The sequence below is a fragment of the Anomaloglossus baeobatrachus genome, chromosome 1 (genome assembly GCF_048569485.1).
Source record: "Anomaloglossus baeobatrachus isolate aAnoBae1 chromosome 1, aAnoBae1.hap1, whole genome shotgun sequence".
Classification (NCBI taxonomy): Eukaryota; Metazoa; Chordata; class Amphibia; order Anura; family Aromobatidae; genus Anomaloglossus; species Anomaloglossus baeobatrachus.
Genome location: NC_134353.1, coordinates 632,434,429 through 632,578,607, shown reverse-complemented (window position 1 = coordinate 632,578,607; position 144,179 = coordinate 632,434,429). Strand labels below are relative to the sequence as shown.

The 144,179-nt window shown below is 46.5% G+C and overlaps 3 protein-coding genes across 4 annotated transcripts in view; 1 reads left to right on the top strand and 2 right to left on the bottom strand.

The window, feature by feature from the left end:
• Positions 1-10,260, bottom strand: part of CMTM5 (CKLF like MARVEL transmembrane domain containing 5) — a 23,568-nt gene extending 13,308 nt beyond the window's left edge. Inside the window, exons 1-3 of the mRNA XM_075340803.1 lie at positions 9,732-10,260; positions 2,789-2,941; positions 1,361-1,459 (exon numbers count right to left, since the gene is read on the bottom strand). Of these exons, the coding sequence (XP_075196918.1) occupies positions 1,361-1,459; positions 2,789-2,941; positions 9,732-9,827 (348 nt within the window). The 5' untranslated portion in view covers positions 9,828-10,260. The remainder of the gene's footprint in view (positions 1-1,360; positions 1,460-2,788; positions 2,942-9,731) is intronic.
• A 38,732-nt stretch (positions 10,261-48,992) lies between these two features.
• On the top strand, positions 48,993-93,221 carry EFS (embryonal Fyn-associated substrate). 2 transcript variants are annotated; one of them, XM_075319177.1, is made up of 7 exons: positions 48,993-49,096; positions 49,275-49,355; positions 61,672-61,986; positions 68,115-68,225; positions 68,437-69,420; positions 69,502-69,579; positions 92,675-93,221. In XM_075319177.1, the coding sequence occupies exons 2-7, from the start codon at positions 49,350-49,352 to the stop codon at positions 93,092-93,094; spliced, it is 1,914 nt and encodes a 637-aa protein (XP_075175292.1). In that variant the 5' UTR covers positions 48,993-49,096; positions 49,275-49,349; the 3' UTR covers positions 93,095-93,221. The 2 variants fall into 2 exon arrangements, with proteins under 2 accessions (XP_075175292.1, XP_075175283.1); XM_075319168.1 differs by lacking the exons at positions 48,993-49,096; positions 49,275-49,355 and adding an exon at positions 59,637-60,028.
• Positions 93,222-139,904: 46,683 nt separating this feature from the next.
• LOC142246119 (polyadenylate-binding protein 2) overlaps positions 139,905-144,179 on the bottom strand; it is a 61,739-nt gene continuing 57,464 nt past the window's right edge. Inside the window, exons 5-7 of the mRNA XM_075319137.1 lie at positions 142,195-142,282; positions 140,699-140,847; positions 139,905-140,609 (exon numbers count right to left, since the gene is read on the bottom strand). Coding sequence (XP_075175252.1) covers positions 140,570-140,609; positions 140,699-140,847; positions 142,195-142,282 — 277 coding nt within the window. The 3' untranslated portion in view covers positions 139,905-140,569. The remainder of the gene's footprint in view (positions 140,610-140,698; positions 140,848-142,194; positions 142,283-144,179) is intronic.

Here is a 144,179-nt window from a genome sequence, read left to right as displayed (position 1 = left end):
CTCTGGGAACTCCTTCAAGACTGTTGGAAGACCATTTCTGGTGACTACCTCTTGAAGCTCATCAAGAGAATGTCAAGAGTGTGCAAAGCAGTAATCGAAGCAAAAGGTGGCTACTTTGAAGAACCCAGAATATAAGATATATTTTCTCAGAAATGGAGGAGAGATTCCAGGGCACTACTTAGCATATAGCAAGCCATTCTATCCAATGTAGGAAAAAGTCTCATATTCAGAGGCTGGAGGCAAACACTGGGGTGCTTATATCCATAGATAGCAAATCATGCGGTGTGGAAGTAGAAAAAATATAGCACTCACCAGTTAGTTTAGCTGTGCAGGATCCTGTTTATTAAACAGTGGAGATTAGATGTGCGGAGAGGGCTGGTAGGGAGAGGGAGTGAACGCCGTGGCAGACGACGGCCGTTTCGCACCTGTCCGGTGCTTCAGCTGGTGAAGCACCGGACAGGTGCGAAACGGCCGTCGTCTGCCGCGGCGTTCACTCCCTCTCCCCACTAGCCCTCTCCGCACATGTAATCTCCACTGTTTAATAAACAGGATCCTGCACAGCTAAACTAACTGGTGAGTGCTATATTTTTTCTACTTCCACACCGCATAAGATATATTTTCGGTTGTTTCACACTTTTTTGTTAAGTATTTCATTTCACATGTGTTAATTAATTGTTTTGTTGCATTCAATGTGAATCTACAATTTTCAGAGTCATGAAAATAAAGAAAACTCTTTGAATGAGAAGGTGTGCCCAAACTTTTAGTCTGTACTGTGTGTATATATATATATATATATATATATATATATATATATATATATATATATGTTCTTAGGGGTCCAGGTCCTGAGGCCCCCATTGATCATGTAAACAACCCATTAGAGGTGCACAGCTCAAGAGGCTAAAGCGGACAGTTCCTGAGTCTGAACATGTGCACACAATGTGGCTTTCCTGAGAAAGATGTGAGGACCACTTTGAAACGCGTAGACTCAACCACCTTTGCTATCGTTTCCAAACATTCGGAGATTTGATTTCTTCCAGCAGGGCTGAAAGAAGCCACATTGTACTTGGGTTCCTTTATATTTCTTCAAGTGGGAGCTATGCTCACCTGCCTCCTGTGCTGCCCACTTCTAAGAAATCTTTTTAAAGGTTGTGGGGGGTGTCTCAGGATCCAGACCCCAACCAATCTGTAAAGAATTTACAGGCCTACAACATCTACATAAATATCCAAAAGTTTAGATACTCTGTTTTTAAAGCCATCTCTACCTTTAAGTAATAAAACCAGTGTTTCATGTAAGTTAAGATCTATCCTAAAGATTGTGTCACTACGTAAAGTAAGTGAGGTGTGTAAATATACTTACAGCTGCCGCAATTGCTCCTGCCTCTCCTGAACTCCGTGTAGCAGCCACAATTGACACTACCACAAAAATGACTGCGGCGGAGACACAGCGCAGGAAATCCTAAATGCAACAGAATGCAGTATTAAAAAAAAACACCAAAAACCTGAGCTGAAACAATGTTCAGTAAACATGCAACATTAAGCATGTGAATTGCAGCCTTAAGACTAGAAAAAACCAAGGAGAAAAATTGTATGAAAAATACCCTGAATATAAATAAATAAATTGCAAGTGCTTAATAACAGGGTACTTAGTGTATACATTTTTGCAAAAAGGTAAAAAGCTGTCTCATCTCGTCACGGTCTACCCATCTGAGACAGTCCCTAACCTACTGAAGTTAAAAACATATTCTGTACCTGACTTGTGTCATGTCACAACTCCAATATGAATGGTGGCAAGTGGTCAGCTGTGTCCCAGATTAAATACACAGCAAAGTGAGACGCAATTAGCTGTTCAGTCTCAGTATTAGGAGGGCTGCGCCCCCAACTTGCAGTAAAGCAAGATAACATACAAAAAACACCAAAAACCTGAGCTGAAACAATGTTCAGTAAACATGCAACATTAAGCATGTGAATTGCAGCCTTAAGACTAGAAAAAAAGCAAAGAGAAAAATTGCATGAAAAATACCCTGACTATAAATAAATAAATTGCAGCTCAGGTTTTTGGTGTTTTTTGTATGTTATCTTGCTTTACTGCAAGTTGGGGGCGCAGCCCTCCTGATACTGAGACTGAACAGCTAATTGCGTCTCACTTTGCTGTGTATTTAATCTGGGACACAGCTGACCACTTGCCACCATTCATATTGGAGTTTTGACATGACACAAGTCAGGTATTGATAATGTTTTTAACTTCAGTAGGTTAGGGACTGTCTCAGATGGGTACACCGTGACGAGGTGGGACGGCTTCTTACCTTTTTGCAAAAATGTATATACTAAGTACCCTGTTTATTAAGAACTTGCAATTTATTCATTTATAGTCAGGGTATTTTTCATGCAATTTTTCTCTTTGTTTTTTTTCTAGAATGCAGTATTAGTAATTAAGACCGCGCACCAACAACGCGTTTATTAATCTAGTTTACAGGGTGCATTATATCAGTATTAAATGGGACAAAAGTAATTAGCTGGAAGGATATCAGGTCTGGTTCCAATAGTATTTATCACACATGGAGGCAACAACTTAATCATTAACTGCTGAGATTGCTAATGAAATCCAAATTACTACCCACACTTTCAAGTCACCAGTACTTTATCTGTCCGGCTTAAATGCTACAGCAAATTAAGCAGAATAAACAGAACAAACTTTGCAATTGCTGCTAAATTCTGTAATCGCATTTCCACTCTGGGGTTTGGTAGAAGAATCCAAACCAAATGCCTTTTCTAATGTTTTACACACCATACAGGGCCAGTTGAGAGCAGCAAAACGCAGATGGTAGTGACTTGAGAAAAGGACGAGGAAGATGAGAGTGATAATAAGCTCAATCAGAGCGGCTGCCAAATAGGACGATATGGAGGCCGCAAAACATATCAATATCACAAAGCAAAGGACCTGTGGAGAGAAACATGGAAGGAAATGAGGATCATATGCCATAACACAGAGGTAATTGAACTGATAAACAATGGGTTATGTCCGCTCTTATTTTCCCTGCCTGATTATTCAATACAAAATTATCTTTGGTAATTAGCAATATAATGTATGGGAATCCCACACTGCATATAGGCATGCAGATCTTTAAAACATAAATCCATTGACACTTTTATAACTTATATCTGTTGCTGCATTCCAAAGAAATATGAGTTTTAATTCATATGTAAATGAGATAATAAGTGCTCTGGGTGTGAGAGAGCACTTAAGGGGAATCTGTCAGCAGTTTTTGCTATGTAATATAAGAGCTGCATGATGTATGGGACAGAGAGCCTGATTCCAGCTGTGTGTCACTTACTGGACTGCTTGGTGCAGTTTTGCTAGAATCCCTGTTGTCACTGCTGTAGATGTAGCAGTGCTCAGAATGCTGAGCTGTTTGTAACCCCGCCCACACCCAGCAAGCTGTGAATCAATGGTCTGTGTAAGGCCTGTTTCACACGTCAGTGAAAAACAGTGACGTTTTTCACTGGCGTGTAAAACACGCACATGTCCCTGCGTGTGCCGTGATTCACGGCACACGTGGGTTGTCTAAGTGCAATCCGGGCTCCGTTCTCCGTGGCCCGTGATTGCACTTAGAAAACAACTCACCTGTGCGCGCTCCCGCTGTCCATGGTGCTGATCGCTCCCGCGGTGCAGCATCCGGCCGGCGGTGACCCCCGCAGCAGCTGCTTCCGAGTCGGCTGTGTCGCGCATAATGAGTATGCGCGACAGTAATGAGCCGGCTCAGAAGCAGCAGGCTGCACGGGCTGCAGAGGACATCGCTGGACGCCGGGTGAGTTAAAATGTTTTTTTATTTTAAAAGCACATTTTTTTCTGGCACGTGTTTCACGGATCACACCACTGCGTGGTCCGTGGAACATCAGTGATGCCAGAAAAAAATGGACATGTCTCCGTGCGGCAATCAAGCACACGCGGGTACGCCGCACGGAGACACGTGCAGTGTAAAATCACTGACGTGTGAGCAGACCCATTCATTATAATGGGTCTGCGTATGTCAGTGATTCTGGTACGTTTTAAAAAAAGCACAAACGTCCCAGAATCACTGACGTGTGAAAGGGGCCTTACACAGATTATTTGGACTGCTTAGAACATGATACCTAGTCCTGCAGTAATAATCTCTTGCTGATAACACACTGATTGTATTGAAACTGCTCACCAGGTGACACATTGCTGGAATCAGTGTCTCTGCCCCTACATTATATTGCTCTCAGATTATGTGTCGCCCAGGGAAGGGGGTACTCGGTCCCGGGCAGTAACAAATGGGAATGTCACTCTGGCACTCTGGTGGCCGTTGCCCGGTCCCGTGCCCTGGGGACACTTAATAAAAGGGGAGTATTTACAGGGGATAATAGAGTTAATGTTCGTGACGCCACCTGCGGGTTGCGGTTAAGAATGGAGAACTGCCGCTGCTCAACGTGGGTACTCCCGGGGATGGTGGTAGTGGCAGCTATGGTGGTAGGCCCTCCGCAGGTAGGGCTGTGCCTGGGAGATGTATAGTGTATAATGATGGAGACCACACCAGGTTAACTTTAACAGTCTCTACTCACATGGACCCTCGGCCTGCTGGTTCAGGTCCCAGGAGTATCAGTGCCAATGTAGTGACCCAGGTTGCTCTGTCCCCGGCACTCTCTGTAGATTGAGTCCCCATAGCGTGGAGCGTTTGGGAACCCCAACTTTCCCTTTTGGGGTACAGTCTCCTTCTCCGTACGGCGAGCACTGCGGATCCTGCGGGGAGGTAAGTGTCCGAACCCCAATCCTAGTTTACTGCTGATGCCCCCGGATTATTTGGTTCGATGAAGTCCGTGAAGGTGTCCTCACCATGCAGATATTTGCCAAACCATTTGACCTAGGGCCCTGTGCCCCGTGTGTGCTCTGGTCCCAGCGGTATCTCGGTACCCGTTCTGGCGACCTCTCTCCTGTGCCCCGGGGTCACCGTTACACGGACCCAGCTCAGGCACGTCCGCACACCTCTCCTGTGTGCTCCCCTCTACTCGACTGCTCTCTGACTGACTGACCCCTCCCACCAGGCTGGCTATACCAAGGGACTCGTTCCCATGGCGACCATCCCCTTACATGGTTAACCCTTTATGCCCAGGGTAGAGAGGAGAACTAGGATTTTAGATGTGTGTTGGTGAAATCGGCACTGGTACTCCAGGTCCCAGGGGGTAGGTTCTGCATCCCCTAGAGGATGCAGTTCCTTGTAGCGCCCTGAGGTTCTCAGGGGCGCTACAAATACATAACAAAAATCTACTGACGAATTACCTTTAACCTTGTCATGAGATCCCCATTTTCGGGGGGGGGGGGGTTTTCAGTTTTTTTTCCTGACCTTCCGAGAGCTATACCTTTTTTAATTTTTCCACCAATGTAGCCATATTGATGACTTGTTTTTTGCAGAACGAGTTGTAAGTTTGAATGAAGCCATTCTTTTTTCAATATATAGTGTACTGGAAAACAGGAAAAAAAAATTCAACTGTGGTGAATTTGTAAAAAAAAGTGCAAATTCACAACTTTTTTTTTAAATTTACCATGTTCACTATATGGTAAAACTGACCTGGCAGTATGATTCTAAAGGTCAGTACTAGTACGTAGATAACAAACAGGCTGAACTCTAACTCTAAAGGTACTGTCACATAACGAGATCGCTAGCGAGATCGCAGCTGAGTCACCGTTTTGGTGACGCAGTAGCGATCCCGTTAGCAATCTCGTTATGTGTGACACTTACCAGCGATCAAGCCCCTGCTGTGAGATCGCTAGTCGTTGCAGAATGGTCCAGGCCATTTTCTTCAAAGTCGATGTCCTGCTGGGCAGGACACATCGCTGTGTTTGACACTGTGTGACAGGGTCACAGTGACTGCTGAGATCGTTATACAGGTCGCTACTGCGACCTGTATTGTTCCTGCATCGCTGGTAAGATCTGACTGTGTGACATCTCACCTGCGACCTCCCAGCGACTTACCTGCAATCCCTATCAGGTCGCCTCGTTTTCGGGATCGCTGGTAAGTCGTTGTGTGTGACTGGGCCTTAACTCTGAACGCTATTTTCAGAGAACCGTGAAGTTTTAATTTTTTTGGGAACTGAGGCTAAGTGATGGCTTATTTTTTGGGGCCTTGGGCTGATGTTTTTACTGATACCTTTTCTAGATACTTGCTATGTTCTGATAGTATTATATTGCGATGTTGTGAAAAATGTTTTAAAGCTGGTGTCTCGATTTGTTTTCCCGTTGCGCTGTTTACCAACTGGATTGATTAATTTTATATTTTGAAAGAATGGACATTTCTCAAAGCAGCGATACCAAATATGTGGATTTTTTATTGTTTAGTTTTCAATGGGGCAAAAGAGCGATGATTTGACTTTCATCATACTTGGGTACTCGAGTTGCACTCATCCGAGCATCCAACTGCTTGTTACGAGTACTGAGCCCCTGAGGATGGTAGTGCGCGCTCATCACTACATATGAATTAAAACACACATTTCTTTGGAATGCAGCAACAGATATAAAATATAAAGGTGGCTATGGAATAACATGTCAAAGACCTGCATGCCAATATGTGCACTTTGGGAATTGATCTCACTGACAGATTCCACTACCGTGGAAAGCTTCAAGAGGAACCTCAAGACCCACCTCTTCCAACAAGCCTACAACCTACAATAGCCCTCAGCCCAGTAGACCACTGCGCAACCAGCTCTGTCCTCACCTATTGTACCATCACCGATTCCCTGTAGACTGAGCCCTCGCGGGCAGGGTCCTCTCTCCTCCTATACCAGTCTGTCTTGTACTGTTAATGATTGTTGTACGTATACCCTCTTTCACTTGTAAAGCGCCATGGAATAAATGGCGCTATAATAATAAATAATAATAATAATAATAATAATTTCCTTGACATATTACTAAACATCGACTTCTATGGGACTCGAACACAGTAGACAAAGAAAAGTGAGAACAATTTTCCTTTACTACAAACATCCACATTTGATTTCCCCCTCAGCATTAGCTTGTAAATGTATGATTTGACAACAGGATATATTTCCAAGCAAACTTCAGTGTATCAATATTCTAAATTACAGGTTGTTACATGTGGTATAATTACAGGTCATTCACTATTTACCATAACATTTCGAACCTTGAAGAATTTATTGGGAATGTGTTATTAGAAAATGACCCATTATTTAAATAAGGTTTTGTAATTATATGTATTTAAAATTTTAATTAGAAGTTAGCAATTTTTACACTGGCCACTGGGGGTTTTAAAACTCAGAATCCAAACTCCATCAGAGGCGGGATTACAATGACAGATAACAGCTCTATGCACAGCTGATAATACAGGATCCACCATTCATGATAAGTGATGTCACAGCTGACCCTACTCACTCTCCCTTGACAATGACAAATGCACATGATCATTAGATGCTTCAATGGAAAAGACAGTGACTGAGACTGTTCAGTGTGGTCATGTACATGTGTTGTTTCCTAAAACAACAGAAAGTTAGGGCCTGATTCATCAAGCCTGGCACTGTTAACACCATTGATGAGGAAATGTGCTGGATTCGGACGTTCCCGATTCATCAAGAGGTGTCACCCTCCTTATGAATCAATGAATCAGGAGTGTTGGAGTAATGGCATACACCTCTGTGTGCGCCCTGCCACAAAACCCGCTGATCTGCCCCAGGGCCGTGGGGTACTCGGTTTCCAGGCGTTGGGTAATGAGATTATGTCCAGTATGGTTACTGGGGCTGGAGGTAAGACCTCCGGGGTGATGGTTAGGCAGCCAGTTGTTTGCACTTCCCGTAGGTGAAGCGGGGTCCCCAGGGCAGTTTTAGTAGTCTTTCACAGATTTGGCAGTTTGTCTTCACAGCCTTTTCAACTGTCACTTTAGTGCAGCAGCCTATGGCTCCTCAGATGAAAGAAATAAAGTATGTCACACCAATTCATTAACTTTGACCAGGTTTTACTTGCAGGTATTATTCAGGGTACAGTCTCTGATGTGACAATTTTTGGTGATCTGGGAACAGTTCAGGATCTCTACACCAGGTTAGTGTGAGGCCTCCCTGCTGTGCTGTGTCTCTCCTTGGTCCTAGGCTGCATGGAGCTATACCTTGACCCTCTCTTTCTGTCTTCACCTGTATTGCAGGTGGCGGTAGCTTCTCTAAGGCTACTTTCACACATCCGGTTTGAGCCCTGCGGCTCAATCCGGCTGTGAAAACTATGCAACGGATGCGGTGAAAACACCGCATCCTTTGCATAAGTTTTTACATGCGGCCGGTCCGGTTTTTTCCGGTTGCGGCATGCTACTGAGCATGCGCAGTGGAAAATACCGCATGCGGCGACCGGATGCGGTTTTTTCCGCATCGCGCCGCATCCGGCCTCCATAGGGATGCATTGAAAATGCGCCACAGCGGCCGGATGCGGCGCGATGCGGTGTTTTTTGCCGGAGCAAAAAACGTTGCAGGGTACGTTCGATCCGGCCGCCGCATCGGCTAAATCTGCCGCATGCGGCAAAAACCGGACCGAACGCAAGCCCCTACGGCACAATGCGGCACTAATGTAAGTCAATGCAAAAAAAACCGCAATCGGCGTTACAAAAGCCGGTTGCGGTTTTTCTGCAGAACGCCGTATTGTGCCGCAGAGCAAAAATCCGGATGTGTGAAAGTACCCTAAGGGGGCACTTCTGTACTTATTGTGGTCCCTAAGCTCTGTGAAGCGGCTTTGCTTTCAGGTGCTGCTGCGGCCAGGAGATCCTCAGGGATGAACCGATCTGGCTCCACCTCCCCGGTCACTCCTCTTTTGCCTCACTCCTGGATCCTTCAGTCTGTCTCACAGCTACTCGTACGGGCTTAGCACAGCCCTCTCACCTTGATGTGCTCACAGTCCTCTCTGAGCTCAACTCTCAACTGTCACTCTCTGACTCCGCCTCCAGACATGGATTTAAAGGGGACCTCAGCCGAGCTCGGCTTGTAGGCCACCCCCTCCAGGTTTGGAGTGGAAGGTGTTGTTTGTGGGATTACCTGATGTGAAGATCCTTCCCTGCCCCAGGTACAGGTATATCTGTGGCAACCGAACCCTGGGGTGCCACACCTACACCCGTCCCTACACGTAAAAGCTTTGAGGAATAGATCTCTTAGAGTCTAAAAAGCGCTAGTGGTGAGTGTGAAAATGGCAATGTTTCTCATTTTTATTTTTTAATACAGATTGTTGCTAAACTTGTTTAGTAAACACATTTAACACAAAATTGATTTAAACAATATGTTAATTTCTCATGACACAATCCCTTTAAACGTTAAAGGGTTTTTTCACTGTTGACGTGGGAAGTAATAAAACTAAATATTGAATGGATGACTGAATAAACTGATAGCGATATGATAAATGTATAGATAAAATACTGAAGAAAAATAAATAGACACTATAACACAATGTTTAAGCACCATTTATATTTGTAATGTTAGATAGATAGATAGATGGATAGAGGGATAGATAGATAGATGGATAGATAGATAGATAGATAGATAATAGAGGGATAGATAGATAGATAGATAATAGATGGATAGAGGGATAGATAGATAGATAGATAGGTGGATAGATAGAGGGATAGATAATAGATGGATAGATAGATGGATAGATAAATAGATAAATAGATGGATAGATAGATAGATAGATAGATACTAGCTATATACGCAATATTCATGTACCATTGCTTACCAGCTCTGCCAGTAAAATCCGTCCTTTCGGTGAGTTTAGAAATTCTTTGTCCAGAGAAAAGCCCCTGGTGCTGTCGGCATCTTCCTGGCCACTCATCCCCAGGCAGGGGCCAAAACAAAAGTAAAGAAAGTGAGTTATGGAGAGAAGAAAATATATAGAAGTTACTTGGGGAGGTTTAGTTTTAATTTCCAGTAAAGATTAAGCTTTGGGGTTGAGTTAGTAGATGGTGTAAGATTAATTGGACAGATGTGAAAACGTAAAGAGCAAGTACCACTACACGTGATGTTTGGAAGACGCAAAAAGCATTATTAAGATGTAGTATGTGATATTGAGACCAAAGGAGTAAGTAAATGTGAGAATGAAGTGTTAGGAAATGTAGTAAATTCTATAAACTGAAGCAGAAGGGCTGGAGATTGGGGATTGTGGAGCTTCTTCCTGATGTGTGCATGGATGACGAGGAAAACTGTGTCTGAAGTGAGGTTGCAAATGATCCAGATTTGTGTTACAGGAAGAGGGGGAGGGAAAGAGACTGGAAGAAAAAAGAAGGAAAGAGACTGACACAAACACCCAATGGGTAGTCATGGAGTGAAATGTTGGGATTTCTCTAAATCCTGTGAAAATTATGTATAAGAAGAACTTTTGGTGTCCAAGAAGGTGTAAAAAGAGTACTATAAGGGGAAAGTCAACATGTTTAAGAGGATATTAACAGTAGATCATATTTTAATATATTGGCGCTATAAGCACAGGCATAACTCTAGCTTCTGGGACCCAGTCTTCACCTCCCTTGTGCCATTTACGATTGTAGTGTCCATGACTCGGATGTGACCGCTATGCCCCTGACCACTACTATCGGCTGTTACATGTTGCTTGATACTGATTGCCTGGTACTTCTATAGCACCTATATAATTCTAAATTCTACATCATTATATGTATAGACTCTATTCACAGAAAGGCGCACAATCTGTATTCCCAGACCAAAATATAAAGAAATTAATAATAGTGTCTAGCTCATGAAATTGAATTTTCATATGTATGCAGTGGAATGATATGCCATGATTGTTGGAAAGGTATCCTTCTGTTACAGATTTTCTAACAAATTAAAATGCTAAAATAAAGAGGTTATCGGATCTAAAATGGTAAGGCTGTACTCACCCATGCTATATCATGGTGACAAGCTGCTTCCAGGTTGATCGTTCACTTCCGATGCCGCCTTCTTTGACTATACACTGCTTTCCCCGCCCACCGGTGCCTGTGATTGGTTGCAGTCAGCCATGCCCCCACACTGAGGTGCAGTGTGTCAGCTGACTGCTTCCATTCACAGGCTCTTCTATATCGTAGGCCGGTGTCACACTGTCGTATGGCATCCGATGCGAGAGCATTGGCTGCGATATGCTAATGACCCTCGGCTCAGGCTCTGCTGCGAGCTTGGTCCGAGTGTGCGATCGGGACACAGCTGTGGAGGAGGGGGAGGATTTATTCCCCACCATCTAGTCTATTATCAGCCTGTGGGTATATCGCTCTGCACTTGGATAACATCCAAGTGCAGTCCGATGATTCTCTCGCACCCATAGACCTGTATGGGTGCGAGTGATAGGAGCCTTGCAGGCAGGCTGTTGTTACATTTGCACGTAACTCGCGGGACTATTGAGTCGCATCACCTGACATGGCCTGCTGCTCTCTGGACAAGATCATGCATCTGCATGTATTTCTATGCAGCTGCACACTCATGTCCAGAGAGTGGCATGCTGGGTGATGCGACTTAATACTCGCACGAGTCACACGTAAGAGTAACACCTGCCACAATCGCTGCAATTTTTTCCTCACTCTGATTAGGGTTGAGGAAAAACTTGCAGATATGAGCTCCAGCATTGTCTTACATGGGTCGAGTGCACTCGTGCGAGTCAAACGTCAGTGTGACTATATCCGTACAGAAAAAATAAATTAAAAAAATGGTGTATGGTCCCCCCATATTATGATACCAGCACAGATAAAGCCACGGCCACAGGCGGCAACCCCGGCCCTGTGGACATCTTGGCTGTGTATCAAAATAAAAGAAACCGCATGCAGCTTTATTTTTTATTTTTTTAATTATTTAAATAAATAATTAAAAAAATAGCATGCCGTTCTCCCCAATTTTGGTGACCAGCCAATATAAAACCCGACAGCTGGGGGTTGGTATTCTCAGACTGGGGAGGGCCACGGTTATTGGCCGCCCCCAGCCTAAAAATAGCAACCCGGAATTGTTGCATCCATTAGATGTGACAAGCCCGGTACTTTACCCGGACCTTCACGATTACCCTGGTGCGGTGGCAATCGGGGTAATAAGGGCTTAATAACAGCCCACAGCTGTCACTAAGCCCTAGGTTAGTGATGGCAGGCGTCTATGAGACACCCCATCATCACAAATCTGTAAGTAAAAGTAAATAAACACAAACCAAAAAATCCTTTATTTGGAATAAAATAAAAAACCAAACTCTTTCACCACTTTATTAACCCCCTAAACACCCTGCAGATCCAATGTAATCCACACGAGGTCGCACGGCGATTCCAGCTCTGCTACATCTTTGTCACAGCAAGCGGCCATAGAGCATGACCGCTTACTGTGCGCTCCATGGAGAGAATGAATGAGCCGCAATGAACCATGACTGATTGCAGTCAGACGCGGTCACACAGGTTGAGGGCACGTCTGAGCGTAACCAATCACAGAGGCCAGGCCGGCCGGTGGGCGGGAAAAGCAGTGCTGAGTGCATATGGACAAGTAATGATGAGCGGAGGCTGCAGGAGCAGTGTACAGCTGCGCGGGAGCAGTGTACAGCTGCGTTGGAGCCTCGGTAACTATGATGCTCTTGCTTCATTCTTATTTTCTCTATTTTTCCTTTTTTTTTTTTTTTTTTTTTTAACAGCCAGAATCCTGGGCCCAGGTCCAGCACCCGGGAACCTTTGACACCACGTGGATCCGGACTTTACAGTCCGGGTCTGCCCATCTCTAGTCAGCTGTTTTTACAAATTAGGCAATTTGGGGTTATTTAGGACTTTTTTCTCATTTTTTGCAATATGCCCAAGTACTAACAGGCAGGTAATTGTTAATTACTTGCCTGTTCTGTTGGGTGCTGATCTTTGCCAGAGCAGAAAAGTTACAGACCACTCCTGACAGCGATTCAGCTTTCGCTGACGACACGTTGACAGAGTGGCGGCTTGTTTTCCACTGTGTTGATGGGGCGTGACTGCTGACATCATATTGATTGATGGCCAGCTCCCTGCTGCCTAACTGCGGAGAGACAGCTGTCAATCACTATAATACCTGCAGTCGCACACCTCCAACAGAGTGGCCTGAAAGAAGAAGATGAAGAAGAGCTGTTCTGTTGATACAAAGGAAATTAATCGCCGGCATTGTACCAGCGTCGGGTACAACAGGCAGGTATTTGCCTCTGTTAGCAACTAACAGCCTGTTAGTTTTTAGGTACACAGAAAAAAATGGATAAGACCTGTATTATAATAGACTATCTGCAACATAGGTGAAAAGGTCACAATGATTAATGGCTTCTCTATAAGAAACAATTTCTGAGATCTCTCTCTTCTAAATAGCGCTTCAATTAATATCCCCAGAAGTCTGAACTACACAGCTGCTATCACCCAGAACGCCTTTAGGTCAAGTGACCAGATAACAACGTTACAACCTTAATCCATCTGCTGATGTGATTCTCTTAGATGATGGCTTCATCCTTGCTTGGATAGGAAAGAGAAGCAGAATTCATAAACTGGGAAAGAACAAGTGAAGTGGGAAATGCCGCTGTGCCCCCATAACTATCACAGCTGTATAGATTCAGCCATACACAACAGATCTTTAGTGGTGGGTCCTGCTGATTCTGATGGGATCCTAATAATTTAGGGGTACTTTGCACACTACGACATCGCAGCTGCAATGTCGGTGGAGTCAAATCGAAAGTGACGCACATCCGGCGTCGCTGTCAACATCGTAGTGTGTAAATCGTTTTTACTACGATTAACGAGCGCAAAAGCATTGAAATCGTATGATCGGTGTAGCGTCGGTCATTTCCATAATTTCGGAGGACCGATGTTACGATGTTGTTCCTCGTTCCTGCGGCAGCACACATCGCTGTGTGTGAAGCCGCAGGAGCGAGGAACATCTCCTTACCTACGTCCCGGCTGCAATGAGGAAGGAAGTAGGTGGGCGTCCCGCTCATCTCCGCCCCCCTGCTTCTATTGGCCGCCTGCCATGTGATGTCGCTGTGACGCCACACAACCCGCCCCCTTAGGAAGGAGGCGGTTCGCCGGCCAGAGCGACGTCGCAGGGCAGGTGAGTGCATGTGAAGCTGCCATAGCGATAATGTTCACTACGGCAGCAATCACAAGATATCGCTGCTGCGATGGGGGCGGGTACTATCACGCTCGGCATTGCTACCATCGGTTTGCGATGTCGTAGTGTGCAAAGTACCCCTTAGTGCGGACTGCCTGGCTCTCCCATTGGGTGAAACAAGGACTGGATTATAAACTATTCAATTTATTATTTCGGGGCGAAAACAGATTTGTGACATTTTGAGATGGAGCTGGAATGGTAACTTTCATATGCAAATGCCTGGAGCAAGCAGGCGATGCACATTCAGTATTTGTCAACTGAATGACCTTTAGGGGTTGGGAGTTGTTTGAGTAAAATGCGAATGTAATAGTCAAAGGTCCCTCTCTTGAGACCCACATCTAATAAGCAAAGCAGAGAAAGTCACTAGAAACTGCGATCTTCCCTTTGGAAGAATCTGGCTCGTTCATGACTTAAACAGAGACCCCATTGATTTCAATAGACATTGTGTAATGCTTCATTATCACTGCAGTATGGATAGACATTGATCATTTTATATATTTTGAGAATTGTACTGTATGTATGACTAGAGGATTACAAATAATACAAATATTCTTTGTGCATAAATAAAATACCAGCTTTACAGTGAAGACTGACATTTACATGTAAGAGCAAAGGAAAGCATGGATGGAGCAGGGTGAGCACTTGTTAATGTAATTCTGCATAGTAGCACATCTATACACCACCCTAGACCAGTATTAGAGTACAATACAAAATACACACTCAAGATGACTAGCAGTTTTATATTTTGTTAAAGAAAACTGTAATTTGGCACAATTTCAAATTGGACAAATAGTTGCTGAGTAAGTAGGTCATACTGAACTGTAAAATTGCCGTACATGTTTATTTCTCTGTTCAGTTTCCTTTCCCTACCCGGAGACAGCTCAGATCAGCAGAAATGGGCTCCTTTTTGCAAAGTGTAAGCATATACTAGAATTTTGCACACAGGGGAAGCAGGAATGATTGTCTGATCACATGTCCAGTTGTCATTTGTTTGTAACAGTATACAGTACACAGTATTTAGAAAAAAACTGGAACCGCTACATACTTAACATAGATTAACAATGGAAATCAAAGTTTAACGAGTAACCGTCGTTATAATTTTAATTTCATAAATCAACAGTAAACTTGAAAATAAGCAACTTTGTAAGATATCTTATCAGACAGATCTGCTTTCTCTGCCAGAATTGATCAGTCATTATCAAACTTCTCAATTCTGAGGTAAAATTTGTATTCAGCGAAGACTTTCCCATTACTGAGATAGGAGATGGCAGTTGGTGCTGATGAGATTCTATGCAGATAGAAGAGGGAGGAGGGGGCAGAGCTCTGCCTCTAGCTTCTCTCTCTGCCTCTAGCTCCTCCCTCTGCCTCTAGCTCCTCCCTCTGCCTCTAGCTCCTCCCTCTGCCTCTAGCTCCTCCCTCTGCCTTTAGCTCTTCCCTCTGCCTCTAGCTTCTCCCTCTGCCTCTAGCTTCTCCCTCTGCCTCTAGCTCTTCCCTCTGCCTCTAGCTCCTCCCTCTGCCTCTAGCTCTTCCCTCTGCCTCTAGCTTCTCCCTCTGCCTCTAGCTTCTCCCTCTGCCTCTAGCTTCTCCCTCTGCCTCTAGCTTCTCCCTCTGCCTCTAGCTCTTCCCTCTGCCTTTAGCTTCTCTCTCTGCCTCTAGCTCTTTCCTCTGCCTCTAGCTCTTCCCTCTGCCTCTAGCTCTTTCCTCTGTCTCTAGCTTCTCCCTCTGCCTCTAGCTTCTCCCTCTACCTCTAGCTCCTCCCTCTGCCTCTAGCTTCTCCCTTTGGCTCTAGCTCCTCCCTCTAGCTCTTCTATCTGCCTCTTGCTCCTCCATCCAGCCTCTAGCTGCTCCCTCTGCCTCCCTCCTCCTGTAATCATGGAATCTCATCAGTAACAGCAGCTATCTCCTATTTCAGTAATGGAAAAGTCTTCACTTACTGTATACAGATTTTATCTCAGAATTGAGAATTTTGATAATGACTGATCAGTTCTGGCAGAGAAAGAAGCAAATTTCTCTGATTTTATATATTACAAAGTTGCTTATTTTCAGGTGTACTATTGATTTATAAAATCAAAATTTCCCTCTTTTAAAATAGTAACACTTATACTCACCTACGGTGCCGAAGCAGCTCCAGCAGTGTAGAGTCTCTCTCTCCCAGGATTGCATAGCAGTGTTATATCACATAATCTCTGCATGGTTCTGGTGCTGCTGTCATGTACTGATAGTGGTTCTGGCAATGTATTTATGTATGGATTGTGGCTTTGGTGCTGTTCTTATGTACTGATAGTGATTCTGTTGAGGTTTTTATGTACTAATGGTGCTTCTCATGATGTATTAATTCACTGATGGTGGCTCTAGTGATGTTTTCATGTACTCATGGTGGTTTTGGTGCTGTATTCCTTAATAGAAGACAGTAATTTGTTTTATATATATCATACTGTAGTATTGCAGTATACAAAAGAATATTAGCCAAAACACAAATATCCATAAAAAAGTATATTTTATTAGATAGTACAAGTAAAATATATATCGCAAGGTAAAAAAAATACTAAATAATCACCAGAATAGAGGTGCAAATCAGTGTCAATTTCCTCAGTAACATCAGAGGGAGGGGGATCTAATAATGCTCATTCTATGATTACCCAGTTTAATTGTAGCACCAAAGGAAAGTAGAATTACAAGCAACATTCTCACACAACTAAAATTTCAAATACAGATCTCTTAGCTGACAATTTGAAGGTAATTACCTTATCTGATTATGTGCTTTCCTCCTCTGATATTTCTGTATTGTCAAAAGGATTAACATTCTCTCTGCGCAATAAATTTGATTTATTCAGAGCGGTCAAGAACTTCAATATCTTTGCCAGATCTCCGATTTGCAAAAAAAAAAAACAAATTTCCATAATGCAGAAACACGTGAACACTTTTCTACTTCTTAGGAACTGTGAAGCCCCACAGGTGTTGTGTCGGTGCATTACCTTCAGGGACTCCACGCAGCTGGATCTGGTCACAGGTAGGAGATCTTCTTCTTGTCGTGACGCCACTCTCAGTATTGCGGCCAGTAGGGACCGCCACTGCAGGTTGAGGGTCGCCTGGGGCTGATGGTATGTGCAGTTAGTTGGAATAGCCTCCTGAGAGTGAGGCAAGCCCCAGGGCCCGATGTAGGTGCGTAGTACCACAAGGCGCAGAATAACTCCACACAGGCAGAATGTCTTTCAGGGTTTTTACTCACTTCAGGTGGCAGGGTGAGTAACCCGGGCGTAGCTGGGATGAACCAGGCGGGAACCAGGTGTCCTTCAGGCTGACTTGTGAGGGTGACTACTAACTCGCCTTCCTTAGCCCTTGGTGGTTTGGGGTGACCCCGACTTTGAGTCCCTATGGGGGTCACCCAGGGAAGTTGCTGAAGCCTCACTCCCCTTCGTTTGCCGTGTGCTTGTTGCCTGGGCCAGATCACTCCAGCTTCTTGCCTCCTGTGAGCTATGGGCCCTAACTGTGGCTACGTGGCTGCGGCTTTTGTGGTGTTGTGGCGTGGGCTTTGAGAGCCCCACACCGGCAGGTTTAGCAAAAGAAAGCTGGATCTATCTCCGCTTCGGGATCTGCCGCCCGGTTGGGCCTGGTACTCTCTAGCAGTCTCCTTACTTCCCACTCCGTTGCTCTCTCTCTAGCTGAAGATGGATTTCGGGTAGCACTCCTAGTTGACCGTTCTCCCCCGTCAGTAGCCACTGCGCGGGCGCTGTTAGACAGCAACAGCCCCACAGGTCTGCTCCTCACTGAGCCCTATGGAGTTCTGCTCTAACTGACTCACTGCCCCTCCTCTCCTGTTCTTGCCTACGCCACCTAGCAACCAGATTCTCTTACCACACCCCTTGAGAGGAGATGGAGGCCATGCTCATGCTTCACCCCCTCCTGGGATCCCCAGGGGTCCTCTCATGGGTACATGTGTGAGAGCTGATTACTATGCGCCTGTGTACCACACCCCTGTCAGCCTTCTGGATTACCTGTACTGTACTGTCCCCAGCATGGGTGCAGTACTCAGTGGTGCCTGACCAGGTCAGGGGTGCCACATTCCCCCTTAGTTATCACCAGCACGTCCTCGGGCTGCAAGACAACATTTTAAAATGCATAAAACATTAAAACATGTAAAACATTTTTAAAAGCACCAGGTACCATACATCACCACCCTCCACCCACAAGTCCGTTAACCCACCCAAAACCCTTTCACGTTGGCCGCGGCTTCAGCCACTTCTGGCAGGATGTAGAGGCGGCTTACATGGGCTGGTGGTTTCAGGGTATACCTGGCCGGGTGGATCCGCGCCTTCAGCCTCTTCTGGCAGGATGCAGAGGCGGCCTCCACAGTTGGTGCTGACCAGGTACCCTCTTTGTGGTGGAGAGCCAGGCCCCATAAACAGGCATGCTCTCTGGTCGCAGGTGAGCCAAGGCCCTATATACGGACGGGCTCCTCCTGGTTGCAGACGAGCCAAGCCCCTAAACAGGCTGACTCTGGTGGTGGTGGTGCCCTCTGGTGTAACTATTTACACTGCGAGAGTTTGTGGCTATAGCCAGTTCATAGCCTTAAGGTTTATTTCTCACAATAGTTTTTGTGGGCACATGACTTGAACTTGAGAACGTTGCAAAACAAACTTTTCAAAACTGGTCAAAACAGTAACTTCTCTTCTTACTTTACTTTTCTCTACTCCTCTTTACCAGGGCTTTGGCCTGTTGGGCTGCGGCACCTGCTGCTTTCTTGCTCTTTGTCGTCGTCTGAAGTAGTTTCATCTGTAGGTTCCTTGTCTTTTCTTTCTTGATCTTCATCTGTTTCCTTTGCTGCATCTGTTTCTGTATCTCTGTCTTTTCTTGCTTCTTTGGGACATGGTGCTACATCTAAGGCATACCAGCCTCTTTCTCCCTGATGCATAGTGAACTGTACTGAGTCTCCCATTTTTAAATTTCTGCCAGGGTGTCCTCTGGGCAAGTGAGCTCTCACATCCCTCCTATTGACGAAGATACCCTCTTTCATACCCGGTGCCACAATAAAGCCGTATCCGCTTTTCAAGTTAAAGTCCTCCACAACTCCTCTACAAAGGGGTCCTCTGACCTGTGCTTGGGCTCTTCTCAGGAACCTCTTTTCTTGTAGGTCTCTGGCCGTGACTTCTCTCTGCTCTGGGGATGGCGGTGCAGGGGACAGCGTTGTTCTGTTGCGACGCCTTGTCTTGCGGCCTGAACTCTGCGTGGTACAGCTTGCAAGCTCCCAGGTGTGACTTTTAGGCAGATCTTCGTCAGCGGACGGTGTCAGGTCTTCCTCATCCCAGCGGGAATATGGCAGCATCTCCGGCTCTGAGTATAGATCCACTGCTGGTGGCTCCGGAGTCAGCTCCTCAGCTTCCTGGCCTCCTCTCCCCCTTAGTTCTTCGCTGCACTCTGGTTGTGGCAGCGCTGGGGATGAGTGTTCCTCAGCTGGCCCAGGCGGAGGACTCTTCAGCGTGGTTGCTGCAGGGGTTGCCTTAGGGGTGTGCGGAGGGAGCATGTATCTGTCCACCATCTCCTGTGGGAACTTGGCCTCCAGGTCAGCCTTCAGCTGCCAGTATGCGGAGTCTTCACCTATCAGGGATTTCCTAGTAGGGACTTCCTCAGACCGGGGAGCGGTATCTGCTCTGGCCTTGCAGGCCGGGGAAAATGATGAGGTAGGCTTTTCTTGGCGGGCCGCGCCTGTCATGGCGGCGGCCTGGTCTTGGCGGGCCGGGCCTGGCATGGCGGCGGCCTGGATCAGCGTCGCTGTTGCAGAGGGCTCTGTGCAGGCTGAGCTGGACTTCGCTGCTGTGATCGGGGCTTGACGGGCCGCACCTGGCGGGGCTGCGGCCTGGTTCAGCATCTCATTTGCGGCGCGGACGAGCGTCGCTGCTGCGGTGGGGTCTTGGCGGACTGGGCTCAGCAGGGTGGCAGCCTGGGTCAGCGTCACACCTGCGGCACGGATCAGTATCGCAGTGGTAGTCGGACCTTTGCGGGCCAGGCGGGGCATGGCTGCGGCGGCCTGGATTTGGCGGGCCGCATCTAGCGTGGCTGCGGCCTGGTTCGGTGGCGCCGCGCCGGGCGCCTCTTCTGGGACCGCGGGAGTGACAGCAGGGGTCGGGGCATCCGGGCCGGCAGGGGTAATACTGGACTCACCCATCGGTGGCACCATCGGGGTCTGAGCCGTCGCCGCTCGGTCTGGCATGCGTCGCGCGGCTCCCTCCTCGTAGGTCCGAACCGCCGCCGCCATCTCCAGAAGCTCCGTGCGTTCTTCTCTGAGCCGTCGCACAATCCTGGCCTCCAGCTGGTCGCAGAAGATAGCAAGCTCCCGGCACCACCAGGCAGCAGAGCCTGGCTCTGGGTATCCGCGTCTGGACTCCATTTCTTCTAGCACGCTACTGGCTTCTTCTCTGCTCCGCCGTCTCTGGACGCTTCCGCTCTCTTCACCAGCGAGGTCAGAACTCTGCAGGGGATCTCTGGGTAGCCACACCTCTTCGTGGGCGGTAACTTCTCCCAGCGCGGGCTGCTGTTGTTTTTCAGCGCGCTTTTCATGGTGGCAATATGGCGGCGCTTCCAATTTTTCAAGCGGACCGCCCAGGCACATGGTCACCTGTCTGAACAGGTCTAGTCCTTATCCTGTTCGTGACGCCAGATGTGAAGCCCCACAGGTGTTGTGTCGGTGCATTACCTTCAGGGACTCCACGCAGCTGGATCTGGTCACAGGTAGGAGATCTTCTTCTTGTCGTGACGCCACTCTCAGTATTGCGGCCAGTAGGGACCGCCACTGCAGGTTGAGGGTCGCCTGGGGCTGATGGTATGTGCAGTTAGTTGGAATAGCCTCCTGAGAGTGAGGCAAGCCCCAGGGCCCGATGTAGGTGCGTAGTACCACAAGGCGCAGAATAACTCCACACAGGCAGAATGTCTTTCAGGGTTTTTACTCACTTCAGGTGGCAGGCTGAGTAACCCGGGCGTAGCTGGGATGAACCAGGCGGGAACCAGGTGTCCTTCAGGCTGACTTGTGAGGGTGACTACTAACTCGCCTTCCTTAGCCCTTGGTGGTTTGGGGTGACCCCGACTTTGAGTCCCTATGGGGGTCACCCAGGGAAGTTGCTGAAGCCTCACTCCCCTTCGTTTGCCGTGTGCTTGTTGCCTGGGCCAGATCACTCCAGCTTCTTGCCTCCTGTGAGCTATGGGCCCTAACTGTGGCTACGTGGCTGCGGCTTTTGTGGTGTTGTGGCGTGGGCTTTGAGAGCCCCACACCGGCAGGTTTAGCAAAAGAAAGCTGGATCTATCTCCGCTTCGGGATCTGCCGCCCGGTTGGGCCTGGTACTCTCTAGCAGTCTCCTTACTTCCCACTCCGTTGCTCTCTCTCTAGCTGAAGATGGATTTCGGGTAGCACTCCTAGTTGACCGTTCTCCCCCGTCAGTAGCCACTGCGCGGGCGCTGTTAGACAGCAACAGCCCCACAGGTCTGCTCCTCACTGAGCCCTATGGAGTTCTGCTCTAACTGACTCACTGCCCCTCCTCTCCTGTTCTTGCCTACGCCACCTAGCAACCAGATTCTCTTACCACACCCCTTGAGAGGAGATGGAGGCCATGCTCATGCTTCACCCCCTCCTGGGATCCCCAGGGGTCCTCTCATGGGTACATGTGTGAGAGCTGATTACTATGCGCCTGTGTACCACACCCCTGTCAGCCTTCTGGATTACCTGTACTGTACTGTCCCCAGCATGGGTGCAGTACTCAGTGGTGCCTGACCAGGTCAGGGGCGCCACAGAACTAGCAGTGATCAGACCTTTGGAGGAACTATTTGAGGAACATACTTCTGACCCTTTGGGTAAGATTCCAACTTCCATTCGCCCCAGATCCACTAGGTTCCCAACCCTGTCAGTCTGTCCCACTGTAGATGTTTTTGTCAAGTACATCTATAACGAATTAAAGAAAATTCCTGATACTCTTTATAAGGATAACTTGACTTACCAGGAGAGACAGAGTCTGAATTTTTTAAAAAGCTTCCATACGTAATACTTAAACCAGGTCACAAGGGTGGGAACATAGGGATCTGGCAGTGGAAAATGTATGAAACCAAGGTATACCGACAACTTAGGGATACAACATACTACAGAAAATTAACTTACAATCCTTTATCTTCCTTTAAAAATGCCTTTGACCAATTATCGAATGAAGCATTTGTGGAGGGGACTGTTAATAAAAAAATGGTACAACCTCTCACAATACCAGACATGGTCATTTGAACACTATACCTGCTACCCAAAATCCATAAAAACGCATCAATTCCCCCTGGTAGACTAGTTTCAGGAATTGGCAGATTAACTGATAACATCAGCAAATGTATAGATAGTCAACTTAAACATCTAGTTGAGAGTGTCCCGTCATACTTACAAGATACTTCTGATTTCCTGAGGAAGATAGGTGGCCTACATGTGTAAGAAGGGATGGTGTTAGCTACTTGCGATGTGGAGACTTTAAACACCAGCATTAGGCACCAGAAAGGTATACATGCCACATCCGTTTTTTTAAAAAAATGAGCAACTTGGACTGTAAATAGGTGGACTTCATTATCCATCTTTTGAAATTTATGCTACACCATAATTTTTTTGCTTTTAATGCCTCCTTCTATCTGCAGCTCCAGGGAACTCCATTGGGCGCGGCTTGCGCTCTGTCGTATGCTAATTTCTTCCTGGGGCTGTGGGAGAAGAAGCTATTTTCAGATGAGTCACAAGTGTCAATGGAGCATGTCAATTTTTGGATACGCTTCATTGACTATGTATTTTTTATTTGGAAAGGGTCCGTATCTGAACTAATTTCTTTGAATCATTGAATAGAAACAACTTGAATCTGCATTTACCTTTCAAGTGTGGTCCCGATATAATTGAGTTCCTAGGTGTTTGTGTTAAACGTGACTCATCTAATTATTTGCAAACCAATATTTTCCATAAGGCAACGTCTGTAAATTCATTCCTCCATGCCAGGTCTTCACATCCCCCACAGATGTTCCAAGGTATCCCAATGGGGCAATTTCTCCAAATCTGATAGGTCTGCTCAATAGATGCTGACTTTGAGGATTAAGCAATTGAATTAAGGAGAAGATTTACCAATTGTGGCTACAGTAAAAAAAAAATCCATAGACAGGGCTTATAACAAACGCTCCCCAAAGGCATAGACGGAAGGACCAGGTGAAAATCATAACAAGATACCATTTACACTGGCCAAGGATAAAACAATGCCTTAGGCTGCTTTCACATTTCGTTTTTACCTATGCTCAGTGGTCGCATCGGAGCTTCCATCCGAACACATGCACAAAACATGTTTCGGACGCATGCGCCGACAGGTCCATTGACTATAATGGAGCAAACGGAGTCAGCGTGTTCTCTGTCTTGCACCATTTTTGGGCGTATACGCTTTCTGCAGAAGGACACCCAAACATGACACCCAGACATAGCAGACTATGTCTGGGTGTACGCCTGAAGAAAGCGTATAAGCCCAAAAATGGTGCAAGACAGAGCACACACTGACTCTGTCTGCTCCATTATAGTCAATGGCCCCGTTGGCGCATGCGTCCGAAACACGTTTTGCGGGGGTGTTCGGACGGAAGCTCCAATGGGACCACTGAACGTAGGTACAAATGAAATGTGAAAGCAACCTTAGTAAATTCTGCCCAATCTTGCTCACTGATCCCATCATCAAATATATTATGCCTGTTGCCAGGATAACAGCCAGGCGAGGACGCAACATTGGAGACTGGCTGATATCTAGCCACTATCAACCAATCCAGACCAACTTCTTCTCATCCACCATTCTCTCCAAGTGGGGATGCAAGCCACGTGGGAAATGTGTGGCTTGCCCAAAATGTGGACATGGCCACCGAATTTTCTAATTCTGCCCGTACAAAAATGTTCAAAATTACTCATAACATCACATGTACTACAAGGGCAGTCACATATTATTACCACCAGAGAAATCATGGTACGTATTCGCGAGCATGTCTGTGACATTAATTTTGCCAAAACTGAAACAGATTTCAGTTCGTTAATCGATACCAAGACATTTTAAGGAACATCATAACTGTGACTCTTCACTTTTGAGAGTCAGAGGTATTGATCACATCATTACTGGCATTCGTGGTGGGAATGTTATGAGGAGATTGGCACAACAAAATAGCAAGTGAATCTTTATTTTGGATATGATCCATCCTAGGGATTAAATGAGAATCTCAGTTTTGCCCCATTCCTTCACCCATAGTAACAAATAAAAATAATAAAAAATATGGAAGCATTTGAGTCATGTCAATATACTCGTTGAGCCTTTTAAGATTGATTTTCTGATAATGAGTTTTTGTCTGCCTTTTTAATATTTTTATATTTTTAACCACTTTATTATCAATTTGATATATAGTTGTTGCCGAACCTGCTATTTTTGTTTTACTATTTCTCAACTCTTTTTGCATTCTCTGATTATTTTATTTTTATTTCCAGCACTTTGCATGATGAAGATGTTGCAATTATTACCTTCACCGTCCCTTGTCATTTCTCAATCTTCACTCCTATTGAATAAAAACATAAAGAAAATCAATTAAGTAATAAACTATCTTTTTATCTTTTTGCACCTTATCATTAGTCCGTTGTCGTGACAATTTTATCATATATCCCTCTGCTATATATATATATATATATATATATATATATATATATATATATATATAGTACAGACCAAAGGTTTGTACACACCTTCTCATTCAAAAAGTTTTCTTTATTTTCATGACTTTAAAAATTGTAGATTCACATTCAAGACATCAAAAAAACTATGAATGAAAACATGTGGAATGAAATACTTAAGAAAGTGTGAAACAACTGAAAATATGTCTTATATTCTAGGTTCTTCAAAGTAGCCACCTTTTGCTTTGATTACTACTTTGCACACTCTTGATGAGCTTCAAGAGGTAGTCACCGGAAATGGTCTTCCAACAGTCTTGAAGGAGTTCCCAGAAATGCTTAGCACTTGTTGGCCCTTTTGCCTTCACTCTGCGGTACAGCTCACCCCAAACCATCTCGATTGGGTTCAGGTCTGGTGACGGTGGAGACCAGGTCATCTGGCGTAGAACCCCATTACTCTCCTTCTTAGTCAAATAGCCTTTACACAGCCTGGAGGTGTGTTTGGGGTCATTGTCCTGTTGAAAAATTAATGATGGTCCAATTAAACGCAAACCGGACTGAATAGCATGTCACAACAAGATGCTGGTAGCCATGCTGGTTTAGTATGCCTTCAACTTTGAATAAATACCCAACAGTGTCACCAGCAAAGCACCCCCACACTGTCACACCTCCTCCTCCTCCATGCTTCACAGATGGAACCAGGAATGTAGAGTCCATCCGTTCACCTTTTCTACCAAGACACGGTGGTTGGATCCAAAGATCTCAAATTTGGACTCATCAGACCAAAGCACAGATTTCCACTGGTCTAATGTTCATTCCTTGTTCATTCCTTCTTTTAGCCCAAACAAGTCTCTTCTGCTTGTTGCCTGTTTTCAGCAGTGATTTCCTAGCAGCTATTCTACCATGAAGGCCTGCTGCACAAAGTCTCCTCTTTATAGTTGTTCTAGAGATGAGAAGGTGTGTCCAAACTTTTGGTCTGTACTATATATGCATACACAGTTACCGTTGCTTGTTTACTATTGCCGGTGGACACTCTCCTTTCTCCCGGAATGTGTGCATGTGTGAACTGGAGCAGCAGATGTCATTGTGAGTGGCATCTTTGTCTCAGCCCGGATCAGGTCACGTTACCAGTCCGGACCATGAGCTTTGTCATGTGATCTGCGGCCGCTTACGTCACCTGCTCTGCCTTCCGGGTGACACTCTCTGGGATGCCACCTGCTTATTTTCCGTTCCAGCGCTACACGCCATACAGTTGGTTTCGGGGTTTTGAATCACTGTTTCTATTTGTCCGCAGCAATTTAAAAGCCCACTCCCTGCTGGTCCAGCACCATGGCCCCCCGATGAAGGTGAGACGCCAAAACGCACATCGGGACTTGGTGTTGGCACAGCAGAAGGAGATTATGATCTCAGGTAACACCCCATGATATGTAATTTTGTTAGTCATATCCATAATTTCTCTAAATGTTTGCCTGTCCTCTATTTGTCTGCAGAATGTACTATATTTACCTACATGCACTGTCACTTTCTTATTAAACGGACACGAATTATATGCAGAGCATTTACTGTTTACAAATACATTTGTAAATTTCTAGATATAAATGTATTACTTTTTCTGCAGTTTGTTAATATCATGGCCAGTACCCCATAGATCATTACAGGGTGTTCTTATTAAAGGCATACTCTGATGCCTAATTTGTCAGCCTTTTTTGCTGTGCTGCCCCTATATTCTGGTGTTTTTCGCTATTTCTTTACCTTGTGGTATATATTTTATTTGTACTATCTAATAAAGTATACTTTTTTTGGACATTTGTGCCTTTTGTCTACTTTTCTTCTGTATAGGTTCTATTTCTGAATTATGATAGCCTTTCCATGTATTATATAGGGATATATTGGCGGACATACGCTACTGGGCACTGTTGCTTGTACCTACCGGTCTTTTGGCATATTATTGGTTATAAGTATATAGTATAAGCAATTAGATGATCGTGGCTTAAAGTTTCCTAAGAGAACTAAATAAATAAAAGCCAAAAACCAATGATAGAATTGTGCTTGTTCACTACAAGTTTAAAGAGGTGGTTAACTACTTAGTTTTCCAAGCCACATCGATATAATGTTGAGAAACAAGGCTTCTCTCAAATACCTTGTGGTGGCAATAGTGCCTGTGAACAGCGCTATTGCGGTCCGTTCATCCCCATCGCGTGCCCCAGGCTCCATGACCTCTGATGTCCAGTGATGCCACATCAACTTCCAGTTGACCTGACACCACTAAGGTCTGCCCCAGTCTCCGTAAGTGACTTGGCTGTGGGTGGCGTTTCCCACCTCGTCACAGTCCAGCATTGCTCCTGTTTTCGGCGCTCTGCAGTGAAGGAGGGAGATGCTGGGCTGGGACAAGCGGTGAAACGCTGCCCACAGCCCAGTCACTCAGGGAGGCCTTTTGTGAGGTCAACTGGAAATTGATGTGACATCACCGGACAGCAGAGGTCATGGTGCCTGGGAGTCACGTGATGGGGCTGAGCGGACTGCAATAGTACCGCTCACAGGCACTATTGCCAACACAAGGTATTTGAGCAAAGCCTTGTTTCTCAACGTTATATCGATATGACCAGTAAAGCTAACCAGTGAACCACCTCTCTAAATTGCACTGCGGGAAAGGGCACCATTTAAATTTTTGCCTCAGGCAGCAGAAAAGCTAGAATCAGCCCTGAATTGGAGGACCACACAGTCAGCATATCTCAATCTAATCCTAAATTGTACACACCCTGCCAAGTAGAGGTAACATGTCTTACTAGTTGTACTAGTCACGTCTGAAAAAAACATCCAGAAGAACAATGTTCACTACACATATTTTAGCTAAGTTCCAAAAAAAGTATTTGGTGTGTCTGTGATGTTGCAGATTTTCTGCAGCATTTCTGCAACAATTACCGTATTTTTCAGATTATAAAATGTACTTTTCCTCCCAAAAATTTGGGAAGAAAATGAGGGATGCGTCTTAAAATCCGAATGTAGCTTACCAGGAGGTGGTGGAGAGAGGTCACAAGACGCAGGGCAATGCTGTGCGCTGTGCTGCGGACGCTGCTCTGTGCAGCTCTTTACAGTGGGCGGCTCAGCTCTGTGCGGCGGGCGACACTGCTTCGTGTGACGGGCGGTGCTCTATATGGCGGGTGGCACTGCTTTGTGTGCCAGACAGTGAGGTAAGGGCCATTCCGAAGATGTCAGTGGTGTGGGCTTCAAATAATGGCGCTGAGAGTCAGCGCATGCGCAGATGTAGCTCTCGACTCAAGCTCTCATCTGCACATACGCCGACTACGGCCGCCAATTATTTGAAGCCTGCACCGCCGACACCTTCAGGATCGCCAGTGCCTCACTGCCCTCAGCGAGCACCAGCACAGAGCAGTGCTGGTTGCCACAGCACAGAGGAGCGCTGAGTGCCTCAGCACAGAGCAGCCCCGACTGCCCCAGCACAGAGCAGCCCCGACTGCCCCAGCACAGCACCACAGCCCGCAGTGAGCATGTGGGACCCCCTCCTCACCACCCGCAGCTTCGCTCTACTTCAGCATCGCCCCTGCCTCTTGTGAACCCCACTCCACCACTGCTGCTGCCCCCCTCCGGTAAGACACCATCAGATTATAAAACAGACCCCATATTTTTTTTACCTTTTTTATCTCTAAATATGGGGTGCGTCTTATAAACCAATGCATCTTATAAAACGAAACATACGGTACCTAAATTTGGTTACTTACCTTTTTCATTGTGCTTTTGTGTGTGTATTTGTCATTTTTTCTGCTGCAGAATCTGGAAATACACAGTGTCAAGAATGCACTAATTACTCATTGTGGGAACTTGCTATACTGCTAAGGGCTGGTGCAGACAACTATATTCACAGTCCGAGTGCTATCCGACAAAACATTGCATCGCACTTGGATTCAAAGGAGCTGGAGAACTAATTGCCCACAATTGTGAACTGAAAGCAAAAATAGGCGGAACCCTCTTGCAGTCTCCTGCTAATTAAAAACGCCTGTCCCAAATGGGCGGAGTGCTGATCCAAGTAAGATGAAAACAGAGGGAACAGACCATGCAATGCGACAGCTGTAGAAAAAGACATGGCTGCACATCCAAAAATCATCAGTTGATCTAATGCTGCTAGGCAAAATTTATAAAACTTAACAGAAAAATAGTTTTTTTGTAAATGATATGCTTAAGTCCCTTTCACACAGGCTTTAACTTTGTTTTTTGTGTGTATTATACTGTGATCAATGTTGGAAAGGATATGAGAAGCTTTGTCATTTCTCCTTTTATTTATCCATATGTGAAAATCATTGATAACATACTGATTGTAAAAACTGACACATTGATGAAAATCTGATCGAAAGAACTGATGAAATGTAGACTGCTTTTTGGAGTTTGTGAATAATTGCAGATGTCTTAGATTCACGACTAAGTTTTTAGGGCTCGCTCACACCGCCGTCCGAGTGTGATCCCGTTTTTTGTTGGATGTTATTCTATGGAGATATGTATATGCCCAATTGTTTTCTAAGGAAAAATTCACCAGATGTCCAGGTTGCATCCAATTAGCGGCTCTCACTCGGCCATGCAAGTCAAGTCGGATGACATCTCAGTGCATTTCGATTTTCAAGGACTGACAGAATGGAGAAGATAGAGACATTTTCTCATTCATTTCTTCATCTTCTCCTCATCCAAGAAAATCGGATCACATTCTGATCATACTCTGATCAAACTGTGATCAGAGTTAGATCAGAGTGTGATCTACATAATCGACTTGATTCTCTTGCCATACACAAACATATGATCCAATTAGAAAATCAACCAGATCACCACAACCTGTGCGTGGCAACTGATCTCTTCACCAAGGCAAAATTTAAACTATTTAGCAACCAGTTCAAAGTCCCATTAAAAAACATCTTAATTAGTTCTTCGTATTAAAAATTCAAGTCAAATAAATATACAGCAAACAATTAAAGTATCAGCATGAAAGAAGTGGCAATATTTTGATACATTTCAAGCAGGGGCGGACACTGACAGCTTGGGGCCCCTGTGCAAGAAGTTGTGCCTGGGCCCCCCCCCCTTCTTCTATGGCAACAAAGCTGCAGGTACATATATATATATATATATATATATATATATACACACACACACACACCGTATTTTTCGTTTTATGAGACACGCCGGATTATAAGACGCACCCCAAATTTAGAGGTAAAAAAGGCTACAAAATAAAACAAAAAAAATAAAAAATGGGGTCCGTCATACTGCAGTGGTGTCTTACTGTAGGGGAGCGACAGCGGTGCTAGAGTAGGGCGATGCTGGTTGTTGTGTGGCTGGCTGTGCTGGCTGCTGTGTGGCTGGCTGTGTGAGGCACGGCGGTGCAGCTGCTGTCCCAGATGCAGGTGGTGTCAGCTTCACAGAAATGTCCCTCGGAATCGGCGTCTGCGCAGATTGAGATCTCGGCTCAATGACAATCCGAGATCTCATATGCGCATGTGACGACGCCTGGCGGCATTACTTGAAAATCACACCGCCGACAGAGCATCTCACCCGCCACACCGCCCTGCTCCACACAGCTCCACACCGCTGACAGAGCATATTACAAGCCGCACCACCCTGCTCCACACAGCCCCTACCGCAGCCAGCACAGCTCCACTGACAGAGCATCTCACCCGACGCAGCCAGCACAGCCCTTCCACGCCAACAGAGCATCTCACCCGACGCAGCCAACACAGCTCATACCCCTAACCGCAACCAGAACAGCGCCCATTCTCCACCTACCAGTGAGCTACATTCGGATTTTAAGAAGCACCCCTCATTTTCCTCCTAAATTTCTGGGAGGAAAAGTGCGTCTTATAATCTGAAAAAATACAGTGCGTGTGTATGTGTGTGTGTAGGTGTATATATATATATATATGTATACTAGAAGGTGGCCCGACTCTACGCATCGGGTATTCTAGAATTTACGTATTGTGTAGTTAATGTATGATTTTTGTTATATATATATATATATATATATAGATGTTGTTGTGTGTAGTTGCCAAGTGTTTGTGTAGGGCGCTGTACATGTTCTGGGTGTTGTCTGGGTGTGGCGGGGGGTGAGAGCGGTGTTGTTTGTGTGTTACATTGTTTGTGGAGCGCTGTGTGTCTGTAGCGTTGTGTGTGTGTTGCGCGGTTTGTGTGGGTGTGGGGTGTGTGTGTGTTTTGGGGGGAGGTATGTTTTGTGCAATGTGTGTGTTGTGCGGTATGTGCGTATATTTGTGTATGCCGTGGTGTTTGTGTGTTGGGTGTTGTGTGTGTGCGGCGTTGTCTGTGTGTGTGGGTGTCTGTGTAGGGCGGTGTTTGTGGTTCCCAGTGTGTGTGTGGTGTGTTGTGCAGTGCGTGTGTGGCGGTGTGTGTGTGTGTGTGTGTTTTGGGGGGAGGTGTGCACCCCCCATCGTGCTCCATCCCCCATGCTGCGCACCCCCCATCGTGCTCCATCCCCCATGCTGCGCACTCCCCATCGTGCTCCATCCCCCATGCTGCGCACCCCCCATCGTGCTCCATCCCCTATGCTGCGCACCCCCCATCGTGCTCCATCCCCTATGCTGCGCACTCCCCATTGTGCTCCATCCCCCATGCTGCGCACTCCCCATTGTGTTCCATCCCCCATGCTGTGCTCCACAGTCACACATCAGACAGTATACACGCACACATCTGATCGCATACACTCACACCCCACTTCTGCCTGTGCCCTCCGGTGTGCGGTCCCAGCAGCTGTGCTGCACGCAGTGCTCCTCTGCCTTCTGCCGACACGCACACACCCGATCGCATACACGCACACACCCGATCGCATACACGCACACACCCGATCGCATACACGCACACACCCGATCGCATACACGCACACACACATTGACGATATTGCACATACGCGCTCATACTCACAACATCCGGAGATACCACATGCTTCTGGCCATGTGATCCTCCGGCAGGTCCTGGAAGGTCACTGCACGCACAGTATCGCCGCCGAGAAGCAAGCGATATCACTGGATGTTGTGAGTGTGTGGATGCGATCTGATGTGTGTGTGAGGTGTGTGTGAGAGTGAGTGTGATCTGATGTGTGTGTGTGTGTGTCTGTTCTTATGTGTGTGCGTGTGTGTGTGTGTTCCGCCGCTGCAGGACCTTGATGCGCTCACCTGGGAGCCGGTGTACGCTGGTAACCATGCTACACAATATTACTCTCGATGTGTACCATGGTTACCAGCGTACCCCGCCCCCCGCTCGCACGGGAGCCCACACCAGCATACGCCGGCAACCCCAGCAATGCGAGGGTATGTGTCGGCTGGGTTGGCGGCGTACGCTGACGTGGGCTCCCGGGGGTACAGCACTCACCTGGGAGTCGGGGCTCCGTGTCGGTTCGGGGCCAGAGCGAGCGTGCAATGCGTGAGGGGGGCGGGGCGTGGCCGAGTTGCCAATGCGTGCAGGGGGCCGGGGCGAGAGGCCAATCCGTGGGGGGGCGGAGCCTGGGCGAGCGGCCAATCCGTGCGGGGGGCGGAGCCGTGGCGAGGCGAGCGGCCAATGAGACGCTTGTCGCGGTATACATATCTATATATATAATTGCCTTATTCTGTCTGTCTGTCTGTCTGTCTGTCTTGCTCCAAAATTGTGTCCTTACGGTGACACAAAGCCCCCCGCACGGATTGGCCGCTCGCCCAGGCTCCGCCCGCACACGGATTGGCCGGCCGCTCGCCCAGGCTCCGCCCCCCACACGGATTGGCCTCTCGCCCCGGCACCCTGCACGCATTGGCAACTCGGCCACGCCCCGCCCCCCTCACGCAATGCACGCTCGCTCTGGCCCCGCCCCCCGCACGCATTCCCCGAACCGACACGGAGCCACGACTCCCAGGTTACTACTGTACCCCCGGGAGCCCACATCAGCGTACGCCGCCAACCCAGCCGACACATACCCTCGCATTGCTGGGGTTGCCGCCGTATGCTGATGTGGGCTCCCGTGCGAGCGGGGGGACGGGATACGCTGGTAACCATGGTAGCATAGTTACCAGCGCATCAAGGTCCTGCAGCGGCGGAACATACACACATAACAACACACACACACATCAGATAACACTCACTCTCACACACACATCACATCGCATCCACACACTCACAACATCCTGGGATATCGCTTGCTTCTCGGCGGCGATACTGTGGAGTGACCTTCCAGGACCTGCCGGAGGATCACATGGCCAGAAGCATGTGGTATCTCCGGATGTTGTGAGTGTGAGCGCGTATGTGCGATATCGTCAGTGTGTGTGTGAGTGTATGCGATCGGATGTGTGTGAGTGTGTTCTGATGTGTGAGTGTGTGTGTGTGAGTGTATGCGATCGGATCTGTGAGTGTCGGGAGAGGAGCACGGCGTGCTGGGGGAGGCTGGGAGGAGAGAGACTGATGCTGGGGTAGGCTGATGCTGGGGTAGGCTGATGCTGGGGTAGGCTGGGAGGGTGTAGGCTGATGCTGGGGTAGGCTGATGCTGGGGGAGGCTGGGAGGGTGTAGGCTGATGCTGGGGGAGGCTGAGAGGAGAGAGGCTGATGCTGGGAGAGGCTGGGAGGAGAGAGCCTGATGCTGGGGGAGGCTGGGAGGGGGAGGCTGATGCTGGGGGAAGCTGGGAGGAGGGAGGCTGGGAGTAGAGAGGCTGATCCTGGGGAAGGCTGGGAGGGGGAGGCTGATGCTGGGGGAGGCTGGGAGGAGAGAGACTGATGCTGGAGGAGGCTGGGAGGAGAGAGGCTGATGCTGGGGGAGGCTGGGAGGAGAGAGGCTGATGCTGGGGGAGGCTGGGAGGCGAGAGGCTGATGCTGGGGGAGGCTGGGAGGGGGAGGCTGATACTGGGGGAGGCTGGGAGGAGGGAGGCTGGGAGGGGGGAGGCTGAGAGAAGAGAGGCTGATGCTGGGGGAGGCTGAGGCTGGGAGGAGAGCGGCTGATGCTGGGGACAGAGAGGCTGATGCTGGGAGGAGAGAGGCTGATGCTGGGAGGAGAGAGGCTGATGCTGGGAGGAGAGAGGCTGATGCTGGGGGCAGAGAGGCTGATGCTGGTGCAGCATGGGGGATGGAGCACGATGGGGGGTGCGCAGCATGAGGGATGGAGCACGATGGGTAGTGCGCAGCATGGGGGATGGAGCACGTTTGGGAGTGCGCAGCATGGCGGATGGAGCACGTTTGGGAGTGCGCAGCATGGCGGATGGACCACGTTTGGGAGTGCGCAGCATGGCGGATGGAGCACGTTTGGGAGTGCGCAGCATGGCGGATGAAGCACGTTTGGGAGTGCGCAGCATGGCGGATGGAGCACGTTTGGGAGTGCGCAGCATGGCGGATGGACCACGTTTGGGAGTGCGCAGCATGGCGGATGGAGCACGTTTGGGAGTGTGCAGCATGGCGGATGGAGCACGATGGGGGGTGCGCAGCATGGGGGATGGAACACGATGGGAGATGCACACCTCCCCCCAACACACACACACACACACAACACACCACACACACACTGGGAACCACAAACACCGCCCTACACAGACACCCACACACAGACAACGCTGCACACACACAACACCCAACACACAAACACCGTGGCATACATAAATATACGCACATACCACGCAACACACACACATTGCACAAAACATACCTCCCCCCAAACCACACCACACCCACACAAACCGCGCAACACACACACACACAACGCTACAGACACACAGCGCTCCACAAACAACGCAACACACATACAACACCGCTCTCACCCCCCGCCACACCCAGACAACACCCAGAACATGTACAGCGCCCTACACAAACACTTGGTAACTACAGACAACAACATCTATATATATATATATATATATATATATATATATATATATATATATATATATATAAACAAAAATCATACATTAACTACACAATACGTAAATTCTAGAATACCCGATGCCTAGAATCGGGCCACCTTCTAGTATATAGTCTGAACCTGTAATATACTACATCACTACAACTCCCCATATACTACACCTGTAAAGCCCCTTTCACACATCAGTTTTTTGCCATCAGTCCAATCCGTCGAATTTTGAAAAAAATGGATCCAGCGACTGATGCCGCTGGATCTGTTTTTTTCTCATCGACTTGTTTTAGCGACGGATTGCGACAGATGGCCTCACGTTTCATCCGGATGCATCGAAAAATGTTTGTCCGCCAGACGAAGACAACGTCCACATTAACGCTTTTTGTGTACGTCGAAAAAACGGACAGCGACGGATCCGTTGCCGTCCATCGTTTGCTAGAATGGGAGCCTATGGGCGCAGGATCCATTGTCATCCATCTAATGACAGAATCCAGCGATGGATTCTATTTTTTTTATCTAAGCATGCTCCAATTATTATTTAGCCCCCAGCTAGTCGGATCCGTTGAAAAACGGATCCGTTGAATTAGTTTAGCCACAATCTGCGATGGATCCGTCGAACCGTCACGAAAACGGATTGTGACTGATGGCAAAAAACTGATGTGTGAAAGGGGCCTAATATACTACATCACTACACCCCCATATACTACACCTGTAATATACTACATCACTACACACCCTATATACTACACCTGCAATATACATCACTACACCCCCATATACTACAGTTTCAATATATTGCACATCACTACACCCCCTATATAGTACAACTGCAATATACATCACTACACCCCCTATATACTACATCTGCATACTACATCCCCTATATACTACACCTGCAATATACATCACTACACCCCCTATATACTACACCTGCAATATACATCAGTACACCCCCAACATTAGTCACCACTCATTTCTCCCCCCTTATTGTCCCCTACTCAGGCTATTAGGGATCCCTGACCTCTCTGTACAGGTCCCTGTGGCTGTTGCTCTTGTAGGGGTCCCCACCGCTTCTTCTCCTGTAGGGGTTCTGGCTGCTGCTGCTCTTGTAGGGGCCCCACCGCTGCTTCTCCTGTACCAGCCCCCATCGCTGCTGCTCTTCTAGGGGCCCCATCGCTATTCTTGTAGGGGCCCCCACCGCTGCTTCTCCTGTACCAGCCCCCACTGCTGCTGCTCTTCTAAGGGCCCCCGACACTGCTCTTGTAGGAGCCCCCACCGCTGCTTCTCCTGTAGGCCCCCGCTGCTGCTGCTGCTGCGCTGCGCTGCCGGGAACGTTTCAAATGACACATACACGCGCCATACTAATGACATCAGGGCGCGCGTGTGTCACAGAGAAAGTGCCGGCAGGGAACAAAGGACAGATTCCTGCGTTACGCTGCCTGCACTGACTGTGCGGAGTTGCAGGATTGCTCCCTGCCCTACATGCTGCTTGTGATGAGGGCGATCTGACCAGTGGCCTGCTGGAGCCTAGAGCTCATTACTGACTGGCGAGCAAGAGCCCCCTGAACCTTCGGGTCCTGTGCGAGTGCACCGGCTGAATCGGCGATATGTCTGCCACTGATTTTAAGCAATTGCGCTATTGATTCATAGACCATGAATTTTATTTTGACTCCAGATAACCTAGTAAACATTGTCACTATGAAAATGTTGTTCTTTTTTGCTTCTTATTTTTGTTACAAATAAAACCCACCAAAAAATGTGAAGATGGCCATTAACTAATGAGGCCAGCAATAAGAAACATCTGATATTCAGGATATATAAACCACATATTTAATTCACGTGTTCACATAAGCAGCGCTTCCTTATCGCTTCCTTCATTATCTAGAGTTCAGATCACAGAGCAGGGAGCTAGAAGGAAATGAAATTCCCAGCAGCATCTCTTTGGCCAGAAAAAAAATCCTTCAAACAAAATATTAGGTTATCAGACGAACAATGCAATATTCCATTTTCATCATGTAAACAATGAGAAATCTTTGCTTTTGTGGCTACATAAAAAGTAGCCAATTCTATAGTTTTAATACATGTTTGAGGGTTGCGATTTTCTTCTATGGATTCATTGTGGTGAGTGGAATACAAATAAGCATCCATTACAAATGGTCTTGTGGTTTGTACACCCATAACAAAGGAACACAAGAAATTTAGTACTGGACAGATCCGAATGATTGTATTAGTAGAGACAGCTGACAGACAATGGAGACAGTTGTAGTCCAGAATGGACTTCATGGGAGGAGACATGGTAGTCTTTTCAGAGAACAGTAGAGGTCTACAGTAGAAATGTCCAACTAGGGCTCAAAGACTACACTGAAAGATAACAGGTGGTGTAGAGTCACATTATTAAATAATTAGGATGTAGGGTATGGAATGGAAGAGAGTTTTACAGTGATTTTGACTTTCTTAAAGGAAATCTGTCACCAAATCTGAGAGGAACATTATTCCAGCATTGTGTCATAGGGCTTCTTGCTGTAGGTCTAATAATATAATTGTTTTATGAGCAAAAGATTATCACTAAAGGACTAATAAGTCAGCTGCCAGGTAGTCCTTCATATTTATGAGCTCTGTATAACCACGCCCCCACCACTGATTGGTAGCTTTCTGCTTATGCACAGTGCACACACAAGACTGTTAATCAGTGGTGTCTGCACTGGTTATATAGAGTTCAGCATTCAGAGAACTGGTAGATCTGCAGCAGATAAAATAGTGATGTTAACAAAATGCACTAAATCAAGCAGCTTTCAAATAGGGTAAAAACATGGTGACAGATTCCATATAAGTCGTAACCGCCAATGCTATAAAACCAATGTGAGAAAGGCATGTATTTGCATGTGGTTTTCTCACACTACGGTAATGGGCAATTGATTCTGCAATAGAGACTCTTAAAAGGTGTATTTGCAGAGGACACCACATTCCTAAAGCATGACAGTGAGGTGGAGTTTTGATGCAGCAGTAGTCGTGGGCATTCCCACTTCATTCAATGTTCATGGGTCGCTCAAAGATGGCACGCAACTACTATTCCCTCCTCCTGTTAACATAACAGGAATATTTCCTAAGACTGCTTCTTACAGTGAACCATAGCTGTTGAATGCAGCAAAACTGGGGGAGAAAAATGCATTTTATTTACTATGGGCTGCTTCTGGTACATGTCGTCAGATTTTAGAGCTACGCTACGGCAAGTGGCTTACACTTAGGCAGGAGTCACAGTTGCGAGAGACTCGCGCGAGTCTCACATCGCATCACCCGGTACGGCCGTACACTCTCAGGACACAAGTGTCTCAACTGCATAGAAATACATGCAGCCGACCCGCTCCTGTCAGGAGAGTGTGCGGCCATGCCGGATGATGTGATGTGGGACTCTCGCGAGTCTCTTGCAAGTGTGACTCCGGCCTAATAGTGGCAGACCACACAGCCACTATGACCATGCCGCCCACCCGGCATCACACTTTTAACAGTGTCTGCATCCTGGATGCAGATGAAGTTGAGCACAATCATGGAATGGGGAATCGTTGGCTCCCTGTTCCATCATTCTGTCTCTGCCTTTGAATTCTGAGTCTCAGTGAAACAGGCACAATGATGTCTTTACATCAGAACCAGTGCGTGTGATAGCACATGCTGCAGAGATTGAAGCAGTTTTTTTTATTAATGAGCACCTGTATTGGGCTGTCATTAAATGTGTAAGGATATAAAGTGGGGCCATTATGTTGTGGGCGAGGGTTGCTATGGGTGCTATCATAATGTGTACAGAGCTGTGTGGGCATCATGCTAGGTATAGGGCTATGGGGGCCATCATATTGAGTTGGCTGAATGAGGGGAAATTATACTGTGTGTGGGGGACTATAGAGTCCATCATATGTGTGGGGGTGATCACACTGTGTGGGAGCATCATACTGTCGGGGGGGGGGGGCCTTCATACTGTGAGGAAGGGCTGTGGGGCCATCTTACAGTGTGGAGGGCTGTTCGGCCATCATGATGTGTTGAGAGCTGTGGGGGTCATCATATTATGTTGTGGGACTGTTGGGGCAACATACCATGTATAAGGCTGTGGGGACCATAATATTGTGCATAGAGCTTTGGTGCCCATCATATTCTGTCAGGGGACTGTGAGAGCCATCATACTGTTTGTATAGGACTGTGGGGGCATTATACTGTGTTGGGGGGTCACTAGGTGCCTTATAATATGTGTGGGGGAACTGTGGGGTTATCATACTGTGTGGAGGCAATATTGAGGCATCATACTTTGCTGGGGGTACTGTGGGGTAATCATACTGTGGAGAAATTCACTATAGGGGTACCATACTGTGCTTCTGGGGAATTTTTGTTAGCATCATACTTTATGGGGCCATGAAAGGTTAAGGTAGTGGGTTCACTAAGGGGCTTCAATAGTGGCACAAAAAAACCCTCTAAATCAATACAAATAGCAGAGAAGCAAATTGTATGTGGACTTTTATGTATAATCAATTAAAAATGTAATTACAGTTTAGGTTTTGTCGTTGCCACCCACCCCTCACAAATAGCAAGCACAAATAATTCTATGTAGACTCAGCTGGTGAGCTACAGATATCTGAGTCCTGGTCTCACTATGATTCATTGCATTGCCAGCTGCCACCATGGGGTAAATGAGTCTGTGAATTCAGAGGCTAGCTTTGATAAAGCTCTATGGGAGAACTGGAAGCATGGAGGAACGCCTGCATGCTGCGCTGTCAGCTTGTAAGCAGCATGCACTCACAGCATCTCATTACTAAGGGTTTTCTATGAAGGGGGAGGGGGCTGATATTGGTTGGAGGTGGATAAGTAAATAGTATTTATATATGGATGGATATCTATATGCAATTGATGAATAGATGTGTATTTTTAAACAAATTTCAATTGTATATGATCTAATTTTGATTGTATAAAAGTGGTGATGGATATAGAATTTATTATACAATATAACCAATGAACTCTTGTAGAGAAAGTCATAGCATTGGTATGTTATGGTGCTTTTTGCTGCATTCCGTTGTGTTTTTTTTGGCCGGAGAAATTATGTACATTGCCAGAATTATGTTTTCTATATATTCAGTATAACATATGTGCACAAATGAGTGGCCAGATGTTTGCTGTTTGTCTACAGGAAGAACATATGAATATCTCTACTCAAATAGCAGTTTAGTTTGTTGCTTTTTTTGTTAAATCGCAACCTGTTATCGGTAAAGTTTGTGTGTTTCTCTGTACATAACAAAAAACAGGTCTAATGGCTTTATCAATTACACAAGTCACTCAGCTGTAAATGACTAATTTGTTTAGACAGTGAGAAGACTATTCTTCTCACACAGAACCATCACTAATATGATTGTTCTGTGTATACAGAAAATCATGTTATCGGCAGCACATCACCTGTTTACACGAAGCAATGTGCTGCCGATAACCATGATTGCTGGGCTATTTAGGTGGGCCTATAGTCAGGAACAAGCATACCTATCAGGTTGGCTAAGGCTAAGTTCACATTTCCGTTGTGTTGCATCAGTCACAATCCGTTGCCTTGAGGAATTACGGTATCCTGCAAAATATTTTGAAGGAATCCTGTTTTTCCCCATAGACTACTATTAGTGACGGATTGCGACTGATTATGCTGCGTTGCATCCGCTGCGTCGCGGTCAGTCATTTTTTAACTGACCGCCGGGCGGGAGCAACGCAGCCTGTAACGTTTTTTGAGCAGCGCAATCCGTAGCATTTTGCTGCACATGCTCTCTCTGGCTCCCTGCCCCCGTAACCAGGATACACATCGGGTAACCAAGCAATGCGCTTTGGTTACCCGATATTTACAGTGGTTACGTGTGCAGGGAGCCAGCGCTAAGCGGTGTATGCTGGTAATATTCTGTCTCTTCCTGGTAGCAATGAATCCAACCGCTCTAATTATCAGTCCCTTAGATAACTGTATGATTTACTAACTCTACCGGCATCCACAGATAGCTTTAACTCTGCCCAACGATGACTTGTAGGAAGACAAGGAGAAACGCTGTAGTTTTCTTCTAGAATCTTGTATTAAGTACAAAGTAAAGGCAGGTGAAAAGGAATAATCTGTACAGGGTTATAGACATGTCTTCAGCAATGGTTCCTCTCTAGACTAAACTGAAGGAGAAGGGAGGAACTTTCTATACAGAAGCCAACTAAGGGAGGTACATAGGGACAAACTTCATACAGTCTAAATCTACCTAGTAACAAAAAGGAATTTCCTGATAGGAGGAAAAATATGCAATGCAAGAAATATATACAACAGGTTGTTCCCATTCATGGGACACAAAAGGTAACCAAGATAAATATCGGGTAACCAAGCAAAAATTGCTTTGCTCCTCAGTGCCACAGCCTCGCTCGGCTCCACCCACCCCGAACTCCGCCCCCTCGCGCTCCGCCCCCTGCACACAACGGAGTCCGACAAAGAAAATTCTGTTCTTTGTCATCCGTTGTACAGCGCATCAGTCACATGCGTCAAGCAACGCATCTGACTGATGCAAAACAACGGAAATGTGAACTTAGCCTAAATGGACCATTATAGTGCAATTATACGATATTCTGTGAATATGCATTCGTAGGGACTTGGCCTGGATAAACATGCTAGCGTGTAAGCATGCCGGCAATCACACAACAAATGAACAAATGATTATTTATTGGGTGATTCTATAATTTATGCTGGCAAAGAAATCACTGTTATCAGCAGCATGCAGCCTAAGGCTGGGTTCACACATAGCGACAGCGACAATGACGTCGCTGTTACGTCACCATTTTCTGTGACGTAACAGCGACCTTGTATGTCGCTGTTATGATCGCTGCTTAGCTGTCAAACACAGCGACGCAGCAGCGATCATAACGTCGCTACATGTGCAGAGAGCAGGAAGCCGCGCACACTGCTTAGCGCTGACTCCCTACACTCCTAGCTACAGTACACATCGGGTTAATTAACCCGATGTGTACTGCAGCTACATCTGCAGAGAGCAGGGAGCCGGCACTGGCAGCGTGAGAGTGGCGGAGGCTGGTAACAAAGGTAAATATTGGGTAACCACCTTGGTTACCCGATGTTTACCCTGGTTACAGCTTACCGCAGCTGCCAGATGCCGGCTCCTGCTCTCTGCTCGCTTCATTTCGTCGCTCTCTCGCTGTCACACACAGCAATCTGTGCGTCACAGTGGGAGAGCAACAATAAAAAAACGAACCAGGGCTGTGTGTAACGAGCAGCGATCTCACAGCAGGGGCCAGATTGCTGCTCAGTGTCACACACAGCGAGATCGCTAATGAGGTCACTGCTGCGTCACAAAAAACGTGACTCAGCAGCGATCTTAGCAGCGATCTCGCTGTGTGTGAAGCACCCCTAATGTAAATGGAGTGTGCTGCTGATCACATGATACTGTATAGGGGTAGATTTGATTGTATTAGTGATCGTTCTGTCCCCATCATTGTTTGACGACCTTTGTAAATAGGCAGGTAAACGAGCGGCAAAATCGCTATGTCTAAATGTATCTGTTAGGAGCAAAATTGCTATTAGTCTATAGTTGTAAGATTAATCTGTAGGTAGTGTTGAAATGTTAACCTGCTACCTTACTAAAAGTTTGGTTACTGGGAGAAAATAAACTACTTTCTTCCCAGGACGCGATGGTTTCAGTCATAGGGGTGCTGCACAGCAAGCTGTCAGTCATAGCGCTGGGGAGTGAATACAGCCGCTGCTCACTGGTGATTGTAACTGCTCCGTGCATGACCCCTATGAAAGCCAGCGGATCCCAGGAGGACAATTTAAGATATTTTTCTCTTGGTAGCCTTGTTTTAAGCAGGCGGCTGGGCGGCATGTTTACATTATTTACTAGCAGATTAACTCTAGATGCAAGCCCAGATAGGCAGGACCCTCTTCCTTCTGTACTAGTCTGTGTATTGTAACTTGTAAGTGTATTCTGTATGTAACCCCTTCTCATGTACAGCACCATGGAATCAATGGTGCTCTATAAATAAATATTAATATTATTATTATTATTATTATTATTATTATTATTAATAGATAAGTAGGTTCTCTTTAAGGGTATATTCAGACAGTCCCTCTGTGTGCTTTATGACTGTGGAAAGCCCAGAAAGCTGCATCTGCGGGATTTTTCAATGTGAATTTCTATTTTTGACAGCACATTGGGAGGCATACAGGTGTTAGTGTTGTCTGATTTTTTTTCTAGTCTGTTTTTCTACTGTTTACTGAAACTAAAACTGCAATTGTTCTCCTGTATGTAAAGAATGTGTTTGTTACATATTTGAGTGTGGCTTTACCCGCGGCATTTTCCCCATTGCAGTCAAGGAATGAACATCACACAGACACCAGGAACAAGTGGGGAATTGTTCTAATTGTTGCAACTTTTGTTTTCTTTATGTTCTCTGTTTCAGAAAATAACATTGTTTCTCTTACCAGTAATCATAAGTTGTTCGAAAACAGCACAAGTTCTTGTAGATGTTTCATGCCCATGTCTTATGTGTGCCGTTACAGAATATAAGGTATTGATAAATCTCCCTGTTATGTCCATGTCTTCTTTACATTACGATCCTATTAATGTTAGACCTAATAGTATGTTTTGAACATAACGGGGAGAAGAAACTTTATTACTAGTGACTTTTATTATTGATATATTCCCTGTGGCATAATTAAATGGCACTTAGGAATTCACATGTGGTTGCCTTATGCTATAATTGTTTGTTTTTTCAAGGTGTCACATTGGTAGATTACAAAAAAAATGCTCTTCAAGCCTTCGAAACATTGACGCCATTACAGTTCCACAGCGTGAACTTAAAGTGTGAAGTTGTGCCCCTCATATGCAGCCGTACATCTGCAACGATGCCCATATTCATGTTCAGAGCACAGCTGATCCTCTCTGCGAGCATGCATGTGGAGAAAGAGCCGCTGCCACTGTTTCCCCAACTTTCTTCTAATTTGTAAGATGAGACCAAATAATTGCAATTATGAGTGTTAATAACAATGGCGCAAAGTCTTGTTCATGAAAGAATCGTAATATTTCCAAAAGATTGGAAAAAAAGAAGTAGCAAAAGGTCAACTAAAGAACTGTAATGGTTGTGGTATACACACACACGCACACACAAACACACATACATACATACATATGTATATATATATATATATATATATATATATATATATTCAGTCATGGTCAAAACTGTTGGCATCCTTGACATTGTTCCAGAAAATGAAGTATTTCTCCCACAAAATAATTGCATATACATATGTTTTGTCATACACATATTTATTTCCTTTGTGTGTATTGGAACAACCCCCCCAAAAAAACAGAGAGGAAAAATGAAAATTGGACATAATTTCACACAAAACCCCCAAAATGATCCGGTCAAAATTGTTGGCACCGGCAAGTTAATATTTGGTTCCGCACCCTTTGGGATAAATAACTGCAATCAATCGCTTTCTATAACCATGATTAAGCTTCTTAAACCTCTCAACTGGAATTTTGGACCACTCTTCGTTTGAAAACTGCTCCAGGTCTCTCATATTTGAAGAGTGACTTCTCCCAACAGCAATTTTAAGATCTCTCCACAGGTGTTCAATGGGATTTAGATTATTGCTGACCACTTCATAACTCTCCAACACTTTGTTTCCATCCATTTCTGGGTACTTCTTGAAGTACATTTGGGGTCATTATCTGGCTTGAAGACCCATGACTGAGGATGCAAACCCAGCTTTCAGACACTGGACAATACATTGCAACCCAAAATCCTTTGTTATTCTTCATTTTTCATAATGTCTTGCACTCAGTGCCAGAGGAAGTGAAATAACCCAAGAACTTCTTGGACCTCCACTATATTTGATTGTAGGTACTGTGTTCTTTTCTTTGTAGGCCTCATTCTGTTTTTGGTAAACAGTAGTGATGTGCTTTGCCAAAAAGCTCTATCGTAGTCTCATCTGTCCACAAGACAGTTTCCCAGAAGGATTTTGGCTTACTCATATACATTTTGGCAAACTGTAGTCTAGCTTTTTGTGTCATCAGTGGGGTCCTCTTGGGTCTCCTGCCATAGCGTTTTATTTCATTCAAATGTCGACTGAAGGTTCACGCTAACACTGATGAACCCTGAGCCTGCAGGATAGCTTGAATTTCTTTGGAACTTGATTGGGGCTGCATATCCACCCTCTGGACTATCCTGCCTTGAAACCTTTCATCAATTTTTCTCTGCTGTCCATGGCCAGGGAGATGGACAGTGCCATGTGTTGTAAACTTATTACATTGGGCATCATGGATAAAGGAACATAAAGATCTCTGGAGATGGACTTGTAACCTTGAAATTGCTGATATTTTTCCATCATTTTGGTTCTCAAGGCCTCAGACAGTTCTAATCTCTTCTTTCTGTTCTCCATGCTTAAGGCCACGTCTCACTAAACAACATCGCTAGCGACATCGCTGCTGAGTCACGTTTTTTGTGACGCAACAGCGATCTTGCTAGCGATGTCGCTGTGTGTGACATCCAGCAACGACCTGGCCCCTGCTGTGAGGTCGCCGGTCGTTGCTGAATGTCCTGGACCATTTTTTGGTCATTCCTCTCCCGCTGTGAATCACACATCACTGTGTTTGACAGCGAGAGAGCAACGATCTGAATGTGCAGGGAGCAGGGAGCCGGCTTCTGTGGACGCTAGTAACCAAGGTACACATTGGGTAACCAAGCAAAGGCTTTGCTTGGTTACCCGATATTTACCTTGGTTACCAGCGTCCGCAGCTTCTAGAAGCCGGCTCCCTGCACACGTAGCCAAGGTACACATCGAGTAACTATAAGCAAAGCACTTTGCTTAGTAACCCGATGTGTACTATGGTTACCAAGCACAGCGTCGTTACACGGGTCGCTGGTGGCTGATCTCTGATCACTGTGGAGATCTGCCTGTTTGACAGCTCACCAGCGACCATGTAGCGACGCTCCAGCGATCCCTGCCAGGTCAGATCGCTGGTGGGATCGCTGGAGTGTCGTTAAGTGTGACGGTACCTTTAGTGTGGCAGACACACAGTGCAAAGATTGAGTCAACTTCTCCTCTATTTATCTGGTTTCAGGTATGATTTTCATATTGCCCACACCTGTTACTTGAAACAGGTGAGTTTGGACAAGCATCATCTACTCGAACCAATGTTGTTTACCCACAATTTTGTAAAGATGCCAACAATTTTGTCCGGCACATTTCTGGGGCTTTGTGTGAAATTATGTCCAATTTGGCTTTTTTTCTCTGTCTCTTTTGTGTGTTGTTCCAATACACACAAAGGAAATAAACACGTGTGTAACAAAACGTGTAACTGCAATAATTTTCTAGGAGAAATACTTCATTTTCTGGAACAATTTCAGCTATGACTATATTTTTGTACCGTGTTAGCCATATACGGTATATATGTATATACCGCAGTTGAAACCAGAGGTTTACATATACTTCTAAAAAGACACATCTGCATGTTTTTCTGACTATCTGACATGAAATCAGGACAAACCTTTCCAGTTTTAGATCAATTAGGATTACCAAAAGTATTTATATTTGTCAAATGCCAGAATAATGAGAGAAAGAGATGTTTTAAGGCATTTTTATTACTTTCTCAAAAGTCAAAAGTTTACATACATTTCATTAGTATTTGGTACTATTGCCCTTAAACTGTATGATTGCATCTAACGTTTGGGATATCCTTCCACAAGCTTCTCACAATAGTTGGTAGGAATTTGGGTCAATTCCTCCTGACAGAACTGGTGCAACTGAGCCATGTTTGTAGGTTGTCTTGCTCGCACCAGCCTTTTTAGCTTTGCCCAAAAATTTTCTATAGAATTGAGATCAGGGCTTTGTGATGGCCACTCAAAAACATTGACTTCGTTATACATTAGCCCCTTTGTAACCAGTTTTGCAGTATGCTTCGGGTCATTGTCCATTTGGAAGACCCATTTCCACTCAAGATTTAAGTTCCTGGCTGATGTCTTGAGATGTTTCTACAGTATTGTCACATAATCTACTTTCCTCATGATGCCATCTATTTTGTGAAGTGCACCAGTCCCTCCTGCAGCAAAACTAGCCCTGAACATGATGCTGCCACCCCCATGTTTCACAGTTCAGTTGGGGTGGTGTCCTTAGGCTTCAAAGCTTTTTGCTTTTTCCTCCAAACGTAATGATAGTCATTATGGCCAAACAGTTCAATTTTAGTTTTGTCAGACCACAGGACAGGTCTCCAAAAATGAAGGTCTTTGTTCCTGTGTGCAGTTTCAAACATTATTCTGACTTTTTTATGTTTTTTTTGGAGTAATGGCTTCTTCCTGGCAGAGTGGCCTTTCAGCCCATGTTAATACAGTACTCATTTCTCTGTGGATAATGACACAATCCTACCAGCTTCCTCCAGCGTCTTCACAAGGTCTTTTGCTTTTGTTCTTGGGTTGATATGCACATGTCTGACCAAAGTACATTCATCTCTGGCACACAGAACCTGTCTCTTTCCTCAGTGGTATGATGGCTGGTCATTCCATTCTTGTTTGTATTTGGTTTAATTGTTTGTATAGATGAATAATCAGGCACCTTTAGTTATCTGGAAATTGTACCCAAGGATGAACCAAACATGTGCAAGTCCATAATTCTCGTCCTGAGATCTTTGCTGATTTCTTTCGACTTTCTATGATGCTACACAAAGAAGCAGTGTGTTTCAGGTGTGCATTAAAATACATCCACAGGTGTGTCTCTAATTAACTCAGATGTTGCCATTAAACCTATCAGAAGCTTCAAAAGACATGACATCATCTTATGGGCTATCCCAAATTGTTTAAAGGGATAGTACTCTTAAGGGGGTGTTACACGCAGCAATATCGCTGGTGAAAGCACCCGCCCCCGTCATTTGTGTGTCACAGGCAAATCGCTGCCCGTGGCGCACAATATCGTTCGGAGCCGCCACACGGGACTTACTTGCCTAGTGACGTCGCTATTGCCAGCGAACCGCCTCCTTTCTAAGGGGGCGGTTTGTGCGGCGTCACAGCGGCGACACTAAGCAGCCTCTCAATTGAAGCGGAGGGGCGGAGATGAGCGGGACGTAACATCCCGCCCACCTCCTTACTTCCGCATTGCCGGCGGCTGCAGGTAAGCTGCAGTTCGTAGTTCCCGAGGTATCACACGTAGCGATGTGTGCTGCCTCGGGAACGACAAACAACCTGCGTGCTCAACAATCAACGATTTTTTAAAAAGGAATGACGTGTCAACAATGGACGATTTGGTATTTTCCACCGTTAACGGTCGTTCGTGCGTGTCACACGCAACGCCGTCGCTAACGATGCCGGATGGGCGTCACGGAATCCGTGACCCCGGCGACATATCGTTAGATACGTCCCTGCGTATGACGGGGCCTTTAGTGTATGTAAACTTTTGACCAAAAACAGGAATTGTTTATCCTGATTTCATGTCAGATAGTGAGAGAAACATGTATGTGTCTTTTTATACAGAGTAGATGTAAACTGGTTTCAACTGTATATATAGTGTGTGTGTGTGTGTGTGTGTGTGTGTGTGTGTGTGTGTGTGTGTGTGTGTGTTTCTATATACACATACATACATTTAAGTGATGGATGGATACACATTTATGTCAGTGACCGATGGATATATAAATGTATAGATATATGTAGAATTGTACTATACTATATAGATATATAATATAAATGTCTATTTACACATACATACATTTAAGAGACAGATACACATTTATGCAAGCAATAGATGGATATATATATATATATATATGTATACACACACACGTATATACACCCGTATATATACACCCGTATATATATATATACACCCATGTCCCTCCGCAGTTGCGGGTGCCGGCTGAGTGATGCAGCAGGGGCTGGTGTGGGGGATGGAGCAGAACAGAGGACCCCTGTGTGTGGATGCAGTGTGGGCAGGAGGCTGGTGCTGACTGTCCCTCCATACAAGAAACTACTGTTCTCGTGAAAACCCAATTCACAGCCGCCTTTCAGGGAAAGCCGCCTCACTCTGAGGAAAATCACTTTATTGTATGAATAAGCTAAGGAGATTCTGCTGGCACACAGGTGGTTAATCACCACATCTGCAGCGGGCTTCTCCACACTACGTCCTGATACCTGAGGGGTTAACTGTGCCTCCGGTGAGTGAGGTGTTAATGAGAGCCCATCCCCCGCCCCCTCAGTCTCCTCCACGTTCTGTTGCTGGTACAATTGGCTAGATAGGGGCTCATCTCCTATTTCAGCCCCTCCCGCCGCCATGTCTCCTCCCGCCTTGTCTCCTCCCCGTGTCCCCTCCTCCCATGTCTCCCCCACCTTTGTGCAGTGCCCTTCCCTCCTCCCGTGCACTGTGCTGCTGTAGGACAAGACCCAGGACTTGGGATGAACTCTCACTTTTGAGGTGAGCCCCCCACTCCTTGTTCTCTGCCTCCATTTCACCTGTGCCTTCCCTGCCTCCTCCCCTGGCTTTACTTCCTTGTGTTCCTTCCTCCTGGGCAGGTGGCAGTGCCAGCTTTGGCCATGTTTCCTATAGCCAGGGATGTTGGCGTATTCTCACTGTGTGTGTTGTATTGTTCCAGGTGCCAGGCTGTGTGAGGACCTATGTTTTCTGAGAAAACTCCATTGGCATGTGAGTGAGTGGCACAGAGGACGCAATGCCAGTAAGTGCCCAGCTCTCCTCAGTGACTGTGTCCCCGGGTCATTCCCATGTTTGTTTTCGGCTTAGTGTGGGGTGTGTATGGGAAAAGTCACTGTGGTGACATCATTAGGTGTACCGTGCCGCAGGGAGATACAAACCTGCAAGGGGTGTTCAGAGATTTCTCTATTTTATTAATTTCTAATATTTTATTGTATTTTTTCACCTTTGAGTTATCAATCTCTATGATGACGGTAGTGCGGTAATAGTCCAGCTCCTTGGATTACATGGGATTAATGAAAAAGTTATCCTATGGCTTTTGTGCCCTTTGGTAATGACTTTAGGCACCAGAATCTCCGCATTATTTTATCTGCCATAGTCTTATGGACGCCTTCCTTTATACTCGTCACATCATTCATATGTCCTAGTGTTACACCAGCTGTATGTCCAACTAGACAGGTCCAGTGACTTACATATGTAGTGTGCCCTTAAATTTACCTTAGTGTATGTATGTGTGTGTGTATATATATGTATATATACTGTACATATATATATATATATATATATATATATATATATCTCCACCACAATCTCCAGCCCTGCCACTGAATGAATTGAGCTCGACCTCGCTCCATTTAACCATGTCAATCTTCCTGGGATTGTTAGGGGTCCCTGTAGTGAGACCCCATCAATTGGGAAGTTATTCCTTAGCCAGGGGGTAGAGGGTATCTTCAAACCTTTTTATGGAGGACCTGTCAGCAGGTGAAAAGTTGCTCTTATCTTATTCCCGCTGTCCCCTCCGTATTCATATTTCTTGTTTTTCTTAATTCCGCCATACAATTCCAGAGATATGGGCCTTTTCATTTAGAGCTAATTATTATGGCCTTTAGAAGAAAAAATTGTTTCCAGCCACGTTATAAAATTTCTTGGCTTTATTAAAGGTTCATGTTAAAAACATGCAGTAAAACAAACCATTAAAATACCATGGTTAAGAGATGCGTTTCGGATGCCTTGTGTCCTTAATCATAGTCCTTACCACAATGAGTCCATACCACCATGGGGGTGCGGCTTGCATATTATTTGGGGGCGAGTCTTTAGGCTGCTCTGTATTATTACTCTAGGAGCCCTGCCCCCCTTGGAAAAGACCATTACCGCTAAATAAAAAAGGCTTAAAAATAAATAATAATAATAATAATAATGTGGGCAGGAATAAAATAACCGGGTGGGTGACAGGCTCTCTTTAAGCATGGATAATTATGGCTTACAGTGGGTACGGAAAATATTCAGACCCCTTTAAATTTTTCACTCTCTGTTTCATTGCAGCCTTTTGGTAAATTCAAAAAAGTTCATTATTTTTCTCAATGTACACTCTGCACCCCATCTTGTCAGAAAAAAACAAATTTAGAAAGTTTTGCAAATTTATTAAAGAAGAAAAACTGAAATATCACATGATCATAAGTAGTCAGACCCTTTGCTCAGTATTGAGTAGAAGCACCCTTTTATGCTAGTACAGCCATGAGTCTTCTTGGGAATGATGCAACAAGTTTTTCACACCTGGATTTGGGGATCCTCTGCTATTCTTCCTTGCAGATCCTCTCCAGTTCCATCAGGTTGTATGGTGGACAGCCATTTTCAGGTCCCCAGAGATGCTCCATTGGGTTTAGGTCAGGGCTGTGGCTGGGCCAGTCAAGAATGGTCACAGAGTTATTCTGAAGCCTCTCCTTTGTTATTTTAACTGTGTGCTTAGGGTCATTGTCTTGTTGGAAGGTGAACCTTCGGCCAAGAGCACTCTGGAAGAGGTTTTCTTCCAGGATATTTCTGTATTTGACCGCATTAATTTTTCTTTCAATTGCAACCAGTCGTCCTGTCCCTCCTACTGAAAAACACCCCATAGCATGATACTGCCACCACCATGTGTCACTGTTGGGATTGTATTGGGCAGGTGATGAGCAGTGCCTTGTTTTCTCCACACATACCGCTTAGAATTATCACCAAAAAGGTCTATCTTCATCTCATCAGACCAGAGAATCTTATTTCTCATAGTCTGGGAGTCCTTCATGTGTTTTTTTGCAAACACTATGTGGGCTTTCATATGTTTTCCACTGAGGAGAGGCTTCCATAGGGCCACTCTGACATAAAGGTGGAGGGCTGCAGTGATAGTTGACTTTGTGCAACTTTCTCCCATCTCTCTACTGCATCTCTGGAGCTCAGCCACAGTGATCTTGGGGTTCTTCTTTAACTGTCTCACTAAGGCTCTTCTCTCACAATTGCTCAGTTTGGCTGGACGGCCAGGTCTAGGAAGAGTTCTGGTGGTCCCAAACTTCTTCCATTTAAGGATTGTGGAGGCCACTGTACTCTTAGGAAACTTGAGTACTGCAGAAATTCTTTTGTAACCTTGGCCAGATCTGTGCCTTGCCACAATTCTGTCTCTGAGCTCCTTGGGCAGTCTCTTTGACCTCATGAGTCTCATTTGGTCTGACATGCATTGTGAGCTGTGAGGTCTTATATAGACAGGTGTGTGCCTTTCCAAATCAAGTCCTATCAGTTTAATTAAACACAGCTGGACTCCAATGAAGAAGTAGAAAAATCTCAAGGAGAATCACAAGGAAATGAACAGCATATGACTTAAATATGAGTGTCTGAGCAAAGGGTCTGAATACTTATGACCATGTGATATTTCAGTTTTTCTTGTTTAATAAATTTGCAAACATGTCTACATTTATGTTTATGTCTGTCAAGATGGGGTGTAGAGTGCACATTAATGAGAAAAAAAATGAACTTTTTTGAAGTTACCAAATGTCTGCAATGAAACAAAGAGTGAAAAATGTAAAGGGGTCTGAATACTTTCCGTACCCACTGTATACTGTAAATGTGACGTTTCGGCCACAAAACGGCCTTTGTAAATCCTGAATCCGATGACAACAATGATCGTTTTGTGGCAGAAATGTCATTGTGCCATTTGTTGGGGTCTGATATGTATCTCATACAATAAAGACTTTGAGGAATAAGTCAAGTGTCTTGGTTATGTCTTTGCTGGGTCTGTTGGTGCTTGGCGAAGAGTTGTCCCATGACTGTACAGAAAATAGGAATGGTGCGGGCATCTCCCACTACAGAGCTTTAGGCTCCTATCTACCATAAATCTTTAATAGTATTGTTCTTGTATGGGTAAAGGGATCTTTGGGACCCCCACCCCAGGCTACAGGGCTTGGGTGCGACTACAATCCCTGCACTTGTTATCATTACGACTCTGATCCCACATGATAAGGTTCCATTTTTACCCTTTCGTCATCAAAATGAAGAGCCAAAAAATGTAAGAAATAACAGATCTATTACAGTCACCAACAGTGGCTGACTAACACTACTGACTATAATTGGTTTCCATCATGTGTTTGTTGTTTGGCCAGGTACAATAATACAGGCAGCATATTTTATTCTCCAGTAAGGCAGAAAGCTCATTTGCAGGCCATTTTAAAATACACTTTGCTTAGGGAAAGGTGTCCAATACTATTGTCACAAGCAGGGGACGCTTCACACTATGTAAAAGGAACTGCTGCGTTTCTGAAAATGACCATTGGATACTCGGAATAATTTTACCAGTTATGGAGTCTTAATTCATTGCTGGTTTGATAAAGTTGGTTCAGTTTAAACAGAATTTAGGCAGTGACCAAAGTTTTAGGAAATAATTGTGGCAACAAGGGGCTAGTTGGTGATTTGGATGCTAAGGCCTAAAACACACGGCGAGAAAAACGGTGCGAGTGGAGTACGATAAAAAATCGCATTCCACTCGGACCAATATTAGCCTGTGTGTCAGCACACATGAGCGATTATATTCTCAGCCCTAATCGGACCGAGAAAACAATTGCAGCATGCTGCGATTGTAATGCGATCATTGTTTCTCTCGCACCCATTCAAGTCAATGGGGCAAGAGAAAAATTGCACTGCACTCGCGGTACACCAGTGTACCATGAATGCAGGTCGAGAATGGCAATAGCCGTCAACGGAGGAGAGAGGGAGATAAATCCCTCCCTCCCCTCCGCAGCATCGGCGGCCCGCCTCAGCGCTGGCCTGCCCCTCCTCAGTGCCTGGCCGCCCCCCGCAGCTGAGGTCCGCTCGCACGATTGGACCTTAGTCGCAGGCACACTCGCATGACACTCGGCCCTGCTGTACTGCCGGTGTGAGCCGAGTGTCATGCGAGGGGATTGCAGTAATCCCCGTCTGGCCCCAGCCTAATATAAACAGTAACATGCTTCAGTATAATGGGCTCAGGCTACTTACACGCAGCTATATTACAGACACAATTTAGCTTGTATATTATGGATTCAGTTCTTAGATCACCATGGATTAGTTCAGTAGAGCTGCAGGGGGCCTAACTATAGTAGATCCGTAGGCTGCAGTCATACTTGGACCCTGGAACTTAGCGAGAGAGGGGCAAAAGGTTCCTTTGGCTCATATGAGAAGTGCAGGGCTATCAAAGAGTTATGATCGTTAGGTTCCCTGTTGGAGATTTTGCATTGGGGCCCAAGAACTTCACGTTACGCCACTTAGGCTATGTGCGCACGTTGCGTATTTGCATGCAGTTACGCTGCGATCTGCACCGCAGCGTAACTGCATGCGTCCTGCGTCCCCAGCATAATCTATGAAGATTATGCAGGAGACGTGCGACGTGGCGTCTTAGAGCGCAGCGCTTCGGCTGCTGTCCGAAGTGTGCGTTCTAAGAAGTGACATGTCACTTCTTTCCTGCGCTCTGCATGCAGCCCCCGCTCTGTCTATGGGAGGGGCTGCACTCAGAGCGCATGGAATCGGCTTTTTTTTTCACTACGGACTCTTTCTGCAGCGATTTGCAGCGCACGTGTGCTGTTCAAATCGCTGCAGAAATTTCTGCAGGGCCAGTACGCAACGTGCGCACATAGCCTTACAGGAGGTCTAAGTTTGGTTCTGTAGAACTCTGCCTGTTTCACAGATCCTGCGAGGCCTAATTCTGAGACATGTGAAGAGCAATTTTACTAATGGTATAGGAATTAGCTACAGATCTACGTCAATGCGGACATGACTCATTGTACAGAGTACAAAAAATGGCCAGAAAAGAAGTGCTCTTGTGTAAATTAATACTTTTCATTAAGGCTACATGCGCACGCTGCTTTTTTTCCTGCTTTTTTGCTGCTTTTTTGGCTGCAGTTTTTTCAGCAGAACTTTCTGACATCTGACTTCCCAGCAAAGTCTATGAGAAGTCAGATTTGTCATGCGCACATTGCAGTTTATTTGTCAGCGTTTTTTTTGTCAAAAGTTTGTGACAAAAAAAATGCAGCATGTTCATTCTTCCTGCGTTTTTGTCAACATTTGTCACCCATTGAAAACAATGAGGGCATCAAAAACGCAGGAAAAATGCATGCTAATCAAAAGTGGTGCATTTTACCTGCCTTTTACCTGCGTTTTTGCTAGCAAAAACGCAGGTGATTTGTCAGGAAGTGAGGTCAGGCAAGTGCTCCCGTCCCGTCCTCCACGTGTTCCCCGAAGTACCGCTGTCCCCAGGGGAGATGATGTGGAGGACGGGACTATCAGCAGCGGCAGCGAGAGGGGGATGGACATTGGCAGCTGAAAACATTGATTTTTTCCCTCTCGCTGCTGCCGCCGCTGATAGTCCCGTCCTCCACGTGTTCCCCGAAGTACCACTGTCCCCAGCGTGCACGCACAGGGGAGATGATGTGGAGGACGGGACTATCAGCAGCGGTGGCAGCGAGAGGGAAAAATCAATGTTTTTAGCTGCCAATGTCCATCCCCCTTTCGCTGCTGCCGCTGCTGATAGTCCCGTCCTCCACGTGTTCCCCGAAGTACCGCTGTCCCCTGCGTGCACGCACAGGGGAGATGATGGACCCCTCTCACTGCCACCGCCGCCGCCGCTGAAAGTCCCGGGCTCCACGCTCCTGCCGTCGGCTCCACGCTCCTGCCGTCGGCTCCACGCTCCTGCCGCCGGCTCCACGCTCCTGCCGCCGGCTCCACGCTCCGGCCGCCGGCTCCACGCTCCGGCCGCCGGCTCCACGCTCCTGCCGCCGGCTCCACGCTCCTGCCGCCGGCTCCACGCTGTAGCGCGATCAGCTGAGCTGTCACTGAGGTTACTCGCGGCCACCCCTGGATTCAGCGGTGGCCGCGGGTAACTTCGGTGACAGCTCAGCTGATCGCGCGGCTCTCTTCATTAGCTGCATGGAGGTGACCGGAGCGGCGGTGTCTGCTGCTTCTCCGGTCACCTCCATGCAGCAGAGCTGGATGCGACGCTTGAGCATGCTGGATTACGCCGGACATGGAGGGCTTTGTCGGGGTTAATAAATTGGTAATGAGGGAATGTGTTTGTGTTTTTTATTTCTAATAAAGGATTTTTTCGGGTGTGTGTGTTTATTTACTGTAATTTACAGATTAATCATGGAGGGTGTCTCATATACGCCTGACATGATTAATCTAGGATTTAGTGGCAGCTATTGGCTGCCAATAACTCCTTATTACCCCGATTTGCCAACGCACCAGGGCAAATCGGGAAGAGCCGGGTACAGTCCCAGAACAGCCGCATCTAATGGATGCGGCCATTCTGGGCGGCTGCTGACTGATATTGTTAGGCTGGGGGGCTCCCCATAACGTGGGGCTCCCCATCCTGAGAATACCAGCCTTCAGCCGTATGGCTTTATCTGGCTGGCATTAAAATTGGGGGGGACCGCACGCCAGTTTTTTTTATTTATTTATTTATTTCTAATTTTTTTTTTTCCAATTCAACAAGCTTTATGGGCTTGTTTGAACTGAAAAATACATGAAACAATTGTTGACAAAACTGCAGCCAAAAACGCACCAAAAAAGCAGCAAAAATGCACCAAAAAAGCACCTACATTTTTTGTGACATTTCCAGGCTCTCTCTGACAAGGTGCAGTTTTGGCTGCAGTTTTGGCTGCAGTTTTGGCTGCAGTTTGTGAACACGAAAAAGAAGCAGCGTGCGCATGTAGCCTTAGGGTTAGTGATGAGTGAGCACTAAGGCCTCATGTGTACGCTGCATTTTTGCGCGTTTTTTGGGTGCAGTTTTGTTCCCAAAACTGCATGCATTTCCTTCCCCAGCAAAGTTTGAGATCTCAGTTTTTCTGTCCACACGTTGCAGCTTTTTTTTTTTTTTGGCTGTGTCTTTGTGGTGACCACAAAGATGCAGAATGTCAATTCTTTCTGTGTTTTTGCCAGCATTTGTGAGCCCTCCAGGCAATAGATTTCACTTAAAAAACCGCACTGGACAAAAATGTATCAAACGCATTTTTTAATGCGCTTTTGCCGCTAGTGCGGTTTTGTGGCCAAAAATGTGCATCTTTGTGATCACCACAAAGATAAAGAGTGTGCACATACCCTAAGATGCTCGAGTGCTTGGTACTCGAAAAGAGCAGGTCGGACGCTCGGAACGGCTCAACTCTAGTACTGAGTATATTGGAAGTCAATGGGAAACTCAGCATTTTTCTGGAAGACTCTTCCGAAAAAATGCTTGAGTTTCCCATTGGGTTTCATTATACTGTACCAGAGTTAAGTGCTTCCAACCTACTTCTCTGGAGTACCGAGCATCCGAACATGGTAGTGCTCGCTCATCACTAGTTATCACAGACTAGAAAGATGATAAAGTGTTAACTGGGGAAATGGATAAAGCTTAGTTATGTGTGTGGTGATAGCCAAAATTTTCTATGCAGAAATAAAGAAATTAAAATCTGGTAATAATTAGTTTGTGAAGAGTCTAAATCTAATTGCTCATCATAAGGAACGAGGGGTCATCTGAAGAAGTTCACTCTTTCTATTGATCCAGGTTTCTTTTTTCTTCAGAGCTGACATGCTCATGCCCCACCTGTGCTGACATTTTTTACATTTTAGTGAATATTTTTGCAGTTGTGCCTCAGCATTTGGCAGTAATCTCACATTCCTCGCTATCAGGATGCCTAAGGCCAGTTTTAATTGAAGAATGCTAGAATACAATTTAGAAAAGCCTCCAGTCGATTATACACGTTACAGCAAAGTTTTCGAAAACTCCAATTTTTGAGGAACCGACTAATCCTATATCGTGTACGCTGATTCAACCTGTTGATTCCTTTTTCTTATAGCCGATGAGCTGCTGTCAGAGGTGTCTAGCAGCTACCTAATCCTCTCTCCCCATTGAGAACACAAGAACACTCAGCCATGCGTACGTGTGTGTGGGGGTGGAGGGGTTGTGAAGAATAGCTATTCACGGTGCACGGGCACCTTTACTGAGATTAGCAGCAGTGCAAGTAACTACCCAAGGTTGTTTAGCAGCATTTCTATCCATATGACATCACATGGCTTCAGTCACATTACACAACAAGGTAATCACATTGTCCTTTGTCTAGGACTACCAACAAATCCACTATCAGTCGTCACTTAAACCTTGATAGCGGAAATGACTGAGATGGTATTGAAGTTATAGTTAGGCAAGTCAGACCTATTCATCTAATATATAAAGCTGAATGTGTGTGTATGTCGGGGATTGGCATCTGCACCGTCGCAGCTACAGCCACAAAAGTTTGCACACTCACACATCTGGACCCCGAGAGTGTCATAGGCTATGTTGTCAGGCGAAAGTTTAACCCCACGCGTTCCAATTTACCAATCAATTTTGCCCCTATCTACATAATGGGGAAAAAGTGAAACGAAAAGTGTATCCGCACCGTCGCATTTACAATCACGAACTTTTGCACAGACACCTCATGTGACCCAAGGAACATCGTAGAATATGTTTTGACAGGAAAATGTAACCCCCCCGCTTTACAGTTACTCTCCAAAAAACATGCCTCCATTAAAGTAAATGGAGCCTGCAACTACAGGTTATTAGTAGGAGCTGTGATTGGTTGCTATAGGAACAAAAGACATTCATAGTATAAGACGCTTATATGTGAGGTAATAAGATGTCGGGGGGGGGGCGGATAGAGAGAGACAGACAGGGAAAGAGACATATGGGGAAATAGACAGACATGCAGACAGGGACAGAGACAAACAGACAGGGAAGGAGGAGACAGCCACAGAGACAGACAAAGATAGATGGGGAAAGACACAGACCTTGATTGAGACAGATGGGGAAAGAGACAGAGAAATAGAGACAGACAAGGAAAGAGTCAGACAGACAGGCAGATAGGGAAAGAGGCAGATAGGGAAAGAGACAGACAGGAAAAGACACAGACGAAGAGACGGGGAGACAGACGGAGAAAGAGACAGACCTGGGAAAAGACAGACCTAGAAAGAGACAGATGGGGAAAGAAACAGAGAGATAGAGACAGACAAAAAAAGAGAGACAGAGACAGGCAGACGAGGAAAGAGACAGACGGGGAAAGAGACAGACGGGGAAAGAGACAGACGGGGAAAGAGACAGACGGAGCACGTTACTTGGACAATTTAGTTAAATTTGTGTGGAATATCTGTGGTGTTGAAATATATGTTGTGGAATGCTTCTATTAGCTTAGTTTTTGCCTTTTAATAATTACATTTCTATCTATTTGTTTTGTGTTTTTTGTGTGCGGAATACATTTTTGTTAATATATTCTATTTTGTTAACAACAGTTATTAACCCGGGCAAAGCCGGGTAGTACAGCTAGTTAAGTATATGTCCTTGTAGGTCGTCCAGTAAAATCCCCTTTCCCCCTTTAGAAAGAAATGTATACTGTATGGAGTTCCCTCTGGTATAATCTAGGCACGTCAGTTATATGTTAGGAAATATTCCCGGGATACATACCTCTATTCTGCCTGAGAATGGAAATGGGAACAGGACTGTACATGTTTGTTCCTAATTTCAGCATAGACTAGTAATTGCTGTAACCCAGCTTTCAGAGATGCCTGAAAGGGAAATCTGCTGGTGATGATGCATGACCTGCCTCCGGGAGCACCCAGTGACACCAGATGACAACCTCTATGGGAGCAGTAATGGTCACCATGTTTCCTATGCCATCCAGAAAAGTCTGAACAACGTTGTCATGTCAGAAGACACGTGAAGGATTTATATTTATAGGCGACCTTCTGATGTTTGAAGGAAATGCTTTATTTTCCAGGCTTCAGCAGTTCTGCCTGTTGGCCGCAGCTTGGAATGATATGCACTTTCCTCTAAGTGCTTCCACCCTGATTATTCTGGGAAGACGTTGCATTATCCCAGTAATTGTGGTTTTTCTCTGCTGTATAGTTAATGGTGTAATGTAAGATCATGCTGTCCAAAATTATCCACAAAGGCTAAGACATCCTGAAAGAAGGATCCTCCCAATGGCCACAGAGCTATACATTCCCATTCTAAAAGCAGCCAGCTGTCCTCTAGGCTGAGCAACTGGAGGATTGAGAAGGGGGTTGGGGTTTAGTCATGGGAGAGGAGAGCTTGTGCATGCACATTTTTCATAAGGATGTCAGTGAGATTTGGTATTATGTTGCAGGAGCTGTCGTTGTCAGGACATGATTAGCTGGGTGTTTGAAGGGCAGATTAAGAAGCCTGATGGTGACGTATGAGGGGAATCAAATGGGATGTCATGTCTACCTAATTTACAGACTGTATGAGCAGCTTCTGATCCGGTTTATACTGGGCATTGACTTGGACACAGTGCTTTCTTTCTCTTTATTCTGTATCGGGGATGATGTCACCGCCACATGTTCTATTCTCTTAAAGAGACAGGAGCCTTCTCCATAATGGGCGAAAGACATGGCAGGGTAAGCAAGGAGATCTTATCAAATCCTGATGCATTAACCTTCAGAGGCAACGATGGCTTTGTGTATGTGGGGTCACGGTGAGCTTCGTCAAATCCTGAGGTTCCAGTTTGAGATGTTCCATGAATAATGCTGTGCATTGTAGAGTTGTGGTCTCTGGATTGATGCTGTTGTTCACCTTCAATATCAGAAATAGTGTGCTTTTCAGATTACTAGATTATCCAAATTACAGCAGGGTGTATCTGTATCTGATGTATTGTTAAACCGTGGACATTATCTTAGGGTTTGTTGGAATTGCATTATCTTCTGTCCAGAGTTAGGGGTGCTTCACACACAGCGAGCTCGCTGCCGAGATCGCTGCTGAGTCACGCTTTTTGTGACGCAGCAGTGACCTCATTAGCGATCTCGCTGTGTGTGACAATGAGCAGCGATCTGGCCCCTGCTGCGAGATCGCTGCTCGTTACACACAGCCCTGGTTCGTTTTCTTCAAAGCCGCTCTCCCGCTGTGACACACAGATCGCTGTATGTGACAGCGAGAGAGCGACAAATGAAGCGAGCAGGGAGCAGGAGCCGGCATCTGACAGCTGAGGTAAGCTGTATCCAAGATAAACATCGGGTAACCAAGGTGGTTACCCGATATTTACCTTAGTTACGAGCCTCTGCAGCTCTCACGCTGCCTGTGCTGCCGGCTCCGGCTCTCTGCACATGTAGCTGCTGTACACATCGGGTTAATTAACCCGATGTGTACAGCAGCTAGGAGAGCAAGGAGCCAGCGCTAAGCAGTGTGCGCGGCTCCCTGCTCTCTGAACATGTAGCTGCATTACACATCGGGTTAATTAACCCGATGTGTACTGTAGCTATGGTAGGAGAGCAAGGAGCCAGCGCTCAGTGTGCGCGGCTCCCTGCTCCCTGCACACACAGCTGTGCGCTGGTAACTAATGTAAACATCGGGTAACCATACCCGATGTTTACCTTAGTTACCAGTCTCCGCAGCTTCCAGACGGCAGCTCCATGCAAGCGCAGCGTCGCTTGCACGTCGCTGCTGGCTGGGGGCTGTTCACTGGTCGTTGGTGAGATCTGCCTGTTTGACAGCTCACCAGCGACCATGTAGCGATGCAGCAGCGATCCTGACCAGGTCAGATCGCTGGTCGGATCGCTGCTGCATCGCTAAGTGTGAAGGTACCCTTAATGTGCATGCTACTGACTTCAGGGTTGCCTTCAGGGACATTCGCTATGTAAAGTAGTTAATGATATCTTTTAGATTGTGATGATTAAAATCTTATATATTTTAAATGAGCAACCTACCATAAAGTCTGTCATCCCATTCCTCATTTAGTCATGGTTATGACTGTATTGCCTTTACTTTTTAATAATTGTGATAATCAGTGTAATTGTTGTAGTTTTTAGACATAATGCATTACAAAAATAATGATATACGGACTGAATTCATGATGCTCCCCATCGTTTTGTGTTTGTATGTTTTATTACTTGATTAGGTGACCAGAGTGTAGAACAATATGATTGTTCAGTAGTATGCGTGGTGTTCCCCAACAGGTGTGCACCACGTAGTGATCTTTCAGATTGGTGTAGAATTTCTCTTCTGATTCTCCGGATCTCCAATTTAATATACTTTTATTTCCACTTAGGCACAGCTGGCACAGGCCTTGTATGATAATGCTGCTGAGAGTCCTGAAGAGCTCAGCTTTCGCCGAGGTGACGTGATGTTGGTTTTAGAACAAGACCCTCCGACTCTAAGTGGATGGTGGAGATGCTCGCTTAAAGGGAAGCAGGGAATAGCTCCTGGAAATCGATTACGGCTTCTTCCGGAGACAGAATCACAGGAAAATGAATACCAGGCACCTCGACTTCTTGGAGCTACTGTTGTGATGTCAAAACCACAAAACCCTGACAACAAAGAAAATAATTACAGTAATGAAGAGCAGAGCCCATCATGTACAGAGGTAAGATGAAGGCCCATAACTCACTCAATAGATAGGTGAGATGACATAAATAGTTACAAGAAAAACAAATTTCTTTTTCGCTCCTAATTGGGAGACCCAGACAATTGGGTGTATAGATACTGCCTCCGGAGGCCGCACAAAGTACTACACTTAAAAGTGTAAGGCCCCTCCCCTTCTGGCTATACACCCCCCCGTGGGAGCACGGGTCCCTCAGTTTTTGCTTTGTGCGAAGGAGGTCAGACACGCACGCATAGCTCCACTATTTAGTCAGCAGCAGCTGCTGACTATGTCGGATGGAAGAAAAGAGGGCCCATACAGGGCCCCCAGCATGCTCCCTTCTCACCCCACTTTCTGTCGGTGGTGCTTGTTAAGGTTGAGGTACCCATTGCGGGTACGGAGGCTGGAGCCCACATGCTGATTCCTTCCCCATCCCCATTAGGGCTCTGGGCGAAGTGGGATTTTACCGGTCTCCAGGCACTGAGACCGTGCTCCATCCGCAGCCCCTGGAGAAGCCGCTGGATATGGAGCTGAGTATCGTCAGGGACATGGCCCTGCTCCGTCAAGGTACTCTGTGTCCCCGTGCATACGCGCGCACACCGCAGCATTGCTGGGTGTATTAGTGCGCCGGGGACAACAGCGCTGCTGCGCTTGTGCCATTTCCTCACTTCAGCTTAGCTGAGTGGGTAGACTCAGGGAGAACGGTCGCGCCGGCCACTGGGACTGCGACGCGGCTGGGACTTGTGGTGCGCCGGGGACTTCCGCGCTGACCGTGCATATATCACGGCCGCGCTTATTACTACAGTCCCCGGCTTTTGCGGCCTAGTTCGTTCGTTCCCGCCTCCGCACCTACCAGTCAGGAGGAGGGCGGGACGCTGTACAGAGCATCAGCGCTGAGGGCTGGAGTCTTTTTTACATACTCCAGCCCTCACACCAGGCACAGTAGGACGCAGTTTCCCGCACTTTGTTTGTGGCACGCCCACGGTCCGCCCCTCTTCACAGAACGCCGGCAGCCATTCCTGCCTGCACGCTGAGCTGCAGAGGGGAGACGGGGAGACCCAGACACGGGATTCTACGGCCTCATACCCGCTGTTCAGCGGGCGGTAAGCAGCCCTCAAGGGCTCACCCCCACTTGTGCCGTTTGTATACTGAGTATTTTGTGTTTGCAAATACTTTGTACTGTACGGTCGCTGGTGATTCTTGGCTATATACCCTCCTAGATTACAAGGAGGCAACAGCATGTCGTCCGCAAAACGCAAGGGTGCCAAGGCACAGACATTATATGCTGCCTGTACCGCATGTGGGGCTGCTCTACCGGCAGGTTCCACTGACCCCCATTGTGTGCAGTGCTCGGCCCCTGTGCAACTTGCACAGCCGGGGCCTCTGCTGGACGTGACCCAGAGTGTACCACCTGTGAATGCTGTCCAGGTGACAGGAACGGAGTTTGCAGCTTTTGCTGACAGATTGTCTATGACCATGTCAAAGATTCTTGAAACATTGCAGTCTAGACCAGTAACTCAGACCATGGACACTGTGGCATCATTGCTCCCTGGTCCCCCTCAGCTGGAACACTTCCAAGCTCCGGGGGTGTCACATGCACCCCAGGGTGACGATTCTGACTCAGACAACAGTCCCAGACAACCTAAGCGGGCTCGTTATGAGGGGCCCTCAACTTCGTCTCACTGGTCAGGATCCCAGCGGGACGAATCTATGGGTGATGAGGCGGATGTAACTGATCAAGATTCTGATCCTGGGACCGCTCTCAATCTGGATACACCGGATGGTGACGCCATAGTGAATGATCTTATAGCGTCCATCAATAGGATGTTAGATATTTCCCCGCCAGCTCCTCCTGCGGAGGAGGCAGCTTCACAGCAGGAGAAATTCCATTTCAGATATCCCAAGCGTAAATTAAGCACTTTTCTGGACCACTCTGACTTTAGAGATGCAATCCAGAAACACCACGCTTATCCTGAGAAGCGGTTTTCTAAACGGCTTAAAGATACACGCTATCCTTTTCCCCCTGACGTGGTCAAGGGTTGGACCCAGTGTCCCAAGGTGGACCCTCCAATCTCCAGGCTTGCAGCTAGATCTTTAGTTGCAGTAGAAGATGGAGCGGCACTTAAAGATGCCACTGACAGGCAGATGGAGCTCTGGCTGAAATCCATCTATGAAGCTATTGGAGCGTCGTTGGCGCCAGCTTTTGCAGCCGTATGGGCACTCCAAGCCATTTCAGCTGGGCTTATACAAGTCGACTCGGTCACACGTACATCTGCCCCGCAGGTGGCACCATTGACCTCTCAAATGTCTGCATTCGCGTCTTACGCGATTAATGCTGTCCTGGACTCTACGAGCCGTACGGCGGTGGCGTCAGCCAACTCCGTGGTTTTGCGCAGAGCCCTGTGGTTGAGAGAATGGAAGGCAGATTCTGCTTCCAAGAAGTGCTTAACCAGTTTGCCTTTTTCTCGTGACCGATTGTTTGGGGAGCGTTTGGATGAAATCATTAAACACTCCAAGGGTAAGGACTCATCCTTACCTCAACACAGACAAAACAAGCCCCAACAAAGGAGGGGTCAGTCTGGTTTTCGGTCCTTTCGAGGCTCAGGCAGGTCCCAATTCTCCTCGTCCAAAAGGACTCAAAAGGATCAGAGAGGCTCAGATTCTTGGCGGACTCAGTCACGCCCAAAAAAGACAGCAGGAAGAACCGTTACCAAGTCGGCTTCCTCATGACTTTCAGCCTCCTCTCTCCGCATCCTCGGTCGGTGGCAGGCTCTCCCGCTTTGGCGACATTTGGCTGTCACAGGTCAAAGACCGTTGGGTGAGGGACATTCTGTCTCACGGGTACAGGATAGAGTTCAGCTCTCGTCCTCCAACTCGTTTCTTCAGAACTTCCCCACCGCCCGACCGAGCCGATGCTCTGCTGCAGGCGGTGGCCGCTCTAAAGGCGGAAGGAGTGGTGACTTCCGTTCCTCTTCAGGAACAACGTCACGGTTTTTACTCCAATCTGTTTGTGGTGCCAAAGAAGGACGGGTCCTTTCGGCCCGTCCTGGATCTAAAGTTGCTCAACAAACACGTAAAAACCAGGAGGTTCCGGATGGAATCTCTACGCTCCGTCATAGCCTCAATGTCTCAAGGAGATTTCTTAGCATCAATAGACATCAAAGATGCTTATCTTCACGTGCCGATTGCGCCAGAGCATCAGCGTTTTCTACGCTTCGTTATAGAAAGCGAACACCTGCAGATCGTAGCGTTACCTTTCGGGCTGGCAACAGCCCCTCGGGTCTTCACCAAAGTCATGGCAGCAGTAGTAGCTGTCCTGCACTCGCAGGGTCACTCCGTGATCCCGTATTTGGACGATCTACTTATAAAGGCACCCTCTCAAGAGGCATGCCAACACAGTCTGGACGTGGCACTGAAGACTCTCCAGAGTTTCGGGTGGATTATCAACTTTTCAAAGTCAAATCTAACCCCGACCCAATCACTAACATATCTTGGCATGGAGTTTCATACTCTCTCAGCGATAGTGAAGCTTCCACTGGACAAGCAGTGCTCTCTGCAGACAGGGGTGCAATCTCTCCTGCAGAACCAGTCCCACTCCTTGAGGCGCCTCATGCATTTCCTAGGGAAGATGGTGGCAGCAATGGAAGCAGTCCCTTTCGCGCAGTTTCATCTGCGCCCTCTACAATGGGACATTCTCCGCCAATGGGACGGGAAGTCGACGTCCCTCGACAGGGATGTCTCCCTCTCTCAGGCAGCCAAGGACTCTCTCCGATGGTGGCTTCTTCCCACCTCATTGTCAAAAGGAAAGTCGTTCCTACCCCCACCCTGGGCGGTGGTCACGACAGATGCGAGCCTATCAGGGTGGGGAGCAGTGTTTCTTCACCACAGGGCTCAGGGTACGTGGACTCAGAGAGAGTCCACCCTTCAGATCAATGTTCTGGAAATCAGAGCAGTCTATCTTGCTCTGCGAGCCTTCCAACAGTGGCTGGAGGGCAAGCAGATCCGGATTCAGTCGGACAATTCCACAGCGGTGGCGTACATCAACCACCAAGGGGGAACACGCAGTCGGCAAGCCTTTCAAGAAGTCCGGCGGATTCTGACGTGGGTGGAAAACACAGCATCCACCATATCCGCAGTTCACATCCCAGGCGTGGAAAACTGGGAAGCAGACTTTCTCAGTCGCCAGGGCATGGACGCAGGGGAATGGTCCCTTCACCCGGACGTGTTTCAGGAGATCTGTCGCCGCTGGGGGATGCCGGACGTCGACCTGATGGCGTCACGGCACAACAACAAGGTCCCGGTTTTCATGGCACGGTCTCACGATCACCGAGCTCTGGCGGCAGACGCCTTAGTTCAGGATTGGTCGCAGTTCCGACTACCTTATGTGTTCCCACCTCTGGCATTGTTGCCCAGAGTGCTCCGCAAAATCAGGTCCGACTGCCGTTGCGCCATTCTCGTCGCTCCAGACTGGCCAAGGAGGTCGTGGTACCCGGATCTGTGGCATCTCACGGTAGGACAACCGTGGGCGCTACCAGGCCGTTTTTCCATCTGAATTCTGCGGCCCTGAACCTGACTGTGTGGCCATTGAGTCCTGGATCCTAGGGACCTCAGGTTTATCTCATGATGTTGTTGCCACCATGAGACAGGCTAGGAAACCATCCTCCGCCAAGATCTACCACAGAACGTGGAAGATATTCTTATCTTGGTGCTCTGCTCAGGGAGTTTCTCCCTGGCCATTTGCATTGCCTATTTTTCTTTCCTTCCTGCAGTCTGGGTTGGAAAAAGGTTTGTCGCTTAGCTCCCTTAAAGGACAAGTCTCTGCGCTATCCGTATTCTTTCAGAAGCGCCTGGCGCGACTTCCTAAGGTACGCACGTTCCTGCAAGGGGTTTGTCATATCGTTCCCCCTTACAAGCGGCCATTGGAACCCTGGGATCTGAACAAGGTTCTAATTGCTCTCCAGAAGCCACCTTTCGAGCCTATGAAGGAGATTTCATTTTCTCGGCTTTCACAGAAAGTGGCTTTTCTGGTGGCGGTCACGTCTCTTCGGAGAGTGTCAGAGCTGGCGGCGTTATCTTGCAAATCTCCCTTCCTGGTGTTTCACCAAGACAAGGTAGTACTGCGTCCAATTCCAGAGTTTCTTCCCAAGGTGGTATCTTCCTTTCATCTCAATCAGGATATCACTTTACCATCTTTGTGTCCGCATCCAGTTCACCAATTTGAAAAGGGTTTGCATCTGTTGGACCTGGTGAGAGCACTCAGGATCTACATTTCCCGCACGGCGCCTCTGCGCCGTTCGGATGCACTCTTTATCCTGGTCGCTGGTCAGCATAAAGGGTCGCAAGCTTCCAAATCCACCCTTGCGCGGTGGATCAAGGAACCAATTCTTCACGCCTACCGTTCTGCTGGGCTTCCGACTCCTTCTGGACTGAAGGCCCATTCTACCAGAGCCGTGGGTGCGTCCTGGGCATTACGGCATCAGGCTACGGCTCAGCAGGTGTGCCAGGCGGCTACCTGGTCGAGTCTGCACACTTTTACCAAGCATTATCAGGTGCATACCTACGCTTCGGCGGATGCCAGCCTAGGTAGACAAGTCCTGCAGGCGGCGGTGGCCCACCTGTAAGAAAGGGCTGCCCGACAGCCCGATCACGAGGTATTCTTTTACCCACCCAGGGACTGCTTTTGGACGTCCCAATTGTCTGGGTCTCCCAATTAGGAGCGAAAAAGAAGAAGGGAATTTTGTTTACTTACCGTAAATTCCTTTTCTTCTAGCTCCAATTGGGAGACCCAGCACCCGCCCTGTTTTTTCTTAGGGTATTTGTTTTTCGGGTGTACATGTTGTTCATGTTGATAAGTACGTTCTCCGATATTGTTTATCGGATTGAATTTGTTTTTGAAACAGTTATTGGCTTTCCTCCTTCTTGCTTTTGCACTAAAACTGAGGGACCCGTGCTCCCACGGGGGGGTGTATAGCCAGAAGGGGAGGGGCCTTACACTTTTAAGTGTAGTACTTTGTGCGGCCTCTGGAGGCAGTAGCTATACACCCAATTGTCTGGGTCTCCCAATTGGAGCTAGAAGAAAAGGAATTTACGGTAAGTAAACAAAATTCCCTTCTTTCTTCCTTCTCGCTTAGGTCTATCAAGTTCCGCCAATCGCTCGCCTTTGTATATCACCGCCTACATCTGAAGATGATATTTATAACTCTCCACGTCAGATTGAGGTGCCTCAGCCTGGCCCACAGGAGGTGAGAAAAATCTAAACCCTGTTCTGATAAAATAAAAGAGCTACTTAGTGTAACTCACATGATTTTAGAAAAATGGCTTTTATGTTAAGCTTCACCATTAATGATACTTTGTCAGTGCAACATTATGCATTGTGTCTCGGGATTACAATTATTACTTATGGTATTATAGAAGCCATCTCATTTTATACTTTTTTCTACCCATGTCCTGCAGGTTTATGATATGCCATCATCATTGCTCAAAGATACACAATCTATGACCTGTATGTATGATAGTCCTGTGTTGCGACTAAAAGAAGTAAAAGATGATGCCGTCCAACCACCTGAGGAGATTCCAGAAGACATTTATGACGTGCCACCAACATTTCAAAATGTAACACTAGATAATGAGGAAGATGAGGGGATTTACTCCATGCCCTCTAATCTAAAACGAGTGTCTGGTCTTCAGAATCTTTATGAAGCACCTGAAGATATTCTTAGTTGTGGTCACTTACCAGAATCCACTGACCCACCACAAACCCACCGTCTTTCAATTTCAAGCACTGGCAGTGGACGATCAGTAGATTCCGGTGGCAGTAGAGAGTCCAGTCTACCATCCCTTCTGACTAGAGACTCTCGTACTGATGGGCTTTGTACAGTGGAAGCGTTGCGAATACAGCATCAGGAATTACAAAAGACAATGATGCTTGTAAAAGATGGCTCTCAGGAAGGTGCAAGACGAGGATGCGTAGAAAATCAAGGAATCTCACAAGGCGTTGAAGTCCTTAAAGATTTTGTTGGTTTGGCACAAATTGTCCTGCTTCACTCTTGCCAAGCATCAGACCCATCACTACATCGAGAACTTTCTGGACATATAGAGCAACTGGAACATGCATTGCAGACACTACAGGATGGTGGGACAGAGTTATCATTGACTCATTTAATTCAGGACCAAAGTGGGTGTATCGTGTCCTTAGTAAATGCAAATGCTGCTATTCTCTTCACACGACCACGGCTGTCTTCTAGTGAAAGCCTTTCACGACGGCCTCTTCCTGCCATACCCAGTGCTTCTCCTGCATCACATCGCAAGGGCAGCATTCAGGATCGTCCTCTGCCACCACCGCCTATCCTCCTTCGCACGCCTAGTGACCCTGGGGAGGATGCTCACAGTGAATATGAGAGGATTCAATGCAGAGACAATCACTATGTTCATTTACAGGTGAGTTAAAGTTCATCCATTAGTCCTTTGTCACCTCGATTCTGGTACATATTTAACAAACTGTTTTGTTTTTCATACCAGGGTACAAATGCGCAAACCACTCTGAAATCCAAAGACCAACAGAAGACTGTGGATGAGAAACCTTTACAGGAGAGAAAGGTGAAATTTGGTTATTTGTGTCTATATATACTGTATCTCTCCATAAGGAAATCTAGATAAACATTTTCCTACATGGAGTTCAAACTTGATGTATTTTGACTTCATCAGGGCCAAGATGAAGGTGCTCATCTATGGACACCAACCTTGACTTGTGCAAAAGTGACTTGTAGCCATTGTTGGCTTTATATAAAAATCTGATCTAAACTTTCTAGTGTTGACCGGATTTACATTTCTGTAGTCTGTATTCACCATATGCTGTGCACTTTAAGCCCCAAACAATTTGGAGACATGTTTCATCCTATGATATAAATGAAAATTCTCTGTGTGAACCTCAAACGGATGGGTCCTTGCCTGCATCAAAGAAACTGACAAGCCTCCTGAGACTTCTTATTTTAGCAGTTTCTCTTTTTTTTTTTTTTGTAGTTTCTTATATGAAAAAGCTTGAGGGAAGATTGCGGGTATCCAGTTGAAGGAAAGGGAGACCCCAATTTTTCTTTTCTGATTCACATCCTTAGATTAAAATATTTTTAGCATTTTTTTTTATTAGGAGTTTTAAAGGAAACTAGTCATTTCATTCATGCTGCAGCATTAGACGCTGGCAGTGTGATTGTAGTCATGCAAGTTGTACTATGAAACATTGCAGTATATCAGCCTAAACATATTGTGAAAGGCCATGGACTATGGCCCCAATTCATCATTTGTGATTTATTCAAGTCACTTTTTTCTTTTGTGGTATTTGCTGATGTTTTTGCCACAAAATATGCAAATTAAACACAGCGTTTTAAAACGCAAAGTGCAGACAGTAAATCAACCTTTTCCATAGACTATTATGGAAAAGCAAAACGCATGCCTTTTGGCATGAAAACGCTGCAGCTCAAAACGCTGCAGAAACTCAGGTAAAAACGCAAAGTGTGGTCATACCCTTAAGGCCCTTTCTCTAGGTTTCCCTCCATATGAAAGAAAAGCACCACCTTTAAGCCCTCTTAAACATCACTCCAACAATCTATGTATAAGCCGCCACTCTTCCTGGGTTTGCTGGATTTGTGCCTGGCGCCTCCTATTTTTCCACTGATTTACTGGTCTCCATCTTGATGGACGTGGATGACGCCTCGTACATTGTCCACCCAGTACTGAAAAGCTTGAGTCTGTGCAGTCGAAGCCCAGGTCTATTTGCTTCATTTTCCTGAGGGGTGAGCAAAGACCTGTACTGCGCATGTGCCAACTTCAATATCAACTCCCTCAGGAGGACAGAGCGAAGTGCAGATAGATCCGCAGATTGCGAGAGAATTATAAAGTGTATTTCATGGTTGTACACCAGGTGGCGTATTCACAGATTGCTGGAGTGATGTGTTAGAGGGCTTATAGGCAGTTCTGTTATTTTTTTTAAGAAGGAAAACCTGTCGGCAGGTTCATTTTTAAATCGTTTTTGCCAATTTTTTATTTTTTTTGCAAAATGTTTCAGGTTTAGTAAAATGTTGCACAAATTGTTCCAAAATAACAGGGAAACATAAAATCTCACTCTAGGGGTGCCTGGAGTACGACTTTTTGGAAATGCTGAATGGGACAAAAACATCTGAAAACCTACACCCACAAGGTGAAAACATAAAATGGAGTGTATAAAAAAACCCACAGTCAAATTAAAAGAATTAGGTGCAAATAAAAAACAAGCGAATACAAAAAAAATATACAAAAAAATGATGCAAATGTGATCAGACCCATAGCCCTCAGCCTGCATTTTTATGGTATGTGTGAAGCATTCATGGTTGCAATGCTTCCCTTCTGATTCGTGCTGCATGAATCTGATGACAGGTTTTCTTTAATGTCAGTTTGAAAAAAAATATTGTATTTGTTCCATGTTGGGTTTTCTTTTATTTGGCTTGGTACTTTATTTTATGCTGTTCTGTATTTTGCAAAGACCACCACTCACCAGAGGCAATGGTCTCTTCCATGTGTGGGGACTTCCTATTATTCCATATGAAATAGGTGGCACACAGAGGTAAAGTGTGACCTCCCAGACTTCATTGAGTGAAGATATTATGGCTCCATACAACTTGAGCCTGTGGCCATCTACGAGTCTTTCACTTACTTTTGACAAGGATAATGTGCAGTCAAGATTTAGGTGTTATGGTGTAAAAATAAAGCACAGGAAAGTCTGTTATAAACCAAGTTATTAATTCGCACAATGACGCCAAAACAAAGTATTTTTAACCAAAATGTTGTGGTTAGATAAGGATATACATTCTGATGAACATCACCATGATCCTGGTCTGTGCAATTATCTTGTAAGTAGTAGAGGTCCTGCTTGGAATATATCATTGGTTATACCGTAAACCGGTGTTCCCCATCTCCAGTCCTCAAGAGCAAGCAATGAATCAGGTTTTCCTTAGTATTGCCCAGGTGAATATCATCAGTACACCGTGTGCCGAATTATTAGGCAACTTGTATTTTAGAAGATTTTTTTTTATTGATCAACAACTATGTTCTCAATCAACCCAAAAGACTCATAAATATCAAAGCTTAATATTTTTTGGAAGTTGGAGTGTTTTTTTTTTAGATTTGGCTATCTTAGGAGGATATCTGTTTTTGCAGGTAACTATTACTGTGCAGAATTATTAGGCAACTTAATAAAAAAACAAGTATATTCCCATCTCACTTGTTTATTTTCACCAGGTAAAACAATATAACTGCACAAAATTTAGATATAAACATTTCTGAAATGCAAAAACAAAACCCCCAAAAAATTAGTGACCAATATAGCCACCTTTCTTTATGATGACACTCAACAGCCTACCATCCATAGATTCTGTCAGTTGCTTGATCTGTTTCCGATCAACATTGTGTGCAGCAGCCACCACAGCCTCCCAGACACTGTTCCGAGAGGTGTACTGTTTTCCCTCCCTGTAGATCTCACATTATATGAGGGACCACAGGTTCTCTATGGGGTTCAGATCAGGTGAACAAGGGGGCCATGTCATTATTTTTTCATCTTTTAGACCTTTACTGGCCAGCCACGCTGTGGAGTAGTTGGATGCATGTGATGGAGCATTGTCCTGCATGAAAATCATATTTTTCTTGAACGATACCGACTTCTTCCTGTACCACTGCTTGAAGAAGTTGTCTTCCAGAAACTGGCAGTAGGTCTGGGAGTTGAGCTTCACTCCATCCTCAACCCGAAAAGGTCCCACAAGTTCATCTTTGATGTTACCAGCCCATACCAGTACCCCACCTCCACCTTGCTGGCGTCTGAGTCGGAGTGGAGCTCTCTGCCCTTTACTGATCCAGCCTCTGGCCCATCCATCTGGCCCATCAAGAGTCACTCTCAATTCATCAGTCCATAAAACCTTTGAAAAATCAGTCTTAAGATATTTTTTGGCCCAGTCTTGACGTTTTATCTCATGTTTCTTGTTTGTGGTCGTTTTTCAGCCTTCCTTACCTTGGCCATGTCCCTGAGTATGGCACACCTTGTGCTTTTTGATACTCCAGTAACGTTGCAGCTCTGAAATATGGCCAAACTGGTGGCAAATGGCATCTTGGCAGCTTCATGCTTGATTTTCCTCAATCATGGGCAGTTATTTTGCGCCTTTTTTTGCCCAACACGCTTCTTGCGACCCTGTTGGCTATTTGCCATGAAACGCTTGATTGTTCGGTGATCACACTTCAAAAATTTGGCAATTTCAAGACTGCTGCATCCCTCTGCAAGACATCTCACAATTTTGGACTTTTCAGAGCCCGTCAAATCTATCTTCTGACCCATTTTGCCAAAGGAAAGGAAGTTGCCTAATAATTAAGCACACCTTATATAGGGGGTTGATGTCATTACACCACACCCCTCCTCATTACAGAGATGGACAGCACCTGATTTACTTACTGGCTCTCAAGCCTATACAGCGTGGAGTAGGACAACATGTATAAAAAGTATCATGTGATCAAAATACTCATTTGCCTAATATTTGTGCACACAGTGTATAATACTAAGGAAATCCTGAAAACATGATCTGTTGATGGCTCTTTAGGACTAAAGTTGGTGAACACTGCCATAAGTGCAAAACATCAGCTCCCCATTCCCATTAGTTCACATTATTATTTAAGATATTTTCAGCCTGAAGGTCTTCTGCTAGGACTGTGTCCCAAAGGATGGTGAGGTAGATATGATAATAACATGCAAGTTTTAAGGATCCTTTGTGAGGTTCGGTAAGATCCTACAATGAAAATGTGTGTGTATATATATATATATATATATATATATATAATCTATATCTCTATCCGGAAATATATACACAGTACAGACCAAACATTTGGACACACCTTCTCATTCAAAGAGTTTTCTTTATTTTCAGGACTCTGAAAATTGTAGATTCACATTGAAGGCATCAAAACTATGAATTACAACATGTGGAATGAAATACTTAAAAAAGTGTGAAACAACTGAAAATATGTCTTATACTCTAGGCTCTTCAAAGTAGCCACCTTTTGCTTTCATTACTACTTTGCACACTCTTGGCATTCTCTTGATGAGCTTCAAGAGGGAGTCACCGGAAATGGTTTTCCAACAGTCTTGAAGGAGTTCCCAGAGATGTTTAGCACTTGTTGGGCCTTTTGCCTTCACTCTGTGGTCCAGCTCACCCCAAACCATCTCGATTGAGTTCAGGTCTGGTGACTGTGGAGACCAGGTCATCTGGCGTAGCACCCCATCACTCTCCTTCTTAGTCAAATAGCCCTAACACAGCCTGGAGGTGTGTTTGGGGTCATTGTCCTGTTGAAAAATAAATGATGGTCCAACTAAACGCAAACCGGATGGAAAAGCACGCCGCTGCAAGATGCTCTGGTAGGCGTGCTGGTTCTATATGCCTTCAATTTTGAATAAATCCCCAACAGTGTCACAAGCAAAGCATCCCCACACCATCACACCTCCTCCTCCATGCTTCATGGTGGGAACCAGGCATGTAGAGTCCATCCGTTCACCTTTTCTGCGTCACACAAAGACACAGTGGTTGGGTCCAAAGATCTCAAATTTGGACTCATCAGACCAAAGCACAGATTTCCACTGGTCTAATGTCCATTCCTTGTGTTCTTTAGCTCAAACAAGTCTCTTCTGCTTGTTGCCTATCCTTAGCAGTGGTTTCCTAGCAGCTATTTTACCATGAAGGCCTGCTGCACAAAGTCTCCTCTTAACAGTTGTTCTAGAGATGTGTCTGCTGCTAGAACGCTGTGTGGCAATGACATGGTCTCTAATCTGAGCTGCTGTTAACCTGCGATTTCTGAGGCTGGTAATTCGGATAAACTTATCGTCCACAGCAGAGTTGTGACTATTGGTCTTCCTTTCCTGGGGCAGTCCTCATGTGAGCCAGTTTCTTTGTAGCGTTTGATGGTTTTTGCCACTACACTGCTGAACAAAGTCTCCTATTAACAGTTGTTCTAGAGATGAGGTGTGTCCAAACTTTTGGTCTGTACCACACACACACACACACAGACACACACTTGTCCTCAAAAGTTTACATACCGTGGCAGATTTTTTGCTTTTTTTTGGCCTTTTTTTCAGAGAATATGACTGATAACACAAAAACTTTTTTTTCCTGAGTCATCGAAGTCATTGCATTATTAACAAAAATGTATTCTGCACACAAAAACCACAAAACATATAGATAGTAATGTAATTATTAAAAGGCAAAAACTAAGCTAATAGAAGCATTTCACAACATATATTTCAACACCACAGATATTCCACACAGATTTAACTAAATTGGCCAAGTAATGTGCTCCGTCTGTCTCTATCCCCGTCTGTCTCTATCCCCGTCTGTCTCTATCCCCATCTCTTTGTCTGTGTCTTTTCCTGTCTGTCTCTTTCCCTGTCTGCCTGTCTCTGTCTGTCTCTTTCCTTGTCTGTCTCTATTTCTCTGTCTCTTTTCCCGTCTGTCTCTATCAAGGTCTGTGTCTTTCCCCATCTATCTTTATCTGTCTCTGTGGCTGTCTCCTCCTTCCCTGTCTGCCTGTCTCTGTCCCTGTCTGCATGTGTCAGTCTCTTTCCAGGTCTGTCTCTTTCCCCGTCTGTCTCTTTCCCCGTCTCTCTGTCTGTCTGTCTCTTTCCCCGTCTGTCACTGTCTGTCTCTTTCACCGTTTGTCTCTCTGTCTCTTTCACCGTTTGTCTCTGTCTGTCTGTCTCTCTCTCTGTCTGTCTCTCTCTATCCGTCTCCCCACCGACATCTTATTAGCTCACATATAAGATTCTTATACTATGAATGTCTTTTGTTCCTATAGCAACCAATCACAGCTCCTACTAATAACCTGTAGTTCCAGGCTCCATTTACTTTAATGGAGGCATGTTTTTTGGAGAGTAACTGTAAAATGCGAGGTTAAATTTTCCTGTCAAAACATAGTCTACGACGTTCCCTGGGTCACATGAGGTGTCTGTGCAAAATTTCATGATTGTAAATGCGACGGTGCGGATACACTTTTCGTTTCACTTTTTCACCATTATGTAGATAGGTGCAAAATTGATTGGTAAATTGGAACGCGCAGGGTTAAAATTTCGCCTGACAACATAGCCTATGACGCTCTCGGGGTCCAGACGTGTGAGTGTGCAAAATTTTGTGGCTGTAGCTGCGACGGTGCAGACGCCAATCCCGGACATACACACCCGGCTTCGCCCGGGTTAATAACTGCTGTTAACAAAATAGAATGTATTAACAAAAATGTATTCTGCACACAAAACCACAAAACAAATAGATAGAAATGTAATTATTAAATTGTTGCCTATATTAACCAATCAGAGCTCAGATTAATTAACAGTAGCAAAATAGAAGCTAAGCTGTGATTGGTTGCTATTGGCAGCCTGATAAATCTCCCGGCAACAGAAAGCCCTCCCCCTGACAGTATATATTAGCTCACACATACACATATAGACAGGTCATGTGACTGACAGCTGCCGTATTTCCTATGTGGTACATTTGTTGTTCTTGTAGTTCGGCTGCTTATTAATCAGATTTTTATTTGTGAAGGATAATACCAGACTTGTGTGTGTTTAGGGCGATTATGTGGCGAGGTTGGTGTATGTGTGGTGAGATGTGTGCTGAGGGTGGTATATGTGTTCAAGCACGTGGTAGTGTGTGGCGCATTTTGTGTGTGTGTTCATATCCCCGAGTGTGGTGAGTATCCCATGTCGGGGCCCCACCTTAGCAACTGTACGGTATATACTCTTTGGCGCAATCGCTCTCATTCTTTAAAATTTTCCCTCAAAACATAGCCTATGACGCTCTCGGGGTCCAGAAGTGTGAGTGTGCAAAATTTTGTGGCTGTAGCTGCGACGGTGCGGATGCCAATCCCGGACATACATACATACACACACACACACACACATTCAGCTTTATATATTAGATACTAGCAGTACTACCCGGCTTCGCCCGGGTTAATAACTGCTGTTACAACATAGCCTATGACGCTCTCGGGGTCCAGCACCAGGCGTTGCCCGGGATAGTAACTGTCTCTCTGTTTCTCTCCCATTCTCTGTCTGTCTCCCCCTCTGTATATCTCTTTCTGTCTCTTTTTCTTTCTCTTTGTCTGTCTCTCTTTCCCTGTCTGTCTCTGACTGTCTCTGTCTCTTTCTCCATCTGTCTCAATCTCTTTCCCTGTCTGTCTCTCTCCGTGTCTGTCACTTTCCCTGTCTGTCACTTTCCCTGTGTCTGTCTCTTTCCCTGTGTCTGTCTCTTTCCCTGTGTCTGTCTCTTTCCCTGTGTCTGTCTCTTTCCCTGTGTCTGTCTCTTTCCCTGTGTCTGTCTCTTTCCCTGTGTCTGTCTCTTTCCCTGTCTGTGTCTGTCTCTTTCCCTGTCTATGTCTGTTTCTTACCCTGGCTGCATTGTGACACGCCAACATTCCATTTAAGGGCGTGGCTGCTCATTCTTCTGAAGTTCTGGCTGCGCTGTGGCTCCCAGCTCCATTCGCTTTAATGGAGGCAGGTTTTTTGGTGAATAACTGAAGCGCAGGGTTAAAATTTCCTCTCAAAACATAGCCTATGACGCTCTCGGGGTCCTGTTTCTGTCTCTTTCTTTGTCTGTCTCTATCTCTGTTTCTTTCCCCATCTGTCTCTTCCCAGGTCTGTCTCTTTCCCCGTCTGTCTCCCGGTCTCTTTGTCTGTGTCTTTTCCTGTCTCTCTTTCCCTGTCTGCCTGTCTTTGTCTGTCTCTATTTCTCTGTCTCTTTCCCCGTCTGTTTTTATCAAGGTCTGTGACTTTCCCCATCTATCTTTGTCTGTCTCTCTAGCTGTCTCCTCCTTCCCTGTCTGCCTGTCTCTGTCCCTGTCTGCATGTCTGTCTGTCTCTTTCCCCATCTTTCTCTTTATCCATCTTTCGCTTTCCAGGTCTGTCTCTCTTTTTCACTGTTTGTCTCTGTCTCTTTCCCTGTCTGTCTCCATCTCTTTCCCTGTCTGTCTCTGTCTGTCTGTCTCTCTCTCTCTATCCGTCTCCTCACCGACATCTTATTACCTCACATATAAGCTTCTTATACTATGAATGTCTTTTGTTCCTATAGCAACCAATCACAGCTCCTACTAATAACCTGTAGTTCCAGGCTCCATTTACTTTAATTAAGGCATGTTTTTTGAAGAGTAACTGTAAAGCGCGGGGTTATATTTTCCTGTCAAAACATAGTCTACGACGTTCCCTGGGTCACATGAGGTGTCTGTGCAAAATTTTGTGATTGTAAATGCGACGGCGCGGATACACTTTTCGTTTCACTTTTTCCCCATTATGTAGATTGGTGCAAAATTGATTGGTAAATTGGAATGCGCGGGGTTAAAATTTCGCCTGACAACATAGCCTATGACGCTCTCGGGATCCAGACGTGTGAGTGTGCAAAATTTTGTGGCCTTAGCTGCGACGGTGCAGATGCCAATCCCGGACATACATACACATACACACATACATATACACATTCAGCTTTTTATATGTGTATATGTATATATATATATATATATATATATATATATATATATATATATATAAAAAATGAAGGGAACACCAAAATACTAAATCCTTGTTACGTGTTCCCTTTATTTTTTTGAGCAGTATATATACACATACATATATATTCCATTACGACACATGTGAGTGTATTAATATACTCACCTACTGTCACCTTCTTCAATATTCCAATATCCAAAGCCATTCTGCTCCTCTTCTCTGTGACGTTACTGCTCTGCAGGCTCTCTGGAGGTCACTCTGTGGAGGTGTCTTTTACAATGTAAGTCTATGGAGTGTCCGAACAAGGCTTGTCTCATAGGCTTACATTGTAAAGGAGACTTCCGGCGGTTCACGCGGGGGGGGGGATTTATTAAGATATTTATGCCAGAAATCTAGAGTAAAACCCTTCAATAAATGTTACTATATAATTAAGTAAGTAAGTATCTTATAGTGTTTATACTCCAGACCCAACCAGCTACAACAGTGTGAGCGTGACATGGATGGGGCATTGCCATATCTGCCTTTCAAATTCTTCTTATGTCATGCCACTAAAATGGCCTTACTCCAGAAATGTACACAAACCTCCAACTGGCATTTGTTTTTGGCAGTGCATTTATTAAGCAGAAATCTCCGCTTAATAATTGTGGTTAGGGTACTGCAGTGAGCGCTTCATTAAGACTGGCATGCGCTATCCTAGTCCTAATGAATCGCTACCAGAGAGCATAGTTGAGCCAGGTAGTCGGAAGAATGATGAAATTACTGAGAAGATTGTAGAATGGTGCTTGGATCCTGAAGAAGGCAGCAATAGGAAAAGTGTATTAATGCATATACTGTAGTTAGGTCCAGAAATATTTGAACAGTGTCACAAGTTTTGGCATTTTAGCTGTTTACCAATACATATTCAGGGTACAGTTATACACTGACAAGCAAAAGGTTAACAATTTTTTGAACTTTTGAATTTTAAGCTCCATATCTTCCATCCGCTACAGCTTCAACTGTGAGAGTACCCTCATTTTATAGACAATCATCTTGGCTATCTCATACTTTTTAATTTGCAACTATTCAGCATATGATTAGTTAGGCAGATTCTTTTCATGTCACTGCATTGTTACTGTTTTGCTCCTAAAAATCAAAATTTTTATTATTTTGTTAGTATTTTGTAAATCCACCTTTTGGCTTTCAACACTGCCTGAAATCTTCTGAGCGCTCTTCATCAGATTTAAGCATGTGTCAACCAAAATCTGATCCCAGGTCTTTTAGTTAGTGCATACTGGTTGACTCACTTGGGTTTCTATACAGCTTTTTTTTTTTTTTCAACTTTACCCACAAGTGTTCGATTGGCTTGAGGTCTGGGGATTGTGTGGTCCAATCCAGCACCTCTAATTCATTGTCATTTAAAGGGAAGGTGTTGCGTTTTTTAATTTTTGTATTAATAATAGTGATTATGAAATCAATTATTTTTAATACAAAATTAAATTCATTGTTTATTTAGTTTTTATTTAATTCTCTTTTTACTGAAACACTGAGGGCTGCCATCTTGGAGTAACGACATTATCTCACATATGGCAGCTCCCAGTGCATTAGGTGTGATAGTCCAACACTGAGAGCTCCCCACTGTGAGCCTCCTGGGCTGTCCAGATCACAGCAAAGGGAGGAGATCTCCGATATCTTTGTGGAGCTCACAGCGTATGCTGTGTGACGCACTTGCCCCCTGTCACTAGCTCAGAGTGGGGTGAGTACCGGTGCCGGGCAGTGGCGATTGCATCCTAACTGATCCTGGTGTGCTGCTCCCCCCCCCCCGCGCTGACCCACTCCGCCACCCCCCTGCCCCACTCACCCCCCTTCCCCCGCGTGTGCTCACCTTGGGCCTTCGCTCCTACCAGCTCCTCACTGCTCTGTGCTGTGATCGCTGATGGGTGGAACAGACACCAGGCTGACAGGACAGGCGAACGGGGGCACAGATCTGAGGTGAATGCATGCGCCTGGGAGCGGTGATCGTGGCGTGACATCTGAAGTGCAGTGCCGGACTCAGGCTGCAGATCACCTCTCCTCGCAGTTTGTCACCTTGGACCTCCGATCCCGGCCAGCAGCTACTCTTGTCAGCCTGGTGCCTCTGCAGTTCCTCCTCTCAGCACTCAGAGCACAGTATATGGGGGCAGAGTGTATGGGGCATGGTATACAGTGGGGCATAGTATATCGGGTCACAGGTTATGGGGTTACAGGAATATCGGGTCACAGTAATATTGGGGCACAGTATATGGGGTCACAGGAATATCGGGGCACAATATATGGGGTCACAGGAATATCGGGGCACAGTATATGGGGCACAAGAATATTGGGGCACAGTATATGAGTGCATAGGAATATGGTGGAAGAGTATATGGGGCATACTATACAGTGGGGCACAATATACAGTGGAGCACTATGTCAGTCGTCCTTGGTGACACTTTAGACATATCATGATCACTTTGCAGGCCCAAACAAAGTGGCCCTGCACTGTCATCCTAAACTTCATCTTTCCTTATCCCTTTGGAAACACCCAGAACAGGAGGGGGAGGTGACATCACACACAGGAGAGCAGATTCCACCCACTTTTACTGCAGCTGTAATTTGAGCTAGTTGTACAGTAGGATTTCAGCAGCTGCTCCCCCTAGTGTTTAAGAGTGGAAAATATCAAATTTCAATTTTTCTTTTATATTTTACTCAATTCAAAACAAATAATATTTAACCCCTTCAGCCCCCGGGCACTTTCCGTTTTTGTTTTTTGCTCCTTTTCTTCCAAGAGCCGTAACTTTTTTATTATTCCGTCAATCTTGCCATATGAGGGCTTGTTTTTTGCGGGACGAGTTGTACTTTTAAATGAAATCATAAGTTTTACCATATAGTGTACTGGAAAACGGCAAAAAAATTCCAAGTGCGGAAAAATTGCAAAAAAAGTGGGATCGTACAATAGTTTTTGGGATATTTTATTCACGGTGTTCACTATATGGTAAAACTGATGTGTGGGTGTGATGCCTCAGGTCGGTGCGAGTTTGTAGACACCAAACATGTATAGGTTTACTTGTATCTAAGGGGTTAAAAAAAATTCACAAGTTTGTCCAATAAAAGTGGCGCACGTTTTGCGCCATTTTCCGAAACACGTAGAGTTCTTATTTTTTGGGATCTATGGCTCAGTGATGGCTTATTTTTTTGCGTCTCGAGCTGACGTTTATAATGGTACCATTTTTGCGCAGATGCTACGTTTTGATCGCCTGTTATTGCATTTTGCGCAAAACTTGCGGCGACCAAAAAACGTAATTTTGGCGTTTGGAATTTTTTTGCCACTACGCCGTTTACCAATCAGAATAATTGATTTTATATTTTGATAGATCGGGCATTTCTGAACGCGGCGATACCAAATATGTGTATATTTATTTATTTTTTAACCCTTTAATTTTCAATGGGGGGAAAGGGGGGTGATTTGAACTTTTAGGTTTTGTTTTTTTTTTTATTTTTTAAAACTTTTTTTTTTACTTTTTTTTTTATTTTACTAGTCCCCCTAGGGGGCTATAGCAATCAGCAATCCGATCGCTGATCGCTATCTGCTGATCACAGCAATACCGCTGTAATCAGCAGATTCACTCACTTTGGTTTTCCCTCTGCTCTCGGCCGAGGGAAAATGAAAGTGAAAGATCATAGCAGCAGGCGTCATCACATGACCCTGTGCTACGATGGCAACCACCGATAGTCACGTGATAACACACGTGACTTCCGGTGGGGGCGGCGGTAAGTAACAAACATGGCCGCGCGCATTTAAATCTTGCTGCCAGACTTTGGCAGCAAGATTTAAGGGGTTAATGGCCGCGGGTGGAAGCGATTCCACCCGCGGCTAGCAGGCACACATGTCAGCTGTTGAAAACAGCTGATATGTGTGCCGATCCACGCCGCCTGCCCGCGGCAGGGGGCGGGGCTTAACGGGACACGATCCTGGACGGATAGATCCGTCCGAGGTCGTGAAGGGGTTAAACAAAACATTAATACTTTTACATTTTTTCAGTTATTATTTTTTTTTTTACACCTTTCCTCTATTTTTTTCGCCAATTTCAGTTTACGCTTTCAGATCGTTGTCCTGCTGAAACACTGTCATCCTTTTCATACCCATAGTACTCGAGTGTAAGCAGTAACTTGTACGATACTCACCTATAGCTCAACATTGAGACCACCATCAATCCTGATCAAGTATCCATTACCCTTTGGCTGTGAAGCAACCCCATAGCAACAGGCATCCCCTACTGAACTTGAGAGTTCCTTCAATTTCTCAATCCATTAGCCCCTTTTTCCTCTTGTTTCTCCCAGACCCATTTGCACCCATCAATTTCTATTGACTCTCGTCTCATCGCTCCAAATCACCAGTTTCCAATCTATCACTGTCCACTTTTTTCCAAACTTAAACCAACTCTTCTCATGATGATATTGAAGTTGAGTCTTCATCTGTTTTTGTGTCACCATTCCAGACATTTATAAATGCGTTGTACAGTGCTTACATGGACATCTGTGATCTCTATATCACAAAGCAAACTAGCCACCTGCAGTGTTTCTAACGCCAGAACTAATAGACCTTGTGATGAGCTGACTTGTTGAATTTGATATTTTGCCTGGACAGCCACCTCTTGGCTTTTGAATGGATGGACGGACTTCATTTCATCACCTTCCAATTGTCATGGCACTCACATGATGTAGTTTAGCAATTTTCTTGGGTGAGTGATCACTGTTGATGAGCTGGATGATGCTGTTTCTCTTTTCTTGTGAATTCACCTTCATTGCTACTGTTCTATTCAAACCAGTGACCTTTTGCTTGGGAATCTACCTGATAACACACGGAGCTATTAGGGAATGTGAGAACTGGTTGTAATTTGTAGTATAGAGGAAAAAGATTTTTCCACCTTCAGGAGCAAAATCATAACAGTGCAGTGACATGACAAGTATCTGCATAACTAATCATATGCTAAATAGTTGAAAGTCAAATTTATGTATGGCCTCTGCCACACTTACGTGACTTGTCACATACGTGTTAAAGGGGTGGTTTTGTCCCCGTGTGCCGTGTTTATGGCATGTACGTGTTCTCCCTATATTATACGTAATAACACACGGAGAACGGAAAGCCCCGCCTTACCTGCATTATCCGGTGCGGTGTGTGTGGTGCTGAATGACAGCGTCCGGTCAAAGCCACGCCCCGCTGATGCTGCTTCCGGCCCCCAGTGAAGAAGCATTGTTCAAATTCACTGGGGGACGGATGCAGGGGACAGCCGCGGCAGAGACTGCAGGTATGGTGGAGGGGAGTATGTGTTTTTATTATTTTTACACTGACACGTGTCTTTCTTCGGCGCGTGTCACACGGAGTCGCATCCACACTACATCCGTGTGGTACGGGTGCAGGCCGTGTGACACCCGTTCTGCCGGAGCAACACGGACATGTCAGCGTTTTAAAAAAACGGACACACATAAGTACAGAATGGACACACGTTCCGTTCCAGAATACTTACGTGTGTCCAAAACAATAACAATACATAGGACCACGTGGGCCCGTGTCTCCGGTACGTGAAAAAAAGGCAAGCACGTAGGGAGGCACGTGAGTGTGGCAGAGGCCTATGAGATAGCAAACATGCTTGTCTATTAAATGAGGGTAGTCTCGCGTGTGAAGCTAGAATGGATGGTGAGATATGTAACCTGAAAGTCGAAAGTTCAAAACATTGTTACCCTTTGCTCATCAGTGTATAATCAATATGGGCTTAAAGGGCAGATCCTCAACTTTAATTTAAGGGCAATCACATTCTAATTGGAGTAAAGGGTGCTTTACACGCTGCGACATCGCTAACGATATATCGTCAGGGTCACGTCGTTAGCAACATCGCAGCGTCGGTAGCAACATCGCAGCGTGTGACACCAAGGAGCGACGATCAACGATCGCAAAAGCATCAAAAATTGTTGATCGTTGACACGTCGCATCTTTTCATAATATCGTTGGTGGTGCATGCTGCTGGTTGTTCGTCGTTCCTGCAGCATCACACATTGCTATGTGTGACAATGTAGGAACGACGAACATCTCTTTACCTGCGTCCAATGCGCAATGAGGAAGGAAGAAGGTGGGCGGCATGTTCTGGCCGCTCATCTCCGTCCCTCCTCTGCTATTGGGCGGCCGCTTAGTGACGCCTCAGTGACGTTGAACGCACCTCCCCCTTGAAGGAGGGATTGTTCGGCGGTCACAGCGACGTCGCTGAAAAGGTATGTGCGTGTGACGCTGCCGTAGCGATAATGTTCACTACGGCAGTGATCACCAAATGTTGTACAAACGATGGGGGCGGGTCCTATGGCGCACGATATCGCTAGCGATGTCGCAGCGTGTAAAGCACCCTTTAAGGTTTAGGAATTACAGCTCTATATTATGTATCTGCCTCTTTTTCAAGGGACCAAAAGTAATTGGACAGTTATCTCAAAAACTCTTTAACGGGGTTCATGGGCTCTCCATTCATTAATCCATCATCAGTTAAGCAGATTCCAGGTGTGGCATCTACATTTGGAAGCTGTTGCTGTAAACCCACAACATACAGTCAATGGATGAGAAAGAGACCATCATCAGGATGAAGAAAAAAAAAAAAAAGAAATCCTTTAGGCCGGTTTCAGACATCCGTGTTTAATCAGGTACAAGTCACATGCATGGTTATGGTCATACGTGTCACGCATGTGTCACACGAATGTCCACACGTGTGACATCTGTGTTTACATACGTATGACACGTACCGGAGAAAACACGGGTCTTTTAAATATAAAGATTTTCTATATTTACCTGTATCCAGCGCTATTTTCTTCGGCTCTGCTGCCTCCCGCTTCTGACCGCCGCTCATTATACTCATAAAAAATTCACCAAAGAGAGGAGCTTGAAGCCAGAGCATTGAGGGACAGCGCTTGGTACAGCACCGCCGAGGCCAGCCATCGTGAAGAAAAACCCTTTCACAAATCCACCCAAGTGAACAACTCTCTCCAGTAAGTAGGTATTGCAGTATCTAAGTTTACCATAAAGGGAAAACTTCATGAAAGCAAATACAGAGAGTCCACTACAAGGTGTAAACCATTAATCAGCCATAAAAGGCCAGATTCGACTTTTAAAATAAGAACGTATAAAGAAGCCAGCCCAGTTCTGGAAAAGCATAATTTGGACAGATGAAACGACGCTCCACTTTCCCAGAATGATGCAAAGAAGAAAGTATGGAGAAGACCTGGAACGGCTCATGATCCAAAGCATATCACATCCTCTGTAAAACATGGTGGAGGCAGTGTGATGGCTGGGCATGCATAACTTCCAACGGCACTTTTGATTAATGATGTGACTGAAGAGAGAAGCAGGTGGATGAATTCTGAAGTTTACAGATCTATACTGTCTGCTCAGATTCAACCAAATACAGCAAGGTTGATTGGATGGCGCTGCACAGTACAGATGGACAGAGACCCAAAACATACTGAGAAAGCAACCCAGTAGTTTCTTAAGGCAAAGAAGTGGAATATTCTACAATGGCCGAGTCAATCATCAGATCTCAACCCCATAGAGCATGCATTTCACATGCTTAACAAGCCAGTGACCACCAATACATCTTTTTAATGATCTGAGATATAAGAGAATAACATCCTCTGACAATCTGAAAATGCAGCAGTTGTCAGTTGTACACTACAGCTGGTACCGACCATGATCGTTTAAACCCCTTAGGTGCTACTATTAATAGTGACTACAGCATCTAGATGGTTAAAAGAGTGTGGGGCTCCCTCATTTCAACCATAGACACCTTGAGATAATGATTGTGTGGTTCTGATGGTTGCCATGGCAATTTATGGCCAAATAATGGCCTTCGAGTCTGCCAGTGATATATATTCAGATGTTGGCAACATTTAGTTGGTAAAAATAAAATGTTTTCCTTCCTGTCATGCCACTTTGAATTATTTCCTGAAAAGCACCTCAAGGGTTATAAAAGGCACTCTTATCAGCACAGGACGACTTATCAAACCAAGTACAGGCGCTCCTGCATCATGGCGGGCTAATTATTTAAGTGCACCTTCCCACCTGCTTGTTTTCCATCTATCTCTTGCCTTCTCTGGGTCTATAAAGCCACAGCTGTCAATCAAAGAAGAGGGGAGGGGTGAGATAGCGGGAACAAGTAGGTGAGTAGGTGTATTTAAATGATTAGCCCTACCATGACCGATGCACCGAGCACCTGTACTTGATGTGAACAGTCGTTCTGTGCTGACAAGATTTCGAGACAAAACTTAAAGGATGAAGAGCCACAAGCAAGCAACGACTGGAGTCAGCTGCAGTAAAGGCCTGGCAAAGCATCACAAAGGAGGAAACCCAGCATTTGGTGATGTCCACGGCTTCCAAAATTTAGGCCATGCAAGGAAATCTCTACAAAGTATTAAAAATGAACATTTTATTTATGGTAATATAAATTTGTCCAGTTACTTTTGAGTCTCTAAAATGAGGAGGTTTTGTAGAAAAATGGTTGTAATTCCTAAATATTTAACAGGATATTTGTGTTCAACCCCTTTAACCCCTTCACGACCGCGGGCAGTAAAATTACGTCCTATTTTAACGTGACTTAACGACCAGGGACGTAATTTTACTGCCTAAAGTTCATTTGATTGCCGTGGCCATAGCAACGGCTTTCAAATGATGTCCCCTGCTGTTTCTTACAGCAGGGGACCTTTGCTTGACCCCAGGGGGGGTGGCATCGCCACCCCCCATAGGCGATCGATGTGATTGGCTGTTCAAATCTGAACCGCCAACCACATCGTTCGCACTAATTTCGGCAAAAATAATGCCCGAATTAGTGCGATACTGTGAGATCCAGCTATGAGATGCCGTAGCAGCTACAGCAGATCATAGGTGGATCTCAAACATGTCGCCCCCAGCCCCTGCAGCACTGATTGGAGCGATCGTGCTATGACGCGCAATCGCTCCAATCAGTGTGCAGTGGGGCGGTCTGATCTGCGGGTGGCCGCCCTCCCCAGGCCTGTCCTGGTCTGGGGACCCTCCCCCAACATGTCTGCAGCGTGGAGTGGCTGGTACTTTTGGTACCACGCCATCGCTGCTGCCGCCGCAGACGCCGCCTCTGCTATCACCGCGCCTGCTCCAATGGTAAGTATTGCGCTCCGGCGATGGCCCCTGCGCGCTCCCGTGAAGGCCCCTGCGCGCTCCCGTGAAGGCCCCTGCCCGTGCCCCCCCCGATCTGCGCCCCTACGGCCCGATCTGCCCCCCTACGCCCCGATCTGCCCCCCAGCATCCCGATCTGCTCCCCACGCGATCTGCTTGCCTCCTCTGTCATCTCTATTCTGCTTCCAACGTTCCTTCCTTCTGCCTTTGCTTCTCCGCCCCCTCTGCTCTCCCTCTAACCCCCCCATCTGCCCCATCCTCTCCCCATCCCCCCCCCGACGTCCTCTTACCTGCCTTCACGGGTCGTCCGAGGTCTTCACTGGCCCGATCACATCTGCCTCCATCGCTGGGTCCTTCTGCTGATCTGTCCAACGTTCTGCCTGCTGCTCCTGTAAAGCTGTCTATCTCACTGCCTTCTTGTTCCTCTGCAGCTCTTCTGGTCAGTCCTCTTGGTACTGTGAGTATAACTTTTTTTTTTTTTCTTGTATCCTGTCCATTTTTACACTTCATCCGTCCGTGCGTCCCGCCAAGCGCTGATCAGGGATGCAGATAACGGATCTGCATCCGTGGTCAGTTTTTGGCGTGACTTGTTTCCGTATTCGCGACGCTTTTTGTATGGCATCCATCTGTGCGTCCCGCCGAGCGCTGATCAGGGATGCAGATAACGGATCGGCATCCCTGCTCAATTTTTGGCGTGACTTTTTTCCGTATTTGCGACGCTTTTTGTATGGCATCCGTCTGTGCGTCCCGCCGAGCGCTGATCAGGGGTGCACATAACGGATCTGCATCCCTGCTCAATTTTTGGCGTGACCTTTTTTTTTTCCGTATCCCCAACGCTTTTTGTATCTCATCCGACCGTGCGTCCTGCAGCGGCCGATCAGTGCACCGCGTCTCTGCGTTTGAAAAGTTAAATGGCGTTACTTCTCTTCTGAGCCCCGCCGTGCGCCCAAACAATTACTTTCCACCACATATGAGGTATCTACGTACTCAGGAAAAATTGCACAATATGTTTTATGGTACATTTTTTCCTGGTACCGTTGTAAAAAAAAAAGCTACCTGGTTGATACAAAAATTTTGTGGTTAAAAAAAAAATAATTTTCACGGTTCAACGTTATCAACTTCTGTGGAGCCCCTGAGGGTACAATGGGCTCACCAAACATCTAGATAAATTCCTTGAGGGGTCTAGTTCCGAAATGGGGTAATTTGTGGGGGAGCTCCACTGTTTAGGCACCATAGGGGGTCTCCAAACGTGACATGGCGTCCGCTAATGATTCCAACCAATTTTGCTGTCAAATGGCGCTCCTTCTCTTCTGAGCCCCACCATGCGCCCAAACAATTACTTTCCACCACATATGAGGTATCTACGTACTCAGGAGAAATTTCACAATACGTTTTATGGTGCTTTTTTCCTGATACCCTTGTGGAAAAAAAAGCTACCTGGTTCAAGTGACAGTTTTGTGGTGAAAAAAAAAATTGTATTCATGGCTCAACATTATCATCTTCTGTGGAGCCCCTTGGGGCTCGCTAAACATCTAGATAAACTCCTTGAGGGGTCTAGTTTCCAAAATGGGGTCACTTGTGGGGGAGCTCCACTGTTTAGGCACCATAGGGGGTCTCCAAAACGTGACATGGCATCCGCTAATGATTCCAACCAATTTTGCTGTCAAATGGCGCTCCTTCTCTTCTGAGCCCCGCCATGCGCCCAAACAATTACTTTCCACCACATATGAGGTATCTTGAATGAATTTTTTGCTGATACCCTTGTGAAAAAAAAGCTACCTAGTTGAAGCAACAGTTTTGTGGTAAAAATTTTTTTTTTTCTTTTCACAGCTCAACGTTCTAAACTTCTGTGAAGCCCCCAGGTGTTAAAAGTGCTCACCAAACATCTAGAAAAAATTATTTGAGGGCTCTAGTTTCCAAAATGGGGTCACTTTTGGGGGAGCTCCATTGTTTTGGGCACCTCAGGGGGTCTTCAAACCCGACATGGCGTCCGCTAATGAGTGCAGCTAATTTTGCACTCAAAAATTCAAATGGCGCTCCTTGCCTTCCGAGCACTGCCGTGTGTCCAAACATTTGATTTCCACCACATATGAGGTATCTGCGTACTCAGGAGAAAATGCACAATACATTTTATGGTGCATTTTTTCCTGATACCCTTGTGGAAAAAAAAGCTACCTAGTTGAAGCAACCGTTTTGTGGTAAAAAAAAAATTTTTTCTTTTCACGGCTCAACGTTATAAACTTCTGTGAAGCCCCCAGGTGTTCAAAGTGCTCACCAAACATCTAGAAAAATTATTTGAGGGCTCTAGTTTCCAAAATGGGGTCACTTGTGGGGGAGCTCCATTGTATAGGCACCTCAGGGGTCTTCAAACCCGACATGGCGTCCGCTAATGAGTCAGCTAATTTTGCGTTCAAAAATTCAAATGGCGCGCCTTCCCTTCCGAGCTCCACTGTGCGCCCAAACAATTGATTTTTACCACATATGGGGTATCAGCGTACTCAGGAGAAAATGCACAATAAATTGTATGCTGCACTTTCTCTTTTCTCCCTTGTGAAAATGAAAATTTTATGGCTAAAGTAACATTTTTGTGTTAAAAAGTAAAATTTTCATTTTTTCCTTCCACATTGCTTTGGTTCCTGTGAAGCACCTAAAGGGTTAATAAACTTTTTGGATGTGGTTTTGAGCAGAGTGAGGGGTGCAGTTTTTAGAATGGGGTCACTTTTGGGTATTTTCTGTCACCTCGGCCTCTCAAAGTCACTTCAAATGTGATGTGGTCCCTAAAAAAAAATATTTTCTAAATTTTGTTGGAAAAATGAGAAATCGCTGATGACCTTTGACCCCTTCTAACTTCCTAACGAAAAAAAAAATTTGTTTCGAAAATTGCGCTGATGTAAAGTAGACAAGTGGGAAATATTATTTAGTAACTATTTTGTGTGACATATCTCTCAGATTTATGGGCATAAATTTTCAAAGTTTGAAAATTGCGAAATTTTCAAAATGTTTGCAAAATTTCCTAAATTTTCACAAATAAGCGCAAAAATTATCGGTTTAAATTTACCACTGACATGAAGTACAATATGTCACGAAAAAACTATCTCAGAATCGCCAGGATCCGTTGAAGCGTTCCTGAGTTATAACCTGTCAAAATGACACTGGTCAGAATTGCAAAAAATGGCCCGGTCATTAGGATGTTTTAGTGGCCAGGGGTGAAGGGGTTAATTTACCCTGAAAGTCTCCACTTCAATTACATCTCAGTTATTTCATTTTAAATAAAAAAAATAATATCATACAGAGCCCAAATCACAAAGATCCGGCCATGTCCAAATATTTCTAGACTTAAAGGAGTTGTCCGACATTAGCTTAACAACTTTTTGAGTTTATCTGTGCTGTATTGTCATATAAATCACACCTACATTGTTATTTTTTGTTTTCTAACTTTTGTTACTCTTGAATTATCCCTTTATTCTCTGCAGCTTCTTGTTTACATTCAGATCCAGCAAACATGACCACTTCCTGTGCAAAACCTCAGTCAGAGCTGTCACCACCCACCCCAGTGTCCAGCCCCTCCCCAGTGTCCAGCCTCGCCCTCTGCCCGCCCCCTGCACATACATTCCATGTCAGTATTCTTCCCCAGCACCTGACCTGGTATCACTACAGCATTGCAAATAACAGCCCCACATCGGGCTCTGCACCGCACACGCACACATATGGCTCTGCACCGCACACGTATGCTCTGCACCGCACACATATGGCTCTGTACCGCACACGCACACATAGGGCTCTGCACCGCACACGCACACATATGGCTCTGTACCGCACACGCACACATATGGCTCTGTACCGCACACGCACACATATGGCTCTGTACCGCACACGCACACATATGGCTCTGCACCGCACATGCACACATATGGCTCTGCACCACACACATATGGCTCTGCACCGCACACATATGGCTCTGCACCGCACACGCATGGCTCTGTACCGCACACGCACACATATGGCTCTGTACCGCACACGCACACATATGGCTCTGCACACGCACACATATGGCTCTGTACCGCACACGCGCACATATGGCTCTGCACCGCACACGCACACATATGGCTCTGCACACATATGGCTCTGCACACCCCCCCCCCCCCCATAGGGAACACATGTAGGGAGTACATACTCACCCGTCCTCGGTCCCCGCCGCTCCTGCACGTTCGCCAGCTGTCTGTGCTCTGGACATATCAGCACAGTAGTGACGTCACCGCTGTGCTGAAGAGAGCACAGACAGCCGGAGGGACAGTGATGAGAAGCAGCGCTGTGCTGCTTCTCATCAGCACTTTCAAATGTACCGGCATCTGTGATCTGTGATGTCGGTACATTTGAATGTGTGATCCTGAGCAGGGGGCCCGGTGCTGGCGCTGACACCACGGCAGCCGCCGCCAGGCCCCGCCCCCAGGTCACGGACCCCACAGCAGTGCAGGGGGAGGTTACTGGAGTGTAAAAGAGGTGCGGGGAATGTGTGGGAGGGTGCAGGGAAGGGGGCGGGGACTCCTCGTACTGTACAGCCCAGCAGGGCGGCAACATGCTGTTCCACATTTGCATGTCAACATGGCCCTGCCCATGTTGACATGAAATGACCGGAAGCAGCAAAATCGCGGCAGGAGCGGTCACATGACCGCTCTGAGCCGAGGGAGAGGGGCTGACAGCAGGGCAGGTAAGTGGTCTCTATCTACTTACCTGCCCCAATGTAGCCCAATAGGGAAATAAAAAAAAAAAGTCAAAGAAGCCGGATAACCCCTTTAACTGCAGTACACAGATTTATTAAAAAATAAATACATTTCAAGGGAGTGCTTCTTTAATTGTAACATATTGCAGATGTTGGCGTGATTAGTTGTGGAACTGGCCAGTTTATCTGCTGCCGCTTACATATTCTTACCTTTTTACAAGTACTAAACATATTTTTTATTCTTTCCAAGATTGACACCAGCCCAGAAGCATGTGAAGAGGATCGGCATTTACTTCGTTTTTATGCATCACAAAGCCATGGACATCTACAGACTCTTCAATCTTGTGTAAACACCTTCCTTGGGAGTGCAAGTTCTCAACCTCCTCGTGTCTTTGTAGGACATGGAAAACAGTTGGTGATTGCTGCGCACAAGCTAGTGTTTATTGGGGACACACTTGGCCGACTCCTTAGTTGCAACCAAAGTCAGGCTAGGCTTACCGGTGAAGGAGGTGCCCTGTGCCAGGCACTTAAGGAAGTAGTACTAGCAACGAAGGAGGCTGCTGCACTGTACCCATCTCCTGTTGCACTGAAAGCCATGGTGGTCAGTGTGTCTGTACTATGCACCTGTGCACACAGCTTCACTGACCTTCTCCAGAAGATGGCCAGCTGAGACGTGGACATATGAAGTATTACGGAGTGGAATGGCATAATAGCTGGAGTAATACAATGTAACACGTCTTTGGACATTTTGTTGATTGTTTTCCCCATTTTTAAATATTTATTTTGTATAAGACAAACTGGCTCGTGTGTTAATCTCAGGTCAACCATTCTCCTGCTTTTAATTGTGTGTAAGGACAACACAATATCCTTACTTAGGCTATGTGCACACGCTGCGTTTTTTTGACGCTGCGTTTTTGTGCGTTTTTGGCCGCTAAAAACGCACAAAAACGCACCTGCGTCGAAAAAACGCGGCAAAAAACGCACGCGTTTTGCCGCGATTTGGTGCGTTTTTTTGCTGCGTTTTGCTGCGTTTTTGCTCACTTCGTCCTTATGCGTTTTTTATCAGTGAACAAAAAAAAAAGGTCTGATGTCATTTCCTTCTTCAATGTGTTCTTCATTCTCCACTAGTGTATGCAGAAGAGCAGACAGCTGCAGAACTACAAGGCTCAGCATCCTCGATCCAATAGTGTATGCAGGAGAGCAGACATCAGCTGTCGAACTACAAGGCTCAGCATCCTCCATCCAATAGTGTATGCAGGAGAGCAGACAGCAGCTATCGAACTACAAGGCTCAGCATCCTCCTTCCAGGACTGTATGCAGGATTTCTTTGCCCCCCCCAAAAAAAAAAATGACGTGGGCTTCGCCATATTTTTGTATGCTAGCCGGGTACAGCAGGCAGGTACGGGCTGCCCCCAACCCCCAGCTGCCTATTTGTACCCGGCTGGGAACCAAAAATATAGGGAAGCCCTTTTTTTTTTAAATTATTTCATGAATTTCATGAAATAATTTTAAAAAAAAAATGACGTGAGCTTCGCCCCATTTTTGAGTCCAGCCGGGTACAACTAGGCAGCTGGGGATTGGAATCCACAGTGCAGGGTGCCCATGCTTTCTGGGCACCCCCGCTGTGAATTGCAGTCCCGCAGCCACCCCAGAAAATGGCGCTTTCATAGAAGCGCCATCTTCTGGCGCTGTATCCAACTCTTCCGGCTGCCCTGATGCCGGGTGGCTAGCCAGGTAATAATGGAGTTAGGGCTAGCTGTATATTATCAGCTAGCCCTAAGCCCGAAATTCATGGTGTCACGCCAATATTAGACATGGCCACCATGAATTTCTAGTAAAGATAAAAAAAAAACACAACACAGAAAAATATTTTTATTAGAAATAAAACACAACACAATTAGTGACTCCATCTTTATTGAAATAAACCCCCCTCCGCAGTAATCCTGGGTCAGGGTCCTGCGCCGTCCAATCAGGATCCAATATCATCTGATCGGTTTGCTGGAAGGCAAAGCGATCAGATGATGTGTCAGGATCAAGGACGTGAATCACATCATACATCAGCTGATTGTATAAAAGCCGATTATACAATCAGCTGATGCATCAGTAGAAAAAAAAAAAAAATAATACTCACTTATGTACTGATTACCGGCAGCTCCCGGAGCGATGGGGCGGGAGTCTGATCCTGTCCGATCGCTGCAGCAGCTGCCGGTAATCAGGGATGAAGTCTCCTGACGCATCCGCTGATACCGGCCGGGCGCCCGCGTCAGCCCGAGACTCGATCAGCTGATGCGTCAGGTGACTGCATCAGGTGATCCATCGCCAGGTCCTGCAAGCAAGGTCCTGCCCCGGGGAGACTGCACACAGCCGGAGCGGGAGCGGCGATACCGTGACAGGAGCTGGGAGCGGGCATGGCACCGCGAGGCTGCAGACAGGTGAGTATAACTTTTTTTTTTTTTATTCTACTGTTAACTTTTGTTTTCGCTGCCGCTTCCACCTCCTGCCTGTACATGGCGCCGCACAGCAGCATACATGCACAGGACGGGAGATGGACGCGGCGGTGACGGTACCGGGAGGATTCATGCTTCTGTCTATACTGACAGAAGGAATCCTCTTCCTGTACACGTCACTTTACTACCCACCTCCTGCGCTTATAGCTGCGTTTTTGGTCTTAGAAACGCACCAAAACGCAGCTATTTGCGTTTCTCATTGCGTCTTTCAACATCCCATTGAACTCAATGGATGAAAAGCGCAGTGAAAAACGCGGGAATAATTGACATGCTGCGTTTTTGTGGTCACCACAAAAACGCAGCTGAAAAAAAACGCTGTGTGGGGACAGCAAAAATGAAAACTCATAGACTTTGCTGGGGAAGCAAAGTCATGCAGTTTTGAGGCCAAAAACGCACCCGAAAAACGCGCAAAAACGCCGAGAAAAACGCACCGTGTGCACATAGCCTTACTGTACAGCTACTTGCTAAATACAACCAAGGGATGGATATTACGGATGTTGACTCTCAGGGTGGCCACTAGTGTCCTTGAACTCCTACCATCATCAGCATATACAGTTGAAGTAAGCATGCCACAAAACTGCTTTCCTTATAATCTATTATAAGGGGAGAAGTTGAGATTCTACCAAACTCGTTCTCCCTCAACATTTACATTGAATGCTGCAGATACAGTGCACCATAGCAGATAACTTCACACTGGCTTTCAGAGTTATCTCTTCAGATGTGCTGTAAAATAAAGCGAAATCCATATGCTGCTTTCCATACAAAACATTCCTACAGCTGCTTCTTTAATTATCTCTCTAAGCCCAGCAAAATATCATAGACAATATTTGCTGTGGAAGTAATGCAATTTTCTGCAGCCAATAATTCTTCATCATATTAACTAAACCTTGATGGACACATTGCACTAGTGTTTAACTATCCATTTGATTAGTGTATCTGTCCCCCACGTTCTCGTGAACTGAAGTGACAGCACAGACGATGATCTGCGGTGTTACATTCAGAAATTCAATATACATCTTTTTGATATTTGTTGTGACTATCACAGGTCCAGGCAACCACGATTGTATTGCTAGTTACTAATACTACAGTATATGATATAGGAAATTAATGAAGCCATTATTTCCCAAATACAAAGCATATGCAACATACATTCTAAAATGTAAAAGAATCAATTAAACTTTACCAATTAGCACTAAAGTAATGTAGGAAAAAAAGTGTCTGATATGGAAACAATGATTGAGTTGATTTGTTTAGATAATTAATGAAAACTGCATAAATACCTAAATATACTTAGTGACAAAATCTACAATCATAAATGTGGGCCATACATTTTAAAGATAACACCTACCTACAGTCACAACAGTTATGAAGGTAGAAAATCCACTGTATATCATGGTACTAGCATAGTAAATTAAAATGTAATAAATGTCATTCACTGGGCTGCAGCTCAATGGGAAGGAAATAATGGCTAGGAGGGTAGAGGAATGTTTAACACCTTCACCCCAGGGCTATTTTACAGTTTTTGTTTTTATTTTTTTCCTTTCTTCCAAGAGCCATACCTTTTTTATTTTTCTGTCAATACAGCCATATGAGGGCTTGTTTTTTGCGAGACGAGTTGTACTTTTGAACGACACTATTCATTCTGCCCCATATTGTACTGGAAAAACAGGAAACAAATTGTGCTGTGAAATTTCAAATAGGTGCAACTGCATGATTTTTTTTTTTTACCATGTTCACTATATGGTAAGACTAACCTGCCCAGGTCAGTACAAGTTTGCAGATACGTTTTTTCCCCGAAAATAAGGCACTGTCTTACGGTATTTTTGGCCCCGGAAAATGCACTAGGGCTTATTTTCAGGGTAGGGGTTATTCTGGGAAAACACAGCTTGGAGGTGATTTTAACCACCCCCATTCCCAGGAGAATCATACCGTATTTTTCGGACTATAAGACGCACTTTTCTTCCCCCAAATGTTGGGGGAAAGTGGGGAGTACGTCTTATAGTCTGAATGTAGGGGAATGAGGGTGCTGCGGTGGAGCGGGTCATCGGGGGCATGAGCAGGCTGCAGCAGCCTGCCGTGACCACGTGGGCCCGCTCATTTCATATCCACGCCCATCCTCCCGCCCATCTCTCAGCGCTGAAGCCGGCGCTGAAAGGTGGACGGGATGATGGGCGGGGAGTACGCGCATAGTAAACAGCCGGCCCGCATGATCACCCCTGGCAACTACAGCCTGGCGTGATCATATGCGGCTGTATTCACTGCCCCCCCACGCATCATCATCAGCGCGGGGTGCAGTGAATTAGTACACTCACCGACAACGATCCCTGCAGCACCGCAATCTCCTCCTGTCTGCCGGCCGCGGCTGTGTGTGGAGACTAGCGGTGCTCACAGGGATGACGTCATTGCTGTGCGCACGTGTCCACACGCAGCCGCGGCTGGCACAGGCAAGAGGACATCGCAATGCTACAGGGAGCGTGGCCGGCTCCACACAGTTAAGTGCCACTGTTGCTGGTACAGACGGGAGGAGGAGCGATGCTGCGTGGAGCGAGGAAAGGTGAGTATAAACGTTCATTTTTTTTTGTGTGCCACAGGATGCGGCCATGTAGCAGGATAGGGGTATATAGCAGGATGATGGCATATACCAGGATGGGGGTATATTATGAGCAGGATGGGATTATATAGCAGGGTGGGGGTATATAGCAGGATAGGGATATATAGCAGTATGACGGCATATAGCAGGATGGGGGTATATAGCAGGATGGGAGTATATAGCAGGATGGGGGTATATACCAGGATGGGGGTATATACCAGGATTCGGCCATATGCCAGGATGGGGTATATAGCAGGATGCGGCCATACACCAAGATAGGGTATATAGCAGGATGCGGCCATATGCCAGGATGGGGTATATAGCAGGATGGCAGCACATACCAGGATGGTAGTATGTAGCAGGATGGCAGTATATAGCAGGATGTAGGCTATAGGAGGATGAGGGACATATATATATATACAAGGCAGGAGTATCATTACTAGGATGGGGTACCTGAGTTAAAGAATTTGGGGAGATTACCCCCCCATAGCAGCGTCAAAAGCAGATCTTCGACCCATAACAATGTGTCATGACCACATTTTTTGCTTAAAATTTTATTTCCCATTTTCCTCCTCTAAAACCAGGGTGCGTCTTATAGTCCAAAAAATATGGTACTTGCCGGACCCTGGACGTCTGCGTCGCTCCCAGGTCCTGCGATCTTCGGTGGGCGTTCCCAGCAGATATGCTCCTCGCTATCCTCCTTTGCTTCTGGCCGACACTCACACACATCAGATTGCACACTAACCACATCCGGTGATACCTATTATTTCCAGCTGGTGAACCTGGGACGCAGTGCAGTGGAGCGCGAGGACCTGCAGTGGAAAGCATCGATGTGTTCAACCGAAGAGCTTCACTCTCCATTGCATTGTATCCCAGGTTCCAATGCCAGCCAAAGCAATAGGTATCACTGGATGTGGTGTGTGTGTGCAAGATCTGATATGTGCGTTCTACTGCAGGTCCTCCCATTTGGCATCTGAGTATGAATGCAGTCTTCTTTCTTCTCTCTTTTGGGGGTGTCCGCTGTCTAATGAAGTGGCCTGCAGTATTCTTTAACTTTTTTAGCTGCATGGACACTTTATTATTGAACCATGACTAGGGCATAGTTTATTATATTTAAGCCTTGCACTGAAAATTCCCACTAGGTCTTATTGTAGGGCTAGGGCTTATTTTCAGGGAAAGAAACATGGTACCAAACATGTATCCTATTACTTCTATGTAAGTGGTAAAAAAAAAAATAATTCAGAAGTTTGTATATATATATATATTATATAAGAAAAATTAATAATTGCACTTTTGGTGTCATATTCCAAGACCTCTAGCGCTCTCATTTTTCAAGATCTGGACCTCAGTAATGGATTATTTTTTGCATCTTGAGCTGGCGTTAATTGTACAATTTTTGTGTACATGCATAGTTTTAATCGCCTCTTATTGCATTTTAATCCAATGTTGCAACAGCCAAAAAAATGTAATTTGGGGGTTTGAAATTTTTTTTTTCCCTGCTAAGTAGTGTACTGATCAGATTCATTGATTTTAAATTTTGATTGTGCATTTCTGAACTCGACGATACCAAATGTGTATTTTTATTATTGTTTTATTTTCAATGGGGCAAATGGGGGGTGATTAGAACTTTTATTTTTAATACTTTTTTAAAACTTTTTTTTTTTCTTTTAAATGATTTTACTAGCCCCCCCCCCCCCCACCTGGGCACTTTAAGATTGGACTGTCTGATCACGTCTGATCATAACTGTGCTTCAGCATCGCTCTAATCAGCAGAAATGCTGTGTTCCTAGGAGTGCTGCCGCTGAGTCCTGGCAGGCTTCATCATCTGTTCCTTTGCTGCCACGACAACCCATTGGCGCCCTGTGATCCTTTCACGGGGCCGCCGATGGCAGTGGGGAAGAGCACGATCCTAGTCAGAGCACATTAGATCGCGACCGTGCAATCTAAGGGGTTAAAATGCGTATGCCTGTTAGTCTCACATGTTGTGGTAATAGGACAGATACAGCCAAGGACGTATCAATAGGCGTGAAGGGGTTTAAAGGTGAGTTTACACACTGCAACATCGCAAACGACATCGCTGTAACGTCACCGGTTTTGTGACGTAATAGCGACCTCCCCAGCGACATTGCAGTGTGTGAAACACATCAGCGACCTGGCCCCTGCTGTGAAGTTGCTGATCGCTACAAATCGTTCAGGACCATTCTTTGGTCCTTTGTTTCCCGCTGTGCAGCAAAGTCTCAGTGTGTAAAGGGGACTTAAAACACTGGAAACGAGTGATGTGTCACAATATCTGTCAATCACTATTCTCTGTCAGTCGGTCTCTCCCTCTCGGTCTCTATTCTCTCTCTGTCGGTCCGTCACTATCTCTGTCCCTCTCTCACAGTCCGTCGGTCCTTTTCCCCTCCTCTCTCATACTCACCGATCCCCGATGTGGCGCTGCACGGCTTTCTCACTGCTGCGGCGGCTTTTACTATTTTGAAAAAGCCGGCCGCTCATTAAACAATTTCGTATTCCCTACTTTCCCCGCCCACAGGCGCCTATGATTGGTTGCAGTGAGACACGCCCCCACGCTGAGTGACAGGTGTCTCACTGCACCCAATCACAGCAGCCGGTGGGCATGTCACTATGGAGTATAGAAATAAATAATTAAAAAAAACGGCGTGCGGTTCCCCTCAAATTTAATACCAGCCAGATAAAGCCATACGGCTAAAGGCTGGTATCCTCAGGATGGGGAGCCCCACGTTATGGGGAGCCCCCCAGCCTAACAATATCAGTCAGCAGCCACCCAGAATTGCCGCATACATTATATGCGACAGTTCTGGTACTGTACCCGGCTCTTCCCGATTTGCCCTGGTGCGTTGGCAAATCGGGGTAATAAGGAGTTATTGGCAGCCCATAGCTGCCAATAAGTCCTAGATTAATCATGTCAGGCGTCTCCCCGAGACACCTTCCATGATTAATCTGTAAATTACAGTAAATAAACACACACAGCCGAAAAAATCCTTTATTAGAAATAAAAAACACAAAAATTCCCTCATCACCAATTTACTCAGCCCCAAAAAGCCCTCCTTGTCCGGCGTAATCCACGGACCTCCAGCGTCGCATCCAGCTCAGCTGCATGGAGGTGACAGGAGCAGCAGAAGACACCGCTGCTCCTGTCACCTCCACGCAGCTAATGAAGACAGCCGTGCGATCGGCTGAGCTGTCACTGAGGTTACCCGCTGTCACTGGATGCAGCGGTGGATGCAGCGGTGGCCGCGGGTAACCTCAGTGACAGCTCAGCTGATCGCGCTACTCATCGCCATTCCGGTCAGCTCCACGCAGCAACTGAGGTGAGTAGCGCGGTCACTGAGGTTACCCGCGGCCACCGCTGCATCCACCGCTGGATCCAGTGACAGCGGGTAACCTCAGTGACAGCACAGCTGATCACGCGGCTGTCTTCATTAGCTGCGTGGAGGTGACAGGAGCGGCGGTGTCTTCTGCTGCTCCTGTCACCTCCATGCAGCACAGCTGGAAGCGACGCTGGAGGTCCGTGGATTACGCCGGACAAGGAGGGCTTTTTGGGGCTGATTAAATTGGTGATGAGGGAATGTGTTTGTGTTTTTTATTTCTAATAAATGATTTTTTCGGGTGTGTGTGTTTATTTACTGTAATTTACAGATTAATCATGGAAGGTTTCTCGGGGAGACGCCTGCCATGATTAATCTAGGACTTATTGGCAGCTATGGGCTGCCAATAACTCCTTATTACCCCGATTTGCCAAGGCACCAGGGCAAATCGGGAAGAACCGGGTACAGTCCCAGAACTGTCGCATCTAATGTATGCGGCATTTCTGGGCGGCTGCTGACTGATATTGTTAGGCTGGGGGGCTCCCCATAACGTGGCGCTCCCCATCCTGAGAATACCAGCCTTCAGCCGTATGGCTTTATCTGGCTGGTATTAAATTTGGGGGGAACCCCACGCCGGTTTTTTTAATTATTTATTTATTTCTATACTCCATAGTGACACGCCCACCAGCTGCTGTGATTGGGTGCAGTGAGACACCTGTCACTCAGCGTGGGGGCGTGTCTCACTGCAACCAATCATAGGCGCCTGTGGGCAGGGAAAGTAGGGAATACGAAATTGTTTAATGAGCGGCCGGCTTTTTCAAAATAGTAAAAGCCGCCGCAGCAGTGTGAATGCCATGCAGCGCCGCATCGGGGATTGGTGAGTATGAGAGAGGAGGGGAAAATGACCGACAGACTGTGAGAGAGGGACAGATATAGTGACGGACCGACAGAGAGAGAATAGAGACCGAGAGGGAGAGACCGACTGACAGAGACTAGTGATTGACAGATATTGTGACACATCACTCGTTTCCAGTGTTTGACTAGCTAGGTCGTTCTGCAGGTCCGGATCGCTGTTGCGTCGTTGGCCAGGTTTGCCTGTTTGACAGCTCACCAGAGACTCACCAGAGACTCACCAGAGACTCACCAGAGACTCACCAGAGACTTTGTAGCGATCCCGGCCAGGTTGGGATCGCTGGTGGGATTGCTGAAAGTCTCAGTGTGTAAAGGGGCCTAAAGAGAATACCCTACCTACCTGCAGTCGCAGCAGTTATGAAGGCGGAAAATCCACAGTACAATATGGTACATGAAAATGTAATAAATTTCATCCACTGGGCTGCACCTCAATGGGGAGGAAAGAATGGCTAGAAGTTTAGAGGAAAGTTTAAATTAGGTACTGAGGGCGGCAATTACAGCACAGGAGGGTAAAGTATCAATAGTGACCTGGGCCTAAGTAATGAAAGTGGAGGTAGCATGGGGGAATAGGTTAGAACAGTAAATACACTAGGGAGGACTAGAGGTACAGCACAATACTTAACTTGTATGTACACTAATGCCAGAAACCTCACCAACAAGATGGAGGAATTGGAATTGATCACATTGGAAGAGAATTATGATAATATTGAGTTAATGGAGACATGGCTGGATGAGAGATATGAATGGGCTGTTAATTTACAGGGCTACAGTTTGTTGAGTAACAACCATACAAATAATGGGACCTGTATATACCCTATGGGAATAAATAAGCTAGAAATAGGAAGAAACCACAATGACTAAATAGATCTGTAAGGGGCACAATAAATGACACGAAGAAAATGTTTAGAGAATTAAACCAAGTGGGTAGTGATGAGGCATTAAATAAATAGAAAATAAATAGAAAATTAGATAAATTGTGTAAAAAGCAAATTAAGACAGCAAAGATTGAGATGGAGATACCCATTGCCATAGAAAGAAACAGTAAGAAACTCAAAAATTATAGTGCTGGCCCCCCCCCAAAATAGTCTGGGTGAAATAGTGGAGGAGGATGAGGGAAAGGCTAATCCATTAAATGCCTTTTTCACTACAGTATTTACACAAGAAAATCCCATGTCCGATGAGATGATTAGGCGTCACCTGATTAACTGAGCAGGAAGTTCGGCACCACCTCAAAATCACTAAAGTACACAAATTTCCAGGCCCGGATGGCATACATACCCCCCAGTACTGCAGGAACTAAATATGGTGATAAACAGACCACATATTTAATAATAATTATTAATAATAATCTTCACAAACTCCATAATAACAGGAACTGTACCACAGCACTGGCGCATAGGAAATATGTCATTATTTTATATATAAAAAAAGAAAAAAAAAAAAAAAGGGGGGGGGATGGGGGCACACACAATCTGAGCCGGAAAATTCTAGGTCGGTAAGTTTAAACTACTTGTGGGTAAAATCCTGGAGTATTTCAAGAAGACATCAATGTGGACCGGTCCTGTCAAACTAATCTGATCAGATTGTATGAGGAGGTAAGTTCCAGACTAGACCAAGGTAAGGATGTTGTCTGTCTGCACTTTGAGGGGGTTTCATACGGTGCCACACAAAAGGTTGGTGCATAAAATCAGATTAAGGAAAGTATAGCTGGGTTTACACACTGAGACTTTCTAGCGATCCAACCTGCGATCTCAACCTAGCCGGGATCGCTACAAAGTCTCTGGTGAGCTGTCAAACAGGCAGACCTGGCCAACGATCTAACAGCGATCCGGACCTGCAGAGCGACTAGCTGGTCGTTGGGGACGTGTCAAAAAAGCAGGTGAACTTCACCCGACTTCATTTAATGCCGCGCGGCTCTGTCTGTGTGCCGTGTAAATAAATAATTAAAAAATCCGGCGTGCGGTCCCCCCCCTATTTTAATACCAGCCAGATAAAGCCATACGGCTAAAGGCTGGTATTCTCAGCATGGGGAGCCCCACGTTATGGGGAGCCCCCCAGCCTAACAATATCAGCCAGCAGACGCCCAGAATTGCCGCATACATTAGAAGCGACAGATCTGGGACTGTACCCGGCTCTTCCCAATTTGCCCTGGTGCGTTGGCAAATCGGGGTAATAAGGAGTTATTGGCAGCCCATAGCTGCCAATAAGGGTATGTGCGCACGTTGCTTTTTACCTGCTTTTTACCTGCTTTTTTGCTGCTTTTTCTTCTGCGCTGTTTAATGCCAAAATGGATGTGTTCTTCTATTCAAGCAAAGTCTATGGGAATTTGGGTTTCTTGTTCACACTATGTTGTTCAAAATGCTGCCTTTTTGTGGCAGAACTTTGGTCAAAAACTCAGCTTTTCAAAGAAGCAACATGTCAATTGTTTTTGCCATTTGGGTTTTGCACTGCAAAGCTGAGTTTTTGACCAAAGTTCTGCCACAAAAAGGCAGCATTTTGAACAACATAGTGTGAACAAGAAACCCAAATTCCCATAGACTTTGCTTGAATAGAAGAACACATCCATTTTGGCATTAAACAGCGCAGAAGAAAAAGCAGCAAAAAAGCAGGTAAAAAGCAGGTAAAAAGCAACGTGCGCACATACCCTAAGTCCTAGATTAATCATGTCAGGCGTCTCCCCGAGACACCCTCAATGATTAATCTGTAAATTAGTTAAAAAACACACACCCGAAAAATCCTTTATTAGAAATAAAAAACACAAACACATTCCCTCATTACCAATTTATTACCCACAACAAAGCCCTCCATGTCCGGCGTAATCCACGGTCCTCCAGCGTCGCATCCAGCTCTGCTGCATGAGGTGACAGGAGCAGCAGAAGACACAGCCGCTCCTGTCACCTCCACGCAGCTAATGAAGACAGCCGTGTGATCGGTTGAGCTGTCACTGAGGTTACCTGGATCCAGCGGTGGCCGCAGGGTAACCTCAGTGACAGCTCAGCTGATCGCGCTACTCACCGCCGCTCCGGTCAGCTCCACAATGAGGTGAGTAGCGCGATCAGCTGAGCCCATAGCTGCCAATAAGTCCTAGATTAATCATGTCAGGCGTCTATGAGACACCCTCCATGATTAATCTGTAAGTGACAGTAAATAAACACACACACACACACATGAAAAAATCCTTTATTAGAAATAAAAAACACAAACACATTCCCTCATTACCAATTTATTACCCACAACAAAGCCCTCCATGTCCGGCGTAATCCACGGTCCTCCAGCGTCGCATCCAGCTCTGCTGCATGCAGGTGATAGGAGCAGCAGAAGACACCGCCGCTCTGGTCACCTCCACGCAGCTAATGAAGGCAATAGCGCGATCAACTGAGCTGTCACTGAGGTTACCTGGATCCAGCGGTGGATCCAGCGGTGGCCGCGGGTAACCTCAGTGACAGCTCAGCTGATCGCGCTACTCACCTCATTGTGGAGCTGACCGGAGCGGCGGTGAGTAGCGCGATCAGCTGAGCTGTCACTGAGGTTACCCGCGGCCACCGCTGCATCCACCGCTGGATCCAGGTAACCTCAGTGACAGCTCAGCCGATCACATGGCTCTCTTCATTAGCTGCGTGCAGGTGACAGGAGCGGCTGTGTCTTCTGCTGCTCCTGTCACCTGCATGCAGCAGAGCTGGACGCGACGCTGGAGGACTGTGGAGTACGCAGGATATGGAGGGCTTTGTTGTGGGTAATAAATTGGTAATGAGGGAATGTGTTTGTGTTTTTTATTTCTAATAAAGGATTTTTCGGGTGTGTGTTTATTTACTGTAACTTACAGATTAATCATGGAGGGTGTCTCATAGACGCCTGACATGATTAATCTAGGACTTATTGGCAGCTATGGGCTGAGAACCAGTCAGTGAGGGAATCTTATTGTTCTGCTATCAATTATTACACTGTATTCCAGACACAACTACGATTATAGATTGCCTTCAACTCTGTTTTTCAGTTACCATAGACCAGTACAAGAGCATATGCATATCTTGGAGGTAACTGAGAACTACTCAGTGAGGGAATCCTATTATTTCCCCTTTTTCTACTATCAATTATTACGCATTATTCCAGAAACAACTATAACCATAGATTGCCTCCAGCTTGGTTTTGCTCGCTACCATAGACCAGTGCAAGAGACATAGGATCGTAACCTCCTGATCTCTCATACCTAATGGTGATGACCATTTTCTATTGAACGTACACTCTCCCATTAAGATATAGATAATTCTATCCTTAATAACGACTAAGACGGTCGAAACGTTGGATGAATTAGTCTTGTTTTTGGCACTAATAAAATTGATTCTGCATTCAAGAAAAAAAAAATTTCATGTCCTCATTCTTCTTAGTGTGCCAGAACTATTACTTTTTTGATTGACTCGTGTAGCACACATGACTCACTTCCTGTTTCATCCAGCCAAAAGCTGTGTGAGATAGTAGATTAGCATATCTGGTGTTCACAGCTGTGTAGCTGTGATCAGCAGATATGGAAGAGCGATCAGACTGCTGATACTTATAGTCCCCTAGGGGTACTAGTAAAATAAAAAATAAAAAAAAAAAAAATTGGAAAAAAACCCAAAAAACTTAAAGTTCAAATCACCCCCCTTTTGCCCCATTGAAAACTAAAGGGTTAAAAAATTAAAAAATACACACAATTGGTATTGCCATGTTCGAGAACGGTTCGATCACCAAAAGCGTGGCTTTTTACAGCTAGTGTGCAAGGAGCCATCGCTGGAAGCCTGCCGTAAGCTGGTAACCAAGGTAAATATCGGATATCCAAGCAAAGTGCTTTGCTTAGTAACCCGATATTTACCCTGGTTACGTGTGCAGGGAGCAGACACTTCCCCGCGCGGCTCTGCCCCCTCCTGCACTCGGCATGTACACACTCACACACCTGTTCCCAGCCATTCAGTCCCCGACACGGACGTCCTCAGCGCCACATGGCCCCGCTCGGCTCCACCCACCTCGCACTCCGCACACATTACCCCGCTCGGCTCCACCCACCTTGCACCACACACACACACACACACACACATTACCCCGCTCGGCTTGCCTGCGGTGATTAAGTTCTGCCCTCCAGATGTCAGCGCTGTCACAGTCTTCCATGGCCACCGCTTGTCACATCTCTCGCTGCCAGCCAGAGACTGTCACTAGCGGTGACGTCATGGGCTCCCGCGATACTTGGTTGTGAAGGCGGCGGTCATTGAACTCAGTGACCGCTCTGCTGTCAGGAGTGCAGCGATCACCGCAGGTAATGTACCTCGCTAAGCTCCTGACAGCAGCACTTGTCATGCCCTGCAGTGACCTGGGCTGACCTATTGATGTTAGCTCAGGTCACTGCATTGCTCTCCCAGCCAATATGGAACATTCTGTTTTTCATTGACTGGGACATTGACTATGGTATGGATCGTCATGGGAACCCCTTGGATTACAGCAGACCTGGATTTGTTTTTCTTTCTAATAAATTGGTGAAAGAGGGAATGTTTTGGGGAGTGTTTTTTCAAATAAAAATCTGTTTGTTGTCTATTTTTTTTTTATTATTGACTGGGTTGGTGATGGTGATGTCGGGTATCTGATAGACGCCTGACATCACGAACCCCAGGGCTTTATGCCAGGTGACATTACACATCTGGTATTAACCCCATATATTACCCAGTTTGCCACCGCATCAGGGCAACGGGATGAGCTGGAGGGAAGCACCAGGATTGGCGCATCTAATGGATGCGCCACTTCTGGGGCGGCTGCGGCCTGCTATTTTTAGGCTGGGGAGAGTCCAATAACCATGGACCTCCCTAGTCTGAGAATATCAGACCCCAGCTGTCTGTTTTACCTTGGCTGGCGATCCAATTTTGAGGAAACCCCCACGTTTGTTTTTTTTTTTTTTAAATGATTTATTTAAATTTAAAATAACAGCGTGGGGTGCCCTCAGTTTTGGATTACCAGCCAAGGTCAAGCTGCCAGCTGTGGTCTGCAGGCTGCAGCCGTCTGCTTTACCCTAGCTGGCTACAAAAATAAGGGGAACCGCACGTCATTTTTCTTTTAAATTTATTTATTTTTTTGGCTAAATACAAGGCTAAGCACCCTTTAGTGCCACATGAAAGGCACCAAAGGGTGCAAAATTACAAAATGCAGGAGAGTGGGACATTGTGTCTTTCTGCCATTATGACAGAAAAGACTGATATGAAGTGTACAAGCACAGGAAAATCACCAGAGCGCTCTACGCTGTGAAAAGCAGTAAAAAAAATGGCACTGGAGTGAACATGTGACCGCCTCATGTAGGTTGAAGCTATGGATCCTGGGTAAATTTATGTATTTTCCCTCCTTCAATTTTTTTGCAGTACGCAAAAAAAAACCGGAAGGCACACGGATGACAAACTGACTGTATACGGAACGGAAACTGATGCACCCGTGAAAAAAAATTGACCTTTTTTTGCGGACCGCAAAAACAGATCGGTCGTGTGAATGTAGCCTTATTCTGATCTGCAGTTTATAAACAGCAGGCAGAAATAAGTGAATAGCGCCCTCCAGCGTCCGCAAATCTCCGGGGTTTCAGGGGGTAGCCGAGACCCTGGAGATCATAATTCAGGCCGGTTTTTCCGGTCCCCGCTCACGTGATTACCGGTATACACCGTATACCGATGATCACGTTACAGTAAATGACAGCGCCGGTAAAAAAAATTATTTATCTCCCATCTGGCATGAACAAACAATAAAATTGGAAATGTAGAATAGTTCTGATTAGGCATGATCTTACCTCATGAGCAGGGCATTGCAGCTTTGGTAGCAACAGTTACGACATGGACTCTGCTGCTGTGGACCCGGGGAGAGTGGGTGCAGATTCATTGCACCCATACTCCTCACATGGAGGGTCTGCACTCCTAGAAAATGGGGGATACGTTCTCTGAGCGTGCCCCCTCCATATTCTAGACGGTCCAGAGTCATTGTGGGACCCCCTTATTTTTTTTTTCTTACAATAAATTGGTGAAAGAGGGAATGGTTTGGGGAGTGTTTTTTCAAATACATTTTTTGTTGTCTATTTTTTTTGTTCGTACTGACAGTTTGAGATGTCGGGTATCTGATAGACGCCATGACATCACAAACTGCTGGGCTTGATATCAGGTGACCTTACAGCTAGTATCAACCCCATTTATTACCCCGTTTGCCACTGCACCAGGGCACAAGATGAGCTGGGGTGAAGCGCCAAGATTGGCGCATCTAGTGGATGCACCACTTCTGGGGCACCTGCGCCCTGCCATTTTTAGGCTGTAGGGCCAATAACTTTGGACCTTCCCACCCTGAGAATACCAGACCACAGCTGTCCGCTGTACCTTGGCTGGTGATCCAATTTGGGGGGGGGCCTACTTTTTTTTTGTAATTATTAATATTTATAAAATAATTATAAAAAAAAAAAAAAAAAAAAAGAGCCCGGGGGTGACCTCCACATTGGATCAACAACCACGGTAAAGCTGCCAGCTGTGGTTTTCAGGCTACAGCCATCTGCTTTACCCTAGCTTGCTATCAAAAATGAGGGGACCCCACGTCATTTTTTTTTTTTTTAACTATTTTTGTAAATAAAAAAAAATTAATGGGCTTCCCTGTATTTTGATTGCCAGCCAAGGTAACGCCAGGCAGATGGGGGTTGCAACCCATATCTGTCCGCTTTATCTGCGCTGAGAATCAAAAATACCGCGGAGCGCTACGTTATTTTTTTTTAAATATTTATTTTTACAGCACTGTGATGTCAGGCAATCAAAATACAGGGAAGCCCTTTTTTTTTTTTTTAGTTATTTGAGTAAATAATTTAAAAAAAAATATATGGGCTCCTGCTGCATTTTTTGTATTGCTAGCTAAGGGTAATCCAAGCAGCTACTGGCTGCTAACCCCCACTGCTTGGTGTTACCTTCACTGGCAATGGAAAATCCAGGGAAGCATTTTAATTTTTTTTGCCAAAAAACTACAAAAAAAAAAAAAAAAAAAGACGTGAGCTTCGCCATGTTTTTGTACGCTAGCCAGGTACGGCTGCCCCCAACCCCCTATTTGTACCCGGCTGGGAACTACAAATACAGGGAAGCACTTTTTTTTTTTTAATTATTTCATGAATTTCATGAAATTAAAAAAAAAAAAAAACAAAAACAAAGTGAGCTTTGCCCCATTTTTGTGTCCAGCCGGGAACAACTAGGCAGCTGGGGCTTGGAATCCGCAGCACAGGTTAGCCCGAGCTTTCTCGGCACCCCTACTGCGAATTGCAGTCCGCATCCGCCCCAGAAAATGGCGCTTTCATAGAAGCGGCATCATCTGGCGCTGTATCCAACTCTTCCAGCTGCCCTGATGCCGGTGGCTCGCTGGGTAATAATGAGTTAATACTAGCTAGTAAAACAAAGCTAGTATTAAGTCAGATTCTTAATGTCAGGCAAGTTTGACCCAGCCATTAAGAATCTCCAATAAAGGGTAAAAAAAAAAAAAAAAAAAAAAGAGACCACACATAGAAAAAATACTTTAATAGAAATAAATACAGACACAGTTAAAGACTCAGTGTTTATTACTCCCTCTTATCCCTCCACGATCCATGGTCTTCTTTCTCCTTCAACCCATGCAGCTCTGCTACATCAGCAGCACTGCATGGGAGAAAGATGCTGCTGTTCCCCGTGCAGAATTCACTCCGTGAGTGATCGGTGCTGCTGGCTGTAAGCGGTGACGTCACCCCTCACAGGCGCGTTGCTATAGCAACGGTGATCTCCGTTATTAACCGGCTGTGGCAGGAGGTGAATAACGGAGAGGGGAAGCAGAACGGGGAGTCGAAAGTGTGCCAGAGCATGTCGCCGGTACACGGAGATACACAAACGAGCACCGCGTACTGGAGAGATGCACTGACAGGTCCTAGCATGACGTCAAAGCCATGTGACCAGTCTGTAGCCAATGAGATAATAGACACGTGACTGGTCACATGCTATTATGACGTCACGATAGGTCCTATCATCAGTGCTGGTTACCGGGAGGACGCAGCGATTATCAGGAAGGAAAAGCGGCTGGAGACAGAGTGCAGGACGGATCGCAGGGACAGGTAAGTGTTATGGCAATGTTTATTAACTGTATGTGTACATTTATAATGTAATTTTGTGTTTCAGTTTGCCTCCCATTGTGTTCAATGGGATTCGAGAGGTTCGTCGAACGGCTCGCTGAACCGAACTTGAACGCGGCCTCCGTTCGACGAACTGAGTCGAACTCGAGCCTCTAGAGGTTTGCACATCTCTAATCACTAGTGCAGCAACACACCAGCGAGTTATGGGGTTTTTTTAGCACTGGAGTGGCGTTTTAACCCAAGTCCCATGTCTGCGGTATTATATTCAGCTTCCGGCATTTTCATGCTTTTTTGGCGTTGCTCTGGTTCCATGGCTTCATCTTGTGACTAACTTCTGACTGGGCGGAAGTCAGAAGGTAAGTCATAGGTGCTTAATACAACTAGAATGAGTCCTTTATAGAGCTGTATTGAGTTGTGGCCTCCATGAAACACTGGAGCTCACGGCAGGCAAAAAAAAAAAAATCGTCAGAAGCCGACAGCGTTGATGATAGAAGACAGAGCTGCTGCAGGGCGAGTATAAGACAGGGGATCAGCGGATTTAAAGGGAACCTGTCAACAGATTTGGTGACTATAAGCTGCGGCCACCACCAGTGGGCTCTTATATACAACATTCTAACATGTTGTATATAAGAGCCCAGGCCGCTGTGTAGTACATAAAAATGATCAAAGTATTATAGCGCGCCTGTGCAGGACCTCAGTGCCGGCGTGTGTGCACGACGTAGGACGCGTCATGCACCCAGGCTTCAGAAGGAGAACAAAGATGGCCGAAAAAGGAGGCGCCGCACCCGGAGAACAGACACACCCATCTGTCCGGTCTGCACCGAACCGGACGTTTATGTGGAGTATTATAAAGTGATTTTTATGTTCTACACAGCGGCCTGGGTTGTTATAAACAGCATGTTAGAATGCTGTATATAAGAGCCCACTGCTGGTGGCTACAGCTTATAGGCCCCAAATCTGGTGACAGGTTCCCTTTAAGATTTAAAGCACCATTCCAGCGTTGCAAAAAATATAAATAAATAAACTGGAGTGGTGCTTTAACCCCTTATGGACAAAACCAGTTTTGTACTGAATGCCCAGGCCATTTTTTTGCAAGTCTGACCACTGTCACAGGTTATAACCCTGGAACGCTTCAGCAGATCCCAGTGATTCGGAGATTGTTTTTTGTGACATATTGTAGCTCAGGATAGTTATAAATTTAAGACGATGTATTTTGCGTTTATTAGTGAAAAAAAAACAAACGAAAATTTGACGAAAATTTTGCAATTTACAAACTTTTAATTTTTATGCCCTTAAACCAGAGAGTTATGTCACACAAAATAGTTAATAAATAACATTTCCCACATGTCTACTTTACGACAGCACAATTTTTGAAAAAAATTTTTTTGGGGTTTCTAAGTTAGAAGGGGTCAAAGTTAATCAGCAATTTTTCATTTTTTAAACAAAATTTACAAAACCATTTTTTTTTTTTTTTAGGGACCACATTCCATTTGAAGTGACTTTGAGAGGCCTGGGTGACAGAAAATACCCCAAAGTGACACCGTTCTAAAAACTGCACCCCTCAAAGTACTGAAAACCACATCCAAGAAGTTTATTAACCCTTCAGGTGCCTCACAGGAATAAAGCAATGTGGAATGAAAAAAATAAATAAATAATTTTACCTAAAAAAAAAAATGTTGCTTTAGCGACAATTTATTCATTTTAGAAGAAGTAACAACAAAATGGAACCCAAAATGTGTTCCCCAGTTTCTCCTGAGCGCGCTGATATACCACATGTGGTTAGAAACCTCTGTTTGGACAAATGCGAGGGCCCGAAACAGAAGGAGCAATATTTGAATTTTGGAAAGCAAATTTGGCTGAATTAGATTGTGGGTACCATGTTCCATTAGCAGGGCCCCTAAGGTACCTAAACAGCAGAAACCCCCACTTGTAACCCCATTTTAGAAATTAGACCCCTTAAGGATTTAATCTAGAGATATAATGAGCATTTTGAACCCACAGATACTTTACAGAATTTTATAACATTAGGCCGTCATATTGAAAATTTTCATTTTGTTTTCACAAAAATATTCCTTTAGCACCAAATTTCCCACTTTTTCAAGAGTGAAGCTTACAGTTTGTTACCCACTTTCTTATGAGTGCGGTGATACCCCACATGCAGTCAGAAACCTCTGTTTGGACAAATGGGAGGGCTTTGAATGGATGGAGCAATATTTGAATTTTGGAAAAGCTGAAATAAATTGCGGGCGCCATGTCGCATTTGCAGGGCCCCTAGGGTACCTATACAGCAGAAACCCCCCAAAAGTGACCTCATTTTGGAAACTAGACACCTCAAGGATTTTATTCAGGAGTATAGTGAGCATTTTGAACCCCCCGGGGCTTCACAAAAATGTTGCTCTAGCAACAAATTTCTCACTTTTAGGCTATGTGCCCATGATCCGGCGACACAGTCTGCGGAGATGTGAGTGTGGTCCACGAAGAACGCAGCTGCCCATGACCTCGATCCAGGTGCGGCCGCTGCTAACTTTAGCTCTATTCTCTCCACAGAGAACTCTCCTTTCCGCAGCATAAATTGACATTCTGCAGCGCCAGATGTCAGTTTATGCTGTGGAGAAAATCAGCACAGTGGGCAGGAGCAAAAAATCCTTCCACTGCGATTGTACTGTACAACGTAGCGAAAACACAGCGTCCAAAACGCTTGAAACCCCAATCGTGGGCACTTAGCCAAAAAAGCTAGGAAACATGGATGGATGAATAGACAGACAGATGTCAAACACATATATAATGTCCCACCCCCTACATATTCTAAGCTGGCACCCTTTAGTTACTTTCATGTGGCACTTAAGGGTGCTTAGCCTTTGTATTTAGCCCAAAAAAAAAAAAAATTACAAAAACACATGGGGTCCCCCCATTTTTGATAGCCAGCTAGGGTAAAGCAGACTGCTGTAGCCTGAAAACCACAGCTGGCAGCTTTACCGTGGTTGTTGATCCAATGTGGAGGTCACCCCCAGGCTCTTTTTTTATAATTATTTTATAAATATTAATAATTACAAAAAAAAAAAAAGTAGGATCCCCTCCAAATTGGATCACCAGCCAAGGTAAAGCAGACAGCTGTGGTCTTTTATTCAGGGTGGGAAGGTCTATAGTTATTGGCCCCTCCCAGCCTAAAAATAGCAGGCCGCAGCTGCCCCAGAAGTGGCGTATCCATTAGATGCGCCAATCCTGGCGCTTCGCCCCAGCTCATCCCGTTGCCCTGGGGTAATAAATGGGGCTGAAAACAGCTGTGTAATGTCACCTGACATCAAGCCCAGCAGTTTGTGATGTCACGGCATCTATCTGATACCTGAAATCACAAACGGTCAGTACTAACAAAAAAAAAAAAAAAAGATTTGAAAAAACACCCCAACACATTCCCTCTTTCACCAATTTATTGTAAGGAAATAAAAAATCCGGGCCGCAATAATCCAATAAGGGGGTCCAACGACTACTCTGGACCTTCTAGAATTTGGGGGGCACGCTCCGAGAACGTATCCCCCATTTTCTAGGAGTGCAGACCCTCCATGTGAGGAGTGTGGGTGCAATGAATCTGCACGCACTCTCCCCAGGTCCACAGGAGCAGTGTGCATGCAGCCAGCACAGCTCTCAAAGCAGGAAGCTGAGCGGACAGCCGCTCTTGCCTTCTTACACCGCCATCTTGGATTTTTGGGAGGAGGTTGGGGGAGGAGGGGGGGGGGTCTCTTTGGCGACACCGGGGAACCATCTCCCACCTGACATGTTTGATCAAGCCTGATGGGAGATAAATATTTTTTACCAGCGCTGTCATTTACTGTAACGTAATCATCTGTATACCGGTGATCACGTGAGCGGGGACCGGAAAAAAACGGCCTGAATCATGATCTCAAGTGTCTCAGCTACCCGCGGTAGCTGAAATCCCAGAGATTTTCCGACGCTGGGGAGGCGCTATACACTTATTTCTGCCTGCCGTTTATAAACGGCAGATCAGAATAAGTACCCTATTCTGCTGCCGTTTATCTCCGTAAGGCTGTCATAATGGGGTTAATAGACAAAAAAAGACTGCCTGCACTCAGCCTCATCGACCTGACGTGTGAACAGGCGCATAACTGAACAGGACATAAAATACAAAAAAAGACAGTTTGCGCTCTGATAATGCTAAAGTATGGAAACCATGAATGTGTGAACATGGACCTGCATTACTGCTAAGGAAAATCTAAGAAAAATGAGATATTTAGCATATAGAAATGGCCATTTGTATATCTGCCCAGTTGCCCCTTCACGGCATATCTCGTAACTGGGTACCTAACGCTATTCTGAAGGCTCTCTCTGGGTTAAAAACATCCTGTGTATGGCCACGTAGGAACCTGCTATATAGAATGAGATTACCTGTGGCAACTGGGGGAGGGGTGCACGGTCAGAAGGTATGACCCTCTTGATATAGACAAAAAAAAGACTGCCTGCACTCAGCCTCATCGACCTGACGTGTGAACAGGCGCATAACTGAACAGGACATAAAATACAAAAAAAAAGACAGTTTGCGCTCTGATAATGCTAAAGTATGGAAACCATGAATGTGTGAACATGGACCTGCATTACTGCTAAGGAAAATCTAAGAAAAATGAGATATTTAGCATATATACAAATGGCCATTTCTACATGCTAAATATCTCATTTTTCTTAGATTTTCCTTAACAGTAATGCAGGTCCATGTTCACACATTCATGGTTTCCATACTTTAGCATTATCAGAGCGCAAACTGTCTTTTTTTGTATAATGGGGTTAATCGTGATCTTTGTGCTCTAGTTTATAAAAAGAGAGTTGATCGAACCCGCCAAAATCCAGGGCCATATGATCCCTGCCGGATTGAAAATAAAATCCAGATCAGCTCCAGATTCCGGTGCCCATATAAGTCTATGGGGACCAGAATTCAGAGATTAAAATAGTTTGTGGAAGGGATACGGAGGTAGGAGCGCACACTGTGTACTCACCCGAGGCTGTGTCAAGTCGGCACACTCCTTCCGGGTCAGGCTTTTCCCTTCTGGAGCAGACAATTCAATATTCATTGTTTTGCCTGCCCACTGTAACGTGTAATTGATTGCAGCTAGACGCGCCCCCACAATGAGTGTCAGCTGACTGCAACCAATCACAGGTGACAGGACAGCCGGTGGGCGAGGAAAGCAGTGCAAGTGTCTGCAGGTCAGTATGGTGATCGTGCAAATCTTTCAGAAACACATGCACGTTCCTGTCAGAAGTGTGCAGCTTTAATGTGCTGTCAGACTCTTACAAGTCTGGCATGACATCAGCCGGCACAGCCTGCGCTCTCTGAACATGAGCGTGCATGTACCTAAAAACATATGCACGCTCCTGTCAGCCGTGTGCACGGCTGCGTCGGTGATGCAGCTTTTTTTTTTTTATTTAAATTATTATTTAAAAAAAAAAAAAAAAAAGACGTGGTGTCTTCCCTAATTTTCATCCCCAGTCATGATAATGCCAGCTGGGGGCTGGTATTCTCAGCCCGCAGCCGCCCGGTATTACCGCATCTATTAGATGTAACAATTCCGGTGCACTTCCGGCTCTTCTTGATTGCCCTGGAGCGTAGGCAATCAGGGTAATGAGGGGTTAATAGCAGCGCACAGCTGCTACTAAACCCTAGGTTAATAATGGCACAAGCGTCTGAGATACCTGCATCACACCAACCTGTAAACAGTGACAGTTAAACAGAAAAATCCTCTCTTTGGACTAAAGTACAAAAACCACACCCTCCTTCACCTCTTTATTAACCCCCAACACCCTGCAGCTCCAGCGTAATCCACACGAGGTCCCACGCCGCTTCAACTCTGCTACATAGCCAGCGGCCATAGGACACGACCGCTGACTGTGCAGACAATGACAGCCAGCGATGACTGCACAGTAGGCAGCTACTGTCACAGGCTGGGGGCACAGTCTGCCTGCAACCAATCACAGACGAGAGGACGGCCGGTGGGCGGGGAAAACACTGAAAGCTGTGTGTATACGGATACACAGTACAGGAAGTAAATGCGCGACCCGGAAGCAGTGTGCCGCCATGACAGAGTCTCAGTAAGTATGAAACGCTGCTTTATTTCTGTTTTTCTTTATTTTTCAATTATTTTACCCAGTGCCGATGCAGATCGGGCACCCGGAATTCCGGATCTGGCACCCAGAAATCATTGAAACCGCGCAGATCCGGATTTTTACAGTTCGGATCCGCTCAGCCCTAAAAAAGGGGTATAACTGAACTTGAGCAGGTGCAGAGTAGAGCAACTATGTTAAGGAAATGGGTGAACTGTAATAAATACAAGTTATTAAACCCACTTACTCCCTACAAAATTTCAAGGAGGGCCTGGATGCCTTTCCTGATAAATAGAATATTACAGGTCATGAGTACTAGATTTTGTGATTGGGCGTTGATCCAGGGAACTAGTCTGATTACCGTATGTGAAGTCGTGAAGGATATTTTTCCCTAATATGGGGCAATTAACAGCTGCCCCATGGGTTTTTTGCTTCCCTCTGTTGAACTTACAAGTACATCTCAATAAATTATGAATATCAAAAAGTTCATTATTTTAGTAATTCAATACAAAAAGGGAAACACATTATCGAGTCATTACACACAGAGTGATCTATTTCAAGTGTTTACTTATGTTACTGTTGATGATTATGGCTTACAGCCAATATATAAGACCAACTGAAAAAAATGATTTTAAACTCAAATGTTGGCACCTATTGAAATACATAATGACTTACCGGTAATGTGTTTTTCTGAACCCATGGCAGCACCACGAGAGAGAGTATCCGCCCTTCAAGGACAGGAAACCTACAGGATAAAAAAGGGGCGGCACCTCTCCCCACATCAGTTGCTCACAGAGCATGAAAGGACCTCAGGAAGAAACAATGTTATAACATAAACCAGCACCAACATATAACCACGTGCAGCCAATACTGCCAAACTATCCACATGCAGGGAGGGAATATAAGGGTGCTGTCATGGGTTCAGAAAATACGTAATTACTTACCGGTAATGTGTTTTTTCTGAACCCATGACGGCACCACGAGAGAGGGGATCCGCCCTTCAAGGACAGGAAACCTTCAGAATAAAAGGGGCGGCACCTCTCCCCGCATCAGTTGGATTACCGAGCATGACAGGACCTCCGAAAAAGGAAACATCATTAAGACATACCCCGCCACCATAACTGCCCAGTGAAGAGGAGTGAAAGAAAATAAAACTAACAACATCTAAGTGCAGGGAGGGAATGTAAGGGTGCAGTCATGGGTTCAGAAAAAAAACAAAACAAAAAAAAACAAGAACACATTACCGGCAAGTAATTACGTATTTTTCCAGCACATATGACGGCACAAAGAGAGAATTACATAGACGAACACCTAGTGAGGGACAACATTCGGCAGAACCAGTTTCCCAACGGTGATGTCAGTGAATGACAAATCAAGGCGATAGTGTTTAAAAAAGGTGGACGGAGATGACCAGGTTGCCGCCTTACAGATCTGCTCGATGGAGACCTCTGATCTCTCTGCTCAGAAAGAGGCCATCGCTCGCGTGGAGTGCGCCTTTAGACCAGGAGGCACGTCTTCACCCCTAGCAGTGTAAGCAATGGAGATGGCATCCCTGATCCACCTGGCCAAGGTGGACTTCGAAGCCTTAAGCCCCTTCCTACAAGCCTGGAAGATTACAAACAGACTTATCCCATCCTCCATTCTGAAGTGACCAACAGATACTGCTGAAGACACCGCCTAAGATCAAGGCAGTGCCACCCTGAGTAGAAGGGTTGTCATGAAAAGAAGGGCGCACTATCTCTTGTGACCTATGGAAGTGAGAATGTACCTTCGGTAAATAGGCGAGGTCCGTTCTTAAAACTACTCTGTCGTCAATAAACTGGGTATATGGAGGAGTTATGGACAAGGCCAGTAAGTCACTAACCCTGTGGACTGAAGTGATGGCGACCAGGAGAATTGTTTTGAGGGACATATGTTTGAGTTAGATGGAATCTAAGGGCTCAAATGGGGGCTGTGTTAAGGCCGAGAGGACTAAGTTAAGATCCCATGACGGTAGGGGCATGCTGCAAAGAGGTCCAGATCTAGCACAGGCTCTAATGAACCTAGACACCCAGTGATCTCCAGCCAGGGCATGGTTATACAAGGTACTCAGGATGAAACTTGCACTTTAAGGGTACTAACCGACAGACCCAATTCCCAACCCCTCTGGAGGAACTCTAATATGACGGCGACAGGGGCCGGTTTAGCAAGATCTGCACCCGTGTAGGCTAAGAATTTGTTCCATATGCGCCCCAGGATTCGTGTAGTGACCGGTTTCCTACACTGCATCAGACCTGGAGAAAAAGAGAATTTTGTTTACTTACCGTAAATTCTTTTTCTTATAGTTCCGACATGGGAGACCCAGACCATGGGTGTATAGCTTCTGCCTCCGGAGGATACACAAAGTACTACACTAAAAAGTGTAGCTCCTCCCTCCTAGCATATACACCCCCTGGATAACCAAATCTAGCCAGTTTAGTGCAAAAGCTGAAGGAGGACATCCACCCACAAGTAGAGATAGAGCAAAACCCGGAACAACCGGAACCTCTGTCTACAACAACAGCCGGTGAAAACACACGGAACAAGAAAACTGCCAACAGGCAACAGGGAGGGTGCTGGGTCTCCCATGTCGGAACTATAAGAAAAAGAATTTACGGTAAGTAAACAAAATTATCTTTTTCTTCATTGTTCCTTATGGGAGACCCAGACCATGGGACGTTCCAAAGCAGTCCATGGGTGGGAATAAACAGAAAACTGAGAAGTAGGCGAAACCTAACTTCACAAATGGGCGACAGCCGCCTGAAGGATGCGTCTGCCCAAGCTCGCATCTGCCGAAGCATGAGCATGCACTTGGTAGTGCTTCGAAAAGGTATGCAGACTGGACCAAGTGGCAGCCTGACAGACCTGCTGAGCCGTAGCCTGGTGCCTGAAAGCCCAAGAGGCACCGACAGCTCTGGTCGAGTGTGCCTTGATCCCCGGCGGGGGAGGCACTTGAGTACACTGGTAGGCATCGGAAATGGCCGACCTAATCCAGCGAGCTAGGGTCGGCTTAGAAGCCAAGAGGCCCTTACGTTGACCAGTGGTCAGCACAAAGAGAGAGGTGCACCGCCTAAGAGCAGCGGTGCGAGACACATAGATCCGGAGCGCCCGCACCAGATCCAGAGTATGCAACGCTTTTTCAAAGCGATGAACAGGAGCCGGACAAAAGGAAGGCAGGGAAATATCCTGGTTAAGGTGGAAAGGAGATACCACCTTAGGAAGAAAGTCCAGAGACGGACGAAGAACCACCTTGTCTTGGTGAAAAACCAAAAAAGGTGACTCCGAGGAGAGCGCAGCCAAATCAGAGACTCTCCTGAGGGAAGTTATGGCCACTAGAAAGACCACTTTCTGTGAAAGACGAGACAAAGAAACCTCCCTAAGTGGCTCAAAAGGGGGTTTCTGCAAGGCCGTGAAGACCAGATTAAGGTCCCAGGGATCCAGAGGCCGCCGGTAAGGCGGAATGATGTGAGATGCGCCCTGCATGAAGGTGCGCACCTGAGCCAGCCGGGCGATACGCCGCTGGAACAACACTGACAGAGCCGAGACCTGTCCCTTGAGGGAATTGAGGGATAGTCCTAGCTGCAGACCAGACTGCAGGAAGGACAGAAGGGTCGGCAGGGAAAAAGGCCAAGGGGCGTGGCCGGAAGAACGACACCAGGACAGGAAAATTCTCCAAGTCCTGTGGTAAATTTTGGCCGAGGAAGACTTCCGAGCCTGAGTCATAGTGGAGATGACTTCGGGAGGAATGCCGGAAGCCGTCAGGATCCAGGACTCAAGAGCCACGCCGTCAATCTGAGAGCTGCAGAATTCTGGCGGAAAAACGGACCTTGTGAGAGAAGGTCTGGACTGTCCGGGAGATGCCACGGCACCTCTACGGACAGACGGAGCAGGTCTGGGTACCAAGCTCGCCTGGGCCAGGCTGGAGCAATGAGTATGACCCGACGGCCCTCCATTCTGATCTTGCGCAGGACTCTGGGCAAGAGAACTAGAGGGGGAAAACACGTAAGACAGACGGAACTGGGACCAATCCTGAACCAGCGCGTCCGCTGCAAAGGCCTGAGGATCGTGGGAGCGAGCCACGTAAACCGGGACCTTGTTGTTGTGCCGGGATGCCATTAGATCCACTTCCGGAGTTCCCCACTTGCGGCAGATCGACCGAAACACTGCCGGATGCAGAGCCCACTCGCAGTTGTCCACGGCTTGACGGCTGAGATAATCTGCCTTCCAGTTTTCTACGCCTGGGATGTGGACTGCGGATATGGTGGACTTGGAGTCCTCCGTCCACTGAAAGATGCGTTGAACCTCCAACATTGCCAGGCGGCTGCGAGTCCCGCCCTGGTGATGGATGTAGGCAACTGCTGTCGCATTGTCTGACTGGACTCGAATGTGCTTGCCCGCCAACAGGTGGTGAAAGGCTAGGAGAGCTAGAAGCACAGCTCTGATTTCCAGCACATTGATCGAGAGGGCTGACTCGGACGGAGTCCAAGTGCCCTGTGCTCGGTGGTGGAGAAATACTGCTCCCCAGCCGGATAGACTGGCATCCGTGGTGAGGATCACCCAGGACGGGGCCAGGAAGGAGCGTCCCTGAGACAGAGAGAGGGGCCGAAGCCACCACTGAAGAGAGCTCCTGGTCTGTGGCGACAGAGCCACCAACCTGTGCAAGGAAGAAGTCCGCTTGTCCCAACAGCGGAGAATGTCCAGCTGCAGAGGACGCAGATGGAACTGGGCAAAGGGAACCGCTTCCATTGACGCCACCATCTGACCCAGCACCTGCATGAGGTGCCTGATGGAATGACGGCGGGGCCTCAACAGAGAGCGCACCGCCAGATGGAGGGACTGCTGTTTGACTAAGGGCAGCTTGACAAGTGCCGGCAGAGTCTCGAATTGCATCCCTAGGTACGTGAGTTCTTGGGTCGGGGTCAAAGTGGACTTGGGCAGATTGACAAGCCACCCGAATTGAACAAGAGTGGCGAGAGTGAGCGAGACACTCCGCTGACAGTCTGCGCTGGATGAAGCCTTGACAAGAAGGTCGTCCAGGTAAGGAATCACTGCCAACCCCTGGAGGTGCAGAACCGCAACCACTGCTGCCATGACCTTGGTAAATACTCGAGGGGCCGTGGCTAACCTGAAGGGGAGAGCCACGAATTGGAAATGTTCCTCTCCGATTGCAAAACGTAGCCAACGCTGGTGTGAAACTGCAATTGGCACATGCAGATAGGCATCTCTGATGTCGATGGATGCCAGGAAATCTCCTTGGGTCATTGAGGCAATGACTGATCGCAGAGACTCCATGCGAAAGTGCCGCACCTGAACATGCTTGTTGAGAAGCTTGAGATCCAGGATGGGCCGGAAGGAACCGTCCTTTTTGGGGACTAGGAAGAGATTTGAGTAAAAACCTCTGAACCGTTCCCTGGCGGGAACCGGTACAATCACTCCGCTGGCCTGCAAGGATGCCACGGCCTGAGAGAAGGCGGCGGCCTTGGAGCAGGGGGGAGTTGACAGAAAAAAAATCTGTTTGGCGGGCTGGAAGAGAACTCTATCCTGTAGCCGTGGGAGATGATATCCCGCACCCACTGATCGGAGACGTGTTGAAACCATACGTCGCCAAAGTGGGAGAGCCTGCCACCGACCAAGGACGTTGCTGGCTCGGCCAGATAGTCAAGAGGAGGCTGCCTTGGTGGCAGCAGCTCCTGCGGACTTTTGTGGACGCGGCTTCTTGCGCCAGGTGGGCTTCTGGTCCTTGGCTGAGTTAGTGGACGAGGCCGTGGGCTTAGAGGACGACCAGTTAGAGGAACGAAAGGAACGAAACCTCGACTGGTTCCTGCCTTGGACAGGTTTCCTGGTTTTAGTCTGTGGCAAGGAAGTACTCTTCCCGCCAGTAGCCTCCTTAATTATTTCATCCAGTTGTTCACCGAACAGCCTGGACCCAGCAAATGGGAGCCCAGCAAGGTACTTCTTTGAGGAAGCATCTGCCCTCCACTGTCGAAGCCACAAGATCCTGCGGATAGCGATGGAATTAGCGGAGGCCACCGCAGTGCAGTGAGAGGCCTCCAGCATGGCAGACATGGCGTAGGCTGAAAAGGCTGAAGCCTGGGAAGTTAAGGCAACCAGTTCAGGCATAGAGTCCCTAGTGAGGGAATGCATCTCCTCTAGGGAAGCAGAGATGGCTTTGAGAGCCCACACTGCTGCAAAGGATGGGGAGAACGAGGCCCCTGCCGCCTCATAGACAGACTTGGCCAGGAGGTCAACCTGGCGGTCAGTGGGATCCTTAGGTGAGGTGCCATCAGCCACAGATACAACTGTCCGGGCTGAGAGTCTAGACACCGGAGGGTCTACCTTTGGTGAGTGAGCCCACTCCTTGACCACCTCTGGTGGAAAAGGATAACGGTCGTCAGAACCACGCTTTGGGAAGCGTTTGTCAGGACAGGCTCTGGGCTTGGACACAGTGGCTTGAAAACTGGAGTGGTTAAAGAACACACTCCTTGTTCTCTTAGGCAAGGTAAACTGGTGCTTTTCTGCCAGAGAGGGTTGCTCCTCTCATGCTGGCGGATTGAGGTCCAGTACAGAATTAATGGACGCAATAAAATCACTCACATCTGCATCACCCTCGGTCAGATCAATGGGCCACAAGGAGGTAGAGTCCGAGCCCCCAGTAAAGATATCCTCCTCGTCCTGCGGGTCGGCTCGTGAATCGGAGCCGCGGGACGAGGAAGGAGAGGGATCCCTGCGTCTCCTCTTAGGAGGACGGGGTCTGGGAGCAGATGAAGAATCCTCTGTGAGCTCTGCAGAGCGAGCCGAAGCAGCAGAGGCGCCCTGAGAAGGGGGATGATGCATGCTCAGCAGAGTCCGGGACAGCTGTCCCATGGAGTCGGCGAAGGACTGGGAGATAGATTTAGAAAACACTTCTACCCAAGCCGGGGGTTCAGCCACCGGGGCCGGAGCAGCCGGAGGGACCACTGGGGAGACTCCAGGCTGAGGCACCACCATGTTAGAGCAGGCATCACAATGAGGATATGTGCTCGGTTCAGGCAGTACGAGCTTACATGCAGTGCATATTGAGTACAGCCTTGCAGCTTTGCTCCTAGTGTGAGACATGCTGCTGAGGTGGAGGCTCTGCAGTAAAGAACACACTCCTTCAGAATGACCCCCAGAGAGTGTATAATAAAGTCCACAACCAGAGGTTGTGGCTTACCAGACAGTTTTGTGTGCCCTCCGGATTCCCAGCTCGGACCCCCAGACAGGTTGCAGAGATGCAGCAGCCAGCGCCGATCAGTGTGAGAACGCTGATAAAATGGCGCCGGAGTGAGGAGGGGGGGCGGGGCCTAGTCCAAGAGCGGGAACCGGAGGGCCAAGGGGATATACAGGGGAGGGAAACATCTCCTCAGAGAGGAGTGTCGTCCCCTCTGCTGAACGGCCGGTGGGCGGCGCCGCACTGTCCCTCTGCATGACTGACATGCAGGGGCAGTGAAAACGAAACTAGGCCGCAGCCGAAGCCTGGGCCTAAATTTTACAATGCGGCCGGCGCTCAGGCACCCTCGGCGCGGTTCTCTGGTGAAAACCGGAGAACCGGCCGGAAATGTCACAAATGGTACAAAACACACTCTCCCCAACATTAAAGTACAAGGGACCCCCCTGACAATAACGTCTCAGATACTTAGCTTGTGAGACGCAGGGCCAGGTCCCTGAGGGATGAGTGCTCCGTCCGGCAGGGTCCTGAAAGGGCTGCGGATGGAGACCGGTCTCCTGCAAAGCAGTAAGAACCGTGCTGGCTCCCACTTCAAGCCAGAGCCCGAGGGATGGTGAAGGAGCGCGGCATGTAAGGCTCCAGCCTTGAAATCAACCTTAACAACACTGCCGACACAGTGGGGTGAGAAGGGACATGCCGGGAGTCCAGCTTGGACCCGCTTTTCTTCAAACTCTTTAAAATGAAAATCAGATGAGAATGCATGAATGTGGATGTGTGCCTCCTGAACACAAAGCATTGAACTGGCTAGATTTGGTTATCCAGGGGGTGTATATGCTAGGAGGGAGGAGCTACACTTTTTAGTGTAGTACTTTGTGTGTCCTCCGGAGGCAGAAGCTATACACCCATGGTCTGGGTCTCCCATAAGGAACGATGAAGAAAACCCTTTGTCTCCTAACAGTGACATCTCAAGCTCCACGCCGTCAGATGTAACCTGGTGTTCTGTGGGTGGAAGGCTGGACCCTGGGATAGGAGATCCGGTATTTCCGGAAGAACCCATGGTTCGGTTATGGACAGATTGGTCAGCCAATAAAACCATGGTCTCATTGGCCAAAAGGGGGCTATGAGAATCACTGCTGCTCGTTCCTCCCGTATCTTCCTTAGTACTGCAGGAATGAGGGTGATCGGAGGGAAGGCATATGCGAGGTGGAGGGCCCATCTGAGCAATAGGGCATCCACTGAGTGAGGATGATCCCGCAGATCAAGGGAACAGAATTTGTAACCTTCCTGTTGTGTCTGGTTGCAAAGAGGTCCATCTCTGGTACCCCCACCTCTCAGTTATCCTGTTGAAAACAGACTGATATAAAGACCATTCTCCTTGGTGAAACTGGTTGCGACTGAGAAAGTCTGCCATAGTGTTCTCCTTCCCTCTGATGTGTCCTGCCAATAGGGATTCTAGGTGAACCTCTGCCAGAGTCATGATCCTGCTTGCAATGGTCATAAGATGCCTGGAGCGAGTAAACCCCTGGTGGTTGAGTTATGCTACCGTTGCCTGGTTGTCTGACAGAACTTTGACATGGCGACCCATCAGGGATGGTAGGAAGTGACCCAACACCCCTTCTACCACTAGCAATTCCCTTGTATTCGAGGAACTTTGACCTTCTCCTCCAGACCATCTTGCCTGAATGAAATGAGTGTCCAAATGTGCTCTCCAACCGTACAAACTTGCGTCGGTTGTCACCACCACTGGCTCTGGTACCATCCAAGGCACCCCCCTTTTCTAAATAGACTGGATTTAACCACCAGTAGAGGGACTGCAGCGTGTGAGGACTGAGAACAATGAGACTGTCTAGGCGATCTCCCTGAGCGTTCTGATGCTGTAGACATTCCACTGCAGGACCCTGGTGTGTGATTTATTCCATAGGACTGCCAGGATGGCCGAAGTCAGGGAGCCCAGAAGGGACATAGCACCCCTGAGAGATATGCGCATGGTCCACAGAATCTGGTCTGGGTCTAGAGCGCTTCCACTTTGGAATGTGGTAGGTGACACATTTGAGTATTTGAGTCCCAAGAAAGTCCCAGAAACAGCTGAACTTTGGGCGGGATTAATCTGGACTTCTGGTTGATCAACTAGCCAAATTCCAGCAGGGAAGCTTGCACCTGCTGTAGAAGGGCTGCGCAATATTGAGCTGAGGCGCCTACGATCAAGATGTCATCCAGATAAGGAATAAGAAGGACTTCCCTTTGACGCAGATATGCAGTCACTTCGCTTCGTGAAAATTCTTGGGGCTTTTACTAGAACAAAGGGGAGGGCTTTGTATTGAAAATGGCAGACTCGCCTGCCCATGTGCAGGGCTACTCTGAGGAAGCTTTGGAAGAGAGAGTGGATTGGGACATGATAGACTTGCGCGATGCATACTATGACTGCCATGTGACATTGGGGATACAGATATTTCACTATGGACCTCACTGACTTCATCTTGAAGCTGTCGATCCTAAGGAAGTGGTTGAGAGCTTTCAGGTTTATTATGGTTCAATATGAACCGTCGGGCTTCCTCACCAGAAAAAGGGTGGAGTAGAATCCGTCCCCTTGTTCGGGAATCTTCATCAGGACCCCTTTGAAGAGGAGTTGTTGAATCTCTGTTTCCAAAGCCAGTTGTTCCGTAGGAGATAGTCGTAGACGGATAATCAGGAACCGTTGAGGAGGAGGGTGATGGAAGGGTAGCTGGAGGCCTGATCTTATTAAGCCCAGGATCCATGAACTTGACGAAATCTTTTCCCAAGCTGGAAGGAACAGAGAGAGCCTTCCTCCGACCTGGGAAAGAGTCACTTGGATGATTTATTCTGATCTTTTGAGGGTCCCTTGAACATGAACCCTTTTCCCGGTTTCTTTCTATCGGACCAGATATTCCGATCCTTTGGCTGGGTGTTCCGGTGAACTGGCTTCTTTCGAAAGAACCGCCTTGAAGATGGAAAGGACGGAAAGGGATAGCCACTTTTCTTATCACTAGCCTTTTCTAGGATGTCATCCAGGATCAGCCCAAACAGATATTCTCCTCGACAAGGGATGTTGCAAAGTTTAGATTTTGATGGTATATCCCCCGGCCAGCATTTTAACCAAAGTGCTCTTCTAGCTGCATTGGAGAGGGACGCTGACTTTGCTGCCAGCCTAGCGGAGTATGCTGAGGCGTCCGCAAGGAAGGCCACAGCTCCCCGCAATATGGAAAGGGATGAAGAAATTAAATTTCTTCATTAGGTGCCTTTGATCTAAACTGGTCTTCCAGTTAATCTATCCATATAGTCAGGGATCTAGCCATACAGGTAGCAGCAATGGCGGATCTCAGTCTTCCGGCAGAAGCCGCACAGGCATTTTTCAGGAAGTGATCTGCTTTTTCTTTGTCGCTCCATTGGGAGACCCAGACAATTGGGTGTATAGCTTCTGCCTCCGGAGGCCACACAAAGTATTACACTTAAAAGTGTAAAGCCCCTCCCCTTCTGCCTATACACCCCCCCGTGCATCACGGGCTCCTCAGTTTTTATGCTTTGTGCGAAGGAGGCACACATGCACGCATAGCTCCACAATTTAGTCAGCAGCAGCTGCTGACTATATCGGATGGAAGAAAAGAGGGCCCATAACAGGGCCCCCAGCATGCTCCCATCTCACCCCACTCTGGTCGGCGGTGCTGTTAAGGTTGAGGCACCCATTGCGGGTACATAGGCAGGAGCCACATGCTGTTTTCCTTCCCCATCCCTTAAGGGCTCTGGGTGAAGTGGGATCCTAATCGGTCTCCAGGCACTGGGACCGTGCTCCCTCCGCAGCCCCTGGGGAATCTGCTGGACAGGAGCCGGGTATCGTCAGGGACAAGGCCCTGCTACTGTGAGGTACTCTGTGTCCCCGTGGGGACCGCGCATGGAGCGCTTGTGTCATACACGCTGCAGCACTGCTGGGTGTGTTAGTGCGCCGGGACTAGCGCGCTGGCCGCGCTTATTAGCCGGCCGCGCTTATAACTTTAGTCCCCGGCTTTTGCGGCCTAGTACCGCATATTCCCGCCCCCGGGCCTGCCAGTCAGGGGAAGGGTGGGACGCTGCACAGGACGTCAGCGCTGAGGGCTGGAGCATACTTTGTATCCTCCTCCCCCCTCACTGAGCACCGTGGGGCACCAGATTCCCGCACTTTCTAGGGCACACCCACAGCCCCCTCCTCCTCACAGAACGCCGGCAGCCATTCCTGTCAGCACTTCTGAGCTGGAGAGGAGAGACAACACGGCTCTGGGAGGCCCAGGCAGGGAATCTGGTGGTCACACAACCGCTTTGGGCGGTCGGTAAGCAGCACCTGTGTCTAGGTGCTGGCCCCCTGAGTGCCGAAGTGTATATATATATATATATGCTTATATGCTATACATTTACTCTGTACGGTCGCTCTGTTGATTTTTGGCTATATACCCTCCTGGGTTGTACTTAGAGGAGACAACAGCATGTCGTCCGCAAAAAGCAAGGGTGCCAAAGCACAGGCTTACTTTGCAACCTGTACCTCATGTGCGGCTATACTACCGGCAGGTTCCACCGACCCTCATTGTGTGCAATGCTCGGCCCCTGTGGCACTTACTCAGCCGGAGCCTCTGCTACTGGTGGCCCAAGTGGAACCACCTGCTACCACTGTCCAGGTGACAGGGACGGAGTTTGCAGTATTTGCTGACAAACTTTCTGAGAGTATGGATAAATGGTCTGCTAAGATACTAGAAGCCTTGCAGTCCAGGCCGGTAACTCAGGCCCCGGGCACTGTTGAATCACTGACCCCAGGCCCCCCTTGGTTGGAGCAGCAAAGTGCTCCTGGGGTGACTCATAGGTCCCAGGGTGAGGTCTCTGACACGGACCGCAGTCCCAGACCGCCTAAGCGGGCTCGCTGGGAAATTCCCTCGACTTCATCACACTGCTCAGGGTCTCAGCAGGAGGACTCTCTGGAGGATGAAGCAGAGGTGGCAGATCAGGATTCTGATCCTGAGGCCGCTCTCAACCTAGATACACCTGAAGGAGACGCCATAGTCAATGACCTTATAGCGTCCATCAATCAGGTGTTGGATCTTTCTCCCCCAGCTCCTCCAATTGAGGAGTCAGCTTCTCAGCAGGAGAAATTCCGCTTTAGATTTCCCAAGCGTCGTTCAGAGAGGCAGTCCAGAAGCACCGAGCTTGTCCAGATAAGCGCTTTTCTAAGCGCCTTAAGGACACACGTTATCCCTTTCCCCCTGATGTTGTCAAGGGTTGGGCTCAGTGTCCCAAGGTGGATCCTCCAGTCTCCAGACTGGCGGCCAGATCCATAGTTGCAGTGGAAGATGGGGCTTCTCTCAAAGATGCCACTGACAGACAGATGGAGCTCTGGTTGAAATCCATCTATGAAGCTATCGGCGCGTCCTTTGCTCCGGCATTCGCAGCCGTATGGGCACTCCAAGCTATCTCAGCTTGTCACTCGCAGATTAATGCAGTCACACATGCCTCTGCTCCGCAGGTGGTGTCCTTAACCTCACAGGCGTCGGCGTTTGCGTCCTACGCCATTAATGCTGTCCTGGACTCTGCGAGCCGTACGGCGGTAGCATCCGCCAATTCGGTGGCAGTCCGCAGGGGCATGTGGCTACGTGAATGGAAGGCAGACTCTGCTTCCAAAAAGTTCTTAACCGGTTTGCCATTTTCTGGCGACCGCCTGTTTGGTGAGCGATTGGATGAAATCATTAAGCAATCCAAGGGAAAGGACTCATCCTTACCCCAGTCCAAACCAAACAGACCTCAACAACGGAAGGTACAATCGAGGTTTCGGTCCTTTCGGCCCGCGGGCAGGTCTCAATTCTCCTCGTCCAACAGGCCGCAGAAGGGTCAGAGGGACTCCGATTCATGGCGGTCTAAATCACGTCCTAAGAAGACCGCCGGAGGAACCGCTCCCAAAGCGGCCTCCTCATGACTTTCGGCCTCTGCACACCGCATCCTCGGTCGGTGGCAGGCTCTCCCGCTTTTGCGACGCCTGGCTGCCACAGGTACAAGACCGTTGGGTGAGAGACATTCTGTCTCACGGTTACAGGATAGAGTTCAGCTCTCGTCCTCCGACTCGATTCTTCAGAACATCTCCGCCCCCCCGAGCGAGCCGATGCTCTTCTTCAGGCGGTGTGCACTCTGAAGGCAGAAGGAGTGGTGATCCCTGTTCCCTTTCAGCAACAGGGTCACGGTTTTTACTCCAACTTGTTTGTGGTGCCAAAAAAGGACGGATCTTTCCGTCCCGTTCTGGACCTCAAACTGCTCAACAAACACGTAAAAACCAGGCGGTTCCGGATGGAATCGCTCCGCTCCGTGATCGCCTCAATGTCCCAAGGAGATTTCCTAGCATCAATCGACATCAAAGATGCTTATCTCCACGTACCGATTGCACCAGAGCATCAGCGCTTCCTGCGTTTCGCCATAGGGGACGAACACCTGCAGTTCGTGGCACTACCTTTCGGCCTGGCGACAGCCCCACGGGTTTTCACCAAGGTCATGGCAACAGTAGTAGCAGTCCTACACTCTCAGGGACACTCGGTGATCCCTTACTTAGACGATCTGCTTGTCAAGGCACCCTCTCAAGTGGCATGCCAACACAGCCTGAACATTGCTCTGGAGACTCTCCAGAGATTCGGGTGGATCATCAATTTCCCAAAGTCAAATCTGACACCGGCCCAATCACTGACATATCTTGGCATGGAGTTTCATACTCTCTCAGCAATAGTGAAGCTTCCGCTGGACAAACAGCGTTCACTACAGACAGGGGTGCAATCTCTCCTTCAAGGTCAGTCACACCCATTGAGGCGCCTCATGCACTTCCTAGGGAAGATGGTAGCAGCAATGGAGGCAGTTCCTTTTGCGCAGTTTCATCTGCGTCCACTTCAATGGGACATTCTCCGCAAATGGGACAGGAAGTCGGCGTCCCTCGACAGGAACGTCTCCCTTTCTCAGGCAGCCAAAGCCTCCCTTCGGTGGTGGCTGCTTCCCACTTCGTTGTCGAAGGGGAAATCCTTCCTACCCCCATCCTGGGCGGTGGTCACGACAGACGCGAGTCTTTCAGGGTGGGGAGCGGTCTTTCTCCACCACAGGGCTCAGGGTACCTGGACTCAGCCAGAGTCCTCCCTTCAGATCAATGTTCTGGAGATAAGGGCAGTGTATCTTGCCCTAAAGGCGTTCCAGCCGTGGCTGGAAGGCAAGCAGATCCGAATTCAGTCGGACAACTCCACCGCGGTGGCATACATCAACCACCAAGGCGGCACACGCAGTCGGCAAGCCTTCCAGGAAGTCTGGCGGATTCTGCTGTGGGTGGAAGCCACAGCCTCCACCATATCCGCAGTTCACATCCCGGGCGTAGAGAACTGGGAAGCAGACTTTCTCAGTCGCCAGGGCATGGACGCAGGGGAATGGTCCCTTCACCCGGACGTGTTTCAAGAGATCTGTTGCCGCTGGGGGATGCCGGACGTCGACCTAATGGCGTCCCGGCACAACAACAAGGTCCCGGCCTTCATGGCACGGTCTCAAGATCACAGAGCTCTGGCGGCAGACGCCTTAGTTCAGGATTGGTCGCAGTTTCAACTGCCTTATGTGTTTCCTCCTCTGGCACTGTTGCCCAGAGTGTTACGTAAGATCAGGTCCGACTGCCGCCGCGCCATCCTCGTCGCTCCAGACTGGCCGAGGAGGTCGTGGTACCCGGATCTGTGGCATCTCACGGTGGGCCAACCGTGGGCACTACCAGACCGACCAGACTTGCTGTCTCAAGGGCCGTTTTTCCATCTGAATTCTGCGGCCCTCAACCTGACTGTGTGGCCATTGAGTCCTGGATCCTAGCGTCTTCAGGGTTATCTCAAGAGGTCATTGCCACTATAAGACAGGCTAGGAAACCAACGTCCGCCAAGATCTACCACAGGACGTGGAGAACATTCTTATCTTGGTGCTCTGATCAGGGTTTTTCTCCCTGGCCATTTGCCTTGCCCACTTTTCTTTCCTTCCTTCAATTCGGATTGGAAAAGGGTTTGTCGCTCGGCTCCCTTAAGGGACAAGTCTCAGCGCTCTCTGTGTTTTTTCAGAAGCGCCTAGCCAGACTTCCACAGGTACGCACGTTCCTGCAGGGGGTTTGTCACATAGTCCCTCCTTACAAGCGTCCGTTAGAACCCTGGGATCTGAACAGGGTGCTGATGGCTCTTCAGAAGCCACCTTTCGAGCCAATGAAGGATATTTCTCTTTCACGCCTTTCGCAGAAAGTGGTCTTCCTAGTAGCAGTCACATCACTTCGGAGAGTGTCTGAGCTAGCAGCGCTATCATGCAAAGCCCCTTTCCTGGTGTTTCACCAGGACAAGGTGGTTCTGCGTCCGGTTCCGGAATTTCTCCCTAAGGTGGTATCCCCCTTTCATCTCAATCAGGATATCGCCTTACCCTCTTTTTGTCCTCATCCAGTTCACCAATGTGAAAAGGATTTGCACTTGTTAGATCTGGTGAGAGCACTCAGACTCTACATTTCTCGTACGGCGCCCCTGCGCCGCTCGGATGCACTCTTTGTCCTTGTCGCTGGCCAGCGTAAAGGGTCACAGGCTTCCAAATCAACCCTGGCTCGGTGGATCAAGGAACCAATTCTCGAAGCTTACCGTTCTGCTGGGCTTCCGGTTCCATTAGGGCTGAAGGCCCATTCTACCAGAGCCGTGGGTGCGTCCTGGGCTTTGCGGCACCAGGCTACGGCTCAGCAGGTGTGTCAGGCGGCTACCTGGTCGAGCCTGCACACTTTCACGAAACACTATCAGGTGCATACCTATGCTTCGGCAGATGCCAGCCTAGGTAGGCGAGTCCTTCAGGCTGCGGTTGCCCACCTGTAGGAAGGGGCCGTTTTACGGCTCTATTACGAGGTATTATTTTACCCACCCAGGGACTGCTTTTGGACGTCCCAATTGTCTGGGTCTCCCAATGGAGCGACAAAGAAGAAGGGAATTTTGTTTACTTACCGTAAATTCCTTTTCTTCTAGCTCCAATTGGGAGACCCAGCACCCGCCCCTGTTCCCTTCGGGCTGTTGTACAAGTCTCTGTCCATCCAGCACAACCTCCTGCAAGTGCTTACCTCGATGAGCAGAAGTCGTCATAACTGCAGGTCGCACCCCGTAAACTCCTGGTGGTGCAACATGGGCTGAGTCACTAGGCCAGTCCTCACATAGCGGTGCCACATCTTCCTCCATGGCGCTGGGCTGTAAATAATTAACAATCCGATTGGGCGCAGGATCAGTCCTCATTTGAACAGCTGGGCAGGAGACTTGCCGATGCCCTGGCTGTCCACATTGATAGCATCTGAGCTGGGTCTCCCTCCATCCAAGGCGTCCTCTTGGGTAAGGGGTAGGGGAACTTGGAGGCCGGCTCCCACCTGAAGGTGCTGTAGGGGTTTGAGGATGATTCCTCCATGGCCTGGCTGGGCATGAGGCCTGCAAATGCCCGGGATGCCTACAAACATAACACCTGCGCTCTGTTACTTCCTCTCCCCGGCGTATTCCAGAAAGTGCAGTAGAAGCAACTGGAGGCACATTAACACGGGTATCAACATGTGGTGGCTTAGAGGAACGGGGAACAATGGGGACAGAATAACTGGGGGCATCCGGTGTTGTGGAGCTGTTAGGCGTCTCTCCATCCTCCAACAGAACCCTCCACTGAGGCTTGATGGTGAGCACCTCATCAGCTAGAGCAGCAGCTTCCTCCACTGTCGCTGGTTTTCTCTCACGCACCCATTCCCGGATCTCAGCGGGGCACTTGAAGTAAAACTGCTCTTTTAGGAGGACCTGGAGGACGGTCTCCAAGGTTAAGGCCTCCTCTGCCTCCAACCAACGATGCCACAGATGTTTGAGTTTGTGGGCATACATCTTGAAGGACACTTCCTCATCACATGCTAGAGTACGGAACTGAGTCCTGTAAGTGTCTGGCGTTACAGCATAATGTTCTAGAATAGTCTGTTTAATATCCGCATACTCACAGTTCCACCGATGGTCCATAGCTCTATAGGCTGCAGCAGCTCCACCCTCTAAGAGCCCAACCAGATGCCGGACGCGCTCCCTTTCTGGGACTTCCATTAATCGACACTGATGCTCAAAGTCCTGGAAGAAGCCCTCAATGTCACCAGCAGCCTCATTAAACTGCTTGAAGTCTTTGCGGGACACTCTGGGAAGTTCCCTCATGATGGGTGCTGGGGTTACAGTCTGTCTGGAACCTCTCGCGGCTTCCACAGCGAGCTGCTTATCCAGCAATGCCATCTCCTCCATCCTGCGCTCCTTCTCTTCAGCTCCACGCATGGCCTCCCTCTTATCTTCTATGGTGGCCTCATCTCCAAGCAGTGCCATCTTTTCCTTGTACCACACAACCCATTGACTTTTTTGGGTATTCACCTCCGGCTCCCGTCTTTGCTCCCCTTGCTGTGGAAATTGTTCCTCGGTGCCATCTTGCAGGCAAGCGTGTTCCAATGCCTCAATTAGTTGCTCCTTAGAGAGTCCTTTGTAGCCGACACCTAATTCACGGGCCTTTGTTTGTAGACTCGCCACAGTCCAGTTCCTGTATCCTGAGGTTCTGGTTTCAGACGTCGATTGGCTGTTGTCCTCCATTTCTTCTGCTCTGATCCCACTGCTGTGACTCGGGTGCTTTCCTCACACTGGCTGATCCCCGAGTGGTTCGGCCTGAGGCAATCCATAGAGGACCTGGGATTGTCATTGAACTGGCTGGTGGACAATGGAGGACTATTCCCACAGCCACTGTGGATCTGAGCTTTGGTTTTGGGGTCAGGCGATGTGTGGTTGGGGTGATGGGTGGTCTGCCTGCAGCTGTTCTCCTGGGCAATGATGTGGGAGAGCTACGATGCCAATTCGTGGCTGCATGAAGCCACATGTAAGTAACGCTCTGCCTGTGTGTACTTAACCAGTGACCTGTAGAGGTCCCTAGTACGTACACAAGTTGGGAGGGGGAGGGATTGTGAAGATGTAATTTACCCTCTCACTGTATATGCTGTACAGATTCCTATTTCAAGCTGGGTTCATTGTCTTATTTGAACTACTTCTGTGTACATTTCTATTGTTGTAGGTAATCACCCCCCTAAAATGCAAGGTTATATCCTCTTGAGGCACTTCCATCCCTGGGAGTAGGGGGAGGTGGGCCTAGAGTCCAACTAGTGTAAACTCTGCTTACCTGGGAGATTCAGGCAGAGTGAGCTGAAACTTGAAGGGAGCAGGAGCTCCAGCCTGGGTGGCTGTGGACACGGACGGAGCTAGGCCTGTGTGGCGGCCCGTGGGATTGTGTGGAATTTCTGGGACTCTGAAAAGGACTATTACGTTGTGATCTGGCACTTTGGATTATCGGGAGGTGCCCCGAATCTGTTTTATTTGGACTTGTCGTGTGCTGTTCCTGTATTCCTGTTAGTAAACCTGTTGGATCATCCTCGGCCTGTTGTCTCTCTTTGCTCTGATGTACACCCCGTCACAGTCATGTTGAATGGTTTTCAGTTTTCCGAACTTCCTTTGGATTGAATTTACTTTAGACCAATTTATAAGTTTCCTCCTTCCTGCTTTTGCACCAAAACTGAGGAGCCCGTGATGCACGGGGGGGTGTATAGGCAGAAGGGGAGGGGCTTTACACTTTTAAGTGTAATACTTTGTGTGGCCTCCGGAGGCAGAAGCTATACACCCAATTGTCTGGGTCTCCCAATTGGAGCTAGAAGAAAAGGAATTTACGGTAAGTAAACAAAATTCCCTTTTTTTATCTAACAGGTCTTTCAATGAACCCATGTCCTCAAATGGCAAGGCAAACTTTCTAGATGCCTTGGCAACCGCAACATCTAATTTTGGAGCCTTATCCCAGGTGGAGCAGGAGGAATCCTCAAATGGATACTTCCTCTTAAAGGCGCCTGGAAGGTAACGCTTCTTATCAGGTTTCTTTCATTCATTTTCTGGTAATCAAAGCTTGTATTTTATCCACAACCGGGAAGGAGCGCCATTTTTTCTGCTCCATGCTCCCGAACATCTGACCCTTGATAGATTTTTCGGGTTTCTCATCTGGGATGCCCATAGTGAACCGTACAGCCTTAACTAAGTTCCTCATATTCTCGATCAGGAAGCACTGGCAACCTCCGGAATCGCTATCTGATAAGGAGCAGGAAGTAGAGCCAGAAGAATCACATTCCCCATCTGACCTATCAGAGTCCTCGTGGGTAGGTGAAGGGGGCTTAGATGCCACAGAGCTTTTAGCCCCGGACAGGGATCGAAGAGATTCCCTGACCTCTTCCCTTATGATGGATCTCAGATCAGAGGTAAATCTGACAGTCTGCTGAATGTAGCCCCTGCACAGCCTCTTAGTCCAGGAACTGGATAGTTCCTTGCTGCACAAGGCACATTCTTTGTCTGGATTTGGACAAACATTTTAGGCCTATTCCGATCCTAAAGAAAAAAAAAAACAAAAACACACAGACAAGACGACTGCTGTTTAAAAAAGCGGTGAACCATTAGCCATCACTCACCCACAGATGCAAGAGGTTGTACCGGGTCAGTAGGGACATCATCTGACTTCCCTCCTTTAGAGGGTCTTTTACTGTCAGGGGTACCCGAATCCACCTTTCGCCGGCTAGACCGGTCATCACTTGTCTCCTGCTTGTTTCCAGAGCCCGTGCCACTGCTATCCCGGCTACCTCTTTCCTGCCGCTTCTGGGAGGCAGTATCCAGATCAGAGTGTGGCTTTGGGGATGAAGGAGGTGAAGGAGACAAAGCCGACCGCTTGTCAGCCATGTTCTGAAGTGTGGCTGAACGTAGACACCACCGTGAAGATTGCCGCTCTTTTTTTTTTTTTTTAAAAGAGCTGGCAACCCCTCCCATTGATTTCCAGGAGATAAAGTCACCAACAGAGAGCCCAATAGGAAGGGACGCTCTGCGCATGCGCACTGCCCGGACACCTCTCCTGCCACAGCATGGCACTCTGTTACAACCCGGAAGCGCCACAGTGTCTGCAGCCGTGAGGACACCACCGCAAGCAATCGCAGCAGCAGCCCCGTCCATCCCATCCCCTGGCGTCTGCTTCCACATGGTAAGAAAGGATAGGGGGGGGGGGGGGGGGGGAGGGGAGACCTCGCGCATAGACAAGACCTCCGTGGGTTCACTGCGGCGGGATAGCACTGCGGCCGACCGGCCCTTACCTGGTCCTCGCAAGCTCCACACCACGTCCCCACTCCTGGACACTCCGCTGTTGCAGCGTCACCGAAGGAGGGTGTGCTGCTCGCAGGCCTGACCCCCGCTGGTCTGCTGCAGCAGCTCCACAGCAACTCTGTCGACTGCAGCAGGACCCGTGCCGCTGCCAGAGTGTGCCAGATGCCAGAATCTGTATCTTTGGCCCATCAGGACCATCCTGAATCCCAGTGAATTCCTGGAGACTCCCTGTTCAAGGACATGAAACCAACTGATACAGGGAGAGGTGGTCCAAGTTGTTTTCAGATAAAAGTAAATTTTATATTTAATTTGGAAATCAAGGTCAGAGTCTGGAGGAAAAGTGGAGAGGTCACAATCCAAGCTGCTTGAGGTCTAGTGTGAGGTTTCCCCAATCAGTGATTTTTTGGGGAGCCCTGTCATCTGCTGGAGTAGGTACACTGTTTTAACAACCCCAAAGTCAGCGCAGCCGTCTACCAGGAAATTTTAGAGCACTTCATTCTTCCCTCTGCCGACAAGCTTTTTGGAGATGGAAATGTAATTTTTCAGTAGGACTTGGCACCTGTCCACACTGCCAAAAGTACCAATACCTGGTTTAATAACCACAGTATCACTGTGCTTGATTGGGCAGCAAATTCGCATGACGTAAGCCCCATAGAGAATCTATGGGGTATTTTCAAGGGGAAGATGAGACACCAGAATGGAGACTAGCTGAAGGCTGCTATCAAACCAACCTGGGCTTCCATAACACCTCAGCAGTGCCACAGGCTGATCGCCTCCATGCCACGCCGCATTGATTCAGTAATTCATGCAAAAGAAGCCCCGAACAAGTATTGAGTGCATTTACTGTACAGACTTTTTTCCAGTACCCATGACAGCACTACGAGAGAGGGGATCTGCCCTTCAAGGACAGGAAACCTGCAGAATAAAAAGGGGCAGCACCTCTCCGCGCATCAGTTGGTTTCCTGTCCTTGAACGGGGAAACTCCAGGAATGGATGTCTGGGCCCTATCTTAGATAAAGTTTCTTAGTTTTTAAGAATAAAGTGGTCCTGAAACCTGACCGACCCTGCTTGCCTCCTAATACTAATTCTTTTTCATAAATCAAAAGGGATTCTTCTTCCGTCCTTTTATATTAGTCCGAAAGATCAGGAAGAGTAGGTGGGCATTGCCTGGATGTTCAGTTACCTTATAAAAAGTCTGTGTGCAGAAAGAGGCAGGTCCACTTTGTATTCTTTTCAGAGTCATAACTAAGGGCTCAAAGCTTCTAACTCCGCTTGGGGGATGGATCAGAGGAGCCACCTCTTCGCCTACTTGGCTAATGGTAGGTATGTGCTGATAGTTCTGAAAGCTCTCTACACAAGTATAATGACATCTTCTGGAGCTGCAAGATCGTATGTCACCATTGAGCAGCTCTGTAGGGGGTCATGTGGTCTTCACCTTCCACTCGCTATGAGCACTATGGGTTGGCCTTCTCCTTACAGACTTCACCTTAGGAGAACGATTCTGCAATCTATGGTCCCCCCCCCCCCTTAGGATATTTCTCTATGTAATTCTCTCGTGGTGCTGGAAAAATACGTAGTACTTACCGGTAATGTGTTTTTTTCTCTCCTTGGACCAGGTAAGACTCTTCTGGCATTGTCTATTGGTAATAAGTGGATTGACATTGTTGTAACCCATGTCCTGGATACGTCGGTGTGGTGGCTCAGAAAGCAGAATAATTTTGCTTCCTAGTATCAGCTATGTTGGCTGAGGCTCCACCCCTTCTAGTCACATGGGTATGACATCACACTGGTCCTTCTAGTCACTTAGAAAAACGATTCTATAATAAAATTAGCATAAATAACGGGGAGAATGGATTGGCAGGGGGTGGAAATAACTGAATACCAACCTCAGCTATCAGCAGCTGCCACTCAAAAAGCCGATCATTTTACAAACTTTACTTGTGTTTCAAAACCTATACATCCTAGATGACAACTAAAGGTCTATATAGAATCAGCCTAGTCGTGCTAGTACAGCACTGGCTTTAGGTTATATACAAAAATCCCGGTGATTGGTGCATTTTACTTACTTTTTAACCACTACTGTGTCCAATAAATTATACTTTTAAAAATCGCTGCGTTTTTTTCCATCTCCATCGCACCCGTGTCCTCTTTTTACAAAATGGGACCACTCATGAAACTTATTTTGCTTTGAGCGCTGGTTTTAAACATTGAAAATACTGCCGCCATTATTATTCCACCTACTACTCATTGGGTTAGGCACTTGGAGATGGGGGTACCCCCTTTAATTCTGTTAACTGGCATGTCATTACTGTGGTAACTATTACACAAATGTATAGAGCCTGCATTTTACAGACTGAGGGCCTTGTCTACTGCCCTGGACTAACTGGGTGATTGGCACATGGTACTGGCATTTCTGGTTAGGTGACCTGCAGTCTTTACACAAACTGGAGTTGTATCTCACCATACTATAAATTAACATTTTAGCAATTTCACCAAACAGATCAGGCAACAAAATATCCATTTTACCATCTTTTTTTATTTTTCTCCTTTTTCCCTGCCTGCCAATATATATAAAAAAAAAACAAAAAAAAAAAAATAAAACAAAACCATTCTAAAAACACAAAAGATGCCCAGCTTGTTTCTTCAACAGTTTGCAGGAATCTGAGCTAGAATAAAACTAAAGAAAAGGCTGTTGTGAGGGGGCAGCTGAGTCTCTCCGGGAAACAAGCTTCTCCCATAGAAAGAAACCTGCAAAGATAAAAACACGCAAAAAAAGGAAAAAGAAAAAAAAAGAAAAACAGCAGGATGTTTAACAGACATCACCCTCCCTCCCCATATCTAATGTTACACTGGGAACCATTCAACATGTACATTATAACCCTTTAACTCCCCCAACATGGAACAATCAGACCCCGTGTAACCCAGGGACAAATCATACACACACACTGAGAATAAGGACCATAATCACCTATATTCCCCAAAATACATTAAGCTTCAGGAACCTGGACTAACAAACCCATCTTGAGATGGTATTTGAAGCCTGTACATGGGGCAGGGGAGCAAATTAGAAAAGGATGGCCCACAGTGGAGCTTATGTTATTTCTCTTAAAATGCATTCCAGTCTTCTTTTTTTCATTTTTTTTGTGTTTTTGCCTTTCAGGTCTTCCTAAAGATATATTTTTTAGTAAGGAGAATACCATGACGTCACTCGAGCCCGTCCCCTGAAAGAGATGAGGCTAGTGTAAGCAAGATACATAATATATACCCATTCCCAGCTGACTGATGCCGTTACTTCAGCCGTTCCTCAGACCTGTACACGCGTCCTCTGGGCCTTGCTGTGTAGCCACTGTAGAACCTGGAACGGGAGCTATAGGAAGATGCTCTGGCTCTGTATCTTGCCCGTGGGTAGCCTCTGTCCGTTGTACTTATACCGGGTCTGTTAGTTCTTTTGGGAACCACCTGTAAAATATAATCACCTATTATCTTAAGTGTTCTAGATTCCTGCTTATTCTAGCTTGAACAGGAGTTTGGAAGTGTAATAAGGGATGTCGGCAATCTACAGCTAACATTCCCCCACTAGTCAGATTGCTTGCAGTTTACCAGAGACTGCCTGCAGCTCTGACAGCAGATGCTTGTTAATTACTAATAATGAGTGTCGAAATACTCGGATTCACAATACTTGTAACAAATACTGTCTAATACTAGTGTATGCATTCTGAATAGTGTGTGTACTGCAAGTCAATGGGGAATACTCAATGTAACGAGTAACCCGAATACTGTACTATTTGTACGAGTAGCGAATAGTGCTGATTTCAGGTTGTTACATTGTGAGTATTTACCCATTTATTTGCATTGCACACGCTATTCGGAATGAATATGCGAGTATTAGATAGTATTTGTTACGAGTATCGCGAATCCAAGTATTTCGAAACTCGCTCATCATTACCATTTAATTCCATCTTGAATCAGTACAGTATCACATGATCTGCTAGAGCCAAAACCATTTCCATCTGCTGGGACGACATGGATTGTGTGCACACGTGTTTGTTATGCGTTTTTGCTTACAGATTTGTCACACAACTGCAAGCAAATCCTGATGCTGCAAAGTCAATGAGGATCCTGGAGTGTTTTGCACACAATCAGGATTTTCTCCTTGCAGATTTGGTGCAGAACATTTGCAGCATGTCTTTTTTCCTGCATTTTTCAGCAACTGACTTCAATGAAGTCAGTAAAAAATGCATGTGAAAAGTGAGACGACGCAGGCTAAAAGTGCCGTTTTTCCTGCCAGGAGATATGGAAAACGTGCAGAAATTTCTACAACCAAATCAGCCTTATACTTACTTTCTAAATTTTCCTAAATAAGTCAAATAGGTATACAGACATTAAAGAACAGTATTGCAACAGATGGTTTTTTTTTTGCGAGGTAAAATATTACCTTTTATAAAAAAAATGTTCTTAGAAAATTATTTGTGATCCCATGCTGTAATGTCTGTATACTCTGCTTCCTACTGGCCCAGGAGATATGGTATGATCAGACCATGTCTTTGTACGGTCAGACACGGCCATTACACAGTACACAGCAGGGACATATGACTATCCGCACAGGAACATTTATTCGAACACATCTAATTGTGTAAATTACTACAAGATCCATTGATTAAAATAAACTTTGCTAAATTTCTTACAGGGGTTGTCCCATGATGTAGAAATGTACATATAAAAGCCAATGTAGGTGACCATCTGCCCTGTACTAATTTGTTGGTGCTCGGGACACAAATGTATTTAATGTTAATACAATTTGCTTACTTTTATTTGTCTTCCTCTGAACAATGACTCATCTAGCGCCATGGATGTCCGGACAGATTCTTTATCAGAGAATTCAATGTAGGCAAACCTGCAGAAACATTTCTAAATTGGTATAGGATTTCAAAGAACACTTATGAGAAGGTCTGACGCCATGTAAAAAGACTTCAGCAGTGATGTCTAAGTAACAGATCAGCGACGACCACCTATAAACAATGTGGTGGAGTGAAGTTTGTAGATGAATAAAGACTGTTCTTTAAATTCTGTTACAGTTGTTAGAATTTATCAAAAAGCATAAACCCTTATGTAGCTGATAACAGCCATATAGCCGCTTCATGTACAAAGTTGCTATAGTCAGGCATGAAAAAAGGCCAAAAATGGTCATTTTTATTAATATTGACGGTGACTATTCCTAGTCACAGATTCAAATTTGTAGATTGGTACTGTCATTTAGTAATTTTAAAATTATTCAGTAAATTGTAAAAGTGCTTAATAAAATTTGCAGCAGTTCTTAACATAAGGACTTATTTTCACCTCGTTGTCTAGAAGTCCGACCACTGCTGTCAAGCATGAATGCTATGAGATGATAGCTGGCCAGGATTAGGGGGCAATAACCTTCTCCAGTGTTTGTAGCAACACTGCTTACAAGCTCAGGAGTAAAGAGCTGGTAAGCACTGCATATGAGCTGCTGTGTAGCAGCAGAGGTTGGCAACGAGCTATGAACAAAAGATTAATGTCAAGACTGGATGAAAAGGTTTATAAGTAAAAATCGCAAAAAAATGTTTTATTGACAAGCAGTATCCAACAATTACATTTAAGAAATGGAAAATAATCCTTTAAAGGGAACCAACCAGGATTTTCGTATATAACCTAAAGCCAGTGCTATACTGGCACAATCAGGCTGATTCTATACATACCTGTAGTCCGCTCGGATGTATAGGTTTTGAAATCCAAAAAAAAGTTTATAAAATTAGCTGCTTGTTGAGTGACAGTTGCACTGGAGCAGATAATTAATAGTTATCCTCTCCCCTTGTTAGACTTGGCATAAGAATTCTATAAACGATTCACTTTGTTGCAGGACCTGTGGTGAGGTCATACCCATGTGACCTGGTATCACCTTTGTTGGCCAAGGCCCCTTCTGGTCACATGGGTATGACCTCACAGGTCCTGCAACAGAAAGTGAGTCGTTGTATAATACTTATGCTAATTCTAACAGAGTGAGGGGATAACTATGAACATATCTGTTCCAGTGCAACTGCTACTCAACAAGCAGCTAATTTTATAAACTTTACTTTTTTGGATTTCAAAACCTATACATCCGAGCTGCCCACTACAGGTATATATAGAATCAGCCTGATCGTGCCAGTATAGCACTGGCTTTAGCTTATATACGAAAATCCTGGTGATTGGTTCCCTTTAAATGTGAATATATACAAAAGATTACCATGAATTGTTTTGATATAAAATATCAGATCCGGTCTTTCGTGAATATACAAAAACTTAAAGATATCCTAGGACTTGTCAAAAGGAAGAACAAAGTTTAAATGCTTGCTATTCTCATAGCCAAAAAAAAAAAAAAATCTATAGGGCACTGAATAAATGCCATTTAGTATATTGGACTTTATCAATACCAGACCAAACTGACCTATAGCTCTACTTTCATTGGTAAGCATGAAAGCCAACTGATAAGTATTCCAAATTCAGGACTACCTTAGTTCCCCTTGTGCAACAATCATTTTCAGGAAATTCTCCCATAATGTGTTGGTGTGGTGCAGCCACATGCTATGTTGTCTGCGTGGCAAGCTAAGTTCACACTGTCTTCAAGTTCAGTGGCTCTATCAGGGGCTTATGTCCAAACCTCGGCAAAACTGGACTCAAGCATATGCAATGACTGGGTCATTGGCTATAATGATAAAGACGGAATGACCGTGTGCTGTCATGCATCATTTTCAGCTGTATATGCCTATTAGATGTCTTGCTGCCCACCT

Bases quoted from the DNA above. Each gene is read 5' to 3' on its own strand.
- EFS (XM_075319168.1), top strand. From the start codon at position 59,969: ATGTTCTATTCTCTTAAAGAGACAGGAGCCTTCTCCATAATGGGCGAA. The intron at 69,421-69,501 runs GTGAGTTAAAGT...TTTTCATACCAG, and splicing joins ATCACTATGTTCATTTACAG to GGTACAAATGCGCAAACCAC. The intron at 69,580-92,674 runs GTGAAATTTGGT...ATTCTTTCCAAG, and splicing joins AACCTTTACAGGAGAGAAAG to ATTGACACCAGCCCAGAAGC.